A 133597-nucleotide genomic window follows, 5' to 3' on the forward strand; every position below is an offset into this window, starting at 1 on the left:
ATCTATAATTAAGTGTACATTGTTAAATTTATATATTCTTAGGCCAATAAATTCATAAGGTTCTTGCCGTTTTAGTTACTTAGAAAAAATAGCAGAAACTTATTAGCTAAAATAATAGTTTATAGTTCTTTCAGTTTTAAGTTTAAAATATGCTGATATACAATTGAAAAAAATTATTACGATTAAAAATGAATTATGGTATGGTATAATATTTAATATATTTAAATATCTCATTGAAAATACGATTGAGCAAAACTTTATGGGTCGAAAACGTGCACGCGAAGTGGTCTGATCGTTTTTACGAGAAAAGAAAAACCACCTCTCGAGTAGGTGTCCAAAGATCGTAAACATCCGAATAAGTGTGCGACTCGATAAAACCCACGGAAAGTAAACGTAACACGTAATTCATACTTAGATACTTACAAGCTTGCTTCGTAGGTGTAGAGAACGTGAAAAGCTTCGGAATAACCGTACCAAACGGTTCTTCTTCTTTTCAAATATATTTAAATCCCAAGGGGAATGGCCAAATGAAGAAAACGAAAAGAAATCCAAGTATATATCATATTTTAATCAAATAGTCTAATATCGATGACTAAGACTTATAGCAAAAAAACAAATTCAATTTCTAAATACCATTCTTACTGAAAATTAATAAAATTGAAGACAAAGTTTGATTATACAAATATTACAAATTTTCTTTTAAAATATACTATGATACGTTAGCATTTAAATACATTCAAGTATCGTCAGATCCATTTAATATTGTCAGAATAATGCGATTCTTAAATCATGTATCTAATAATATTCTGTAAAATTGTATAATTTTTTGTGTACCTTACTTTTAATATAAAAAGAAAAAAATACGAAAAATTATTACTAGATAGACAAATTATTGAACTTATATCAGTCAATTTATTATATATTAAAATTTAATCTCAATCTATTAAATATATTTTTTAAAACATTAAATAAAAATAGTATGTTCTTATCTGGAAAATAATAATATTTATCTAACTTGGAAATTTAGCATCTTACATGAAGATCCTGGCTTATCGTCCACCACATCTTATTTTGATCCTGAATTAAGAAATAGTCGGCTTTTCTTCCTGTCTGTAATCTTAGCCAGCAGGTTGAGCACGTGGGCGTCTCACTACAATCTCTTCTATGGGTATTGCTCTCGTGTCGTTGACACGTTACCTCGCTACGAATAACACTTTAACCATATGGGAATTTCAATATATACATATATCTTTACCTTGGAGGTATAAACACTATGCATATTTTTTACCAATATAGCATTATTACACATTCGTATTTATTTTTTTTCCTTTAGCCAGTAGTAGCTAAGTTCTAGACCAATTATAATGGGAGTTACATGCTTTTAAAAGAACACCAAGTTTATTTTTATTCAGAGGAATACGACACCATATGGACGACGTGAATTAAATTTGTTGTGAATAAATAATACTAAATACAATGTGTAAAAGGTATGTACTGATAAATTTTTGCTGTCAAAATTCAATATCATTTAAGGAAATAAAATGTTCAAACTGCTCTTCATTAAAATTAGGGAAATGAGACATAGTATTCTATATCTTTGAGATACAGATATATACTGGACGAAGTTATATCTGAGATTGGGAAATTTAAATATCGGCGCCATTTTATCAATTATTTATCAGTGATGTATTCGAACAATCAGTTATACTTGATCAATTACTTAACATCACAATCTGTTATGTATCTGATTATTTATCAAACTTAGAGCAGATATGCATCATAAATAAATTTAGAAATTAAAGAGATTTATAGAAGGACAAGAAGGGTAAAAGGTAATATAAGAAAAAGAGAAAAAAATAGATAAGGATTCGAAAAGAAAAGGAACGAAGGAAGGTAAAAAATGAAGACAGTAAAATTATTTTAATAAGAATATGAGTCCTATTTTTATATTTGATAAAAATGTTGATATAAAATTGTGCATTTATTATTACCAATTACTACGATTGCTAATTTCAATGCTATTCTCAAAAACAATTTTTAATATCTAATATCTTTGAATCCTAGCGACGTTTCTCTTCCAATTTTTAATATAAAATAAATATAAAATAATTTTAATTTTCTGACCTAAATTGAAACTTCGTATAAAAAGTTCGTATGAATGAGAAAAATATTTACCACATTTAAAAAATTATAAATATAAAAAATACCATGTAATGATAAATTACACGGAAGAATGATGAATTTTGGATAAAAAATATTGCTCGTAATAAAAGAAGTTGCATGAAACCCGTATAAATCAAAGGACAAGTTTTTTCAATACACTCGTTTGTGACGCTAATATCAATTGTAATTATCAATTTTATTTCTGTCGTATTTTCAAATTAATTCAAACTACCAAAACTTTGCAAAGAAATTTATTTAATTAATAATGCATCGACAATTCTCGATCTATTAAGCAATAATAAAATTTCTATTAAGCATCTATTAAGCAATTATTCTATTAAGCAATATTAATCTATTAAGCAATAATGAAAAAGAATTATGTCCTTTTCTTTGTAAATGCAAAAAATCAGACACCGCATAAGAAAGAAATTTCGCAAGAAGTTAATATTTTTGATAGCAAATCAGTTTTGGATTATCGACATATTTTGCTGCTCGTTTGGCAAAGACATATCAGCAAAGAGTTCGAACGAAGGAAAGAAGGATTCCGGAAAGAGAGGCTGCGAGCGTGCCCGTTGTCAGGCCACCCACGGGCTCCCATAACTATGGCGGACAAGGTACTGCCAGGAACGTACCATAAATCGGGATTTTATCTCGAGGCTGCCGTGCTCTCCTGGCGAATGCCGCGGACTATTGCGCAACACTAAATTGGTTCTCAGTTTCGATTCGACGAGATTCCGATTTCAGGGTCTTCAAGGTCACACGACCACGACGATTTGTCTCGCCAATTTTTTTTCACCTTACCACCCTCCTTCTTCTCTTTCTCCTTTTCCATTTCTTTACTCATCGTATTCTCCATCTTCCTTTTCATCCTCCTCTTCTTCTTCTTTTTATTATTATTATTATTTCTCTACAAATGTCACGCTGATCAACGACGTTCCATCGTTATGGTCCTGATCTCTGAGAAGATAGAGATTGCAGGTGTGTCAACGCATCTTAATAGTTGCGTACCACAATTTAGTTCTTGTTATTTCCATGCGTCACGTCTTTCGCTACCTACGTGCATTAGATTTCTACTCATATGTGATACGAAAAACAGGCTCATTTCAGAAAGAATCAAGGTCAAATTTTGAATACTTGTCCGAAAAAAATAAGAGAAATTGATTTGAAAATCGAAACTAAGGCATGATGATCAATGAAATATCATTCTATTAAATAACATACGATAATGTAATATTTCTAAAGCGTTGAAAACGAACTATAAAATTAGGATCGCTATTGTGAATGAAAATACCGGGGTTGTAATCGTCCATTTGTACTTTCAATGAGAATGATTTTTCTTGTTGTTATCGAAATACCAAAGGCGCCTCTCTGGGTTATTGCTTTTTATAAAATGATCTACGATTATATATCGTTGGTAATAGATCCAAAGAAAAACGAAGAAATTGTGATTCTTTGCCACAAACCGTACGACATGGCAAGGGCAAGCTTCCATTTACGTGTAAACCTGACGTTTACTGTCGTTCACCTTAGAGTCAATTAAATTTTGAATAACAACGCGTGTGTATACGTGTACATATATACTCGCATAATGTTCGACCGGTAGGCGTAGCTCGTAGCCATTGTCGATTTTACCTTGACGCCTACCCTTTTATTTACTAATAGATTTTCAAAGGGTGATGTGATTTTACTGCGAACCTAAGGAAACCTTGAATACGAATAAATCGACGTCGTCTGTAAAATTCGTGAAAAAGAAAAAAATAGAGAAAGAGAGAGAGAGAGAGAGAGAGAGAGAATTATCATCAATAGAATAAATCTAGGATATATTTATGATAATAATAAAATATTCAACGATATGTTTCAGGAGTCGCGTTGGGTCGCCGACGATGTCAGCGACTGTCGCCGGCAATCAGCAGCAACAACATCCCCATCAGGAATGGGATATCAATGATTCTAATGTTCCAAGGGTAATTATATAATTCTTATTCTTAACATTAGAATTACCGATTAAACGCAAAATAATTGATAATAAAAATTAACCAACTAACACTTGGTCTGTTGATGTATAAAGTGATCCAATTAAATTCTGTTAGATCGGTCTACATAACTGGTTATTGATAAAAATATGTTATGCAAATAAATCAAACCACTATTCACATTTTTTGACAATTTTTATTTTGAAAATGGTAATAATAAAGAATCACTTTACTTTGTTAGTTTAACCAGTCATTTTGACCATTTTTAGTAGTTCTACTGTTAATGACGTTTTTATTATTGTGATACTTCAACCCTTTCACTGACGAGAAAGTTAAAAACATCTTACCTTGGGTGCCAAGAATTTATTTTTAAATTTAGTTAAATATAACGTTAATTTCTTGCAGATATAATCTTTGAATGGTGTTTATAATAATTTAAAAAATAACATACAAGATATCTCGCAGTTGGTACGTTAGTAAATAAAATAAAATCCAAAACTCTTGACGTAACCCTTACTGCAAGGTTTCTCGTAGTTTTCAGTGAATGGGTTAACACATCATATAAGCTCATACATATACGAAAAGAAAATATTTCAAATTACCCTAAATAGAAAATTCAGTTACATATGCGATCCATGTGAAACGAAAAATTATAGAAATAAAATAAAGTCTCATAATTATCAACGATCTTCTCCCAGAACTTACAATTAGGTAAAAACGATTAAATGTTTTAATCATATTGAATATTAACGAGTTTTGTTTCTAAACTTATTTGAGATATCTTACGATTGACCTATAGTTCGGTCTTCTTCTTCTTTATTACTACTTTCGAACATTAACTTTGAACAAAGTTTTCTGCGAGGGCACGTAAGAGCATAAATCAATGACGCGGATGCCGCTTTAGGTCGTGGAATACGATCCTTGGTGCGAATGGGCGGATGGCCACGTACGAAGGGTATATGGACCGGATTGCGAAGAAGCAAGAAGGCATGCATCTGGTTGGGCTATGAGAAATACAAACAATCACAACGTCAGCATCCTTAAAAAGTCTTGCCTCGGAGTTTTGGTCTGCTCTCAGGAATGCATATTGCCTGGTGGCGGAAGGGTACACCTCCGACCGGCGATTTGCGACAAGGTACGAACCTTTTTGAGATCTCTACGATATATTTCCAAGCGGGAACTGATAAATCAGTAAAGTATTTTACGAACTTGTTTCAGTCTTCGCTATAAGTCTTCCCGATTTTTCGTAATTTCAAGATTTCACAAATTTGGAATAAACGGTGATAGTATTCTATTCTTTTGTATTGAAATCATAAATAAAATCTAGCGCGAGTTAACATTAGAAAATTATTATAATTAATATAAGTATGACCTGTTTTTTTCTAAAGTGGTATAAGTCCATTTGCACCCTGACAAAATTTTTTCTTTTTTAATAGTTTAATTTATTGTTATTGGACGATAAAAAATATTTGTATCATAATACAATTGATAATATTTTTTGATCAATTCTATCGTTCTATCGTAACTTTTAAATATATCAAAATAAAAATAAATGGATTGATAAAACTTTCCAAAAAGACGACTCATATATTATTTCTGCTAAATCAATTAGAATAACTAGTTGTTTATTAATAATATATATTCAGAAACGAAAAAAAATTTTTATTCGATGTTAATTTCGAATTAAAACCAAATTGTTAAAAAATATGAGCCTAATTCGCCACCACCAATTTTTTTTAAGCATTTCTAAGGTTTTCAGAAATTGAACTCTTTAAATAATTCCAATTAAAAATAATTAAACTTCTGTAATATTTAAAAAAATATTTAGTATAATATTGTATAATAATTTAAACAAGAACAAAATGGTAATTAGATTTATTTTAATCAATCATTTTAATTGGTTTTGATAGTTCACATGTTCATTATATTATTTTCTATAACAATTAAAGTTTCCCTATTTGAAATGAGATTTTATGCAATAATAATTGTATCAGATGGTGCAGAATTCGGATAAAAGATTTTTCTAATCAGAAAAGTCAGATTTGTTTCTACTTTTTTCTGCTTTAATCCTTTTTACTCTTTATCATCTTAATTCTTTCAAATAGAAATATGAATTAAAAATATGGAAACTATAAATACAAAAATGGAGACTGGCTTTAATTTAACCAAATTATGTTAACTGAATTTGGTAGTTGTAATGTTAAAGAAATTACTCGAAACATTTGTTGATCGTAAGATAAAAGAATTGTCGAAATAATTTGAATAAAAATATTACGAAACTATTATTATCTTACAATTAGCTAAAAAACAAATAGACCTAATTTATATTTGAAAAAAGATCCCAACGGAAATAATATCACCCATAATTTCATATGTGCCTACTCTTTAAATAAAAAATATATAGTTCTAGTATTAAATCTAGAATCATCTTTTCAGGCTAGAAAAAAGCAACAAGGTAAACCCTGCCCAAACAGACAATGCACCGGCCGTTTAGAAATTTTGTCCTGCCGTGGTCATTGTGGTTATCCTGTTACTCATTTTTGGCGACACACCGAACACGCAATATTCTTCCAAGCTAAAGGACAACACGATCATCCACGACCAGAAGCAAAATCTACTTCCGAAGCTAGAAGAAGCGTAGGTGCTGGTAAAAGAGTCAGAGGATTGGCTGTTTTACTTGCGAGAGAAGCTGCTTTAGGTTCCAAGGTTTGTTTCAATTAATAAATAATTTTCCGACATACATATATGTCAACAAAACCTTCTATATAAAAGATTTTAAACAGATAACAACATTACCGACACTTAGATAGAGATGTAAGATCAAGTCGAACTCTGTTACCGGTCGTTAAGGTAGTTACCTACAGAAAATTAATTAACTAAATCTAGATTGATTGCAAAGAAGTAAATTGTCGTTTCCGATTACTTCAAATTAGAATATAAAATGTAAATCTCTATCCATTTTTCATCATGTATACTAAATGCTATCTGTTATATATTTACTTATAAATAGTTCGCTTACTTTACAAGATAAAGAAAAATTGATTACATTGTAAAATCTTACTTGGGTAGATGAAATTAACTAGTCCAACGATTTCTTTCTTGTTCTTCAACCTCTTTATCTGATGGCGAATAACTGGAATTAGAGAATAACTTCGATTGTTTTACTATCTTGCAGTTAATGTCACTGAGAGGAACAAAAAGATCGAATACCGAATCTACTGAACAACCTCCAAGAACTACAGCACCACCACCATTGATCTCAGATAAAGGTATGAAACTTATTCAAAAATAATTAATAATTATTTAATTTTATACGCACTTATGATCTATACTCGCTAATAATATTAAATAGTAACACTTTTTACTTAAAATACATATATAATTACAACAAACTTCAAACTTTTTTCGTATAAAATTTTGTGCGTATAGCGCGAACGAAACGAACAAGAATTTGAATGATCTATGATTTTAACTACCAAAATTGTCCACGTAGCGGCGCAACTGTCGCAACAGATCATATTGATTAGACGATTTACACGTTTTAAATTACTAACGCTGTTATTGGTCAAATATAATTAAAGTGCGAATTTAATTTTATTTCAATATTTGTAAGCGTTTCATAGAACTTATTAATAATATATTATATATTATTTTTTTTTTAGGATATTCCTGTTCATGTCCACCTTTCGAATGCATGTGTGGCATACAAACAAACGTTTCATCGTACCAGCAACCACATCATCATCAAACTACTATATACAATCAACAAACACCATCGACTGAGACATACTGGTTACCCGAAACAGTATCTATGCAAGAAAATACCGTAGGATATTGTCTACCAAATCAAATACCTCAAGAAGCATCTTATCCAGAATTTCCATCATTTACAAGTGACCTCTTTCAACCTGAAGAAATCTTTCAATTAGATCAACCATTGCGACCAGACTTTCCAGTAAATTCCCAAGACGTAGCAAGGTCTCCACCTACTTTACTTGACCTTGGAAGTGGCACTATCAAATATGAAGTGAAACAGCACAATCAAGAACAAACTTATTGGAACCAATTCTTGAGCGAAGATTCCAGTAGCAGTAATCTTAGCATGCAACAGGACGAAAGACTTCAATTCCCTGCTTTTGACACAGACAAGGACACAGGATTCGTCTCAAGGAAAGCGATGCATCAATACGTATCAGAAAAAGATCAAAATCAAGGGCATTCTCTCGAAGATGCATTGAATTTTCCAGGATACGATCGAACGCAAACTCCTAAACCCTTTACAAACGATCGCATTAAGAACGATCAGGATCATCAGCCTTATTGGACTCAACCACACCAGGATGATCGACTTCATTTCCCTGGTTTCGATGGACACAAAGAAAACATTTTATCGTCCAGAAGGGACGTTGATTGTTTCAACAAAGACTGCCATCAAAATACCATGATCGACAGAGCGAATTACGGGACTTATCAAAGACCTAAAAATGATATGGCGTTAACTGATCCTGATCGTTCCGATCGCAGTCCCATATCTGAAAACAGACATCCCTATTCCTTTGACGGTTACCAAATATTTGACGACACGAACGCGAAAAATCATGAACCCATCGTTAGACAATCTCATCCAAGGTCGAATCACATGGTTCTTGAGGAAAGATCTCAAAATGCTTATGGAACGCACGAAACGAATCCTGAAGTGACCGAAAGACTCTTTTCAGCTACTACTACGATCGAACCCTCTGTACAACCTCAAAATAGTCCGGAACCATTCTTCTATCCCAATAACGATCGTTGTCATTACACGTGCGAGGTTCTCGATACTCGATTACCTCAAATGACGATGAATACAGCTCCCGTACATCATTCTGGACTTAACGGTTATAGTGACGTCCCTGATATAGATCTCCCACCTTTTGTAGACTATACCTTAGTTGGAATGCTGTGCAGTTCTACAGAAGATAACGCAAATAGTATGATTCCCGGTTGTCCTCCGAATTCTCAAACTTTCGTTCCTCATCATTAAAAAAAAAATTAAAAATAAAAAAAAAAGGAAAGAAATAACACGTTCCTTCGTCCGACATATGAATTTGTATTATAAATAAATATATTATGTTAGTTGCACCACGAATAACTGTGCAATAGAAATTGAATCCCCTATTTAATCGAACACATCATCATATATGATAAGAATTTAAATATGTTAGATGTAGCAATTAATTCGATGTCTTATAAACAAATTTAGTATATATTTATTTAATATAATCATATATCTGTTATTATTTAAAATAATTTTAATTATTTTCGATGACTTCGGTTCATCTTTCAGGCAACTATTGAATTTCTTGACGAAAAAAATACGATGATTTTGATTCAATGAATTTATAATTATAATAATATCAAGGCACTGAATTAACTGCTACATCTAATACGTTATTACGTAGTTAAATTAAGAAAAGTTTAGGAAAGGATTTAAATGGAGGAATGATGAGTTCCTGCACGAAAGTACACTCAAGTCCTCTATAACTTTGAAAAAAGTCACATAGTTTATTTGTAATTGTGTTTATTCGTAACTGATACTCTCACGATCACAATTGTATGTATATTATATAATATTATTGTATTACCTATGGGTTACACTTTCTCGATTACATACGCAATATCTTTTTTTCATCATCTTTCTTTCTTTCTTTCTTTCTTTCTCTTTCTTTCTTTCTTTCTTCTTCTTCTTCTTATAATTTGTTTTGTTCTTTTAAATCTCTATAATTCTCGATAATTAGCAAAACGTAAAAAAAGAGGATGCACGAACGAAACGGGTGCGAATTAGTCTACGCAAACAACGCACGTCAACCAACGAGAGAGGATACCCCATACGAATATTAAACCAATCATATATTTACTTGTATTTCATAGTTTTATCGATGAAAAAGTTCTACAACAAAATTTATCCAAGGAGGTAGATTTAAAAAATAATTAAATAGAAAAGTCAGGTACGAAACAGGTGTGCCTGTTTCATTTACGATTCTTCAATGACAATAAAGATAACGGACAAAAATAAATAAATATATTTTTATTCTCTCGTTGATACGTTTTCTCGTTATGCTAATTGTGTTCGCGTATCATCATCATCATAATAATCATCATCATTGCAAATTTCTTTTTGTTATTTAAAATTTTGTAAATTGCCACAGCTCAGATCTAAATTAATTTACGTTCCATAAAAATTTTTTTTACGAAATTATGATCTATTGTCAAAAACAAACAAACGACAAATTAGTAACCTAATAGATTTATTCTTACTCTGTCTCTCATCGAGTTCGTATCCCTTATTCTGTTTAGAGTTCCTTTCTCGTGGTTTTTCTTTCAAAGAATTTTAAGAGAAAAGAAAAAGAGAGAGAGAGAGAGAGGGAAAGAAAGAGAGAGAAAAAAAGAAACAGAGTAAGAGAGAAAGAGAGAGGAGGGGAGGGGGAGTTAATTAAAAATAGAAACAAAGAAGAAAGAAATAATCGTACACTAATCGAATAATATTCATAACACATGACGTCACAAACAAACACACATAATATTATATATTTATCTCTACACACTTTTGTTGGGTATCTAATCGTAAGTAAAAAAACGAAAAAACAAAAATTCAAACATTACTAGTCGTAGGATCGCTAAAAATAAAGAAAAAGTAAGAGCGAGGCTCGCTCTTCTCCTTATTTTTTAATTTATTTTATTTTATTTTATTTTTTCCTCGAACTTTACATCCGTCGGATTAAAAAAAATCGAGATTGCATCGCTTTTTTTTGTGTTTTTCTTTATTATTATTATTTATTTATTTATTTACTTATTTATTTATTTTTTCGTTTAGAATTCACACTTCTCGTTTTGTCGTAATTTTTTTTTCTTTGGAATATAAATATATCTATATTGTTTTGGTGCGTTTTATTTCTTTTTTATGTGTGTGTCTGTGCTTTTTTACTTTTCTCAATGTCGTTTACAAAATATTTCTGAAAACTGTGACTCCGAGACATACTTCGCACCCATCCACGTAATAACTTAATTTTCTTAACTTGGTTTTTTTTGTAAATAACTTATTTTACTTTTTTTTTTATATAGGTTGGAAAGAAGATTCACAAAACTTTTTCCTCCGTGTATGTTATATATATTTTTTTCCCATTTTATTACGAGAGTGTATCGTATATTTAACGACAGGGACAATATAATATTATTCTGATTTTATTATCGTCTCTCGTATTTCCCCCCACCCCCCAACCCTCCTCTTTATTTTTTATTTTTAATTATCTTTTTTTTTTCGTTTTAATTTTATCCTCGTTTAAATGGTCCACAACGTTGAATAATGATCGCGCTCGTAACACGTTTATTTTATTTTATTTTATTGTATTTATTTTTTATTTATTTTTTTCTTGCTGCTTAATTAAACTCGATAGATCGGCCATTTTTGATCAGGCACAAGAGTCATTGTCTCTCTCTCGACAATTTAGGAAATAATTCTACCTTTTTTTTATTTTCCTTTGTTTTTTTCTTCTCTTCTCTTTTCTTATCGGTAAAGTAATACTCGTGCATTTACGTGTTTGTTACGGGCACGTTACTACGATATTCAAAATTTGATTAACATGACTTTAATTAAAGTAATCATCATTTTCTCGACGAGTTCGCGATCAAAAATTTATCAAAAAAATTAATGGTAGCAGAATTACGAACGTTGGAATTGAAGTAAAGAAAATAATAATAATAATAATAGTAATAATAATAATAATAATAATAATAGAAAGAAGGAGAAAATAAAAATACAAAAGCGTGCTATCAAACGTTCGTAATTCTCCTCGCAATGAAAATATCGATGTATCTTCGAAAAGCAAGCAAACAAACAAACAAACAAACAAAAACATCATTTGTTTTTCCCATTCATTCGTAACTAAAACTTTCCAATTTGTCGTTTAAAATTAAACAAAAAGAAAATAAATAAATAAAAAAAAAGAAAAATCGAAGTGGGGTCGAAATTTCTTTTCGAAGAAAAAAAGAAAGAAAGAGAGAAAGAAAGAACAAAAAAAAATAATAATGTCTAGTAATAAATAAATAACATCGAAAAAAGAGATTACGTTATTATCCAATAAGATTCATTCTCTTCGACATCGCTTTTTTTCAACAATTTTTTCACAAAGTGGTTGTTGTAGAGCATTAAAAATGATGATTATTTTTAAAAATCAATTTATTCGTTCCACGATGGAAACGCAAAGCGCAACGACGAGTGACCGTCAACGACGCTGCGATGAAACGTTTTCCAAAGTGTGTGTGCGTGTGTGTGTATGTGTGTATGTATGTAATATGTGTGTGTGCTTGCAACGAAAGTTTCGCACAGTGCTATAATTGATCTAACGATGATTTCGTAATAATAGAGGTTAAATACGTCTTCAAATAAATATTGTGGACCAGCAAATGAAACCAACAAGAAAACCAAACAAACAAATGGCCTTGATGATCAATACATATTTAATTGCAATCGTCGAAGTGCAATCCTCTTATGAAATAAACATATCTCTTACGAGTTACAAATAATATAATCAACAGAATACAATGAATCCTATAGTTTGACATATACTGTTTCGATGAGATCCATTTAAAAGAACGCAATAAGAAGATTAGCAGACATTGAAACGAAAACTAACGGAACAATGAAATATCTGCTCTTCGATCATCATCATCTCATCACAGCATCATCATGCATCATCATATCATCATCAGCATCATCATTATCATCATCATCATCAGCTCATCATCATTATCATTATCATCATCATCATCATCATCATTCTCTCCGTCCCACCACTATTTTCCCTCTTTATTCAATTAATTCGTAATTAAGCTTATCATCGTTAGATGTATATCATTGACATCTAAACGGATCTAAGCTAAATTAGCACAGATCTCCTCCTTCAAGCCTTAAAATATGATCTAGCCTTTTGAATAAACCTTAGCCCGTATATATAGCAGCGAGTTAGATTCTTTCGGAAAGTTAATATATTATGTAAACATAGATGAGGAGAGACGGTGTATGATAACGTGCGTGTCTGCGTATTTTCTACTTGTTGGAGAGGGAGAAGAGCGGGTTCTCTGTTGTTAAATATAAATATTATATTTGATTATTATTAGTTATTATTATGATTATTATTATTAATATTATTATTATTATTATATTATTATTATATTATTATTATTATTAGTTTATATTAAAAGCCGAGCGAACGGTTGTCCTTTTTCTTTCTTTCTTTCTTTCTATTAATTTTCTTTCCTTTTTATAATTTTTTTGCATTTTTTAACAGATCGAAAAAATAGGGCTAAAGGAACCCGTAAATCGCGTGCACGTGAATCGACTATAATTTATAATATATTCTCGTGCAACATCGATAGTATAATTAATGATAGATTGTTTCCTTTTTTTTTTTTAAATAAAAGCAAAAAAATATATATAACAAAGCCTCGTTGTCGAATATCCATCAGTTATGACGAGATTATAAGAGAGGAAAAATATTATTTTATTTAATAACGATTCGTTGAAGAGACTAAGAGTGACGGAGATAGATATATATAATATAATAGAAAATGTGATAGATAATGAAAGAAGAGAGTGAAAGAAGAGAGAAATATAGGTCATCCATTGCTCCTCAACGAAATTCATACTAAATTCCTGCTATGCTATTCCATTTATTTAAGAATAAGCATTACTCATGCGCGAGCACGAATATGTTTGTTTGTTTGTTTTTTATTTATTTATTTATTTAATTATTATTTTATTTATTTCTTCTTGACGAGTCGAGAGAGTGATTATGGAGCTATCATCATCATCATCATCATCATCATCAATGCGCTAAAAATCGAAGTGGGCGAATCGTTTTCCTCGATTTCAAATTCGAGCCTACGACTTTAGAATGAAACACGTTTGCTTCGATTTAAGAAAAAAAAAATGATTCTGCGCTTATGTTTATATCTCTACATATGCGAAGAACACCTCCCTCTCATCGATGCGTTCGAATGCGTTTATTGGTTCTTTCCTCTTTCACAAAAAAAAAAGAAAAAAAGAAAAATTGTATCTTTCTTCGCGTTTCGTCTCGTTTCGTTTTTCTTCCCTCTCTCTTTTTCTTTTTTTCTTTTCTTTTAAATCTAATTGTAAGGAAAAAACAACGCACTCGAACGATCAATTATGTTATTCTATTTTATTTTATTGTTTTTTTTTTTCTTTATTTCTGACAATTGGAATCAACGTTTAATTAATTAATAATAAGAATAAGTAAGTAGAAGTGAAAATATTTTGAGAAACTAACGATCACAGCTACAGCAACGATACTACCAAGAATATCATCTTTTTTTAAATGTGTACACGGATAAACAAATATTATAATCGACGGCAGGTAAGTAACGATAGGATAATTATAATTAATAAAAAAAAAATACACATATATACGTGTGTGTATATATATATATACGAGTTGCCAAGTGAAATTCCGGTTCTTTATCCTCTACGAGACTTAAATTTCATTTTGCAATTATCTTCTATCTTTTTAATTATTAATATTATTATTATTATTATTATTATATTATTATTATTATTTTTATTATTATTATTATTATATTATTATTATTATATTATTTTATTATATTATTATTATTATTATTATTATTATTATTATTATTATTATTATTATTATTATTATTATTATTATCATTATCATTATCTTTAACATTATCATATAAGGTAAATGACCTCGATCGCATGGACACCGATCAGATTAATAGAAAAAAATATACGCGAATATGTGTATGTGTTTGTGTATATATATATATATAGATATATATCTATATTTATTTAAAACATTCTTTCTATTACGCACAATAGTTTTGTTTCTTTTTGTTTTTTCTTCCTAGTATTTTTTGGTTCCTTTTTTTCCCTCCTTTTTTTTTTCGTTCCATTTTTTTTTGCTTTCGTTATCAGAAAAATCCAGAAAAAAGTTGCAAAAACCTCTCGCGCGTTTTTTAAGATAAATTATCTTCTTCCTCGAGTTTTCTTTTCTATCTTTTTTTTGTTCTCTTTTAGATAAACCTAAGATTATACGATTGTGAGACATAGTCGACGATATAATAATAAAGTTTCATAATTAGTAATTCTTTTCTTCTGTTCAAAAGAAGCAATAGTAAATTTCTCGCGATGAAAAATTCGCGAAACAGGCCGGTTATCGAAAGAGGTCGGGGGAATAATAAAAAAAAAAAAAAAATAAAAGAACGACTAATAGGTCATCCTATACGTAAAGAGTTACGAAAATCTTTATGAAGAAAAGATTACGAAATTGCATGGTATGTAATACATTTACGACAGGATTATTTTTGTTTACAAAATTTTTCTTTACTGTTGTCTCTTAGGACCTACTACGATGTTTTCGTATGCAAATATTGCACGCTTCGTACAATGATATATGTATATGTATATATACATGAATAGATGTATATATGCATACGTACATACATACATACACGCATACATTATTATACATATATTATTATAAATATAAATATACATTTATATATAATATATATATATATAATATGTATATATTTTCTATATGTATATATATGAATATGTGCATATATATATATATATATATATGTAATGCGATAATGTATATAATATAAACTATATATACAAAATGTCTTCTTTGTAAAACTTACAACTAAGCTTTTCCCATAGTGCAAAGATACTTTAATCGTTCGAATGCGGAAGTTTCAAAGCGAAATTACCGAACACTAATACAACTCTCGCTTTTTCCCTTATATCCGCATCGGTATTTGTTTCATTTTTGTTGTTGTATTTCTTGTTTTTTTTTTTTTGGTTTTTGTTTTTTTTTTTACTAAAGTTTTAAGCTCTAATTTAACTTTTCTTCCTATATCGTCAAATTACAGAAGATCGTTATCGATGACATTCATATAATATGCTATCTTCTTCTTCTTCTTCTTCTTTTGCTATTTATTATGTTTACGAAGATAATAAAGAAATGAAGAAAATCAAGAAGAAGACGAACAAACAAACAAATTAAACAAGAAAATAATTCATTACGGGACTGTTTAGGGGCAGAGAAAAATATTTAAATGTTGTGACATTTCATAGCTAATTCATCATCCACCACAGCATTTAGCAATTATGTTTCACTTATTTAAAAATTATTTATATCACAGTGAAACTCCAATGCGCGGGAGCGCGCATCCACATTCATATTGTAATAATTATTTTTTTTTTCTTTTTTTTTCTCTTCCTTTTTTTTATTATTATCACATTCACTTATTCTTGCATGTGTAGTTTATATATATGTTCGCAAACGATGAGGATATATCCTTGAGACTCTGGTAAATTTAAATCTTGATTTGAGTTTTCGCGGACATAGTTGAAGAGTTTATTATCTTGCTTTCCTTCTTCTACTCATTAAACATGTAACGCACCACATCTGGTTGTACTGTATCCATAACCACAGTGTTGTTAAAAACTGAGGACCAAAGGATGCGTTAAATTGAAATTATTCTGTATTGCCTTTCGACATCTGAGATTTAGTTTTCTCAACATCTTCCACTAGCCTTACACGCACTTGGTAGAACTTAGTGCCTTGGGATACACGGTAACGATTGGTTGACTAAAATAAAAAAAATATTCTATTAATAAATAATTTATAAAAGATAACGAATTTTTTTCCACAGTTTTTAATCTATTTTCTAAACTATTAAAATTGTCATTTTTTATCTTAGAATAGATAAATTTCAAATAAATGCATTTTAATTGTTAAACGAATCATGAAATCTTATACAAAAATTTGTTTACCTTTCTTGCTACGCAGTATTCCTTATTGATAACTTCAGCGAAGGTTTCGAATATTTTCGGAGTTCTAATAAGTCCAAGAGATTCTAGGCAATCTGAATTTACAAAATAAAGAGTTGAGGATTCCTGAAGCAACGCATAACTCCAATGAATCGGATCCCAAACAACAACAACCGTGTCACCGGGATTACACGTAGTTACTGTAATACGTCCCTGTTGAATAGCAAAATCTCTTCTACTGCGTGCCTTAACTAATTCGATCTCCAAGCGAACCTTATCGGCTTCCAATGCTTCGATTTTAGCATCCGAGACTACTTTACTCTCTCTTATCATTTTTAATTCTGCGGACAATCTCTTATTGTCATTTTCAAGAATCTCGAGTCTTCTTGATAAACGAGAATGTTCATCGTCAGCTTCCAAACGTACTTTTTTCGATTCCGATGCTTCAGCTTCATCCTTATCACTTTCCAAACTTTTCATAGCTTCTCCTAAATTACTTTGACTCATATCCAAACAATCTTCATCGAATTCCTTTCGTGATGTTGAATCCATTAAAAGAACTACCTTCTCTTTTTGATCACGACTTTTCTTATCGGCTTCTACTAAATTTTCTACCTATTTTTGGATGAAATAATATCGATTAATTTATTAAGTACTGATTTTAATCTAAAATAATAGAATCGATTTAGGATCTTTATTTATTACCTTTTCATTGAGCACATGCCTAGATACATTTTTAGATTTGGCTAATTGTTTAATTGTACGTTTCTGCCATTCATATTCGTCTGACAAATTTGTAAACCTTTGCCTTAGTAACTCGTGCTCTCTTTCCCTTCCTTCTATCATTTGTCTGGCCATTAAAAGTTCGTGATCTAATTTAGCCTCACAATCGGCACGTTCTTTTTCAATCGCATTACGGATTGCCGCTGTCTTTTCTAATTTCATTTCTTCCTTTGCTTTTGCTAATATAGCTTCGTGATTAACAAGTTCGATAAAATCAGGCCGCTGAAAAATAATAACGATAAAACATGACCAAATGGATGATACTTATATAACTAATGAAATTACCTCTATCTTTTCCAAACTGGAATCACTAGGACTCCTTTCCATAGTATTACCCGCAGTTAATTTTAAACGAGTTCTAATAGAATCTAATTCCGTTTTATACTCCAATTCCAATTTTTCCGTAGCTTCCTTCACCATTCTGTGTTGTTCCACACGAGCAGAGGTCAAACTATCTTCGAGTTCTTTTATACGTTTCTGACATTGATTTAAGGAATTGGTAAGAGAAGCTATTTTTACATACTTCTCATCATTTACCTTTTCAACAGCTGTTTCCTTGTCGATACGAGCCTGTTCCAAAGTCTCATCCATTTGTTGATGATACCGTGATTGCAAGTTCCTCAAATCAGTTTGTTCGGTATCCAATTTTTGACGCATTGTACTAATCAAACGTTCGTGTTCAGCTAACTCGGTTTCCTTCTCCAAGAGTTTCCTTTTTACAATACATATCTCTTCGTCTCGGCTTTGCATTATTTTTTTCATGTCACCCATTTCAAGCTCGTGGTTAACGTTTAGTTCTCGCTCGCGTTCTTGCAAACGACGATCGCATTCATTCGAGTACAATGTTAAAGCTTCGCGAATACGTTCGGTCAATTCAGTAAGACCACTGTTATCAAAATCTGATCGATTTCGTAAAACTGTTAACTCTTCTCGAACGGAAGTTAAAGCTTCGTTTACGACAACTTTCATACTTCTCAAAATCGAACGCAATCTTTCCACTTCTTCGCGTGCGTTCCCAAGACTTTCCTGAAATAATTGATTTCATGGAAAATCCGATCTATATTTTAGCACAAATTTATATTACTTTCCCACATAAAGAATCCATAATACCCAATTAAATAAATAAATATATATATATATATATGTAATTATTTTAAAATAAACGTAAGAGTTCTCTATTAATTCGTTAGTCAAGGATAGGATTTGTCTTTGAGGAAAATGTCTAATGTCATGATGTGTGAAAATTTATTTGGTTTCACTGATAGAATTGTTATTATAACAAATGTCGTTTATATGAAAAGCAACCGTATTTTTGATCTCTGAATATATATATGTATATGTATATGTATATGTTTATGTATATGTATATATGTATGTATATGTATATATATATATATATATATATATATATACATATATATATATATGTGTGTGTGTATATATATTCAGTGTTTTGAACAAGGTAAGGAGTTAGGACACGAGAGTGCGACGGCAGCTATCCTGAAAAATTGAAAAGATACACGTACCAACGCACAGATATCCGACCATTACTATTTCTTCAAGATACATACATGACACAGACAGACAGACATACATACACATTCATCGATTAAAAGCAAATTCAAATTTCAATAAAACACAGAAATTATAACAATGATTGAATTACAAATACATAACATTATTGTATCTATATGATTAATGAAAAAATATAGCATGAGAAAAAGAAAAACAATGTAGCACGATATAATTTTATCGCGTAATAACCCAGATGAGTGCAAATTCAATTTTTCTAGGAGGGTAATGAAACGTTTACGGCTACGACTACAAGGTCTTTTTGCGAGCTGTAAGTCGTCCCGTACCTGAAGAAAGGAAACGACAGCCTGGTGCCCGTCGCCGGGAGGTTCGCTGAGGCTGCTCGGCAAAGAATCATCCATGTAAAACTCGGTACCCATGAAGTCGGTAGCACCAACCCCGATGGAAGGGCTGCTATCCCCGCTACCAGAGAGCTGATATGACTGTAGTTGCTGTTGCTGGCCGTCGCACACAACTGGTGCCCGAGTGAGAGAATCAGGTAGCACCAAGGAAGGGCTGGAGGATTGGCCGTCGACTAAGGTAGGAGGAGGAATTAGATGCCTCGATCTTGTCAGAGGATACGGACGGAGTTATTTGGCGATGCTTTGGGTACCCGTATGTTGCAGCAGCAGCAGCAGCACTTTGCAACTGACTGGAAGAAGATTCACCATTTTCCGCGCACTCGGTGAGAGGACTTAGCTGAGTGGGTCGTTCGCTGACGGTAAGACTAGGAAAATGGAAGGAACTAGGTTCGTTCGATGTATAAAATCGACTTGTTATATCTGCGATCTTCGTGTTTAATGGTGAGACGTTAGTCGAGCTTGAGGAAGCGGGGGACACGCTTCGCGAGGCACCAACCTCCAATTGTTTCTGCTTTTTCTGTTGGGTACCATCGAAGGAACTAGGTTTAGAATCTGCCGCGCCTTGACCTATTTTCTCGAACTCTTCCGTATCCGTTTCCGACTCAAATCCACCCCTGAAATAGTGAAAATATATTCATAACCTTGCAACCTAAGTCTTGACTCGAAACAGATATTAAAGTATATTGCACGTGTTATATATTTACCTGTCACTCAGCGCAGGTGCTCTAATACGGTCTTGCTCTTTAGAAGAATCTTCTACGCGCGTCGACATAATTTTTTTCTCTTGGTTTCCTTCCGTGCTTGCTTCGGTCAAATTTTTTGATAAAAAGAATTGCGTTATACTGTTTAAATCTGGCATAGATATACTAAGCGCTAAACCAGGCAATTGTGATCTTAACGACTCCATATCGCTCGCAGTTAACTGAAACGATGTTAACCATAGTAACATTGTCTTATATTTTTCTGCTATAAAAACAAATTCTATACGAACGTTACCTTTGGTAATCCGTTGTCAAAAACCGAGGGTGCTTCAGTTGCAAAGGGCGGTGGCGTGTCATCTAAACCAGGAAATAGCGTGTTCAAGAAATGACCTTCGAATTTATTTTGGAACTCGCGCCTACGAGCCATTTCTTCTGTATGTGCGGTCAACAACTGGCAAGCAAGATTACTGGCCCATACAAGAAAGGATTGGGAAAAGGTTCGCCTTCTGACAACCTCGGCGACAGCATTCATATACATTTGAGGTGCTAAGTGAATTTGTTGTAATACTTCGAGATGACGTCTTAAACGTTTCAGACTTTCGTGATACATCACAAGTTTGCTATCAACCTCCATCATTTTATTCTCCACGTACATAACCCATTTTAAACGTACATGGATATTACCGGACAATTCTTCTTTTGCTTTGGTACACCTGCGCCTAATGTCACGTAATTGATTATGATTACTAAGCATAACTGCTAGTTGATTTCTATGCGATGTGCAGAGATCGGGTAATACGCTTGCATCACCGATATGACTCGCGCGTTTTTCATTTTGAAGAAATCCTTGAGCGAGCTCGCTTTGATCAACCACAAATTTCCTCGATTGTGCCAGGAGGTTTTCCAAAGCAAAAAGCCTCTCGCCAAGACCTTTTATTTCTTTCATATCTGTTTTGTTCGAATTCGTAATAGCTGTAGTTACGTCAGCCTTTAATAACGCCATCGCCTTTTCATCGAACTGTTCTAAGCCCCGACTACATTGCTCTGCCACTTGTTCCAAACTACTCTGATTGTCCTTCGCTGAGATCCATCGAAGTAGACTCAAAACTTCCTCATTCTTCTCTGACTGCTGCTCCGAGTTATCTTCTTGATCATCCGGACTCAAAAGACCTTCCGCGTGAGCTCTTAACGCAGGTAATATTGGAATTTTTGCCAAAGTTTCCAAATCCTGCTGGAAGCTATATCAACATTCAAAGTTTTTATTTTCAAAATAATATCCTTGTTAAATTCGCGTACATTATTATTATTATTATTATTATTATTATTACTACTACTACTACTACTACTACTACTACTACTACTATTATTATTATTATTATTATTATTATTATTATTATTATTATTATTATTATTACTATTATTATTAGATGGTGTTAGGGGCTCAAAAACTCATTGCTACAAATATCTGCTACAAATATCAAATCTCATCAATGTTTCCATCCCTGAACAAGATTCAATTCGCGACCCTTTTACCTCGTTTCCATTTTTTTCGGAAAAACAAATAACTAGACAAAAATGTTTTGCAAAAATATTGTGGATTTAATCCAAAACCCTAAAGCAATCTTTAGGCGAGTCTTAACACTCTTGGGTACTTTACTTTATTTTCGAATATCTTAAATTTGTTCTTATCTTGTAACATCAAGTGATTATGCTTCGTTGTCATAAAGGATTACAGGTGAAATAATATTTCTGTAAATAGTAATTTTTAAACGTTTAGACAACACACGCCTACCGTGTAGTTTAATAACCGAAAATAAAATTATGCATTCCCTAAATTAATTCCTTTTTTAAAGCTTTTCCTTATTTCATTAGTTTGATTTAGAATCGATTCAAATTGCTTAGAATTGTTGATTCGCCCAAAAATTTAATCACGAATGATTATGTGTCAATTATTATGAAATATTCTAGATCAGTGAGCATATATTTAGTTTTTGTTCAACGCATATTTGCAACTTATTTGTTCTTTCGTTTTATCTAATAGAGTTTTAGTGTTAATAATTAGTGTTTCTATCAACATATATTAGCATTTTAAATTATAAGTTAACTCACTTCTTCAGAAGCTGCATTTGTTGTTGCCTCTCGGCAAGGTAAACATCGAAGCTTTGTTGCAATAGTTCGGTTCTTGTTTGAAACATCTTTATAATATCCTCAAGATTGGCAACAACCGCAAACCAACCCTGTTGCTGGAGATGTTGATCGTGAACCAGTTTCTCACAAATTCTCGTTTGTTCGCGTGCCAGTGCGCAACATTGTTGAGCAAGTTGAGCACGTGCAACAAGAGTTTGATAAGTAGCTGGCATTTCCATAGATAATTCGATTTGATGCTGAAGATCGACATCTAAAACAAAAAAAAATCACAATTATATTATTATTACATAAGAATTTAAGATGTGTCAATTGTATATATAAGTATGTTAAGTTTTATACAAATTATCGAATTATTTGTTATACTCGGGACGATTGTAACATTACATGAAGCTGATAGTATAATATAGAACATGCGTAGCTTTAAAAAACTCGCATATTTGTTCATTTAAGTTGTGATAATAATTAGAGCCAAGTAAAATATTTCAGACAAATATAAGAGAGATTTTGTTGAGTGCATTTTTTATTTAATACTCCTTAAGTGAATTTATTTGTTCATCTTCGGTTGTTGGAATTTCGTTGTTTGATATTAAAAATTCGTTCGTACCATTATTTGAGTAAAATTGTTACAATCGTGAAATTACCCCTAAATTTACCCTAATTTTGAACCTAATACTCAAGATACGAACAGATTAAATTCATGATGTACTACATATTTCAATGAAAATTTTAAATACAGCAAAGAAAGAACATTATGATAACTCTTCTTTTTTTCATAATTTCATAATTATAAAATTAAAAAATAAAAAAGAATCGTTAGAAAAAGCGTTACTACTGAAGAGGAAATGAAGGAGAAGAAGAAAAAGAAGAAGAAGAAGGAGAAGAAGAAGAAGAAAAAGAAGAAGAAGAAGAAGAAGAAGTAGCTATGTATAATTGTTTGAGACTCGAACGTAATGGACGTAATCTTGGCACGCGAGGAAAATTCAAGGTCACTAGCATGCCTCAAGTTGTTTCAGTGCTCTTACGTCACAGATGATCGTGGATCTCAAGATCAAGAAAGGAATTATGTTATCGAGCCTCTCATCGTCTTCTTCTTCTTCTTCTTTTTCTTCGTATCGTGATAATTACACCGGAATTGCAACAAACAAAAAATATATGACAAACATAACGAGAAGACAAGGGACAGACAGACGAGGAAGGGTGTTGCGTTGTAAAAGGAAACATAAACATCAAACTTATCTGACTTGTCTGATGTAATCAAGTATGTCATAGTTTTAACACAAAAGTATACTTTTTATACAACAATATCAACCATTTGGTTAATATCAACTTATACGAGATTATGTATATTTTCCGATTCGTATGCAAACGTTATAGGTCACGACCCTTTTGACCACGACCAACTGATCCTTTCGATTTGCAAATTAAAAGAAAATAAATGCATAAAAAATATAGATGCAATCGGTTTATTAAACATTTTTTTTGCGTTGTTAAAAATGTTTTCCTCGGTCGAAATCTATTTCTTCATTTCCTTATGCGATTGCGTTGTTATCGGTTTACGATAACGGAGCTTATATTCAACCAATTAAACTTCTTTGTGTGAAAAATAAACGCTCTATTGTAAACATAAAATATATAATGAATTATAAATATATATATATATATATATATGTATGTATTAGTGTGAACCAAAAGTTCGTGCGTTTATTGTGTTATAAATTGTGTTACAAACTGCATAATGGATTTTTTTTGTAAAATTTACTTTGGAAATATTGATTTTAAAAACGCACGAACTTTTGTTTCATTCTAATATATATATATATATATATATATATATATATTCATTCAGAGTATTCAATAAATCTGTTTGCTTGCGTATGAATTAAAATCGTACAGCACAGAGTGGCGTAAGTTAACAATGAATATAATATAAAAATTATATAAGGAGCGAATTTTCGCCACGCGTCGAAACGGGCCAAGAATTTCAAAACACGGCACTGAATTCCCAGAATATCTTAACTTAGTCTAATGTGTTCCCTTTTTCTAATTATATACGATCTTCGTGCAACAAGCCACATGTATTATACTCTGTACACATTTGTATCGTTGTATAATGGTGTGCCAATATTATAAATGATTTTATTATCATCATTATAACGCGAATGATGAAATTTTTCACCCTCTTAAACGAAACGCACGAATGATAATGAATATTTTATATCTTCTGAACTAAAGATTAATAAATTGCATTATGGTTGGTTAGATTTATCATCTGGGTACTATTGCATCATCATTAATATACAAGACTTTATCACGAAATCATTGAAATCACAGCTAGAAATTGCATAGGAAGATTATATTAATAGTCGTATATGTATATAGAAATTGCATTTATATTATTAACTATGTCGCAATGTATCGCGGAAGCGAGAATATCTTAACACTAAATTTACCAACAGTTTATGTATAACTATGTTATACTGTAACTAATCGAATGATAAGTCTTCAATAAAAGATATAATTATTTTTTTAATTAAATGTAAATACTAATTAACTTCGTAATGATTTTTATCTTAAACACAATTTTTTTTTATTTTTTGTGTTTTCATTTTCACCAAATAAAACAATAATTATAATTATAGTTGTATAATAGAAATCTAATCAAAGGAAGCCACAAATTATATGTTCTATAATTATATCAAAATAATAATTAATTTTATACTGAATAATAAATAAACTATTTTTTATTTTTTTTTTTAAATATTAAATTAATATTCGTAATCATAATTGGAAAGTAATATCCAACGAAGAAAAGTAAAAAATTATATCTTTCATAATTTAATGCAAATAATAATTGATTATATATTCGATTGATTATATATTGATTATATAATAAATAAAATAGATTTTTTGTTTAGAAAACAATAAAATCAATATTTATAATTATAATCGTAAAATATAAAAGCAAATGAAACAAAAAACCAATAAAATTGAGTGTAAAATTTTAATTCAAAAAAATATCAAACCAGTTCTTTGATATAGTCTTAATTAAATTCATAAACTTCTATCAAGAATTATGTTTAACTAAACATCAAAAAAAAAGAGAATTAATGAATAAAACGAGACAAAATTTCTACAATACGTCGTCTGAATTATGATGAATTATTAAAAGCTCGCGCGAGGTTAAAACAAACTTCATAGTTGATCGAATTACCTCCTCCATGTTGAGCCGTTGTAATAAACGCGTGCATACAATGTTACACTTCGCGAGAATGCATACGCACACATACACACATAGGACATATATATGTACGTATTTCTTTAAGAGCAAGAAATACACTATCAGTTAAAATTATTTAACCACTTAGAACTTTGCGAATTAAATGGAGGAAATATATTGCCGAGTCATTTATTTTCGTGACAAATTTAAAAAAATAAATGGGTCTTACTAGAAATCTCACGATAAAACAAGAAAAAAAAAGAAAAAAAAAACTTACAGAATATTTATAAAATATTAAAATTTTTGTTTCATCGAAATAGTCATCACCCCTTATTTTCAGTACTATTTTACATATTATTGGCATTCTAAGTAAAAATTTCTGCAATCTTGTGAAAATAATTCATTTTATAAAGAGTGAATTGAAGTATTGAGAATTAGAATTATGCTTCATTTTTTAAATCACTATTACCAGGGCGTATTCATACGCTCAATTTTATTGTTTTTTATCACAAGATAGAATTGAGCGTTACATGAAATTTGGTGATAAATATTTTATTTTTCATTCTTCCTTATAATGCAAATGAATTAACGAATATATATCAAATTTGTTTGTTCAATTTTTTCTTTTCTCGGTGAAGCAACTTTTGAGACACCTTTTATATGCTTTTACACATCGTCTAGTCGGAGAGCACTTTCGATAACATTGTCAGACGAAAAGTGATGCGAAGACGAGTTTTGCATGTTTTTTCGAGTTTCCCCCATTGAAAGACAAACACGCTTAATCGAAAGCCTGTACTGAAATGTCACGCTTTTGAATTTTGATATGATACATGCAATTGAATGCATTCTTTTATTCTATTCTCTTTCAATGTGTCGTTTATGTTTCTCGTTGAGAAAGAACAATTTTTATTCTTCCACCAAAGGTTAAAGATATATTTGGTTTTTTTCTTTCCTCTGCCTATTTTTATTTTTTTTTATTTTTTTATTACCAAGTTGATAAATAATCCACAATTTATAAACTTTTATACAATACAATGTAAGTTTTGTACTTTATAAATCGTCCTGTTTATTGATTTTAATAAAATTGGTCATTGGCTTGGTTAAAATATATTTATCTATTTGAACAAAATTTGTATATATTGCACAATAAAATATGATTATACATAACAATATTAAATTAAAATATAATAAAATTCGGAGGAGACAGTGTAACATTCTTATGGATTAACATAAGTTCCGTCATATGAGGTTGGAAACTTAATGCTCATTAACAAAATTTCGAATACATACAAATCTTTACTTACATTTAAACATATTTAAAAACACAATTTATTTTAAAATGTCTTTAAATTCATCCTCAACTATAATTACTGGACCTTAATCCCATAAAAAAAAAACATATAGGATAAATTAAAGATAAGACGACTCGGAAATTTCCAATTGTTTCAATAGTTGAATTAAAATAAGAATTTGTGCAAATGAATAGACAAACATACTAGTAGGATATTTTTCAAAAATTATAAATAATATACTAAACTAATTAATACACGATCTAAAATAAAATGTTTACGCCAAAAAGTATTAAAATTGTTTTTTAAATATTAGATTAAATTAAATGAACATTATTCGATTATTTATCTAAGCAAAAATGAAACAATATTTCATTTAATAATACTTATTATGCAATATATGTAAATTTGAAAAATAAATTATATACATTTATCAATATTAATAAATCACCTATTGTTAAAAATAATAAGAAGGGTGATTGCTTTATGAACAATCGACATATGAAACTATAAAATTGATCATATTACAATATCGAAATATTTTTGGAAATCACTGTATGTATTAGCATTATAAGAAATATACTGCCTATATAGAATTTTGAATTAATCTTGTTGACTTGTAGAGAACAAAAAAAAACGATAAAAAATATATCTTTATGACGTGGTGAGACAATAAGCTTATTGTCGATCGATTGAAGTAGAGGGAGAAAGAGAGAAATAGAAAGAGAGAGAGAGAAAATAATTGAATAAAAAGGAGAAAAAAAAATAAAAGCTTTCACAAGACTAACATTATTTTTTCTTTTTTTTAAAGATAGAAAATCACTCTCGCGAAGGTGAACGGTTAAGAAGAACGTTGTTAAAAACATATTTTTCAGTCAATTAATCTTCGAGAGACATAATCGATGGTAGGGAGCAATACTAACTCTAAATATTGATAAAATTTCATTAAAAAGAAAAAGAAATTGATATAATTGCATTTTTTTCCCTAGTTTCTTAAGAGAGAAACACGTTTTAAGGCAATCGTCGATAATAACGAGAAAAGCAAAAGGTTTGATATCAGGCTTGAAATAAAAGACGTAGTGTATAAACTGATATCGAATTCTAAATAAGGAATATCTTGTCGCTTCTTGAACCGACAATAATACTCGTATGATCATCACAAGTAACAAGTATAGAATCCGAAGCAAGTATTTTCTGTTTAATCCCTTCATACAATCATTAATCTTCTAATATCATTAACGCCGAAGTAGTTTAAACGATTTACCGTTATTTGTAACGGTGGTTAATTAGTAGAATTTGATGCAAAAAAGAAAAAAATAATAATAATAATAAAAGGAAGAATAAAATGAAAAGTAGGACAGGTTAATACGTTTTATATTTTTGTTCCTTTGAGCCTAACACAAGATGGTGTGTTAAAAAGTCTTGAACCTAACGAAAGAGTCTGAAAAGTTTTGAGCCTTAGACGTGAATGGTTGAAAAATTTTGAGCCATTCTTTACGTCAGGCTCAAAACTTTTTAACCCAACCGTTTTAATTTTTCCTACAAATATTAATTGTATTAATTATTCTATTTATTTGTGTTTTTTAATTAAACTATAAAAAATTTATTTTTCTATCTGATGTGAAACGAACTGATATACATACAAAAATGGACGTGAAACTTCCTCCTCAAATTTCTTTGATACGGTTAAGTATTTGGTTTTACTGCTTGTACTGTGTATTATCCTAATGAACCCTTACTATTATTAAAATCGAAGAAAATATAATCTCATTTTGCATATCAGAAACGTATTTAATAAAATTCCACCATAATCTCGATTATCCATTGAACCTCGATTTAACCAAGCTGATTAATCAAGGCCTTACAAATTGCAAAAAGCAATAGGAATATTGACTCAGTCTAATTGTAAAATAAAATGATTAAATAACAATTGTTATTATCAACATGCACGAACGTAACAAACAGATAAAAAAAAAAAGGAAAATTACATTAGAATAATTAATAAATGATCAATTTATTTACATATAATTTACATACTACACAGTGTATAAATAATATCAATGTATCAACTTTCTCCCAGGTATCCCTTAATGAATACTTTCATCAAAATGGATTGTAGTTAATTCAGCACATGCCAACTGTATATTGAATCAAATACCAAAATAGTTTGAGACATGCGCCCCTGCATGATACAGTGCTGAACAAAATCGCAATTTACTCGCGAGCTCGCATATATCCACGTCTCCGTCATACATAGAGATAAAAACCAGTGCACATATGTGCATTCCCCGATATGTCACTATGTGTTAATATAATCGTGACAGAGAAATGTATCCAGCATCCGAGTTGAGTAATATCGTTATGTAATTTGTTTGAATTTTATCTACGTATTAAATTAGTCTATTAGGTTAGTTTATTAGTTTATCAAATATTTTAAAATTCTTTAAATAATAATTTTTTTTTAATATAAAATAATTTATATTAATATATTATACAATAATATCATTATATTTATATTGTTATAGTTTATATTATATTATCATTATAATATAATAAGATTATACTAATATAATATTATTATCTCTCATATAGTGTTAGTATTATAATATAAATTAATATTATAATAAATATTAAACAGTATTAGATTTAACAATTAATTCGGTGCATTTTAAATATAAATTGAATATTTATTTATAAGTAATCATACTTCTGTTATTCTTTGAAATGGTATCCAATATTTTCGATGACGATTAGATCAATCTTTTAGACAACTACCGAATTCCTTAACAAAAAAAAACCATAGCAATTTTGATGCAATGAATATAATATCACGTCACCGAAATAATATTGCTAAGCCTAATATTATAATATAAATTAATTATTAAACAGATTTTTTATATCTTCCTATTGTCTTATCTAATCGTTATGAATTAACATAAAATATAAAAAATAAAAAAGAAAAGGATTAATAAACAAAGAAATAAAATTATCTTGCTACGTGGTTTCATTGCTAATACAACAAAGTCAGATTACGCGATCTAATGTAAGATGATTTCTATTTAATGAACTTTGATTCGTAAATATACTTAGAAAAGAGAAGAATTATGATTCATTCGTCAGGAAAAGAAAACGACCTCTTACTCTTGGCGAATCGATAATATCGAAAAAAGCAATTCGACTTGGGAACGCATACGGTAAACGTTGTAACGGTTACACGCCTTTCTATCGATTACTTTTTATCGAGTGCATCTACGTGAAAGTTCGTCTTTAAAGTGGATCAGGGAGTTCTCTTGAGGGTCGTAGTAAATTCAACCTAAGCTATTACTACTATTACTAACTATTACTAACACTATTGTAATACCACTTACACTTACAATTCTGTGAGAGTTAATGGACGAGCAAACATCACTGATGTGAGGAGCCATTAAAATACGCCACTAATTCTTTTCCGAGATAATCGCTAAAGATGATGAGATATCAGGGAATAACTTTCTTATAATTAAAAAAGGAAACAAAGAAAAAATAAATAAATCAATCGGTCGATCAATCAAATTTTTTCTTTTTTTTTAATTAACTCCATACATCTTTACAATTTGTCCGTAAACATTTGGTAAATTGTTATATAAGTTAAAAAAGATAGCACATGGATGGTTTTTCCAATGAGATAGCGTCGCCATTGTCATTTATTTCGGTTAGGTTTAATTTTTGACTAAGTCTCCTGGGTGGATTCTTTTGAGCCTTCTAGGGACATATTGGTTGTAGTTATCGTTGGCTAGCGGGTTTATGTGCGTATCAATTCTTCTTTTGTATCTGCCAATTGTATTCCATAGATCCAGATTGGTTTTATTATTTTTTTTGTAGATTATTAGTTTGTTCTCTATGCTAAGTTTAGATTTTTTACTAGTCAGCCAAGCCATTAGTCTCCTCAATCAAATTTTAAAATGTTATCTTAATAATTTACCAAGTGAAATTGTTTCGAAATATTATATGCAATTTTTCTTTTTTTTTTTACAATAATTCTATTTATCTATATATTTATCTATATATCTATCTATTTATTTATATGTATTGTTTATAATGTTAATGCACTATATACCAAAAAATTGACAAAAATATATTATATGATTGATTTTATATTAACATTATTTGTATTATAAAATAAATGATAAAATAAATTTGTATAATTTGTTGACTTAAAAAACTATAACAATTATAGATAACTATAACACAGTTATATCTTTGTTCTTTATTTGTATTTCTAATTTAATTTGATTTCATTTTTCTTACTTCGATTAAAATCAACCTTGAACCTTTCACAACTATTTCCATGACGAATCGATTGCTTCAATTAAACCGGAAATAGAGATAACGAATTAACGATCGATCCTGCAAGGAATTTAGTTAACCGATGTGGGATATTATTGATGACAATGGTATTAATCAAAATTGATGTAGGTCACGAATAAATATTAATTATTAAACTTTTTTCTATTTAAACATGTTTTTAGATTTACAGTTAGTCACAGGGTTATTCGTACTCGCCCTAACTGTCAATTTTAAATAATTAATATTTGCACGTAATACAAAACTTCATAATTCTTATAAGTATAAACTTATTTTAGGATTGCTAAACTTCCAAATTGATCTAAATTTTATTGCAGAAAAATATTTTATACTTACAATTAGAGAAATATAATTTTTTATTTAAATAACAAAATTGGTCTCACAAGATTATTCATACATACATAATATATAATAAAAAATACAATCAATGCTTTTCAGGGCCCGACTTAAAGTGTGGAAACACCCTTAATTGTTTGATTTCATTTCAAATAATGATTATTTTGGTTTAGTTATTATTTTATATATGTTCATAACGATTTAAAAGAAAAAAATCCCCAAGAAAATATCAAATTTGTGGAGGGATAAAAATAGATAAATTTTAGAGACCCTTGGGGGTTCAGCCCTTGTTGCTTTTCTCTAAATCCGTTCCAGATCTTTTTGTAAATGACAGTTAGGTTAGTCCTTCTTTGAATTTTATAATATTTTGTAGACAATTGAGTATACTCTTGTGATACCTATTTTCTTATCTTTTATTTAAAATTATATTTCTCTTAAAAGGAAATACTTGTTAACAATAAAACTTATGTCAATTTAATAATATTAATAATAATAAATTAATAATTAATAAATTAAAGTTACCACATGTGGTTAAATGACCGCGTCCTATAATTTGGAAATATTTTGCAATTTCTAAAAAAAAAAGCATAAAATATACATTATTGATTTCTAAACAATTTTTTTAAAAAGCAATCAAGATAGAATTAAGTATACATGAAGTTTATTTAATAAGTTTTTTTTTTATATAAGAACGTGAAAAACATTGCATTACAAGAAAATTTTTTTAACCTGTAACTCATTGAATATTTATTCTACAACTGGAGCTTGCTACTTTTTAATCATATTATCCAATAGGCTGTTCTTTTTTATTTCTTATACAACACGATCATCTAGATCTTGTTACTTACAATTAGATCACTGATGCTTTGCTTCGATAAAAAAAATATAAAAACAAAATAATCGTTTGATGAAGGAATATGTATAAATCGTTTTTTTATTCTTTTCTACGTCACGAAGATAACTCACGTTTTAATCCTTTGACACAGAATATCTGAAAGATATATCATTTTCTATATTGAACGAGACAAATAATAATTTTTTATATAATATTACATAATTATTTGACATTAATATTATACAACAAGCTCATTAAATATTTAGCATTGCAAATATTATATTTCTTTCTATTTTAAAACTTACGTAGATATATAGTTTAGCCGAATTAAATATAAAAATCATAGTATTTTATAAATACAATATGATGAGATTAAAGAATTACGAATTATTTGATTTTGATATTGATATCTTTTGTATATTTTATTCGTTTATTTTTATTTTTTTTTTTTTAACGAATGTAACAAAATTGTTTGACTAATTTCATGCAAGAATATACGTGTAACATTAACATATACAAAATATAATATATGCAGTAATATTGCCAAAGAGTCTTCTTCAAGGTTTTCTAGGTTCTCAAGGTTTTCCACTTGTTTACACTTTCGCGACCGGTAAACACATTTCTACGTCATTTTAAAGTTTTAACCAGAGTACTGGAAACGTAATTCTACATCATTAAAAAATCCTTTCTTTTTGATGAGTATCGGGTAAGGTAATCTCCTGTGTTATATTCATATCTATAGCCCCGAATTGAATTGTAAACAGGAAATAATTATAAGATATTTTTATTATTTATACGTTCATTTAAATAGAAAGAAAAAAAACATAGCAGTATCAAGCTATATAAACAAAAAAATTAAAAATCGTACGCGCAATGGCTTAAGTTAAGTGATAATAAATTGTCATGCTCCAATGCATTCGTAATCAACGTTACTCTGTATATTTATAAAAGTGTAGATATAATCAAATCCGTTAATTTATGTTTTATGCTAAGAAACGAGTTTTCTTTAGTCGTCGTTAAAAGATTGAAATAAATCATATTGCGTATGAAAAATATGATGTTGTTAGTAACAAATGTAACTTTGAAAAACTGAAACGAGACTCTCTTGGATTATGTGCTGTGATAAAATGTTTTTTTAGAAAAATTTGCAACAATTCCTGGAAATATTTCTGGAAGATCTATTAGGGTAAATTTATTACGTTTATTGTGTTGTTTCAGATAGTGCTATTTTTTGAAATCAATAAAATTACTTTATATGCAGGAGAAATATTAATTTAAAAACGCATGAACTTTTGGTTTACCCTAATAGTAACGCGAGTAGGAAAATAGTTTTTTTTTCTTTTTTTTTTCTTTTAAGAGAGCATAGCTTGACGACACAACAACATCCGACGGACGATACTGATTTTAATTCGAAGCGGATGAGTCGGCTACCGCAATCAGCTGCCACTTGTCACCGTGAATTCGTATACGTATACAGACACACACACAAACGCGCGCGCGCACATTTATTTCACCGTACAAACTGGATTCTATGTTTGTGTGTAAGTAAACCCATAACTGCTAGTATAGTATTTTATACAATCTCTCGTTCGTGATATTTCAAAGCAGCTGCACGTGTACACCTACATTAGGTGCTCGTATATATATATATATATACAGGATGTTCCACAAATTATTTTAGTGTAAAAAAAGAAAGTAAAATAATATAAAATAACATTAATACAATATTTTGTATTTCATATCAATAGATGAGCTAATTTAAATATTAGGTTGTGGAATATCTGTGTGCCGATTTTTAAATAAATATTTGTAGATAATATTATTATATATATACTAAATATTTTATAATAAAATTTAATATACTTTAATTGAATATAACGATACATAATATTAATAATAATAAATTTAATTTAATAAATTTTCATACATACATATTGAAAAATATACATCAAATAAATAATTATAACTTTAAAAAAAATCCAATTCTAAAATGTTATCTTAACAATATACTAACGTATAAGTGAAATAATACGAAGCACTTTCTTTCTTCGAAGTACAATATCCATTTTTGTCTGTATATATATATAGAATGAAGGAAATCTCGGTACGAAATTTTTGAACAATCCTATAAGTATCGAAAAAAATGTATAATTTTTCAATTTGGTAAAAGCAAATTTTTGGACAACCTGTATATATATATGAAATACGGTATATATACGGTTAATGCTGCGATGGAAAAAAGATTATCTACTTCGTACGCTTCTCATCTCTACTACACTATCCCTACTACTACTACTACTATTGCAATTTACAGCGTGACTCCTTCGTTTATAACCGTGTTCTATTCAATCTAACGATGAACCGTTGTAATACAAATTTTTCTATACGTCTAAATTTCTTTTTCTGATAATAAATTGATTATTACTTCTTATTCTTAGTAATAATAACGAATATTCGCGAATTTATTTCTCTTATTTTTCGATAATTCGTTATGCTTTCTCTTTCTCTCTCACACTCTCTCTCTTTTTTCATTTTTCTCTTCTTCGTGTTATATTCATTATAGAGTTTATTTAGAAAAGTATATTTAATCATAATGACGATTACATCAATTTTTCCTTATTTCGTGAAAAATGCTGGTACATACTCATTTTTATTATCACAAAATATAAAACGCGATATATGAACTAATTTCGGTAATTATTATACAATATATTATCTGCAGGAAGTTGATTGTTTATTCTGTTTTATCGCGACCGTTAAAACTACCAATTAATCTTTCCTTATCATTCCGACAAAACTTGTATCGCGAAATGAATAAAAAAAAAAACAGAAAAGAGAAAAAAAGGAAAAACATCACATGTTTCCTCGCAAATAATCATCATCAACGATTTGAGAGGATTAAAAGAACTTCCAAGGGGTGGAGTGGGGTAGGGGGATTAGAGGGAATAATTAACGCAGCCGCAAACTTGTTAGTCTGTTTTATCTCGATCGTTCGTTATGAATAACAATAAAAAGAAAAGATATAGACATAGAAATAGAAAGAGAGAAAGAGAGAGAGAGAGAGAGAAAAATATTTGAATGTTCCGAAAGTTCATAAACAAAATAATAAAAAAAAAATTTTAAATAACTTTATACTTCCATATTTAAATTTTTTAAATTTATTTATATTTCGAGAAGAATTTTCTGGACGATTAAATGTATCTAATGTTGAACGATAAAAACCATAAAGCTTACATTGTTCTTTCGTTTTGCAACTTTATTTACCAAAAAAGAAAAAATAAAAAAAAGAAAAGAAAAGAAAGGAAAGAGAAGGAAGAATGTGTACTCATACGATTTACGATATATTACTTTACCAGCATGCAATTATTGTGCAAACGAGGCCAAACCACAGCGGTTCTTCTCTTTGTTCCTTCACCGTTCTACTATTAATGATGACTCTCTCTCTCTCTCTCTCTCTCTTTCTTTCTTTCTTTGCGTTTTTAGATTGCAAGAAACTTCGGACACAACACAACGATGGAAAGTCACTGTAGTTTAAATCTGTACTAGTTGTTACGTACTGTTTCCAACTGATTCTTGTGTCTGTTGATTTCGTTAACACGTACCGTGTTGAATTGGTTTTCGGTGATTTTCCATTTAAGTTACATGGGTTACATGGTATATTTTGACCAATGAAGTACGGAAGAAATATTCTCTTCTTCTTAAACTTTTAATATTTAATATTTGAGATGTGCACGTATCTCGTTATAACACCAGAAAAAATAGAATAATTTATATAGCATAATATATATATATATAATAGTAAGTAATAGCAAGTTGATCTTGTAATATAAAACCTATCAGTATGCTGACAAATATTCTAAAAATATATTCAAGATTAAGTATCGTTTGATAGTTTGATTTGTTCTTTTTAACAGTTATTATTAAACTGTCACTTCACCTCAGATTCGAGTAACAATATAAAATTTCGAATAAAATCGCGTCATCTGAATTCAGGTGATACTTGCTTTTGTCTTATCGATAATTATTTTAATAGAAATTTGAAAAAATAACGAACAATATTTTATTGAACTAATAAATTATTATGCACAAAAAGTATAATATTAGGTTACTCGGTAAGTTTGTATAGAGATATAAAGAAAAATATTAATTAAATATAAACAGAAAGTATCCTCCCTAGGGTTTACCGAGTAAATTGCGGGAACATATTGTATTGGTGAAATTAAAAAAATAAATAAAACGTATTATTAATTAATGTTCGATTAGAAACGCATTATTATAAAGTTGAAAACAAATGAAATTGAAATAGATAAGAGCAGATTTCCTGGAAGAACAGTACCGCGCTTTAATATATACACATGTATTTATACATATATTATAAATTTTATTTATATATATATATATATATAAAATTATATTATATTATATATAATTTTATTTATATATATATATTAGATTATATTATATATATACATTTATTAATGCCAATTTCCAATTATGCAATTTGGATTGATTTAGACCTAGAAGTGAATATCACGATCTTCGTTCTGAACACCTTGCCTTAAAAAATCGTGTGAGACATGTGGTAACAAAAAAATAAGTCGAACATGAACATCACGGGTGAGACTCGTGGTAAGAAAAATGGACCAAACATGACTATCACGAGTGAAAGCTACGTGAAAGGAACGTCGATCGGATCAAACATAAACAACACGTTCCAATCTCGCGATTTGTTGCTATGGTTCAACATGTCATAAGACGTGTTCGATTGTCAAAACTTAGCCGAACCGTGAAATGACTCAACGTGCAATGTGAACTTGCACTGTTTATTATGGCACGCATCATCGAAATTTAAATCGTAGATTAAAGGGCCAATAAACTTTATTGATATTAAGGTGAACCAAAAGTTCATGCTTTTATTGTGTTGAAACTTTACTTTGAAACTGCATAATGGATTGTTTTTGTAATATTTACTTTGGAAATATTAATTTAAAAATACACGAACTTTTGGTTCACCGTAATAATACTCCTACACAAAACATTTGACGTGTTTTATCTTAACTATAGATATCATGAAACACGATTTGGAGAACATTACCAATCGATGAAAGATTTACTTCTTAATATTGTTGTTGTCGCCACTCACGCGCCATCTGACCTGCGGCCCGAATAACTGTGGCATATTCATTCATCATATTCATAGATTTTATATTGCAAGATCAAATTACTCTATTACTTATTATTATTTATATACAGTATATAGAATATTGTATATTATATAATTGTTGAGAAAAATATATTTTCTTTATCAGCACATACGCGACACACACACACACACATACAAGCGATTAGCAGATCAAGCCGGCCGAGGAAAGGAACCATAAAAGGGAGCTCTTTGTATCGGTTTGTTTTCCTTAGAAAAGATAAGGAGAAACAGGAGACAGATTAAGTATCGGTATCGGACCGATCCCTTTATAACGAACTGCCGACTAGAGTGCACAACGAATTCCAACTTATTTTTTTTTTTCACTTTACTTCACATAATTCAATATAGAGTATTACTTTGTTCTTTCAATCAATAATATAAAAAATAGCATTACAATTTTACTATCCAAAGTACTACTAGTTTCTGTCTCAGCGCTCTGTGAATTCTTGTGTATTGTTTAAATAAAGTATCTTAAATAAATACTGCAACTTCACACTGCTATCTCCAAGAATAATTTTAATATACTAATAATTAATATAATTTAAATATACTATATAAATAATGATATATTTTCTCGTTGCTATAACGAGATACGTTTATATCTTAAATATTAAAAGTTTTTATGTTTGTGTGTGTGTGTGTGGAGACGAGCTTATAAGATAAAAAAAATCTTTGGACGCACATATGCGTCCATAATCCGTGTACCGATAACCTTCGCTGGACGCTTATATGTAAGTGCCCATAGCAATTAAATGATTATCTAAAAATAATTTTATTATATACATTATGTGAATGTATATATAATTTAATATATTTTTTAATAATATATATTTTTTATAATAAAAGATTAAAGGGGTGGTCTAAAAATGCTTTTCTTGTGTTTTTCGCATAGCAGTAGCGTTAATATTTAATTCGCGTTGAAAGAATAATTTCTTTCCGAGATTCTTTCAGGGACGTTCGAAGAAAATCAAACATCTCATTTATATTATATCTTTTGAGATAGACTTATCCAATTCGAAAGAAATAAGGGAGAAATGAAAAAATACATTAGTAAATGAGAAACAAGAAAAAAGAGCAATCAAAAAGAAGTGAAATCGAAAAAAAAAACCTATTAAGTTAAGTAAATAATAGTAAAGTAAATAACGACAGATACGACAATTTAATCGAACTTATTGTTATGAAATACTTCAATTGCAAATATGCTTCCTATTAAATTAATTAAGTTTAAGTAATTGATATATTGAATAATAAATGGAAATATTTATGTGAATTTTATATTTTTCTGATTTAACTTATAGAAAATTTGGTAAGAAAGTAACTTATGATTGTTCGAGAGGTTTGTGGCCAACCGATAAAAAAAAAATAAAGAAAGAAAGAAATAAAAAGATTACAAGAAAGAAACATCTTCCATTCTTTGAAACACGTTCACATGGATACCTTATTCACGCATATGTGTGATAAACTACAAGATTGTGGTAGTGAAAACTAGTCTTTCTCGTTTTCACGAAGTGCAGACGATGAGGTGGTAATCTGGCCCACCAGTTATATATTTTTTACTACAATCTGATTCATAATATAAATTGTTTAAAATTTTTGGTAGACTAATTTTTTTTGTAGATCACAAAAGTGAAACCGTTAATCTTATTTTTCATAAACAATAAATATTTGACTTGTTTTTTTATTTTTTATTATTACAACTTCTTATAGGTGGCATATTACTCTTCCTCCATTATGGTGAACAAATATACTACACACATTGGATTTTTCCAAAAGGAATTTCGTTTTTTATGTTTACTGATACCTAACTTTACTCTAAATTTCAAAATCATTTTACACTATAGAAAAAATAATTTCAGATGTGATTTAGAATCTTATTGATTTTCGATTTGTCAAGTAATTTTAGCATAACGCTATAAATAAAAAATTAAAATAAGTATTTTCGTCATATATATATATTTTTTTTTTTTAATTATCATAAGTACACGCGTATTCGACAAATTTTCAAATTAATATGAATTTGTTTCGAAAACAAAGCGAAATATATGAATAAATTGTACTCTACACACACACACACACACACACACACATTTTCAACATTAGTTTTTCATGTAAAATCAATTTCTACTCACTTATATCACCATTTACAGGACACCCTGTATATTTCATCTATTGTAAAAATAATATATTCCTTAACATATATAGTAAAGTAGACGCAACAGATGACATCATAATTCGTTATGTATCTTTTTCGTATAATGAAAATCGTGAGGAGATCAAATTACCCCCTTAGGGAAGCCATAATACTATTACCATTTCCCCTATATTCCACACGTTACTAACAAAATCTGAACAAAAGAACTAAACTATGGGCCCTCGAAATACTCGCAGACCAAGCGATAAAAAAAAAATATAGAAAGAAGGAAACTCATGTCAGATTATGAGAAAAAACCGTCTACAATTCTTTAAAACACGTCCACCCTATATAGAGATGCGTGACTCACGCATATGAGTGATAAACTATACGATTGTAGTGGGACGGTAGTGAACACTAGTTTTTCTCGTTTTCACGAAAGGTAGGTAACCAACAAACATCGATCTAGCGTTTTTCTAATCCTCTCACTCTATTTTGGCCTATGTTTTCATACTCAACATCATAGAAACATCAACTTTACGCTCTCCTTCGTTTTTTCCTTATCTCGTATTCCGTGACTACCGGACTTTCGAAGCAGCACGCAACTACTACTCACACTTTCAAATTGTATTCAAAACAAAGATAGAGAAATACAATGAAAGAGAAACAGAGAGAGAGAGAGAGAAAGAGATACAGAAAGAGAGAGATAAATAGAAAGAAATGAAAAGGAAGTTGGGGGAAAAGTTCCAACACATTTACCTTTTTTCTTTTTCCTTCTTCCCTTTCCATTTCCTCACTTTCTCTCTTTCTTATTCGTGCGCATGAATATAGGAGTTCAGATCGATAACGAAAAGACAAACGATTAAAGGTAACACGCCTGAAGTTGAATTTATATCTATAGTTTCGTATACGTATAATACTCTTGGGAAATCAATCTTATGATATACGTCAAATCTACTTTAAGACTAACAACACGTATCTTATAGTCCTGCCGTACTCGACCTGCGGCCCAGCACGCACGGTCATGAATTTATTATTATTATTATTATTATTATTATTATTATTATTATTATTATTATTATTTGTTTTCTTCTTTAAAGCTAAAATTCATTAATAACCACTTGATCCTCGATCCCATAACACATCCCAGTTTTGGTAAAATTTACTTTGGAAATATTAATTTAAAAACGCACGAACTTTTGGTTCAACTTAATATTTGAAAAGTCCCAAAATGTTGAGCAGACGCTAGACGGCGCTGAATGTCGTATACGTTTACTATAGAAAGAACCATATTTTCTTTACACACAGTGGCACTCGATTTGCGCCAGATCGTCAGCTTTAAATTAAAGCTAACCGAGCACTGTGTGTAGTACCGTTAGCAGCAATACCACCGACCGTTTCTCCTTCCTCTTTCCCTCTCTCTTTCTCTTTCGATAGCAAACTAACATAAGAGAAGTCCTATAGTTCCGCCATGAAACCATCTTCGTTCGACGATTATCCTTCCTACCTAGACTGATCGATATTTTCTTTTTGATATATTAACGTTCCCGTACTGACATGAGTCGTTGAAAAAAATACACTAGTTGCAACAGATTATTATGATTATATTATTATTATACATAACTTAATTATTCGATTAGCCACTTATATGTTAGATATAATACGATTTTCCGTGGGACTGTATATATTCGATGCAGACTGTATAAGTAAACAATGCAATATTGCGATTGTGTCGGATAATGCTTGTCAATACGCAAGTACGTTAGAACAGTGTTTTTCAACCGGTAGTATACAGACAAATTGTAATGGTTCCTAAAAAGTATAACTCACCGTTTTGGATTCTAATTAAAATTTAATAGATAGAATTACACAAAAATGCTTTAATACTTTGTCGTTAACTTTTGTCGTCGAAACCAGTTTGACTCGTGATCAGTATATTGGAACACATATGATTATCATTAATATAACTCGTGGTTTTAATTTTAGATAAGATATGACTATGAATATAATATAATTTTTACCGTTCTTTTAAAATAAACATTATATTTTTGTTGATAAAAAAAAAGACAGCAACAATTAATTTAACCAAACAATAGTTCCGACAGTATTTCACCACAATTTCGGTTCCTTTTTCGAACATTTCTGTGATCGTCACTTTGGTCCAAATTAATCCGAATTAAATGATACGGTAATGCGTTTAGAGGGTTATTACCGTTTTTGATTACACACTTATGCGAATCGATATTTTCGATAATGATGCTTTTAAATGGAAAACGAAGAAAGGGTTTTTTAATGCCTGAATCCAGTTTTGCACTTATTGTTAGCAGCAACAAATATATTTTTAAGACTTGAAAAGTTAATTATTAACCATCGTATTAGTTTATGATTTCATAATTATAATTACATTTCGCTCTGTTATTTAAATATTATACTTTATCATTCTTTGAAATTTCAGTATTATTACTTTAATATTTTGCTGTTTAATTTACGCTTAAAATGATATAGTTTTGTCTATTATTGTATATGTTTCTTTTATAATTTCAAATCGAAACGTAGCGTGTGAAAAAACATTTCATTTCCAACTGTTCTCCCATCTTCCATATCTCTTCGTCAAATTTTCATTTATCTTATCACGTGTTGCTCATTCCATTAAATTAATACTACGTTAATAAATAATCTGTATATTACGCTACAAAATATTTCTTATGAAACAATATCCGTTCTGCTATGCGAAAAATGCGGACCCATTTATATTCTCGAGAAATTCCTGTATAATTAAGAATTTAATTTATTCAATTTTCATTTCACACAGTCAGAGATAGCCGAAAAAATAATAAAAATTATTTTTAATAAATATTTAAGTGTAATTAAAACTACAAAATAAATAATAATAATAATAATAAAAATAATAATAGATAGATAGATAGATAGTAAATAATAATAATATTGAAAAAATATAAACAATAAACAAAAAATACGTAATAATCGGGAAGCAAATACAAGAGTCTTATCATTTAAAAAAAAAAGTAAAGAAAGATATTAGAAGGATTTTGAATAACCAAATAATTTATTAGGTCTCATAATATTTATCTTGAGATATTAAAACCTAATCATAAAATATGAAGTTCCAGGAATATTCTAAAAAAGAAAAACATTCTATATGGTCTAAAAAAATGGTTCTCAAAGTGTGCACCTTGACGCATTTGAGTGTCGTTACTTCTTCACAAGGATGCCGCGAAATATTACATAGTTTTCATCATTTCAATTCCACTCGCAATTTCTCATTTATGCGAAACTAAATTTTCGGCAATTGCTGTGATAAAATCTAACTATCGCATGAAAATCATTACGGAGAAGGAAATGGGAACGACTGTGTCGCAGTTTAATTACACCATTTGAGAAAATGTAAAATAATCAACAAGATCATCCATCTCATTAATTGTTACAATTAATTTAATTTGTTAACTTATTCTTTATCTGTAATGTGTTTTAATTAATTTTACCTAAGATGACTATTGTTTATTTTTCGCAAAATGTAGGTACTTGTTAGAATTTGACATAGGTTTTAATTATTTTTATTTAACCCTTGCAGATAAATATTGGCTATTTCGCAAAATGTATTTGGTAGAATTTGACATAGAAAATCTAAGTTCAATAAAGACACAATGTAAATCAGAAAAATTTTGGGAACCACTGGTTCAAAGAATTCTTTGTTACGAAAGATAGGATCTACAGCTGTGTAAACTCTGAATGTTAAGGAAGGTTAAGGTTTCGAATTTATCGTTGAGAAACTTTAGAAAATAGTATTTGGCCTTGGTTCTGGTGTACTAGACGAGAGACGCCAATCTGTCGGCTAGGAGGGAATTAGGACGTCCGTTCCTATATATTTTAAGGGGAAAAATAAATTTATCTCCAACGCAGGATCTTGCATTTATATTTTTCTGTATTCTATACCTGGGGTGGAAACGAACCTCAGGGAAACGAAAATATAAGGGAGCGTGGGATAACGTCACAGTTGGACGATTATCCTCGTACATAGGAGACCGATCAATACTTTGATATATCAACGATTCCATACGTGCTCGTCAAAGAATGTAAAATCCCCATGTGAATAACAAGATTTATAATAAAATTATTTAATACATAATATATAATTAATTGAAAGATTAGTTACGTTTTAATGAAAAAATGAATGACGAGTGTATCAAAAGTTGTTTTACGAAGTTGAAAAATTTGAAATTTTTAATTGGTAGTTATATTTAAAATGGCATCATTATAAGCCTATATTTTCTTAACAACACTAATTAAAGATTTATAATTGAAGTGATAAATAAAATACTGTAATTGAGTGACTGAAAAGGATAGAAGTATAAGTAAGATTTTTATTTTAACTTGAGATAAGTTTCTAATATTAATGTTACCTTGTTAATGTTCCAGTACAAATTAAACAAATTATAAAATCATGTTGAAACTTCTTCGGTAAAAAAAAAATAATTTAATGGGTCACATAATGATACTAAAAATTATTATAATATTAGAAGATCGTCAATTTGCGATACAAATTGTTATTAAAAGTACGATTATACTTTTTTTTTCGTATAATCTAATAAATTGATTAATTATATATATAATATATTATTATTATATTTATATTATATTACATACATTAGATTAGAAAATAAAGTTTTAAGTGTAGGAGTAAACAGGACACAACAACACGAGTTAGTTTCTAAATACAATAAATAATTGAAAAACTTATATATATGTTTAGATGTGTATTTTATTTCGTTCAGACAGTAAATTAGCGTCGAAGAAATTTTTCAAATTTAAGAAGTGTTGATATTCGAGTAGCATAGTTTGGTTGGAAATCGAAATGTATCTCCCTGGTTTTTGGACAAAGGGAAACTAATGCAATGGAAGAGTTTGTTTAGGGAGTTAGTAAGGGTTAAAAGAGGGTTGTGAAAGAAAACGAGAAAGTGTAGAGAGAGATAAGAAGGGTTCTATGAGAGAAAAAAGGGGATGTCAATCTTACCATGATATATTATAACTTGGGTCAAAAATAATGATGAAAATAATAATAATATTAGTGATGGTGATGATGATAATACTAACAATACGATAAAAATAACCCTCTTATAATGATTATGATATTATGATATTGATATACTATGAGTAATTGGTGCAAATCATAAATTCATTTAATATCAAATGTTTGCAAAAGTATTTACAAATAAAGTACGTTAATTAATCTAATATTTAGAAAACAATTTTAATACTTCGTTGAATAAACATTTTGTTTTAGAATACGTCTTAATTTACTTAGAATATTATTTATAATTTTTGAAAAATATCCTACTGATATGTTTGCCTACTTATTTTCGAATTTTTGTTTCAATTATGCTACGAAAAAAATAAAAATTTTTGGAAATTTCCTATCTAATTTATCCCTTAAGTTTTTATTAGATTAATACAAAATGCGTGCCTTGTGTATTTGTCTTGATAATACTTCAAAATAATTATAAATTCCTATTGTTAAAATTGTTTTTAATTATGTTTAAGTAAAAATTTCTATCCAAAATACTGTCAGTGAACACTAACATAAGTTTTCAATCCCGTATGATGAAATATATCTCCAGAATATTACACTGATTCTTCCAAATTTTACTAAATCATAATTTTATATTATTTTGTTTAATAGTTTTTATTGCCCAAAATATAAAATGTAATATAAATTAATCATGCTCTAATATTCAAGTATTTTTAATTGTTATTATATGGAAAACACGATAAACACAACTATCTAGAATTAACATAGACGAAGAAATCAATTCTATTCGAGTGATGATCGAGGTCAAAGAACTCTACCTCGGAAATGAGATAAACTTTATCTTAAACACATCGGGGATCTGTCTTAAACAGGGAAGAAGAAAAGAAATAAAAGGGGGAAAAGCTTCAAATGAAACGGAAGGGAACTAAGAGAAGGAGCAAAAAAAACATAGGAAGTAAATAGTTTCGAGAAAAGATCATTGGTGATCTTCGGGGGTCGAAATGAGAAAGAGAGAGAGTGAAAATCCAATTTCGTTCGCATGTTGTGCCATAAAAAAAAGAAAAGAAAATAAAAACCAAAAAGAAAGGAAGTCAAATCGATCGTGAACGGAACGAAAAGCAATCAGATTCAATCGATGGGATATACAAAAAATATTTTTAAAGGTCGATAGTAAATCCGTGAAAACGATTTCGATATATCCTTGTATAAAAATTCGGTTGAAAAATTTCGAAAACTAAAAAAAAAAGAAGAAATAAGTGAATTAATTGAGAAAAATACTGATGACAAATAATAAAATTTGAATCATCAATCGAATAAGTTTCTATCAAAAATATCAAATTCAATCGATCTTATCAGTTAACATTTTTAACGAATAGAAAAAAAGCGATAAAAGAAATTTACCAAAATAAGTGATATTAACGATCGAACGATGTCGAATGAAATTCGTTTAAATATTGACACACTTATAAAGAAAATAACACAGCAGCAACGAACCGTTCGTATAAATTGTTCATTCGTTAAAATTAAAATAATATTCATTGAAAATTCATTTTGTCTCCTAGAAACATAAATCATTGTCCAATTGTGTCGAAAATCTAAACTTTCGATGCAAATACGAATGTGGATGCATTGCGAGTCAGATAATTTGCACGAAAAGGGGGGGATTTACTGTCGTTAGATAATAAATTCAATTTTGGAAATGTCCAAATTCAGTGAGTGGAATTGATAGGATCATTATTATTATAGTCAATATGTGTATGTGTGTGTGTGTGTGTGTGTATCTGCATATATATATGTACATATATGTGCGTGGGTTGAAGAATGGCCTAGAGAGATTACATGACTTTCACAGAGGACAAACACACATCAGCGGCACACACATAAGATCGATTGATGAGTTCATTCCTGAAGTTTCTCGACAGCTGACGATGAAAACGTCACTACTACCAATGTAACATGAATTTTTGATATAACGCGACACGACACGACACGACATGATACAACATAAGACAACATAACGCAACAACTCGATAATCTCCTTCCTTATTCTGTTGTATTTAGAGCGTGATGACTTCTGGTTAACACTAACCTACCTACCTACACACTTTATACAGGGCCCCGAGATACTCTCCAAGGTATTTATTTATTTATTTTATTTTATGGGATAAACCCATTAATACAGGATTTATAAAAAGAGATCAGGTACAAAAAATAAAGATAATTACGGAAAAATAAAGTAGAAGTAAAGAATATTACAGAGCAATTGGTTATTTTAAAGAGAATATGTAATAATTTTTATTATGTTTTATTAAATGAATTAGTTCATTAGAGAATCAAGATGAGTAATGTGTGCGATATGAGCGCTGAGAAGGAACTAATTGATCAATTACATGGTGCAGATGATTATACATGTAATAATCACCAACAAAAAGAATGTCAAAGTAAACATAAAACAAGAGAACTTCTTACATAAATGGAAATACAGTGAAGTATACACGCACTACCAAAAATTAAGGATTAAATTTAAAGAAAAACTTTAACGAGCAGCTGTTCAACATGCTGTAATGTGATCTCAAATTGAATGGTTATGCGTATGCGTTGACCTTTGACCAGACCAGTTTCATTACTACCATTTGATTATAATTTTTAATATTGTAGGATTCGTGAAAAAAATTAGGCCGTTGGACCGACTGGACCGGGACTCGAACCCGGATCTTTCGCTTTCCGGACGACTGCTCTTTATCCATTGAGCTATCTAGGGTCCACCGTCCAATTTCTTCACGAATGCCTTTTTAAGTATTTGCCATGGAGGCGCTCGTCCCATAATATTCTTTTTTATTTTTATATTTATTTAAATTGTACACCATATCCAACACGTGAACTAAAATAAGTAAACTGAAGGCAAATATCAAAAAATTGTTAAAAACGACTATGCAATGTGACTTTTAGGGGAAACAGATTTTGAATGATTTGACCTTTTAATATTTTTTAAATATTACTACTTTGTTTTATGATGTTGGTATTTTAAAGCTATTGCTAGCCTAAGTTGTGACTAACAATGAGCCTAAAGCCGTACCCTTGAGTGTACGTGTACTTATTTATACTCTAATCAGTCAAATGATCAATCTTTAATGAAAGATATCTTTTACAATTAAATGTTGATATTACAATAAGTTAAAGATATAAATAGAATTATATTTGTAATTAAAATTGTGAAGTAAAATCAAATAATGAAAAAAAAGTAATTACATCGAATGTAGAATTTGTTGGATTTTTAATTAACATTAATCTACCTACACTTTGTATAGAGTCAAGATATACTCGTAGGTATGCGCTGACCTCAGACCAGTTTCATTATTACCGTTTGATTGTAATTTTTAAATTTTTTTTTAAATTTTTATTTAAACAGTACACTATACGGTACGCAAAATTAAATAGGTTAACTATTATTATTATTAGCTAGCGTTAGGAACTCGAATGCTCATTGATGCAAATACCAAATTCCGCCAATGTTCCCGTTGTTGTTGCGCAAAATTAAACAGGTTAACTGAAAACAAAAATTAAATTGCTCGAAACGATTATGCAATATGGCTTTTAGGAAAACACAAATTGCAAATGCTTTGATTTTCTCCGTTTTTTTTTTGTTTTTTTAATAGTATTACTTTGTTTTATTTTGATACGTTAAAACTATTGCAGTCTAAGTTAATATCATTTGCGACTGACAATGAGTTTAAAATCAGCCCTGAGTATACGTATACTAATTTATATTCAAATCGGTCAAATGGTTAATCTTTAACAAAAATTATTTCTCTTACAATTGAATACTTAAATCAGTATTAAAATGGATTAATTTATAAATAAAATTATATTTCTAATTAAAATATTGTAAAATAAAATATATATAAAATAAAGAAAAAAGTGATAATATTGAATACAGAATTTGTTTTCTAAATTTAAAATCGGTCATTTTAACCAATTCTTAAATATACGCGTATATTTTTGGAAAATTTTACTTAAAGTTATAAATCGAAAATCTTTTTACTTATTCTTTTTACTAACATTCGTAATTATTTGAAATTAAAAAATGACGAGTATTTTCTAACGCATAAAACGAATTAAATTCTTTACTATCGGACAAAATATGATCAAATAAGTAAAGATTAAAATGAGTTCAAGCAATAGCAAAAAGACAACCACAAGGACGGCACATAAAGAAAAAGAAATGAATTGCAGATTAGAAGGGTACAATTACGAATCTATCAACCGAGCGAGTATAATTTTAAATTGCTAATCAGCTCAAACGGTTTACCACATCAACATATATATGACTTTACCAAGGTTAAAAAGAAAGTTCTTACTAGTTCTTCGATGTTACTCATTTCGTAACTATGAAAATAAAAGTAGTAAGATAGACACAGAGAAGGAGATAAAGATAGAGAGAGTCGGGGAAAGAGGAGGAAGGATGAAAAAGTAAATAAAAAAGATAGATAGTTTTCTCACAGATAAGATAATCAGATCGTTACGGACTACCACAAGACTCGTTGGAACAGGTCAAAGTTTTCTTGCACCCAAGAGAATAAAAAAACAATAATGAAAGCAATTTCAGTTTGTGGAATAATTATGGGAATTATTATAATGAAAATGTTCCAACTGTTACGTACATAACGGTTCTTTCGTATTAGTTTCGGTTCTGATTAATTAGAACTGATATTAAATCGGTTCTATATCCGTGCTATAATATAATTGCTATTTTTCCGTTCTGTATTAAATCACGATTCGATTCTATACAGGATCAATACAATACAGAAAAATAAAACAATTATATAAACAATATGGGATCGTGGTAATAACGGTTTTTTTTAGTATAGCAATCGAAACTGATATAGAATCGATAAATAACAAATAGTTATAGAATTAGTATGAAATCGATATAATATCGGTTATAAAGAATTAAAATCGAAACTGACTTTGATGCCAAAAACAAAAAGATATACTCATTTCCGTTTATTTTAGTAGGATCCTAAAATCATTGAAATTGGTTCTTCTACAATTGCGAGACTGAAAGTTTACGATTATATTATTATCTTTTTTATATAACATATTATTATTCAACCTTTTTAACTGCAATTCACTAAATAATTTTTGTACTGATAATAGTAATCGAATTCGAAACCGATACAAAAACACGAACAATATGAAACCGACTTAATAACGAGGTCTTAAGAATTAAAATTGATACAGTAAAGAATCGAAATATAATAATTATATAATTAGTGTATGGAAATTATATAAAAATCGATTTTTAAGAATGAATATTGAAACCAAGATAATTGAGCAGATAAATAATAATTATAAAACCTATATGTAACACCGATATTAATTTAAAAGAACCGAAATTGAAACTGATACAGAACTGAAACATATATTATTATGTTAATATTTATTATTTATATACATTATTTTATATTGTTTTTATTACTCTCTTCCTTTGACGAGTTTGAGGGATCCCCCCAATTCTCTTTAACAATCGTTTAACAGAAATTTTTATAATCTATCTGGCATTATTGCTATCCAATAATATCTTTGCTAATATAAAACTATAATACCAAACAAACAAACCAAATATATATTATTATATATTAATGTAGGACTCGTGAAAAAATAGGACCGGCTGAAAATTGACTGGACCAGGACTCGAACCCAGGATCTTTCGTTATCCGGGCAATTGCTTTATCCATTGAGCTATCCAGGGGCCATGGTCAACCTCTTCACGAATATCTATTTATGTATTTAACATAGAGGCGCTTAATCCTACATTAATATATATTGTTATATTACCGATATGGAATCGATATAATATTCATTTGAAAGAACAAAAAAAAATAATAGTTTCAGAACCGATTTGGAACCAAGATCAATAGAGATACAGAGCCGAAAAATATCAGTTAAAGAATTAGAATGAAACCGATATAAATGTGATTTAAAACAAAAATTAAAATTGAAACTGGTACGGAGTCAAGTAATAAAAATGAAAATAAAGTCAATATAGAACCGCGCGATATAGAACCGATTTTAATATTTATTCTAAAAAACTGAAATTTGTACCGATACAGAACAAAAAATTACATCCAAAACAATATTAAATCGAAATCGAAACCGATGGAGAATCAAATAATAATCATTATAGAATTAATATAAAACTGATATGATTTCGATCTTAGAAGAATCAAAATTGAAAACAATACAATTTGAAACCATTCTATCCATAACAGCAATATAATTTTTTTCACTACTCATAATTATTTTAAAACAAGATCCCCAAAATATAATAGTTGTATAAAATAATTGTAAAACTTGATAGTATCAAAGATTTTTCTAACAGAAGTAAAATCAACTTGAATCGTTTCTCGTTTAATTTATCAATCTTAAAACTTTCCCGAATACAAAAGATTCCAAATAAAAGAAAATCGAACATGCTTCGTAACAAAACTAAAGAATATTAACATCTTCTTCCTACTTATTCACAAAATGTAAATACTTATTCGTTATATTAACTTTAAAACGTGAGAAAATGAATGCTGAATGGACTCTGCAACTTGAGAAACGTGGCACAGCCTAAAGGATTTGATTTCTCGTGAAGATTAATCACATTCTTCGTTTCCAAGTTTCATCTTCTTCCTGGCGGAATGACGAAAGAAACTGTTTCGCTATTCCAAAGAATGAGTCTAATTAAGAACGTTGTTGTTGACGCACACAAGTGCACACGTGTGCAACTTTTGTCGATTATTAGAACTTTCTCTTAAGAACTCATGTATCACTAGAAAAGACAATTTATCTTTAAGAGATGTGTTAAGCTCTAGGTAACAATATATAACAAAGATATACTTCACTTATGATTTTTTTTTGTTCCTACGAACATCTTAAAATCATCAAAATTAATTCTCTTGCGATTCCATGCCCGAAAGTTTATTATTACATTATTATTTTTATATTATATAAAATATTATTAAATTATCTTCTAATAATTTAAATTATATTAAATTATATTAAATTATATTAAATTATATGAAATAATTAAAACATTTTTGGTACCAGTACACGCTATAAAGTTTGATGAATATAAATTATAAAAATTATATAATTTTAGCTTGTTTTTTTTAATTTTTCTTTTCGAAATTAGCAATTTAATTATTTTGGTAGAGTATATGTTAAAATTATATAATGTATTACATAAAAAGAAAACGTTATAGATAACAGTAATAAAGACACTTTATTTTCACAATTTTTATTATTTTTTTACGAGGTTTCTAAGATCACAGTTGATTATTCAATGATTTTTAAAATCGTTTTAAAGTAAAATCTTTTTCAGCTACAATTCATGAAATACTTTCTTGTTTTTAAGTCATTTTTAAACAAATCTCATTATCAGGTAATAGAATTCAATAAATATACAAGATATCCAATAAATAGTGGTGGTACATGATGAGGGGGTGGTGAAAGATTCGAAAAAAAAGTTATTTCGTATTTTTCCAAGTAGATTTGCTTTAGGATCGTATAATATATTATATAATAATTAAAACAATAAATTGTGATATTTGTTTAATCGGTTAAAAGTTATTGTCTTTTAAAAATGAATGAAAATAAAGAAGAAATTCTATAAATTTTGAAATTGTATTTAAGAAAAAATGGATGAATGGGATTCAAGTCGTTAAAAAATTTTGTGATATTTATTAAAATAATGCAGTTCAGTAGGTTTCACGCAAAACTAGGTAACACGTTTTCAATTTGGAAATTTTGATGTCAATCTGGTTGACTAGCCACTGGAAAAATCAATGAAATGATGAATTACAGTGACGGATTTTACATCAAAAACGGTAAAAAAAGTGGTAGAAAAAAACCGGTACATATTTGATTTAATAAACTTCATTCAAAATATGGGAAAAAATATTAAATTGTTTCATTTTAACATTAAAGTAACTTCTTCGTTATCAATATATATTTATTCGTAGAGTTATTGTTGAAAGTATAATAATATGCATTTCAAAAGATTCGAATAACTTTATTGATACCCAATTATAAATGTAAACGATTGCTTGCGTATATTTTATCTGTCACTGAGAAAAATATTACTTGGCAAAGGAAAAAACAAGATGCAGATATCTAAAAATAATGATATACGTATTACGGAACGTGTAAAGCAAAAAAAGAAAGAAGAGAGAAATAATATTTCACCATAAAGAGCAGTGTTACATAAAACTTTCAACTTGGAATATATTTTCGAGGAAAAAAATTAAAAGAAAAAAAAAACTACTCTCATGTTCGATAATGCCGAATAAAAAATGCGATCGCTTGTTGGATACATTTTTTAATGAGCCATACTCGAACATGAATATGAAGAAAAGAGAAAAAAAAAAAGACATTGATAATATTAAGCTTAGGTTTCAGCAAAGTGTGTCCGTTACATCACACACGTGCAAAAGTTCAACACGCGTGAAGTTCATGAAATCTGCGAGGACTCTGGCTGCGGTTGCGTTACCGGTGCGATGGAAATGTAAATTACCGCAGGAAATATGAAATAAGAGATTTAAAAAAAGGAGAAATAGTAAAAAGGAATAAAAATCAAGGAAATGTATATATGAAAAAAAAAACCTTGCACTTTCTCGTGAATGTTATTCTCGTTCAAACATTTTTAAACATTTTCGTTATTATGAGTAATTAATAATAATTACAATTACTCGCACTGAAAACATTGTTAACATACTACACGCAACAAATATTATATAATATTATTTCTAACGTTAATTAATTAATAAATGCAAATATATGATTATCAGTATGAAATCAGCACGTTATTGTATCATTTAAATATATAACAAATGTATGTAATCGTAATATAAAATTAGGTATATTTATTAAAAAAAATAAATAAAGAATTATATATATATATAAAAAAAGAAAATACAAATGTGCACTCGTTGATATGTCAATATTTTGTTTATAACATATTATTGATTATCCTATTATTCTTTTCTTTTTTATAACCATTATTTTAATCATTTTACAAAAGAAATTTTCTTCAAAGACCTAAGAAAAAAAATTTTTTTTTTTTTTCAAAAATTTTATGCTATTTTATCGAGAAATCAATATTTTATTTGCAGTATATTACTGATGTTTATGTTCTTATTTTGCTCTTTATAACTGTGGTTTTTATTTTTATTATCAAAGAAACTCTCCCCAGGGGCCATGACAATTTTTGATCGAAAAATTTAAACAAAATTTAATATTACATGTATTTATTGATGTATCAATATTTTATCCTTTAACATTTCAATTGATTCTTACGTTTGTGCATTATTTATTACAATATTATATTGATTTTTATTACAAATGTTCATTTCAATAACGTAAAAAGAATTTTCAAGAAGAATTTTACTATTTTATGTGCAAGAAATTTCGTTCAGAAGTTCTTCCGCTATTGCATGAAGATTAATAATGCAGTTGTACATACGTTAACTCATAACTCATACACAATTTTCATCATAAGAGGTCAGCACGTAATATTAAAAAAAAAAAAATCCAACGTCGACTTTAAATATTTTTGAATAAAACATGAATATTCCGTTTAAGAAAATTACGTTGACCTTCATATGATTCTAACGTTTTTAAACGAGAACAAACTAGAATATCTCGTTTGATAGATCTTTAAAAATGATGTAACATTAGTTTGAAATATTTTCTTCAAGAATTCTCTATTTTTTTTTTTTTTGTAATATTTTATTTTACATCAAAATTGTCAGAACACTCTGTATATATAATATAATTATTGGTTTTTTCCTTTTTTCATTTTAGCAGAATTTATCGATTGAACTCGATCATAGATTTGCAATATTTATTCGCATCTCTTGTCATTACCGATAATCGAAGGTTACCAAATACACTGCCGCTTAATTTGCTTACCATTCCGCTACTGACTATGCTTTGTAATACCTGTAATTCAACTTGCGTAGTATTTATAAGAGATAACCTTTTCGTTACTAACGGTGACTATAGTCAACTAAATTCTAACGATCATGGTAGACTAACGGTTACTATAGTTATCTGACGTCTGCATATTATCGAACCTCTCGAATATTCCTTACCGAAAGTTTATGTTTGGGAATGGTCGGGAAGTTTCGGGAAGGACGGGAAAAAAAATTAAAAGAAAATAAACGATTTGTAATACAAGGGGAAACAGTTCCGTTCGAATCAGTTCTAGCTATTAGATTTGTAGCATTATATCTGTCTAATGTAAATAAAAACCTTACTTTTTCATTTACTCTTTACTATCACTTCTAACATATCCCCAGACAAGTAAATAAGATATTTCAAAAAATACTTTCTATGTACGTAAATAAATTTGTTATCTAGAGTTTATAAAAGTAATTTCTTGTGTGACTCAAAAATATCGTGTGGGTTTTTTGAGCGATCTATTTGTTTTTTTATGCGATCTCTATTCATCGCATGAACAATTTTGTGTTTTTTTTTTTTTAAATACATTGCGAACGATATTTTTTATTATTCTTTTTTTTCTGTGTATTTTAATTTATGCGGTCCCTATCATTCGCACAAAACAATAACTGGTTTCGGTGTATTTCTTGTTTCCTATATAAAATAGTATTAAAAGCATCGACCATTAAAAAGCTTGCTGAAAAATAGGTAAGTTCAGGACCCTAAAAATGTCGAGCGAAAAACGAATTGAAATGGTTCAAGTACTCGTTTCTCTAACCTTCGCAAGGTTAAATAATAGATAAGAAGACATCATTGTATAAAGATGATACAAGGTACATTACGTATTATTTAAAATACGAGTGATACTGTGCCGCCACTGCGTAATGTATGAATTATTCATGCAGAATAGCAGCAGCTTTTCAAGTTTCTTTTTTTTTTTCATTTCTCATCTTTCTTTTGTTAACAATTTCTCTTTTCTTCTCTCCGTTTCTTTTAATCGTACAAATTATTTATATAATCCACGACACAATGGCATTGTGATCTGTTAATTATTATATCGTTCACAAATTCTCCACTCACAGAAATATCAAGCAGCCTTTTAAGTTTTTTCTTTTCTTTGTTTATATTACCCTTGTGGTAATAAAAGGGAATAAAACAAAAAACTGATTCTGATTTTTTTTATTTTTTATACGATGCCTAAAAAAAGACTATTTGACAGATCGAAACACAAGAAAGGTTTTATAAAACAGGTCTGAAATGTCTGTTGTTAGAATGTAAAATGATTTTGAAATTTAGAGTAAGGTCAGGTATCGGTAAACGCGGACTAATGTAATATCTATGTATAAAATGACATTACTTTCGAAGCAAATCTAATAATTATCTTGACGCCATGTTGAAATCAAAAACTCCTACTAAGAAACGTTTGAAACTCTAATAATATGATAAATAGTTAAATTATAATTACATTATAATAAAAATAACAAAAAATGTATATTTCGAATAATAAAAATAATAATAATGATATCATACTAAGGTATTTTAAAGAACTATGAATTTGTTCCACAGTGAAACAAATTAATACAGGTTGGTTTAATCAAGTAAAGATTTTCTCATTCATTTTGTATGTAATTTTTCCGAAGATTAAGTTACGATGCATAAAAAAAAATAGTCAAAATACATATAAGGATTTCTTTTTAATAAACTATTAATTAATACAAAAATTTCAAAAATTAAAAATAAAGAATGAATTCACTCTAATTTCTCTTACTCCGTAATTTTGTAGATTAGTGTTCGTTATTTCGCTTTTTGAGAAAATTTCACGAGTACATCTCTCAGTTAATCTCGAAATAAATAAAAATAAAAATCATCTTTATATTTCAGTCGTTTGCTTTAATATTAAACCGTGCTAATGAGAACGTACGTTTTTCTCTTCATTCACACGTAACGCAGAAATTTTTAAATATTTTTAGATATCATATTTTTAAAACAAGCAACGAAAAACGAGAAAAATTTTAACTCCTCCACACCAATGACGTAGGTGGTATTGTTTTACCATATATTCTAAAGCTCACAAAATAATATTTGTTATTTGAAAAAAAAAAAAAAAAAACAAATCGCAATGAAATTTATTATATCAAATCTCGTGTGTATTCGAGTTTTATTCGTTCGTCAAATATAATCAAAAATTTTGTCCTAACTATTTTTTCGATAAACTTAAAATATTGTTAGTGATACAGTGAACTTATTGTCAATACATATTCCATTTGATTTTAATTCAAAACTAGTCGATGTTTAATATTGTGAAAATTTAACAAAGAATATACCTCAAATATACTTTATATTTATACAGCCATGAAACTGTTAACATTGTATTTTGTTATTGTAATGAACGATGTCTCGTAGTATTTGAAATGTTAATACAATTTAAATATAACAAAGTTATATACTCTTGGACATGTTTCAAATTAAAATAAGTTATAATTAATCCAGCAAATTCCAACTGCATAATTGTATCAAATCCTAAAATAATTTCAAACACTCGCCATGCGTATCAGAAATGCAATAAATAAATAAATAGTAAATGAAACTAACAACGCATCTACTACTGGCTGAGTTACATATACACTGTGTCCAAATAATTTACTTTATTAAACTACCCCCATTACATCTACAGAATACATAAATATGGTACAACTGCATAAAAAAAATAGTAGAAACAAATTTGAAGGTTGAAACAACTTCGATCGTTTTCCAACGCAACAAATCGGTTTTGTGAACACGTTTTTAGGTGAATGATTAATGAGACACACATTTTTCGAGAATGAAAATAGTCAGTTTCATTTAAAAAGAACAACCAAGAGTGTCAGGTTTGTTTTTTTCGTTCATTTGGATACGGTAAATCATAGTCAGCAATAAAAAAAAAGCAAAAAAAGAAAAAGAAAAGAGAGTGAGTAGGCAGGTTTGAGAAATAAAAAGAGGGACAGAAAAATACAGAAAAGAAAAAAGATTAAAAAAAAGGCACGAAAAATGTTGGAAATATTGCCCTGTCACTTTTCATTGTATTTCTTTAGGACAACGTGTATCCTTCGGATCACAGTTGTGCACAAAAGAATAGGATCACTACGATCTCCCCTTTTCTCTTCCCTTTCCCACTCCCCGCCGCTTTTCTCTATTATTTTTCTTCCACTACGTCTCACGAATATCATTGGCTGCAGCTTTAGTTTGTTGGTACCATCTTATTCTTTTTTCTTTTCTTTTTTCTCGTCCCAATCATGGAACATTTGGCGAGTCACCGATAAGGATCGTTATTCAAATTATTTTCCAGTTTAAAAAAAGAAAATACAATGGAAACGAAAACAACCACCAACGAAGTGTCGCGAAAGATTTCGCATCGGTTATTTAATAACCATAAGAATATTATTGAAAAATTTGATTCAATTAAAAAAATACACCCGATCGCGTGATCTAGTTGTCAATAGATTGTAATATTCCGATGTTTGTTAAATATCTATAAAAAAAAAAAATAAAATATACAAATGATAAGGTTTATCACTCACCGCAACCGTAGTCTATGCTTGGTGTTGGTTGAACATTGCTTTCGATCATAGCCTTACTGAATAAATAAATCGGATTTGTATCAGTTCCAGCTGAGTAAGAACACACACGGGCATGTGGTTCTAAACTATCACCTCCGCTCATCAGGAGCACCTGATGGCACGCCATAACCCCACATTCCCTCTCAATTGCCTCCTTCAATTGAGCGACACTGAAAAATATACAAATAATAATAGATCAAATATATTTCCATATAAAAAAAATCTTTATAAACAAAATTACGTTTTATTACATTTTACTCTTCCTCTTAAACTTAATCTGTTATATATTATTATTATTATTATTATTATTATTATTATATTAATTATAAGTTTACCGATAAAAGGAACTAAAATTTGACTACAATACAGTTTTGAAATATTTGAAGAAGACTGTGTGGGTACAAAATATGAACAAAATTTATTTTTAACATTTTTAACGCAAATATTTTCTTTAGCTAATCGTTGTTCAGAAACACGCGCAAATAAGGCCGATGTAAGGGCTTTTGTGGCTGATACGTTGCCGATGCTCAAGCTTTAGATATCTTATATGTCACCGGCGTTTAATGTGTAATAGAAAAAAATGTTATATAAATGCAGGATCGTAAATGTTTTATTAAGAAATTAACAATGAAACGTTTCCCATTTGTTTGACTTGGCAAGGAAACTATGTCAAGTTTGTATTTACAAGAACGGATGACTCTTTTTGAATAAGAACTTCACTATCGATTCAACGAAAATTCAGTTACGTATAAATTTCGTATTCTTATTTATATATATAAAATTTATGAAGAAAATATTTACAACTTTAATTTTGATATTATTATTTTATATTATATAGAATGATAATATTTATTATAATAATAAATATAATATAATAATATTAAATAATATTATTATACATAATATATTTACAACTTTAATTTGATATTATTGTATTACTTTATCTTTTTTTTATTTTTTATATTATATAATGGTAATATAATATTTTATATTATAAATGGTTTAACGTTATTAAATGAAACGCTCTGTATACGTGTATGAATAATTCATTAATTGTAAATGTTTCGAGTTTATCATGAACTCTACGATCGACATTGTTTGAATACTTGAACACGAAACGACTTAAACTTTGATCTATCAGACGACTGTTACAACACTAAAACGTGATTTACTAACGTGAAGATATTACATGAAATGTGATATAATACGTCAACTGTATGTTTAATTTGCAAAATGTTCGAGCAATATTCAAAACACGAAGCAATTTATAGTTATTTTTTCGGTTTCCTGAAAACTATTGAATTATCAGATTTGAAATTTTCAAATTTTCAAACTTATTTAAATTAAACTTTCGATATAAAGGAGGTATTATGGAAACTATTATGGTTACTAAAATTTAATTAAATTTTCAATGCTTCGAACAAATCTAACGTTCAATGCTTCACCTATTTTCATTAAATTTTCTTTCTCTTAATTTTCACTAACAATAAAACTGACTGTTAGATAGATATTTTTTTAAATTTTTCGCTAAAGCATAACAATTCATTGAAAAAAACCAAAAAAGAATTGTTAATTAGTAGTGGAAAAAAAGTTTTGCGGTAGTTAACGGTTAATTAGAATTTAATTAAATTTTTAAATTTACATAGTATCCATTACGTTCTATCTTCGTGTTACTTTCTTACATTTTTTTTTCTTCTTACTCGTTGAAAAAACTGACGTTTGACAGATTGCTTCTTAATTTTTTACAAAAGCATAAAAAAGTCATGCATAAATGTTTGTTAATCGTTATAGATGGATAGAGAGTACATGTAAAAATGAAAACCTCTTAAGAGGGTTCAGAGAACACAAAGAATGTTTCATCGATCGTTTTGTTTATACGAAATAAAAGGAAATGAAAGGAATCCGAAAACGTGCTTAAACCTTATAACCGCAAAGATACTCTACCATTTACAATTCCTTACAATTCCTTACAATTCCTTACAATTCCTTACAATTCCATGCAATCCTTTCATCGTTTCTTAGTATAAAATTTATATATCGCAAAAATACTTTTTGACAAAAAAATAAATAAACGTATGTAGGTAATTTGATTAATTAATTAAATAGCATGTAATTAAAATAACTTGGTTCGTGTAAAAAATCTAAAAACCTTTTAAATTTAAATCAATAATAGAACAATTACATATCGTATTTTATATAACATTATTAAAATCATGGATGATAATCCTAATCTCGTGATAAAGACATGCTTCTGTTTGGTTCTAATTATACGAGTTTAATAATTAACTCGTTAATTAAAAATAACAAAATATGTAGCAATATCTTTCATTCAAAATGATACCTAAACGTACAATATAATCTATCAAATAAAATCAATTAGTAATTTAGATACGTCCTATAGATTCTCACGTATCTTAAATGGACCACACCCTATTTTTCCGATAAATTCCTTTGTTAAAGGAAACTACCCTTAAGTAATATTGGATCGAAATATAAGAAGGAAAAGAGAGAGGGAAAAAAAAGCAAACGATGACAAGTGAATTCTTTCCTTCGTTCGATTCTATCATCAGATAAACAGTATTATACTTCGGAGAACTTTCATCGGTGGTTTTTGAAGTTTCAAATTTCATGAAAGCATTCTGTATGATATATGTTACTAACACTGCTAAAAATATCGATTTTCTTCGGGAAAATAGGTCAAGACGAATAAAACGAAACGGTTCGAAGAAGCGTAATTAGAAGCGTAAGAAGAAAAATCATTTCAGCGCGTAATCGGACGTTGGTAAGCTATTACAAAACACTGACAAAAATCTTTCAAAGCTGGATACACGTTTCTTTATTTACAGGCACTTTCAAAAAATGCTTTATTAAAAAAAAAAAATCAGAAATATTGGTTTGTTAATAAAATTACGATATTTTGTTTATCACTTAAAGATACAGTTAGTGTCCATTAAAATTGTACACCCTTATGTTTGTTAGATTTCTATTTGAAAACTATTGATATAGTGTGTTTACGGTGAAAAGAATTTAGAAATATAAATACATACAGTATATCTTAATTACATATTTATTGGATTTAATTTGAAAGTCTTATTTCTGAATTAATTTAATATGAAAATAATATACGGAAAAAGTCTGTACCTTGAAATTGTTTATATTGGTATAACTGTAAAAATGGAGGGAATACTCGGTTTTTTTCGTATTTAATAATTGATCATTCTTTGTTTTTACTGTTACTTAAATTTTTAGTATCAAAATTAGTTTAATACCTATTATAGAAAACATAATACAAAATACATTTGTTTCAAAAATTACGTATCTATTAATATAATTCGAATATTAAATACTTTCTATCTGATATTTTATTAGGTGAAAATTTTCAACTCAAAATCATTACTGGCCAAAAGTGCTAAGACAAATGTATTTTAATTTAAACAATCCAAAATATTATTAGAAGTATATTAGAATGTTCGATATACTTTAAATAATTGATAATTAATCGAAAAAAATGGATATTATAATTTAAAAACACAGAGTAAAAGTAAGACGCACCCATTCTCTTCGAAATTCAACATAGACTGATTGTTTGTCCTCTATGAAAGCCAGTTAAAATTTTTATGTTGATTCTTGTTTATATGACTTTCCTTATATGGTACATATGCATAACAAAAATAATATCCGTAATAAATAGAATTTATTCTTCTGAAAGTCATATAAACAACAATCAATAAAAGAAATTTAACCAACCTTGATGAATGAAAAAGTTTCAGTGTAACAGTGGATGTCATGCTGAAATCATACTCTGTGCTTCTAGACTACAATATAGGTACATTCCCTTCGATCTATTATCAATCAAATAAGGTATATTTAATATTTTAATATACTTTATTAATATTTAGGACTTTTTAAATGAAAATACATTTAAAACGTTCCTGGCTAGTGATGATTTTTAGTTGAAAATTTTTCATTTAATAAAATATCTGATTGAAATTGTTTAGTATTCCAAGGATATCAACAGATATGTAATTATTAAACAAATGTATTTTGTATTATTCTTACTTTAGTGGTATTAAACATATTCTGATACTAAAAAACAAAGGATGACAAATTGTTAGACACGAAACAACCAGATATTTCCTTCATTTTTACAGTTATACTAACATGTATGATTTTAAAGTACTAGCGTTTCTCGTACATTATTTTGGTATTTGTTTAATTCACTTGTTATAAATAAACCTTTTAAATTGAGCTCATTAAATATGTAATTAAGTTATACTAGTGTATTTATTTCTAAATTGTATTCACCTTAAACACATCATATCAATAGTTTCTAAATAAAAATCTAGTGTAAACGTAACGTTGCACAATTTTAAAGGGACACTCACTGTATGAATATCCAATTGCAGTACTATTGAAAAAGAATAGATATCGCCATTCTAAATATCTGTCTAAAAACAAAATATTTAATTTTTTAATTAAATAAAATATCTTTCGAAACAATAATCCGTTTAAATTACCAAATTTATTAAATTTATTTTAAAGATCTAAATCAAGTGTATATCATTTTCGAGTAAACAATAATTAAAACGGAAAAACATTGAAATCAATTGATGTTTACGAGAAAATACATTGCTTCGTCTCTCTGTAGTAAGTACAAACTTTACGAGCTTTGTAAAAGCACGAGTTACAAGCAGAAATTAACCCTAATTGGTTAATAAGCGTCCATACGTCGACCCTTCCTGATTCAGCATATATGTTACGGTCAATGTATTACTGTGGGCATTGTATATATTGCCCAGAAAGTTTTGGTCAATCTATATATAGTGTGCTTCAGTTTGCTGTGTGATTAAAACACGTAGGTGTGAGTGTATTTTTTTTTTAAACTCGTTTAAATGAAACAAACCATGGAAATTAAAGAATTTGTATAAAATATCTTTAACAAGTTTCAAATAATCTATAAAATGTACTTCAAGGGGGTGTTTTAAGAGTAAGGGGGAGGTGGAGGAAAGGATGAAGTGATCTTAGGAGAAAGAACAGTAAAACTCTTAATTGAAACCGAGGCACCACATTGATCTTTATAGTAACAGAATAACAAAATATATCTTTAATTATTAATAATTAAATTCGTGTTTTTTTTTCTATATTACTTCTTTCTGACGTTACAACGTTGTAAGTTTGGAAAATCAAGTTCAAGTAAGAATAATGAAGATTGTTTCATGACTTTACGAACATATACCTTTCGTAATTTGTTTCACTTACAAGAGCTTAATATTACTTTATCCTCCCCTCCCCCATCCCTCTATGGAAAGAAAATTTTATCAAGTATCATAAAAATGGTGCGAACGTGTGCATCAATAAATTAATATATTGTATATATTATATGATATATCATAAAATTATTATTACGAGGATCAGTTGATAGATCCGGGCACTTTCTTCATGCATAGAAAAATAAAAATGATTCATTTACATTTTAAATAACAATTTTAATAAATTATTACCACTTGATAAATTCGTGGATTCATTCTTTTTATGTATAGAGTAATTGATTTAAATATAATTTGATACAAATTTTAATAAATTATTAGATAAAACATTTTTTTTTAAATTTAATTAATTTTATACAAATTTTATTCTTAGGAGTGAAAAATAAGAAAAGAACAAAATATTCATAAAAATTACGGATTACCAGCTACAATAATTTTGATCTTGACATATGTTAAAATCACTGTATTTGATTGCAGTTAAAAGATTTTATTCATCGTTCATTTTTTCATTAAGAAAATATTAACATGTATGTTTACTAAATAAAATGTAATTTTTATTAACACCATTTATGTTAAACAAGCGTACGTTGGTAGATTAATTTATTTATGTATAGTTTAATAGAACCCTCGAGGGCTGTATTCTCACCTTGAAGTAAGATACAAACCTTACCCAGAACATAAATAATTAAATTCCTATTATAACAGGAAGTCCTGTTTGATACACAACATCCGGAATTCATTATTTATTCAAATTGCTGGATGTAAAGAGGATATAGCAAATGTTCTATTATAACCACGAGTGTGTTTATTCCGGATAATATTTCGTTAATCCTATCATAAGCGTTTAGAAGGAAACCATAGAAGGTTTGTGACGTCAAATGAGAATCAGTAATACTATACTACAAAACACATAAGTATATAAATAGTATTTACTTATTATTAAGTACTTAAACTTAATTCATGCCATTTTTTCATCCCAAAAATATGTTTGTTGTAGCTATTTCCTATTCTTATATCATTTTTTCCATAGCAAGTAAGCTTTTTGAAAAAGCAATTGGAGAAACGTTTAACATTTGTAAAAATTATAATAACATTGGAAATGAATTTTCATGGAGTAATTGTTGATTTTAATGTATTCAATTTTTTTTCAGCTGCTCCGGACGTTTCTTGTTTCTTACGTCAAAATCACCATTTCTAAAGCATTCAAAACAAACTTTAAATGTTCTTTTAGATGCACTTTCATCATTTATATACTTCGAATAATAAGCAATACGTTTGATGTGCGGTTTTCTTGAGATTAAAGTAGTAAAGAATCATACGTTGGAAAAACGGTTTACCATAGTTTATTTACAATCGATTGATTAATTTCTTTGGCAATCAAAAATCTAATCTGCGAAGATTAAATTCCTTTTGGCAATGTTTAAATTATATAAGATATGTAATTTTATCATGAAAAGTTGCCAGTGTTAAAACCGTTAGCTTCAAGAATTATGTTTATCACGAAATAAACGTAGATAATAAAAATTAATACTTATTAAAAATATATTTTTATCTTTTCCGAAATAAAAATCATAAAGAAAATACTTGTTGGAAATTTTTCTTAATAATTCAAAAATTTCTCTACAAATAATTTATCAAAAACTACACATGCATGATAATATATTTTAACTTATAAGAATATAAATAAATAAGTTTTTTATATAAATATATAAAAATAATGATAATTAAAAAAAAAATTAAAAATTATTTTATTAATAATAAAAAAGATTAAAAAAAGAGATACATACAAAGATATTTTATTGAACATATGTACTCATATTATTTGTCTAAGAAATCATATATAATTTCTGCAAAATCTTTGATTAATTATTTTAACTTTTTATTAGACAACGTAAAGTGATTAAAAAAACTTTTCGATTATTATTCGAGTTTTCATTTTATTTCAAGGTGAGAGTGCAGGTGGGGTTCTTCATATGCATTTAACTTAATTTACATAAATCCATGAACTTGTTCAGATATGCTCTATTAAATTAACATATGTCAAGCTCAAAGCCATTAGTACTTGTTCCCCTTGAGTTTACAGTAGAATACTTTTGTGTTAATAAATTATTAAGACGCAAGTGACAGTTGTGCACATTTTTTAAAGTGATCTTAGGGTAATGACTTGACAACATATTTGAAGTTCAAGGTCATTGTTACTAGTTCCTCGTATTCAAAGTTTTACCATTGTGAATATATCAAATAGCCTTAGAACATTCTTATTTGACTTTTACTATACTTTATATACTATACATATTATGTAATTATGTTATAAACAATACTAATATATTAATTTTAAATACAATTTTATCGTTAAATAAAATAATATCTATTAATAATAAACTTACTTTTTTTTTGTACTATATTTTATAACTTCTTTCTCTTATTATTTTCAAATAAACATTAGTAATATGTATTATAAATCAAAAAATCAAATTATGTAAGTAAGTAAATTCATTTGAATTAATAATTCAAACATTTAAGACATTTCTTAAATATCTTATGTCAATAATCCTATTGGAACGAAAGTAACCACACACAGAAAAAAAAACTGTAAGATACTGAATACTCGTCTGTTTTTAAAACTTATATAAAAACTTTAAAGACTTTCAAACCTATGATAATCCTAACTTTAAAGAGAGTTTTAAGAGCCGAATCATGTTCGAAATTACGATACTTCACTTTCAATTGAGTAAAAAAACTAACAAAAAAATTAAAGATTTATGTTTGACTGTCAAGGTTCTTCATAAAATTTATTTCATTTCTTTAAATGCACAGTCATGAATTGAAATTTGTCTACATAAAAATAAATAATCTTGAAATAGGAGCAACAATTGATAGCTTGTTTTACGTGACACCAATTTTACAGCCCACTTGATGTAACAAATGTATGTCGCCCGAGAAAAAAAATGGTTGAATATGACTCGTTTAAATTGAGTGACTGAAAATAAAAATGGTAGAAGTTACATTTTTATTTAATTTGAGACAAGTGCATAACTACACAATATAACACTGTCTAGTTAATAACTTATTATTATTATTTTTCTTCTATGAGTTTTTTTACTAATTAATGTTTAAATTGAATAATTAAAATCATAAAATTAGCACAAATTTGGAACACTGTTTAGCAGTTAAAATAAATATCGTCTAATTTGTATTAGAGTTATGCATTTATTATAAATTAAAAAGAAAAATGGTACTTATATCCTTTTTCTTTTCAATCATTCAATCCTAATATTAATAAATAATAAGATTCAATAAGAATATTTTATTCTCTCTCTCTCTCTCTCTCTCTCTCTATATATATATACAACAAAATTAATATATGTATATATATATTATTATTTATTTTTTTATATATTATATTAGGTTGTTGCATATGAAATGTCGGATTTTCCTTACATGTGATCGTTTGTTCTCCCTGTTTCGTTATTCTTTTATTTTTGGCATAACTTCGTTTATAGTCGTACTGTCGACAGCCAGAGTTACATTTCAACAAAACAGATTTTCTCAAAAATGTTTAATTTTTAAATTTTTTAAAAATTTTATAAGGATATGAATTCAACCGATATTCGTGTAATTTTTTAATATGAGTATAAACTTGGTAATAATGCTGCAAAATCTGCACGCAATATAAACCAGGCGTTTGGGAAAAATACTGGTAACAATCCAAAAGTGCATCGTTGGTTTGAAAAACTTCGGTCTCGTGAATTTTCCCTTCAAAACGAACCGCGTCGAAGACCCAAAACGTCCGTGAAAAACGATATTTATTAGAAACGAATTCAACTTTATCTACAAGAGAACTTCCTACCAGAATGAAAATTGATCATACAACAATATTGCGACACCTTTCTGAAATTGACAAGGTGAAAAAAATGGATAAGTGGATATCGCACTAACTAACCAAGCGAAATAAGCTGGATCGATTAAACGTATTCTCATCATTACTAATCCAATTTTTTCAAATGAATGAAAATATGAAATTTTGGCGCACCTATCTTATTCATCGGATCTTTCGCTAACTAACTTTCATTTTTTTAAACCTTTATAACAATTTTTACGTGCTAAACAATCTAAAAATGAAGACAGTCTGAAAAAGTCCATATCAGAGTTTATTGATTCTAAAGATCAGAATTTCTTTAAGACCGACATCTGTGCATTATAATCTCGTTGGGAAAAGTATATTGAAGCGAATGGAGCATATTTTGATTAAATAAACAGCTTTTGAAAAAAGATATGCATTTTTAAATATTCACTTTAAAATCCGACATTTCATACGCACCAACCTAATACATATATTAATTTTTTTGTTTTAAAAATTTGGCGTGAGCTAATAATATAAAATATTTATTATATATTTAATAAAGAAATATTTCTCGTTTCTAGTATTATAATATGTACTTCCTGACAAGCTTATACGACACACGTCTAATTCCTTACTAATACGAACATCACTCTCAAGAAAAGAAAAAAATGTAAAACAAGAATAAATTATCTTTGCGAAGTTAATCAAACGAAGAAGAAAAAAAAAAAAAAAAAAAAGAAAGAAAGAAATTTAACTTCACAGAGATGTAATCGTAGTTTTCGTGAAATTGGACGTAAACGTGCAATATGAAAAGTGATTGGAGTACGTATATAAGGATAAAGGTGATCTTTTAGAAGGAAAATGAGAAGCAGTTAGTGTCAGATGAAGGAGAGTAAAAACGGCTCACCTCTTATTGCGCTTTCGTCATACATTAGTGCGCATTAAAAGCTTGGCCGTGCGGTAGCACACAGACTTCGAAAGGTTCGTGTATATATATTATACGTACGCATGTTTATCTATATATGTATGTATGTATGTATGTATGTATGTATGTATGTATGTAAGTAAGTATAAGTAAGAGAATATAGAACACCCACGTGTCGTATGCCAATTATGTACATTATCCTCTATATCGATGTCGCTTGTAACAGAAGTATTGAAACTCGTGCTACGCAATATAACGGTAAATATAAAGTGAATTGTAGGATGAATATACATATGAATATATATATATAGAAGAAGCCAATGCGGTTAAATGCATTTTTTTGTAGAAATATTTTTTTTATTTTTATCAATTTTAATTAGAATCAATAATATTATTATATTAAAAAAAGATTGTGACCAAAAGATAAAAGTTCTAAAGTTTTTAAGATTTTGCCTTTGTTCCAATAAAGTTTTGACTATAAACACTCCGTTTAGAATGTATTGATTTTTAATCGAAAAATTCTGTTATGGTGGTACATATAAATATTTTTGGATTCTTATTTATATGGTACAAAATTTATAAAATTTGTGAATCCTATTCTATTGGGTTGTGGAAGAAAATTTTCGTTTTTTAATGCATAGGACAAGTTTTCTTTTTTTCGTATTTTGTATCCAACTAAAAACCCATCTACTTAAAAAATACGAAAAAACTTTTTATCCAACCGAATATAATAATAATAATAAATATTTGACTGATTAGAATTTGTTCGTTAACCTTTTTATTTTACGATCTACATATGATTGGAAACACTTTATAAAACTGTAACTATTACTACTGGTCAAAATGATTGGTGTCTGCATTAAACGTAAATATTTAACATTTAATACAAATGTTTTTTTTTTATTAGTATAAATATTTAGAGTACAAGATTGTAAAGAGATTCTTTTAAATCATTTTATAATTTCTACATAAGTAAACTAATCCGATTATTTTTACGAGATCCGAATTACCAGGAATAGTACCATTTTTTTTCTCTATAATATTACGTATACATTCTTGCAAAATAATTTTATTATTTTAAATTAAAATTGAATTAAAACTCATTACAAATATAATTAAAAGTATTCTTTTCATATATGAGATATTTTATCAATTACAATTTATTTTTATCAGTCTCATAAATATATTTATATATATATTAATTGATGAAATTAAATAATGAATTATTCTTCATGTATATGTTTAGTTAATAATACTAACTTTACTTTATATTAAAATTGAACAAAAAGTGGTTAGAAACATGAATAAGCATTTTTTCCTCTTGTATTTCATTGGTTTGAGATACAACTAATTAAAAATAAATAATATATAATGTTAAATAATTAATTAAACATAAGTTTTATCATTTGTCAATGTTTCTTAGACGTTTTTCGCATAACAAAAGAGATATGGATATTACACCAATAATATCTATTCGGTGTTTTGTATTTAAATACGTTAAACGTGTTTCAACAACTCTGTATAATCAAGTAGCAGGTGAACTATAGTTATTATAATATTTTCCATCTACGTCACATTGTTTTCGTTGAATCATCATCGTCATTATCTCGAGTTAGTTTAGATTGTTTTGAAGAAATTATCATTTGGGTGCGTCGACCATCTATGTTTGTAGTCGTGTATATTCTACAGTTAAATAACCTCGAGTATACATATATCTTATGTATAAAATACTTGATTATAATTTTGTAATAACATTGTTATCAAACGTATTGTATCGCTTTAACATCGAGCATTTTCTTTTTTAATCACGTAAAAGCAATCTTTCCGGAACATTTCTATCGATGATCTAATCATTTTAATCACAGTTAAGCATGTATTTATATGATATTAGTAATTTCTATTATAATCGATTAGAAATATGTTAGTTTGTACCGGTTAGTTTAGTTTGCAACTTCAAATAGTTAAATTGCTACGACTTTTACAACAGAAATATTTACGCGCTGTGAATGTGTAAATGTTTGAATTAACACGTTAAATGCAAAGTAAATTTTGCACGACTTGCATTTAACATCAACGCGATTTTGCTATTATACGTTAAATATTATATTGGAATATTATTTAGAACAGAAAAGTTAATCCTTTACTACAAAACTATAAATTTTTTCTTTTTAGAATTCATTTCTGTGTTTTAAATAATATTTCAGTAACAGTAAACACTACTACAGCTATCAGAAAGTAAGATGATACTAAAAATAAAATTTGAAAGAAACATCAATACATCTTGACGTTATCTATTAATGTTATTTTTTTTTTTTAAGAAACATAAGATAACGGATAACCATAACCTAAGTTAATTAAAGTCCTGCTATACATGACTAATCGTAAGTCACAAAGTAAAAAATTTACATCTTTGATTTATATCATCCGGATAAATAAATATAATTCAGAACTAGTTTATAAAATATAAATATATAACCACCCATAGTCATTAACACCTATTCAAGGTTTAATTTTTTATTTTATTATCTATAATATTTGTGTATTTTTTTATTAGTTTCAATTATTTTAAAATGTAAATTTCATTTTTTTATCATTTATTTTCTTTATTTACCATAAAAATATTTTAGAAATAAACTTATTTAAAAATTATTTTAGTAATAATGAAATCTTTTTTCTTATTATGTATTTTACATATAATAAGTTAAGAAAATAAAATATAAAAAGAAAAAAAATAAAGTTCACATTTTATTATAAATTTTCCCAGAATAATCTAAAACAAAATTTAAAAACACACGAATATTATAGTAAACAAAAGAACAATAAATTAAATAAAAGTAAATATTCGCATATTCACCAGAGATTCGGAAGAGATTAAATTTATCATCGTAATTTTAAGTAATTGTAGAAAATTGCAGAAAGAAACATTAAAAAATGTATGAGACATAATACCAATTTCAAGAAATCGTTTCGAAACAATAAGAAAGATATATTTCTTTTATTTCTTTAGCGACCAATTTGACCATGGTCATGAATTAACATAACGAATACACGTGCTCTACTCCTTTATGACAATCACATTAACCCTCTGCGTTCCTGACTCATCGTTGAAACGACATGAACAGTGCAATATATAGCACATTGTGATAAAAATACTTTGGAATATATACTGAATAATATGAGACTTATAAGTTCTTCTATATAAGATAAACATACACTACATGTCAAAATTATTTCACCATCTTAGAAAATTATTAAAAAATTTGCATAAATTTATCGTATCCAATTCTTCTTAAATATTTCTATATTAAAGCAAAATGTAAAATGTTCGTTAAAAAACATAATTATTATTTTCAATTCAAATGTGTTATTCATCAAGAAATATTTCATTTGTGCAAAACGTAATTTTCAATAAATTGATTACACATTTTTTTGATACAGTTTATAATTCAATTTGAATTATTTCTTAAAACAAATGACTTTCATAAAATTGCACAAGTCATTACATAAAATACCAAGAATACTGAAAAGCAGGAAGTGGCTATTTCAATGAAGCAAAGTTTTTAATATTTTATAAACATTTTGTAAGTTTCTTTTTTTCTTTTAATTTTTCATTTTATCGTGAAATTTCTAGTAAAACTGATTTATTTTTATATAATTTTGTTCCCCGTAGATAAACGACTCTGGCAAATTATTTATTTTAATTATTCTTAATATTTGGGAATTTTTGTAAAGAGTAAAATAATTTTGACCGGTAGTGTACGTATTTATTTTGTTCACGTATTATATTACCTTGAAAAATCAATCTTCAAAGAAACGTTTCTCAACTTATGGATCGCGTTAAATAGGGTGTAGAATGATAATTGATAATTATCCAATGTAATGAAAAAAATAATTAATTTGTAAAAAATTTCCAGTCCATTTTTATAAAATGTTTTTAAGAATACACAACAATATTGTAGAAACAAAATGATATTTTTGAAAAATAATATACAATGACTTGAATATGTTTGATTTTTAAAAAGTATTCTATGAGTCACTCATTTATGAAACTCATTTATGAAACTCATTAACACTAAACTTACTGTTCGAGGCCAAATAATCCTGTTTAGTAATGCATAAAAAAAATGCGGTGAAAACGCATAAATATACATTATACATTTCTAAATAAAAGAAAATATATTGATTACTATCCAATTGGCTAAAATTTCATTCTATATAAAGATATACGAATTTTCTTTTTTTTTAAATAATAACAGATATACATGAAGTGTTGGTAGGTTTAATGTTAAATCAAATAAAAAATAAAGGAAATTGATTGAGTTTTATAGATTTACATATAATTTATTATTCAACGACCATAAAAATGATTTATGTTTCGTAATGTAAATTACGTAAAATTATTAAGAAATTTTATTTTAAATAAAAAATTATCGATGAATTAAAAATGAAGAAAAAGAAAATCCTAAATTAAACTTGCAATTAAACATTAACACCGCGATAAACATATTTAATTATGCAGTTCACAGGAAAAAAAAGTTGAGAAACGCTGCTTTAAAATACAACAAGCTAATAATCAATGCCGTCCAATGAAATATCTTAACAAACGCTAGAATATATAATCAAAGAACCGCTGTTAAAGTTTTTATTGAACTATCAATAAGGATAAACTAAAGTAGAATATTACTGTGAAAATGGCCTAACAGAAAATGATTTTCTAGCGAGCTGTTAGAGGATCAGGGGCAAGAACAAGAAGAAGAAGACGGGAACACCATTACGATACTACCGTAACGGGAAAATTTAAGTGTGCGTATCTTCTTAGAACAAAGAGAAGAAAGGGTGGTATAAGTAAAAGAAATAGAAAAAAAAAAGTATGTCGGTTCCAGTAGGCCGAGCAGGTTAAAACTTTCTTCCGTGAAAATTTAATACCTAAAATATATATATATACACACACACACATACGCGCGCGCATACACAGCTAATTAATTATATCCTTTTGCAAGCATATACATAAACACATACATATGCCAACGATTTAACAGAACCACGAACTATACTCGTACGTTCTACATTCTCTCGATCACGAAGAAAAAGAGAAAGAGAGAAAAAGAGAGAGACAGACAGATAGACAGATAGACACTAAACAGTCTTTCGTTCTCTTGTTTCAAAAGTACGGAAACTAATCGTAGTAAGCGAAAGTCGTTCAACGAAATAAACCGTTTAGTATGGCCAAACACCAGACCAAGACAAATGTTCAACTCGAATGAATACTTTAGAGATTGTATGTTGCATGGAAGAACGTGAATTCCCTTTCTTCGAATTATCTATCTAATTCTCTAACGATTTTCGTAAACTTTGGATATTATTGGATTGAGTAAAAACATTCTTCTTGTTTTATTTAACTCTCCCTTTTATACAGATTCGAATGTAAATGTATTCAATGTTAGCAAAGAGTCTTTTTATCAATTTTCTGGAATTAACAATACACGGTTTTTGTTTTTCCAAATTAGTCATCAATCTATCTTACTTAGCGTGTCCACGTTACTCGATTTTAATGATCTAAAAGAATAACTATTATTCTTAATTCATAGTGTATGTTTGTGTGCGTTCGACTATGCTGTTGATAAAAAATTATTTTCTATTTTCGTGGTAAATAGGTTTAGGATTGTATTACTGTGGTAATAATAATAATTAAATAAAAATTAAGCTGTAAGAGAGAGAAAGAGACTAACTGGAACCCGGGACTCGAATCCGGGTCTTCTGTTCTAACCTTTTAGCTATTATGAAGCCCTCCGGTTAACTTTCCTACCAATGCTTATTTTATTTGACATGGAAGTGCTCGATCTCACATTAATCGGATCTGGCAATACTTGCGTGACTTTAAAAGCTCATATATCATAGAATAATTAACCCTTTACACTAAAACTAATTTGTAATTATAACTTACCAATAATTCCGTGCTATCTCAGATAAACATTAGAAAATGCTATTACATTAAGGAAAAAAATCTATGATTTTAATTTGATTATTAATTTGCTATCTCTACATTTGTTAAAAAAAATCATAAACGTGAAATTTTATACACAATCAAAATGTATTTACATAATAAAATTATTACAGTTGTTATACCGTAGTGGTATAGCAGAGTACAAAGGTTTAAACAAAATGTTGTAATATTTGTTAATTCAATCGAAAATTATTGCATCTTGAAAATAAGTGAACACAATGAAAAAATTTGATGCATTTGATGAATTCGACTTTGACTGTTAAAAAATTTGTGATGTTTATGAACACGTGTGTTAAACAAAGCTGATTCAAACGTTTACGATCTGAAAATTTTGATGTCCAAGATGCACTTTAGTCTGGTCGACTGGAAAAGCCTGATAAAATGATAGAAAACATTGAGCAAAACCGACACATTAACAGTAATGATATCATCAAGGAACTTAACATCGAGCAAAAAACATCTTGAAATCGTTTGAAGAAGGTTAAATATAAAACATAAAAAAAGAATGTTGAAAATGAAAATGATTGTTTCTCTTGTGCATTAAAATACAAAGGTATTTTTTACTCAACTCAATTGATGACTAAAATATGCATAAGAAAGAAACTAATCTTTTTTATTTTTTTTTTTCAGATCAAAAAACATGGTTATGATACAAAAACGTTGCGAGCATGTTTCATAAGAATTCTAATCGAAATATAATAGTTTAAAAAAAGTTGTCGTGAAACTTAGAAAAAGTTAAAAACAAAAGTTATGATCGATGTGTAATATCTTTTAAATGTAAATGTAAATGTAAATGTAGGTTAGACCTACACTCGTTTTTATTATGTTATTATAATGTCTATATATCATTACGTTCGACTATAATTATTGTATTATAAGCAGAAGGAATAGCAAGGTTCTGTGGCAAGGGTTAGATTTTGATTAAAATGATTTAAAAAAAAAAATAGAAAAAATCAATTTTACGAATATCATTGGAATAATAAATAATTTTAATTAAAAAATAAATTTAATGATTTATTTTTTAAAATAACATAAGTTTAATTGATTAAATTGATTTTGTGATTTATTTTATAATATAAATAATTATAATGAAAAAATATAAACTATAAAATTTATTTTTTCAATTTATTGATTTATAATTAGTTTACTAGTTTCAGTAGCAAACAAATAATTTGTTAAGATTGTATTTAAAAATAGTAATAAGATAAACAGTAAAGTTATTTTTTAATTAAAAAAAATTTTTCCTACAAATTTACACGGTAATCCGTAAATTCTAAATTTATTTTGATTGCATTAAACAAGTTTTAATGAACAAAAAAAATCTTTAGTTCAATCATTTTTTTTAAAGCAATTTTTTATAACCTTAGAAAAACGTGAAATAGCAGTTTATAAATAATTTATGAGTATGTTATAAAGACAATGTAAATAAGCTTTTCATATGTATCATAAAATATTCTAACATTACAATGTACTATATTACTATTACAGACTATTAATGTAACTACAATACAGTATGCAAGATAAAAAATGCAAAATAATAAGCTTCAATTTTTTAGTTGTCAGTGAGCCGATAATTATGTTGTTTTTTGATATGCCATAATTCACAAAGTGGTTTTACAATAATATTTTTTAAATTTTTTGTCAATTTTTTTGTCTGACTTTCAAAGATCCTTCACGATTTTAAAAGTCATCCGTTTTTTTTTGTTACAGATAACCCTATCATCTTTTTGTCTATCATTTAATAGATATTCAGATTAGTTCAAAAGGAATAATAAATATTTTTTCTTTCAATTTATAATGGAAGGAACATTCGTAAACAACTTTCCAAAGTTGTTGATGGAATAATATTAAATATCATTGATTTATATCTCTCACATTACTGTTTGTAAATATTTCTTCCTTTACCAAGTATAACAAAAAATGTATTGCGTCTATCACGAATATGATTCACACGTAAACATTGCTTAGGTCTGTTATGAAGACTTTTTATGAATTAAACCTCGATCTAGAAATTCAGGGTCAAATTTGTTTCTATCGCATCACGTTCTATTCATCACAAGGATCGAACTTTTGAAAAAAAATATATGTTTCAACATAACCATTCTGCAAAGAAAAAAGAATGAAAAAACTGAAATCGTGTTCCAGAAAATTAACACAAAATTTATTATAATTATCTTAAGAGCCTCTTTAAACAATTTTATATGAAACAAAAGAATTCTCAATAAACTCACTCTCTTTAAAACGGAATACATTTAATTTTAAGCTAATCACGTTTCATCGATAATCCTGTATATTAACATAATTAAATAATCGTTACTATTGTTCTCAAAAAAAGAAAAGGAACAAAAAGTTTAAAATTTAATATTTTTAAAAAATTCTAAGTTTTATTTAAAAAGAAACAGTCAAGGTGACCGAGAAAATTCTTACAACGAAATCTTATGAAAAACTTTGTCGCAAATTTGAAACTCTCCTGAGAACAATGTTATACCAAAAAAAAAAAGAAAAAAAATATAATCAAATATGAGAGAGCTGTGTGTAAAATAGTAAAATAATTCTTTCTATTTAACGTAAACAAAGTTTTTATTCAATAATATTTAATATTTATTTAATATTTATTCACTCTTGAACTTCTCCCATTCTCGCATTATTATTATTAATATTATTATTATTTTTTTTTATTAATATAAAAAAGGAAGAAAAAGAATATAGCAAAGAAATCCTAAAAATTTTTCTGAAGGTTCATTCTCAGACAGGAAAGAAACTTTTGGAAGTCAGTTGCCTATACACCGCAAAGTTTATGGGTTTTTGACCTGCACATCATGGGCTGCGAAACTGCACACGTGTGAGCAACGGGAGACAAAAGATTTTCTTTATACCTGAAGAGCTCCGTTATGCCTTCTCGTCTGACCGAACGAAGAACCTTCTAAGACCACGACCTATCATCATCATCCTCTTGCATAGAGTTCGAAACAGGTATAAAACTTTTCTTTTCTCTTCCCCTTCCATTCTCTTCCCCTCTTTCCTTTCAGCATAAACCCCTTCTTCTCTGTACTTTTTTTCCGATGTTAGACGAGAAGGCCCGTTACATTTTATTATTTCCTAGCAAATATCCTGAAAAACTCTAAGAAGCTTCTTTTCTCCACTGGTAGAACAAATTAACGATAGGGAAAATAGAAAAAGAAAAAAAAAAAATAAGTAAAGAAAAAAAAAAGGATAACTCTCTTCACCGACCTCTTTTGTACAAGACCTCTCGCATAAAGAAGCAATTTTATGAGTTTAAGAAATAAAGAAAAGAACGGAGAGGAAACGAAAAAAAAAGAAGAAAAAAAAGAGGAGAAAAATATTAAAGAGAAAAACGGTGATTTATTCCTAACGACGAGAAGGATGAGGAGAAGGATGAGGAGGAAGAGGAGAAGAGAGAGGAACTAATTAACGTCTTGTTGTATTTTCCGGCATTCAAACTACAGTCATCGTCTTTGGAAAGCGTAGACTTTAGAGTGATCATTATATAATCATTTGTTGTATTCACGACTTAACCAAGGACGGAACTTTTCTTATTTTCAAATTAACATTTTTATCATTTCTTTTCTTCTCTTTATCTCCTATATATAGTAATAGACGAATATTATTAATATTTATTAAAGGATAGAAATTTTTTCGCAATTTGATAAATTATCGTTAACAATTCTAATGATATATTTTGGATATTTGATTTTCTATCTGTTTCTTTTTCGTAGTCGAATTCTAGAACTATAGGTTTCTGTAATAGTTGAAAAATGTTGCGATGCATGTATTGATTCCTAAGTTTTATGATGCATGTTGCAATATACATATATATAGTCCTGCGTCAATTGTAACTTTCATCGATTCTGGGAGAAGGCAAGTTTTTCAACGTTTGTATGACACGATTTACTGAAAGGATTGTTAATGCAAAGGCAAAATGAAACTAACTGATGCTTTCATGAAACCTTAAATGACGATACATGCACAGAAAATTTTTAAATTTTGCGATACACGTTGAAATATAATTAAATTATATATATACGTCTTTTCGTAGAAAGATTTCATTAGTCACATTTATTAATAACTAACCTTTCTCTAAACTTCAAAATCAATTTGAATTCTAGTAACAAACATTTCAGACATCATTTAGAAGCATTTTATGTTTCGAACTGTTGTCATGATACCTAAATTTTATAATAAATATTACAATGTTTTTATGTAATGCGGCAACAGAAACAATTGGCATCGATTAAAAAAAAAGCATATTTTTATATTTCGGTATTGAACAATTGACTAGCATAAGAAAAATTGATAATGTAAATGAAAAATACAATAGAAGACAAATGTAAGCTTCAGAAAATCATTGATACGTATATACTGATTTCTAAATTTTATGATAAATATTTCAATGAATATAATTCAGTATCAGAAACTATTTGTATTAATTCAGAAAAAGAAAAACATATATTTAAACATTGATCTTAGACGACAAATTGTAAGCGAGTGATGTAAAAACGTAGAACTTGAAGGCTGGGTAGAATACTTTTTGATTTCCTTAGCATCTTACACACATATACACTCGTATCGGTGATACCTAAATACACAAAAGAAGAACGGGCCGCCCTAGCGACACAGGTATCGGTTCGGCCCTTTGACGAAATGTGTCTCGACCTGCAACCAATACCCTGAATACATATACGCATCCACCTATCCAAGCATTTATCGTTCTGTTTTTAAAGGGCTCACATTTTCCTACGTGTTTTTCTCGAAACTATGTTTTTATAGACAGTGTCAGGACGATAACTTAATAAATTTTTAATATTTTCTAACTTTTTCTTTTTTAAATTGCACACTAAAGTATAAAATACTTTAATTAGTTTTTAATAATATATAAAAAATTAAAAAAACCTCTTGTCAAACTATAGAGAAAATAATTATCAAGATTTAAAAAACCAAAAATTAAAAAATAATAAAAATTGACTGAATGAATTATCATGCTGACACTGTCTAAAAACACAGCTTTGAGAAAAACGCGTGATATTAAAAAAAAATTTTTTTAAATTAGGGGTTGTGAGCCCTTATCTAATATACCTACTCACACAGCATACCGATACGATGCTTAGAAAATTAAAAAAAATCGAACTGAAATTGATTGCAGGTTTCATGCACTACAATATGTTTCAAAGTTGTATCATAGGGGTTCTAATTGTAAATACTTTGGATTCTCACTTGGTCGATTTATCTCGTGCGATTTATTTTCCAAGTACCCTACCTTTCCTTTTATATTTAGAACCAATAGGGGACACAGAACACAAAGCACGTAAAGAAGACACGAAGTATTTCCTTTTAAATTACAAATAACTATACATGCAAATGTCATCATAATAATCCAAACGAAACGTGATAAATACGATATTATCAAACTTAATTGACGTTTGGACGATTTTTTCTTTTTTTAATTTCTCTTATTGTTTTTAAATAATTGAAAAACGATTCTATTATTCATTTATAACCAACACATTCATTTATATATATATACACACACAAATATCTACCTAATCGATTTTCCTCGACGGCTGACCAACCGAGGCCCTTTAACCGTCTCTAAATCACATCATCGAACGTTATATATATATAGTGTCCGGCTTTAATCGATCCGCGTACACGTCATTAGAACCGTTTCTCGTTCGAAAGGCAAACGGCACAAAGGAAAACACATTTTATGACTATTTTATGATCTTTTTTCTTTCTTTTTTTTTTTCCAAATGAAAATCATTCCAAATATATTTTACGGTTTTAAATCGTAATTGGTACTTTAAATTAACATAAAACTACGATAATTTTAACATTTCGGATGTCATTTTGAACTTTGTTTATGTTTCAAAAGTATAGTCTTTCTAATTCATCAAATTCGATTATTTACGATCATTTCAAACGTCTTTGAGATTCTGAAATATTTAGTATTTTATATGACAATAATATTATTTATTGAAAAAACGAAATTACTTTTCGAACATTCTAATAAATACACCCAGTGTATGTTAACATAACACGTAAATATAAAAAATTAACGCGTCTAGTCAAAATAAAAAGAAAAAGGTTAGAAAACAGCTGCTTGTTTATCACATGCTTATTAAAATTTACGAAATAAAATAGTTAACCGAAAATAAAAATCGGACAAAGTTCTTTGTTTATTTTTCCAAGTGAGAATCTCCGTTTTAAAAGAAAAATCTGGCGAGATCCACTTATAATCACCTTGAGACTTGAAAGTTTTGATAAGAATAACCAGCTGATAAAATTAAAGAGATAATAAAATATCATTATTAAACGCAAATTAATATCAATAATTGCTATTTGTATAATTTAATATTTATCAAAAATTGTACACTCATTTCAACACTACACATTTATGCCATATTTCTTCTAAACAATTGCTTTCGAAAACAACATAAAGATTATTTTAAAAACTTATTAAGTGTTACCTGTAAACATCATAACAAAATATATTTATCTATTTTTTATGAATTCCTTATATGTAATTATGTATACAATAAAATATATGTAATTCGGTGAAAACAAAGATTCGAATAAGTGTTCCTTTAGTAGGAATTTATTAAAAATTCTTATCGTTTCTTTCCTTTATATTAAGTGTTTTGAAATAAATTAAATCTGTTAAAAATAGTTAATTGATAAGATTATCATATCCATAACTGGATCTCACTGTAATAAGAAAATAGAAATATAGGTTTCGCACTTCAAATTAATTCTTTTTTTTTACATCTTATTTACTCTTCTGTACTCTACACGAGCACTTTTGCAGATTACGTTTATCTACATATATGGAAATTATGTTCCCCTAACTGACAATTAGGGGACGAAATGTTTCCCTAATTGCAGTAATATTCAAGATTTAAATGCGCGTAAGGTTACTTCGAATATTTCATGACAATTTTTTCGGAAATTACTGTAAAAATTGAGTGAACATAATCCGGAGGAAGTCTGTTTGATTTAGGACAATATAAGTCTCTACAAAACTCAGGAAATGCGTGATCTTGTTGGCCACACAAAGCATACATAAGAATCACTGAATAAATTCTTTCGAAAATTCAATCTCGTATAAAAAATATTTTAACAGACTCATCAAATAATAAAATAAAATAAACATTCAGTCACTTTTACAGATTTCCATAATTATTATATGTTAATGTTTAAAACAAAAATTATTCCGAGCGTCGACAGAAGAACCGTCACAGATAAATTCACGTCAATTATCTATCATTTTATATCTTCCCGACATTTAAATATTATCTCATAAATGCAATAACATTTGTCAAAATGACAATAAAATGATTCATTTAAAATAGAAAAAATATTAGTAGAAAAAACTTGATTTGCGGAAAAGTTAATTTCCGTGAATGGATTAAATATGATTTAAATAAAAAAATCAACGAAATACGATGTACAAAAAAAAGGATCATTCGTAACAGGAATATAGAAAAACAGTAAAAAAAAAAAAAAAGAAAAGAAAAAAAACTTACGTTTGCAGGGCCAGGTTGATATCGAATGTGATGGTGGTACCGGTATCCACATGGAACACGTACAGCATTTTTATGCCGTCTCTCCTTTCGAGATCAAAATGAATACTAATCCTCTTCTTCTGCTCCTTTAACTTTCAGATATCCTCACCGATTTCGACAAATTCGAAGCATGCGTACTTTTCCTTTTATAATGGTATCCGAAAGGTTTTTCCTAGAGGAAAAGCAGCAGGCGGCAGCAGCAGCAGCAGCAGTTCCTTTTTCCCTTTTGGTCCTCTCCCAACGAAGGGAAAAAGAAATAATAAACTACGCCGTAGTTGTGGTGCTCTTCTCCCTCGGCGTCTCTCCTCCTCGAGGGACGACTTCCCCCTATAGTCAGCTCGATCGGGGCCGTACCCCAGGTTTCTCGAAGCTCGCGAGTACGGCCCCGGTTTGTCTATGCCGCATCGATCGCTAAAACGATCCCGTTGCTCCTCGAGGACGATGATTTCGATGACGACGACGACGACGACGACGACGACGACGATAAAGAATAGGAGGAGTAGGAGGAGGAAGAGGAGAACCTTGACGACGAACTTAAACACGACGAGGTGGATGATCTCGTCCCACGACGAGGATTACGACGACGACGATCTTGACTTATACTGTTGTTACTATTGTTGTTACTTCTTATTCTCTCGGTGCTACCTCGCGTACGACTTTTGATCGCGTCGTAGATCATTCAGAGATTACAGTTGCCTATACAACAGGCTCTTTTTATTTATAAACGAAAAGACCTACTTTTTTTTCTTCTCCTTCTTCTTCTTCTTTTCTCTTCTTATTATTTTAATCTATCTTATTATTTTTTTAATTTGTTTGTATATTGCGTGTGTTTTTTTTTCTATATTTTTTTAATTCTATATCTATTATTATTATTACGTCTCAGTGTTTCTCTTTCTTTTAGTATTTCCTTCTATCCAGTAGTAGATGATGTACGATGATATCTTCTTCTTTTTCTTTGTGAGCTTCTTTTCCTTGTATATTAAATTATGTTTCGAAGAAGACGGCGGCAACAGTCTGGTTCTTCCTCCGCTCCTTCAATCGAATATACATTTAATTGTAAAAGGTGAAGGTATGAAAACAAAATGTGGGGGAGTAAGGATACAAGTAAATATAATATATATGAATAATACGAATATAGAAAAGAGAAAAAAAAGGAGAAAGGTTATGAACCGTAAGATCTGATGAACAAAGGCAAAGGATACACATCAGATATTTCTTGTTTCTCTCTCAAACAACAACCGGTTCCCTCCTCCTCCTCCTCTTTTCCATCTTTTTTTACTCGAAAACGAGCGTCGTTTTAATGGAAGCCGAAAGAAAGACGACGACAACGACGACTAATGTAAGACGACTACGACAACTCGAAAGAGCGACGAACGGAAAGGAAAAGGAACAGAGTTGTATCACGCAAGATCATCTCATCTGGTGGCCGACAGAAAGGTCCACGGCCTCTCACGACGTGTTTTTCTGCTTGGGAACAAGTGCGAGAGAGAGAGAAAGAGAGAGAGTAACCGAGAAAACTGAGAGAGAACGAAGAAAAAGAGAAAGAGAAACTGTGAAACGAGTAAGAGGAATAGAGAAAACGAAAAAAAAGTAAGAGAGAGCAAAGAGAATAAATGAAAAGAGAAAACGAAGATAGTAAAAGAGTATGAGAGAGAGAAGTAAAGAAGAGAGTAAGAAAGTAAGATAGAGAGAGAGAGAGACAGAGGGAAAGAGAGAACGAAAAGAGTAAGATAGTAAGAGTGAAAGAGAGAAGAAAATAACAGAGGAAGAGTAAGTAAATAAAACAGAAAAGAGACAGAGTGTAATATATATATATATATATATATAGTAAATAAATAAAAGATTTAAAGAGAATAAATAAATAAAAAAGAAAGAGAGAGAGAGAAGAGAAGAAACGCGCGCACATATACACTGCACACCACACATGCACACACACGCACACCAGGGGTACTCGTTTCACGCCCCGAATCTTCGCGAGGGTTCCTTTGTGTTTCTTCGATTGATCGTAACTAACTACTCCATTTCGACCAAGTGAACGAGGATGTGCGAATAGCACAAAGAAAAAGAAAAAAAAAAGTCCGAACAACCACACAATTTATTTGTCCCTCTTCTCTTTCTCCACGTACACATCACACGTACACACACTCTCCCGCGCGTACAGGCACGTACACACATTACTGCTTCATTTAATTTCTTTTCTCTTCGATCGACAACTAGGACTTCAATTTATTTTTTCAAAGATAACCTCAAAAATTCGATCCTCCCTTTCCCTTTATTTCTTTATATATCTATGGTAAAAAAAATAAGAAAGTATGCAAGTAAATAAGTAAATATGTATATAGTGAAAACGAGTTTTTCTTTTCGAGGAAGACAAAAACCAGATTACAAAAACACACCTAACAACAACACCAACTATGACGATAATAACAAAGCAGAGAGAGAAGAAACAAGCAAGCAAGCAACTAACCAACCAACCAACCGATCGATAGATTGTCTTTCCTTATCACTACCGTGTAACAGGGAAATTCGTGTAAACGTTTATTTCAAGGTTTATGATAGATTGTGTTAAAAAACTTCGGGGTGTGCATTGGATATCACATTTAAGAGCCACCGTCACGACGCTCTGCAAATAAAATGCAGTAGTAGTAAGTCAGTAACAGCATCATCAATATCACCACCACTACACCACCACCACCATCACCAGCAACCAAACCAACCACCACCAACTACCACCAACCAGCAACAGCAGCAGTAGCAACAACAGCTGCGACAGAGGAAAGACAATTTGGTTTACCAAGCTGTTCTAACAGCTGCTTTTCCCTTCGTTAAAATGCACTGACGTGACATCGAACAAGAAAGAATAAAAAAATAATTTAAAGAGAAAGAGAGAGAAAAAAACATTCATAGCACGACACAGCACGGATCAGCTGCTCGTCAAAACAAAGCACTCGCGCACTCCGCGCGTTCTGATACACTTCCTTTCTCTCTCTTTCTCTCTATCTTTCTCTTTCTCTTCTTATTCTTCTATCTCTCTCTTTTTAACTTGCTCTTTCCCCTTCTCTCACTCACTTACTTACTCACTCACTCACTCAATCACTCACTCACTCTCTCTCTCTCTTTTTCTCTATCCTTCGCACGTTTAATCTTTTTTTTGTTTCATTACTCCCCGTATACACACGCATACATCATACTTATGTACAGGCACATAAAATTATAGAAACAACATAATATAATATATATATATATATATATATAGATATATTTATGTATAATATAAATTTCTCACTTTATGATTGGTTTTCTTTTGATTTCGTTTTCTCTCTCCGTTCAGGACACGAACATGATTTCGGTATCGGATAATAACGTCACCTAAAAACAAGACAACGACGACAACGATAACGACAGCGACGAAAACGAGAAAGATGACAACGATGACGGGACAGCGTATCACGCAACGCACAACATAACAAATCGGAGCTGCGCCATCGCACGGGAAACCTATGCGCGCGCGATGCCAATCACGGAACAAAGGGGCACCGCTCGCGCCCTTTTTTACGATTCACTGAGGGCGATTCGCTATCTCCCTCTTTTCCTCTCTATCTTTCTATCACTCGTTTCTCTCTTTCTTTCTTTCTTTCTTTCTTTCTTTCTTTCTCTCTCTCTCTCTCTTTCTTTCTCTCTTGGTCTCTCACTCTCTCTCTCTCTCTCTCTCTCTCTCTCTCTCTCACTCACTCACTCACTCACTCACTCACTCACTCGCTCGCTTGCTTTCTTGCTTGCTTCTTTAATCCAACTATTCTCTTTTTCTAACATTCGACCCGTATATCATACTCTGGTTACCCATTTCTTTCGTTCTCTCTCTTTCTTTGTTTTCTGTTTTGCCACAATTCATAAGATGATTTAATCTCACCGGGAAAAGAAATTATTTAACATTTATTTTTCCATTGTTTTGTTTTCTTTACCTCGTGATTATGTAGTTAACGTATTTTATTTCTCGTAACTCCTTTAGCCAGCACAAGCAAGCGCACTAACCAGACAAAATGTTTCGCGATTACGCGCACACTGAACGCTCGACCGAACTGTCAGAGACTGGAGGACTGCTTGCTTCTCGGCTTTACAATGCCTCTGCTAGTGCCAATAAGAAAAAGAGAGAAATAGTAAGAGAGAGAGAGAGGAAAAGAACTAGCTGTGGTCAATGGAGGGGGTGGAAAGTCGAAGAAGAAGGAAGAGGGAGAAGAGGACTACTAGCTCAACCCACCACTACTACACTACCAGCGTTGTAACTAGCGTTCAATTCTGACGCATCGAGTCGCCAGCTGTTCTTTGTCGACAGTACGATTATCCACGGGCACGGCGAATGGAAGGTCCGTTCCTGCTCACCGATTGGTCGATCCTCCCGACTTGCTTTTGTTAAGCGTCGCCAGCGCTAGTAATGCACTAAATGATTGCAGCGACATCTTTAACAACAGCGCCTTCCCTCGAACTACAAAACAGAACGTATCTAGAATATGTATGTATGTAGAACAAAGGTGGATGATGTCTGTGATTAAACAAATAAGAAATTATAAATAACGATTATTAGGATTTTACTTCCTAATTGTACTCATTGCACAAATTGTTATACATATTGTATATTTCTAGTTAAAACGAATTTATCGTTAGACTTATTTTATTGCAATTTATTATTTCAATTTAAAAGAAGCAAATCGATTTTTCGGGACATTTTTTGTAACTTTATCCTTTCATATATTCAAGCTTAAAGTTTAAACTAACTATTGATCTCTTTTTAGTTCTATCTTGTCTAGTACGATATAATAAATATAGATATTTTATTAATATATTGAAAAGAAGAAAAATGTGTTATAAAATTGAACTGTGATTTCTTTTGAATCGGAAACACAATTCTTGTTTATCAAAATCTTTAACCGTTTATCAAATCCTTAACATTTTTGTTTTCTATAGTTTATGCATTTCAAATATATGAAGGCTAACAATAAATCTATGATATTTTTTGTTTATATTAAAAAGAAAGTAAAAAATATTTTTTAGAAAACTAATAATACTTTAAAAATAATGAGAAGTGTATTGTAAAATTAAAATTGTTTCATTCTAATAATAATCATTAGAAATGTTAGGATCATTCGTTTTATACGAGTGGATGCTACCGGACGCCATTAATTCAAGATATCGTTTTAGTGGACATTTTTATTTAAAGAAATTCACGTAGAACTGAAATTTGTAATATCAAAAGTATTATTACCATACGCATATAATTATCATCTCGTTTTGTGAATCCCAACGTTCTTTTTTCTATATTTGAAAATAGTTTGCTAAATAAAATAGAAAAAATTTCGACCATTCGTTCGATCGTGTGATCGTATGTATATGTATTCTTGTATATATGCATGTACAACTGTAGGTATTTATGTCATAATAAAAGGAATTTTTAGACGTTAATACGCGTCACTGATTGGCCAGATTTGGCCGGCAGGGACGCTGTACTCGTTCACTGTTTTCGCGCCTGATGCTCTAATTCTCACGACTTATCACAGCACAATGATATACGTTAGACTTATTTTTTTTTTCTAATATGTCGCATTCGAATATTTATTTATGAAAAAAATAAACTCCTCTTCCATGCAGCTTTAAATTTCGCGCAACTCATTTCTAATACGTAAACAAATTTTGTAAAAGTGTAAAAACAAATGTAAATTTTCATAATTTCGTGAAATAATTTTCAAAATACGATTGAAAGTGAATTGTGCATTCGTATAAAATATGATTATAGCTATTTTTAAATACATAATTTTCAACTTATTATTTTCTCAATAACAAAAAAGTAGCCTATAAGGATATTGCTATCTAATCGTTGGTAGCTTAAAGTATAGCTCGAGTATCTATGTTTGTGAAAAAGAAGGGAGAAATAAAGGGGGGTAGATACACAAACCCACTTAAAACGGGTAGGTAGGCAGGGGTGCTGCCATCTTGCGCATGCGAGGAGAACTATCGCGTCTTGTGTCAACGTTCCGTTCACTGGGCGTGTAGCTTCATTTTTGTCTTACACGTACGGAGGTTATGGTATAGGTAGGAAGAGACCTGTGAATAGTCGATGGATTAAAAGGCGTGGGCTAAAGGGGGGAATGTTTCGATTTAAGTAGCACAAAGGCGTGATGTAAGCAAAGTAAATCGTTTGTTTCTATGTTTTTTCTTATCCTCTATATTTATATTGTATACTAATACATATATGCTAACATTATATTTATAGAAAATAAGATATATATTATATAGAGGAGGAATATATGTACAAAGTGTCCCAAAATGTCTTGTATCAAATAGAAAAATTTTTTTTGTATGTATTCAGAATGTCGCAGCATTATAGGCAAACTTCGTTTTTAACACATTAAAGATTTATGTTTTTAAATGAGAAAAAAAGTATCGTAATTCTATTCGATTCACTAATATTGATTTTTTGTTTTATCTTATCTCTCAGTAGCGCAAGTTTTAGAACACCCTGTATATATACACATTTCCTGGTGGTTTTATTTTATCGACCACTTTCTTAATTAAGCCCTCGAAATAATAAAATGCCCGACTTTATTAGAAATGATGAAATTCGTTTTATGTTTTCATCCATATTGAACGATACGTTGAACTTTGTTTACTCTCTCTTTTTTCCCCTTCTTTTTTTATTTTTTTGCGTACTTCAAAATTGAAATGACGTAATTACGATCAATCGCGTAGCCTAAAATACGAAACAAAGGCATGTCAGTAAAGATGTAAAATAGATTTCTAGTATGCGTATGAGTCATTGAATTTTGAAGATACTTAATCCACCTTCTTCCGATAAGACGTGCCAAGTTTTTCGGTTAATTTTCCACGGCGTACATTATTACGGCTCGTTCTGCCAATTATTGTTCTTTCATTATACTCGATACGTATCAACGTTTCGTATATCGTGTTCTCATAAAAAATATTTATTTACTCGTTTACTTACTCGATGTTTTCCTTTTTTTAATTTTTGTTTTCTTAAACATGCTTGCGTCATTTGCGTCAAATATTTTGTGATATTTATGTAAACAAAAAATTCTGTGTTATTTTAAAAACAAATCGTAAAATCTATTTTCAGAAATAGTGTTAGATAGTTTTAATAAAGCAATACAAAACTACGAAGAATTTTTACTACTCGCTCACGAAGTGGATAGAAGAAAACTTATAACATCTGTTTGTCATAAAAGAAAAAAGAACTTTTCAGAAGAAAGTGGGAGAGTGTTTCGACAAAATCCTAAAGCTTAAAAGTAAAACTGTCTATAATTAATGCATGCCTATTTTTACTAAACCGATTAAAATGATTTGTTATTAATGAAATATAGTATACTGTTATAAAACAAAATCCTTGTTTATATTTTATTTACTCAAGTTTAAGAAAAGAAACAATATATTATTAAAACATAAATATTTATTATAGACATTTATTAATATATATTTATATATGTAAATGTATATTATATTAAAAAATAAATAACAATAAAATGAAGACTCGTTTTATATTAGAACCAATCATTTAGTTTAATTTTGACAGGTCGTAGTGTTTAAAGTGTAATAACCGACTTCTTTTAATATTTTTCTTTATAACCGTAATATAATACTTTTATTTTAATAGATAATATCTCTTAGATATAATTGAACATTCAGGTTCACCTTGAAACAAGATTTTACTTGAAAATAAAATAAGTAATCTTATTTTGCAAAAGACAAGAGGTCACTTCGCGAACGGATGCACAAGTTAATTCTTTGAATTCGTAAACGTTCTACTAGATTACATCACACTGCGTTGACACTTACAATTAGTACAGTGAACGAACGAACGAACGAACGAAGCAACGAACGAATGAAAAGACGCAAAATTGCGTCGCGATATCGCAATAGAGATAATCAAAGCATAGCTTTTGCGATTCTGTCGTTCGTATTAAAAGTTGTTACGACTTGACGATCCGATGACAACACTCTCTTGTTAAAATTCAAGATAAGCAACGCGAGAAACGAATAATTAAAACAAATTTATTAGTTTTGTCTGCTGGGACACTTTTTCCACGTCGTCATAATAATAACATTTTTAAGAAAAAAAAAATATAAACAAAACTTTCTATTTCGCGTTTTATTAATACCGGTAAGAAGGTACGAGCGTACGCGTGCGTATGTATATACATAATTCCAAACGTAAATATACAGGGTGTCGCAAAAGTTGCTTCTTTTTTTGAGAAAATAAAAACAAAAAAATAAATTAATATTGCTTTATTTAGTTTTTCACATATGAAATCTTTTTCACGGTTATACTTAAATTTGATATTATTAGATTAAATGATATGATTATAGATATGATTAGATTAAATTCAACAATTAGAATTAGAGTTATATTTGAAAAAAACTACTAGAAATAATCTTATTGGTTATCCCAAAATATAGGTTCATGATTTCGCTATTTGAATTACTTTCATAAAAAAAGATTGATAATTTCTTAGTTCGTTGAAACTACTTTTGAAATCCCGTGTATGATATAATGGGTCGGGGAAAAAATTTCTTCGTATTTTCCCGTTAGATGGATTCTTAAGATAGCAAAACTCATAACATTATTCGAATCAGGCAATACATACGTCCGTTTAAAAGTTGACACATTATAGAATAATTAAAACAAAAAGTTATGACATTTGTACGTTCGGTCAAAAGTTATTACATCTTAATAATGAATAAAAATATATAGATAACAATTTGATACATTTTAAAATTCTATTAGAAAAGAGGGAAGAATGCAATTGAGACAAATAAAAATATTTATAATGTTTATGAACATGACATGTTTTCAATCATTAGAAAAAGTCGATGAGATCATTAAAAAAATGGAATAAAACCAACACATTAGTAGTCACGATATCGGTAAGAAATTAAACATCGAGCACGAAATAATTTAAAACCACTTTGGTAAGGTGGGATAGAAAATATAGAAAAAACTTGTTTGAATTTTGCATTAAAGTACGAAGGAATTTTTTCCCCAACCCGATATGCGTAGAAACGTATCGATAAATCTTTTTGAAGAAGATTATAAATGTAGGTTACTAAATGTACACCGAGTGATAATACAGAATTTAAAAGATAAACAATAATAAGAAAATAAAATGAAAATATTTTACTTTTTATTTATTTACCATCTTTATTTTAGTTTCAGTTAAAAGGAAATAAATAAAATAAAAAACGTCCGTTCTATCTTTATTTATTTATTTTTTATTTTTGTTTTTGTTTTTTTATTTTTTTATTTTTTATTAACAGAGAGTTGAAATATTTACAAAATACTTGGAGCATATTTTAGTTCATTATGCTGTATGAAGATAACGGTACTGAAGATATATGAAGGTTTTTACATGTATTTATTACGTGACATAAATTGAATATAATACTGAAAATATACTTTTTTTTTCGTATCGGATACATTTATTCACAAATACACATACACATACTCGAGATACTATATTAGCGTTTATCGGTATGCAACTCTTTTAAAATTAATCTTTGCAAATTGTAATAAGGAATCGAAGAAACGTTATGTGAGCTGAGATTTATTAAAACTATTAATATATCTTGGTGGGATAACACGAAATAGATGAAAGATTAATATTAAAATAGAATAGTTAAATATGAGAAATAATTTATTATTTTTCAAACATTTAATCTATCTAAACTTTAAGTATAACTTTTTATAAGCAGTCAGCTAATTGATTTTTAACTAAAGTTATATTTTTTATCAAATGAATAAAAATGATGATAAATTTTGTATTGGATTAAATAATAAATAAAACATTTGTATAGAAAATAATATTATATAATAATACTTATAATTTCAATTGCAAAGAAAAATTAAATAAACAATAGTAATATGCAGAGTTTGAATATCAAACTTATCCACAATTTAGTTGTACTTATTAATACAGCATCCGATTAAATGATTGATTTGATAAAATTTATATTTCTTATAATAGAATATAGATAATATTTAATGTAATATTTAATTATGAATAATAATAAATTTAAATAAAGTAGAGTTAAATTGAATATAGAGAATTTAAATAACAGATTTAAAACCGGTCCATGACATCGGTCTTAGCATGCTTAGTTGGTGTTAATAAGGTCCACCTGGATTGGCGCAGAATCGTTTTCTCCTTTAAAGGTTATGTTAGTATCTTCGTCATCGTTAAAAATAAAAGAAATTTTTAACCTCGTTGTCTGAGATCGGTTCTATCCTTTTCAAGAATTTAATTCTTTATGTTTTATGTTGTAATTGTCATAACCAACAAATAGACGAAAAGATTTGATTTAGCACATATATACAGTGAGTACTACAAATATTTTGATACTACGGTATGATTAAGTTTTGGATTTTATATTCCTGTTTCATATTTTGGATTTTATCGGAATTTAATCTCGTTAAAAATTTATGAATTAGATAAGAAAATTCATACAATTCTAATTTTTTCAATAACTTAATTAAAACAAAGACTTACAAATGAATGCACAAATATAACAATAGAATATTTTACAAAAATTATAAATAATATGACAAACAGATTAAGACATGTTCCAAAACAAAATGTTTAAGCCTTGAAGTATTTCAATTAATATTTTGCAAATATTAAATAACATTAAACAAGTGATAAATGAATATTTATCGAATATTTATTTAACCTAAAATAGGACATTGTTTCGTTAAATAATTTTAATTATGTAATATAAGTAAATTTTAAAAATAAATTATATACGTTTATCAAAATGAATAAATAATCTATTGTTAAAAACAATAAACAAGAGCCCTTGCTGAATCCTGATTTTTCCAAATTCTAATAAGTACATTTTGGGAAAAATAGCTAATAATTTTTTGCAAAAGTTAGATAAAAATGAATAAAACACATTTTAGAGAGATAAACAAAAAATGTAATTGAATAAGTTCAACTAATTATAGTAATTAATAAGATGGATGACAATTTTGGTCGCTGTACACTTTGGGAACCACTGTTATGGGATCTGAATATTATACTTTGGGGAATCACTGTATATGAGAATGTGAAAAAGAGAGAGAAAGATAAATGAATCAACCGGTATTCCTTTCCTGTTTTTCTATTCCACCTCCTTCCTCCCTTTCTCCTCTACTTCTCATTTCAATATCGGCAAGTTGGAAACGAAGGGCACAAAAAAAACGCAGAAAATTTATAGGTGAAACTGATCACCGTTTTAATCGAAACGAATGATAAACTTATCGTTAGAAAATATTTTTCTCTTTAATACATATAAGTACGTAAGTAAATATGCGTATATGTACATAAGTATCATGAGTAGAATGAATTATTGATCAATTGTCTTTAAAAATGATGCGTTGTGAATTTAAACTATTAACGACGAATTCACCTCGCATACATTTATAATACATAATAGATGTATTTATGCGACGTATTTATTACTATACCTTCATCAATACCATTGTAAAAATAATATTTTTCATTCGATGATTTTTCTTTATTTCCGTTGATGTTATAACGTAAAACGTGCAAGTAAGTGTATAAATATAAATATATAAATAAGTTGCTTATGATTGAGCACGCATTAATTTACATACGTGTGATATTTCGTTATTATAATGCCGTATTGCTGTTAAATTATCAAACATACTGATCAAAAATTATTCTCGTCGTATTTTGTAATTTAATTTATATCAAGTTAATTTAAAGTACGAAATTACTCGTGTATTGAAGTAGATTGATAAAAAGCAAGAGAAAAAGTGTATATGTATATTCATTTATTTATTTATGTATTACTGAATTCTCAGGAAAACTTGGGTCGATTTTTTAAATTTTTATTTATATATCAATCACTTTGATATATAATTTTATTCAAATTTTCTTTTTGTTTATCAATATTTTTATATAATTCTTTTTTATTCATATTGTTGCGTATCCTACACAACGAATGAGTGGGGCGAGCGTCGGGACGTGTCGAGACGTGTCGAGACCTGTCGAAGCGCGACGACACCCGCGACAAAGAAGCATCGTAGTTTAGCGGTAAAACCAGCGGGTTGCCACTCAATGCTAAAAGATAGGGAGCTTATTTGACCATTCGGTTCAAGAGTAATACCAACTTAATTATCTTTAGTAATAAATTTTTTAAGTTTTAGTAGTTAGTTTAAGTTTTCCATTATATTTAATGGTAACCCTGTTTTAGTGCATTATTACATTATTATTATATTATATTATTATAAGCAGTGATACCACTCTTACAACTTAAATTTGAAATTTTTTATATATTGTTGTGGCATTACAAATGAACCGATATCAAATAAGAAAGTGGAAGGGATAAGAAGTGGTAACCCGCTGGGTAAAACCAAGAAGCGCCAAGATCCCTTTGTGAAGGCTCCTTCTTTCTTCTAGATCGCACTCTCCCACCAGATCTATTAGGATAATTATATGCATCGACAGCTACTTTATCTGTCTTTTCGGTAATGGGTCCGCGCGTTGCATCACCCTTTCCTATAAAGTCTGCGTTTTCTCGCGTCTCGTCCTATTCTACCACGAGACATGCGAAGGATTATATCATCGAAATATTACGAGCGACAAAAGACAAAGGCAGTCCTACACGTGGTCAGAAATTATTCTGCCTTTTGCATACACATCCCATCACACGATAGCCGCCGATAGGCAAGCTAGCTGTAAAGCATTCATTCGCCGTTGTACGGATTCATCGTGTATATAATTCAACCAGGGCTTTTATGCCCCCAAGCTTTTCCCTGACGAGCCAAATAAAGTGTACTCTTTAGTACTGGCTGGGGCTCAAAAATATCTGAATTATTTGTAATTATAATCCTATCCTTATTCCCATCAAATATACAACTCTCGATATTCACACGTGACAGCATTTTCGAGTGATAATAAAAAACACTGAAGTACCGATCAAGGCATCGGTCGTTCAACACATAATATTTATGAAGTTTGGTCGAAAAGTTTTAAACCTCGACGAGAAAAAAGGAACGTTTCTATTTTTTTATTATAAATAAAATTTATTCTTTCTATGTCAAGTTCCTGAACTTTTTAAAATTCACCTACGTATTTTAATCTCATATCTATTTTATTTTTATTCTATTTCATATTTTTTTTTCATTTAATAAATGATAAGATATTTATTGAATATATCTCTATATAAATATGAAGTTTTTCATAAAAATAAACATCGAATATACTTTATTTATGTATTTGTAAATCGGCACGAGCTTTCCTGATAACCCAATACATGTACAGCATGCATAACTATGCACGTGATATGAGTTTTTGGTATACCTAACGTCAAGCTGCTCATTAAATTCTTCCCAACGATCCCGTAGGAATTATACAACGTTATGAAAATATGTCTCATGGAACAATGGAAAAAAAAAGAAAAAAAAATAAATAAATAAAAGAGAAAAGATAATAATTATTATGTTATTGCGACAATTTGCTAATGGCTAATGACGTCACTGACATACTCACTTTATCATGCGTCAGGTGTCAAGGAAGTATCAGAAATGATAAACAGTTTTTATCATTTTTTACAGCCTCAACGAGTTCTCGATAAAAGAAAAAAATAATTTCATAATCGTAGAAGGATTTAATAACGATCGAGTAACTCATTTGTCAAATCAATGAATTTTATAAAAAAAAAAAGAAAAATAACGAATAATTTTGCATACATTGTCATATCATTAACAAGATATTGTTAATATTAATGCTGTTAAGGTAATTAAATAAAAAAGAAATAAAAACAGGAAATATATTTTAAAGATGAAAGGTTAAGCATCAATAAAGTGTTTCGTTATTAAATTATTAACATCTTAAAATTGGAATAAATCGTTTTGAGCCAATGTTGATAAATGAATTTTATCTTTTTTATTATTTTCTTTTTTTTTAAGTTTTGTATTGAATCATCGAATCTATCGTTAAATCCAACGATAGACGGAACTAACGGTTTTAATATAAACGACTCCAATTCATGGCAAATGAAAATTAGATATACTTGGGGTCATACCACTTTAGCCAATTCGCCCTAGGAGATACCGCACGGTTGGAGATCATTAATGATCATCGTTTTCCCCCTCGTGAAAACGCGAGGTTCATTGAGAACCTTGATCGATAACAACACTTTAGTAATCTTTCTTTCGCGAGTACTTGAAATACTCTTTTTTTTGGTATTAAGTCGTAATATAATATCATAAACGTACAGGGAAGTCCGGTCGTTTTTATTAATCAATTTCGAATTAAAAAAAGAAAAAAAAGAAAAAATAATTAATGGGTGAATTAAAAGTACAGAGAAAAAAGAGAAACGAAATAAAAAGTTAATATTGACTTATTAATAGAATTACAATATTTCGTATTTCGTTTGACGATTTTAATATCAAGTTAGAGAGTTTGAAAAGTTACAAAAGTGTTGTTGAATGAGCCCGGGATTCTGCTACTCTAAATTTTGCCCTATAAGAAAAGTATAATTTTTCTAATCGGTAAAACGATCTTTGGGTTACTCTGTATATAAAAATACATGCAAATTTTCTTACATAAATTTGAAATAAAAATTGTAATCATTTATCTTTACGATAAATTCAATAGTACGTACATACCCGTAGAATAATACACATAAACGCAACTGATTGTAAATCGTATGTTTAATAAAACAAATAAATGAATAAATTATATACAAATATGTACAAATAAATGCAAATCAATTTTCATAAATTTAGAATAAAAATTCTTAGTAGAGTTATACCTATGATCAATCTAATTTAATCAATAATCCAACAATATTTAAAATAATCTCTTATACACACATATTCATGCATAAAAAGAGATAAAAATATAACAAGATAACACGACCCACAAATATAATCTTCTTAAAAAAAGAAAAAAGAAGTAGAAATACCAAACAATGCAAACGATTAACCGAAATCGAGTAATAAGTAATAAAAAATCAAAGAGGGTTATTAACATCAACGATATTACAACGATATTCTCATTTTATTTTTCATGAAAGAATCGATTTGAGTAAATCGTGATAGGAGAAACTCACGCTAGTTTATAAGAAGTGTATTTTCCATTTATATATTTTTTTATTGCACGCGAATTACTCGAGCAAGTATGATCGTGCACGATTATGTTAGAAGCGTATGTATTCTAAATATATGTGTGTGTGTGTGTGTGTGTGTGTGTATGAGAAGGAGAAGGAGTGAGAGAGTGAAGGAGTGGGGAGAAAGAAAGACAGATATATAGAAGGAGAGAGTGAATAATAGTAAAATAGGAGAAGGAAAGTGCGAGGGGGAGGATAAGGAAGGTGGGAGAGGTAGAGAAGGGTAACTTGTCGTGCGATTTATTGTTAGAAGGAAGAGAGAGCGTTTTCTACGTCACGATATAAATGAAAGCGAGGTTCGCGGGCACGTGGTTATCATAATGCGTTTATCTATAAAGGTATATGTATTTAATTATACATATACAGTGAGTCAGATAAATATTCGTACCTCCACCGTCTTTTTTAAACTATTAATGTAATTTAATGTAAAATATTATGTATAAATTTAAAACTTTAATATTTAATGTTTTTTAATTTAATTAATTAATTTTAAAAGTTAATGTGTATAAATTTTAAACTGGCAATGTAATGTTTTTTAATTATTATAGAGAGAAACATATTTTTTTAGGATTATTTTAACTTTTAAATTGATAAAAATTTAATTTCAAAGGAGTATATTATTGTAAGATAAGTTTAATTTTACATATCATTATTATTCTTCCTTTTTCTAGGTTTCGAGGGGTCCGTTCCCTTTACAAGCATTTATTACATCCTCCCATTTCTCCGTATTAACACACGACTTACAACTAAAAGTTCTATTTTTATATAAATACTTAAAAAAATTAGTCTTAAAAAAATATATAATAAAACGTAAAGTAACACTTGCATAAAATATTAATATCTTATATTATTCGTTACCGTAAAATAATATCTCTCTAAAAGAATAAAAATATTTTGTTGCAATAAAATTAATATCAGTATGAAAGTTTAATAATCCTAAAAATAGATTAACGCGTAGAAAATTTTAGAAACTTTGTATCGTCAATAACAAGCAAATATAAAGTATTTTAAATTTACAATTCGAGCAAATATGAATAATCTAATGAATTTTTTAATGTGTTGTCCAATATGTAGATGCAGTTTATGTCGCGTTATTTATTAAAAAAAAAAAATAAAACCTGTACGAATTTATTGGCCAACATAATACTGCGTAACTACGTTTGTTTGTATACATAGTATATGCATGTATATATATTGTCGTTGAAGGTCTTTCTATCTCTATCTCGATTTTTTTCTTGGTTTCTCCCACTCGACACAACTAACACTCTTAGTCAGTTGGTTGGAAGACGCGATTCGCTGAAGTAACATGCGGGAGGTGCGTGAACAGAGCGAGGTCAGAATACGCACGTGCACCTCGTGCGTGTCTATCCGTCTAGTAATAAGTATAGTTTAAGTATACGGTACAAGAAAGACCAGTGGCGTAGCACCGTAATTGATCGAACAGGAACCCCCCTCTTCCTCCTTCCGAACATTTAACGATTTTATGCGGACTTTTTTCTAATCTCTTATTGTTTTTTTTTTATTCTTTTATTACGTATTTACGAGTAAGTATAGATTAATACATTGTTCTTTCATTTTTATTTGTTTATTTTCCTTATTCCGTTCGTCAATTTAAAATGAATTTTGCAATGATAGTTTATTCTTATATTTTTTTTGATATATTGTTTCAGTTAATAGTTGAATTACTGAGAATTTATGAACACTTGTTTCTGTTATTTAATGTAAGTTCAAATGATTGGTTATTTTAATCGTATATGTTATGGAAAAGTAATCAATTTTTTATTACAATTTTTCTCGTTAGCTTTTATATAATGGTAAATTGAAAAATATTGTTTAAAATATGTATTATATATCATAATAATATACGCATTAATATACTATAAAAAAGAAAAATATTAGATTCTCGCTTTACTTTACAATATAATTTTAATTTCTTTTAATAGTTAGTTATTTGAATACGTACGCGTAGATTAATTAAAAAACTTACTACATTGAGTAGATGTATTTTTATGTATAATGTGAATAAAAAATAAAATAAAATAAATATCTATCTTTAAATATTTATAGATAATTTTTTTAATTACACGCGCGCGCGTGAGTGAGTTGATGAGTTTTTTGCTTATAATAGAAACAATCTTTTCTCGGTCAAGCTCCCTTTTATTTAAAAAAAAAAACAAATTAGAAGGTTTTTATTTTTTTAAGGATAACAATTTGTCAACTCTCTCTCTCTCTCTCTCATCCTCGTATAATTTATATTATATATAATTATAAATAAATCAAATTTTTTGAATTTGATTCGAATAGAATAAAATCTGAAAATAAATAAAATGTTAAATATGTGAGAATATTAAAGAAACAGTAACTGACCTTTAATTGAGCATAGAGATATTAAGATAAAATTCTACTTTGTAATAATTAGAATGGGATTTCTTGTTGAAACAAATTTTCAACGACTTTAAATATTTTAACCTTTTCCAGTAAAATGATTCAACTTAACTATGTTACGTTAGAAACCGTCTAACGGATGTCTTTACAGCGATCTTCCCACAACGCACATAAAACCGTCACGTTTAATTAATTCCGAGGTTGATATATTCTAGACACGAAATTTGTACCAGCTCGATTTCACGTTCCGTTATTTACATTCTCACTTTACGCCTATGCGATAAAGTATAAGGAATCAGCCTTCCACATGTATAACCATGTGCAAATACACGCACTTACACACGCACAAAAACTCGGGTTATCGGCCGTTCCTTTTATCATTTTTGTTTCTGTATTGTTTTGATAAAATTCTAAACATAAAATGATCTTTTCACGGTAGCCATCCTTATTGCAAGAAATATTATTTTTTTATCGGCAGCAATCAATTTTCGAATTCGTAAAAAATTTAATCTACGTTATACAGAACACATTTTTTGTTCGTTTCTGAAATATTTTAATAAAATGCATTTTTTTTCAGATACAATGATTAATCATATACAATAGTTATATCGTTATGTTGCATTTATTAATGAGCTTTAAAATGTATTTTTTTCGGAAAAGAAAAATTATATTTAATGGAACGAACTTTTTACGAGATTTTATTTTTGATCGTGACTAAACTCGACATTAAAATTAATTTTATTACAGGAGAATTTGATTACATTTCACAGTTTATTTTTTTTTATCTTTTTCTATCTTATTTTCTGTATGATGCATTCGTAAAGAAAGACTTCCTTGACACTCGATACTGTGAAACATAATACTCTTTGTAATCATTTTAAAAGAGATAAGAAGAGACAGCGAGGAGTCTTGTCCAACGATGTTTGATATGATAAGAACGTCAACTATTCATCACTGCCATGTTCTTCTTGTATGATGACCTTAAGAAATTGAGAACCATTTAAAAATACTCTCCGAATATTACGTTGTGATAAACAGGGACATAGACACTTGGGGGAGCATTAATTTCTTTTTATTTATAAATACATTTAAAAGTTTTTGCTTGTATTATCAAATTTTATCATTAACAATTTTATACGATTTTTTATTTTATACAAAAGAAAAAAATAATAACAATTTATCTTGCATCACTCCCAATTTTATTCTGTATAATAATAAATTTATTATGTTTGTTATATTTGTTGATATTATTTAATTGTATCATTAATAATTTTATAGGATTTTTATATTTTCTATAAAAAATAATAAAAATTTATCTTGCAGTATCCTCAATTTCCTTTCATTTATAATAAATATATTTATTATTTTTGTTGTATTTACTTGTAATATTTATATTTTATAGTTAACAATTCAATATACAATTTTCTTATTTTACAAAAAAAAAAAATAATAAAAATCCATCTTCCAGTAGCCTTAATTTTTTTCGAAATATAATATAAGTACATTTATTATTATTTTTATGCTTATTTGTAATATTCAATTTATTTATCATTAGCAATCTCATATGATTTTTTTATTTTATATAACAAGTATAAAAGACTATCTTGTAACAATTAGGATTGTTAATGAGGTCCGTAGTAAGTACTATGATTAACACAGCGTCATATTACTACATGCGCAAGCATGAACGCGTCATAATGAGAGGCATTAACGTCATTCGGTGCAGTCTGTCGCACAAGGCAACTATATTTTATCTGCAGATTTATATATGCACAGGAAGATAGAAAATTAAATATAAAATTTTTTAAACAATCTTTGATTGTCTGTCGATCACATATTTTAACGCAAAAGTATTTAAAAGCAAATTTTTATTATAAAGGAATATATAGACTCGTTTACAAGATCGGTTATTTGTTGATTCTTTTATAAAAATATCAATAGATAATAATATAAATAATAATAATAAAAATATATAATTTTATAAATAAATTTTCGTTTGAAAAATTATCGATAATTTGACTCATTGTGGAAATAGAAAATTAAATACAAAATTTTCGTAAACACTAATTGATTCGTCGGTTGTTTATTACTCACGTTTTATAATAAAAATAATAAGAAGCACAGATTTATTGGATAAAAAAATAAAATCGTTCGAGAAGTTAAAAAATTAAGAAAAAATAAAGGAAACATCCAAAAAATGCTTATGTCACTTTGTACGTAATAGTATAAAGAATATCATATTGTGATGTAAATTTCAAATTCCGATCATCAATCAAACTCACGTGACTTCTTTCTTGTGAAATCGTTCATTAAAATTTAATGATTTTATTTAAACATTTGTACATTTATTCTTTTTACCACACCATGGAATTTAACATTTAATACAATTCCTCATCAGTTTAAATCAGAATATTCACATATATTGTTTGATTCATTAATTTTATAATTATTGGTAATTTTTATTTGAATTTATATACGAGAGTTCTCTTAATCATTTAATCCTAATGAAACAATAAAATCAGTGAAATATTCATAATTATTATCACCATTCTACTTTCCTATCGTAATTTAATTTTTGGAAAAGCAAACCTGGCTGGTCCTGGCTAAACTCGGTCAATGCAGAGTGGCTGAAACAGGCTTAGCAAAAACTATTAAAATTTTTGTCCCTTGGGACATAACACATCATAAGTTCTTACTTTTTTTAGATTAAGTAAGATACCAAAAAATATCAGCGTAAAAATCTGCGGAAATAACATCCACAACAATTGTATTAATTCCTCCTTGATTTCTTTTAAGCTTACATCAATTTCGTTTCGTATAATAATGCATTTTAATAAACACAAAAGTTTGAGTATTATGAGAATAGGTTAGGATTAGATTGGTTTAGTTCAGGGATGTTTTCATTCATCTGATAAAAAAACGCTAGGTTGTTTTTTGCACGTAGGAATGCTTTATTGCAGTGGTCATGACTACTCTTAGTAGCTGTAGGTGGTGTTGGTTTTTATATCAAAATGTATGTATTTATGTGTATGTGAACAAATTTATAGAATTAATTTAATACGTCATTTATGCATTTATTTTCAGGACATTTTTATTTAGGTTTCACTGATGGCTGCTGATTTTCATTTATTCTTGTTTAATTATAAATCTTTTTTAGATTGTTTCTATTCACAGGTAGTAATATTGTTAATAACATCTGAAGAGGATAAGTCGTAGATAGAATCATATATTAGATGATAAGATGATAAGATGATAAGATGATAAGATAAGTTATCGATGTATGATATGATAATAAGATGAGTAATTGAATAAGAATTTTTAAAATTATTTTACAGGAGATTAAAATGTAAATTTTTAATGTAATTTTGAGTAAGAGATTAGAATATAATAAATATTACGATATTTTAATATCCCTAGAAATAAAAAATATTTTTTTTCTTGTTTTAAATAATATGATGAATATTTTTTATATAACATTACAAATTTTGCTAATTATTAAATTAATACTCAATGCATTTAAGCGCACATCAATGCGTCCGTTTGTCTTATAATAACTTGCGTGTTACATTTAAAATTTCAGCCGAATATCAATCAGAATGTTTATATATTATTGCGTTTGTCGAGTAAAAACTTGTGTTTTATATTTGAAATTTTAACGGAATCTACGTCAAAGCGTTTGCATGTTTACGTTAAGTTAGGAATGTTAATCATGTCAGTAGGTCGATTTAAAACGATATTCATGATTTTTCATTCAATTTAATGAATAATAATTAATGATTTGAGACAGACAAATTTTGTGACTCGTTTTCTTGCATTGAATTTTTTCAATTTTTTTCTAATGAAATGAATGAATCATTGAAATGAAATGAATTTGTTAGAAAAATAAGTATAGATGTAGAGTCGAAATCTAATTGTAAATTACGTAAGGCAAATACTACCGGGAGTACTATGCTAAATTCAATTTAAATTTATTTACACGTTTAATTATTATTTATTTTCTTTTGGTCCTTCTGACATATTGTTTTTCTTTTTAGAAATAATCAAATGAAGCATTTAAATGTATTAAATAATTTGTGGAAAATGAAATGTCCTTTCACGAGCCTTATACTTGGTCTGCTGGCCTAACTTAGCCCGAGAGGTGGGGGATGACGTTATTTGAAATTGGCGTCAAACAACAATTTTTTTGTAATGTTAGTTTTTCCAAGCATCAGGTCTGTGTAACCTCTTAAAATTTAAAGTTAAAAAATAAAATACGTTTTCTAATAAAGAACAAAGAGAGCTAAAGAATTTATTCATTAACCAATACTAAACCTTTATCAATTGGAGATTACGAAATGTAGCATAAACAAATACTGTCACCTCCCACTTGTCATTCCAGTTGTCACATAAAACGCCATGGCGACTGAGAGTCGTCTATCGAATGTAAACGGTTAGCTATAGTCTGAATTAAAATTATAGTAATAGTTATACAATTACCAGTTTACAAAAATGAAAATCATTGAAAGGAAGAAGCAATTTTCGATATTTTGACTTTGAGTGAGAGTTATATAATTAAATTTTTAAAGTAATATTTTTATATAAGTTTGAATCATAACGGTAATCATATAAAATAAAAATTTACTTGAATTTTTCATTTCAAACCAGTAAAGAGAAATTATTTAAGTGAGTTGCAGGAAATTTTCCATATTTTTGTATAAAGAAAGTAATTTTGTATATTAATTGGTTTTCTATTAATATTAAATATATAAAATCATAATATAAAGACACAAAAATATTCCGAACCATGACTCGTTTTAATTGAACGAAAATTTACGAAATTTACTTGAATTTTTGTGCCACTTATTGTTAATTAGAATGATTTCTTAAGCAATTAAAAATATAACTTAATTGTACAATTTAATCAGATAATCAACAATATTTTTTCACAGAACGAAAACAAAAAAGAATATATTTTATTTCTAGATTAATTTATAATTATATCAAATTGCATAATTCGATCAAATAATAAATACAATTTTTGGAAGTTAAATTTTTTCTAAATAAATTTTGATATTTTATTCAAACACGTATAAATCGTATTTGCAAATATGTATGCATATTTAGAAAATTGCAGAATTCCGAACGATTTTCAGTCACGAGCCGGCACTGATGTATAGATACATACAACCATACTACCACTCATGATTGTATTCTGTTATCTATCAAGATGAACTTTACATTATACGATAAAATTAAACAAGTACAAAAAATAGGAAAAAAAAAAATAAAAAAGAAAAAGCAAAGAAGAGATAACGTATGTGGTTATTAATCTACGTATCGTTCTTGAGTGAAAAATCATATCACTTCGGTTTGCATTAGATTTCGTACAAGAGAAATAGAATGCTTACATTAGAGAAGAGTTTAGGATATATTCTATATATTCACGGTTATATATGAGTGTATATTTTTGGATCGAAAGACGAATCTGAGAATAGAGCAGACTTACTGCGGATACGCAAGACCAGAGAACTTATCTTCTATATTCTATGATATTATATTTGTCATTTGTAAATTATAGCAATCGCAGCTATAGCAACTACTTCCTTCTTTTTTTTCGTTTAAAATATTCACAGGTTCTATTTTTCTTTTTTTTTTCATTCGTTTATTCCTGTTTTTTAGTTTAGTTTTTAATTACTTTTAAATGTAGAATAAGCAATATATTATTGATAAAATATATTTCAATATTGTACATATTTATATGATATTAAGAAAATAGTAAATTAAAAAGAAAAATGCAAATAGTTGAGATTAAGATAATTATGCGAGTCGTTCATTGAAAAGAAAAGAAAAAGAAGATGAATGAATTTATACATGATAGATAACGTGAGAACTGTGTAAAAAGGAAAATAAATGAAATATGTCTTAGAATTTTTATACTTTCTGATAAACAAAGGTAATTATACAAGATATTTATTTAAATGTAAAAATTAGGAACTCACGTATTTATAAATGAGGGATAACGTTAGAATTATGGAAAAGAAAAACAATAAAAATAAGAAAACCAAATGTTTTTTACAACTCTTGTATCTTTAAACAAAAATAATTATACACAAAATTAATCCAAATCAAAAAAATTGACGAACTTTAGTATTTATAAATGAAAGATAACGTGATAATTGTATGAATAAAAACAACAAATTATAAATGAAATTTTTCTGATAACTTTTATATCTTCTGAAAAAAAAAAAGAAAGGAAAATTATTATACTAGATATTTATTTAAATGACAAATACTAGGTGGTATTCACGTATTTGTAAATCATTGATAACGGGAAAATTGTATTAAAAACAAAGAAAAAGAAATCAAAGGATAAAAAAAGGTTTAGAGTGGGTTAACAATGATTATCTGATAAGAAATCAGAAGATCACCGATAACAGGTGCAGATGTTGAATCATCTATTTGATCGTTTTTTTTTCTTTTGATCATTCCTTTGAAAGAATACATGTAACTACGCTCTCAGTTATAATTATTGCACCTTTGCCAATAACGAATTAATGTGGGCACCGATCGTCAAGCATTATAATCATCGACTAAAATTAGAATAGAAATATTTTATTCTTTCGTCACATTCGTAATATTTCATTATCACTTCACTCGTCCATGAACACTTAACTACGATAAAACGATAATACCTCCCGAAGTTTTTCATCATTGTTCTTTTTTCTTTTTCTTTCTCTTATGTTTTGTTTTCTTTCGTTTATTCAAAAGTGACTTTCAACAAAAAAAAAAGAAAATGTACACTTGCGCGAATAAACGTGCGAAAAGAATGATGTAAACAGAAAGAGTAGAAGAAACCAAAAAAAAAGCAGGTGATCAAACTGATCGAAAATATGTTTTTATGTATTAACAAAAAAAGTATTGTTCATTATCGATATTAATTTAGAATAAAATATTGGACACGTAACCAATTATAAGAGACGATATTAAAAACCTGACTTTTTTTTCAATATTCGATCGTAAAATTCATTTCGATCGATCTTAAAATGTGAATTTTATCAAAAAATAATTCGTCTTATCTTTCGACACGCACGAATAACAGATTATTCGAAATAGTCTAATCTTTGTTTAGAAATAACGCGTAGAATTCGAAGAAATCAATCATATAGAATTAAGAAGAAACTGTTTTTTTTTTGTATGTTCTCTTCTCTGGTAACTCATGTTTCATTCATGCGAGAGGGAAATTTTTTTCTTCTCTTTTTCTTCTTTTTTCTTTTTTGTAATAAATAAATAAATACTTCCTTTTAAACGGCAAATTTTTTGTTACTAATTTTAACAATTACGAGTTAATAATGTGTTACGTTTGTAAGACAAAAAAGAAAATAAGAAATTAAAGCAAAAAAATAATTTTATTTATTCTAATTGAAACGTAACGCGTACGTGCGCGCGTGCATGCATCCATGCGCGCGTGCGCGTGTGCGCATCCAATCAAAGTTGTCGCAATTAAGCGATCGTTCGTTTCGTCATGCGAAACTTAAGACTTTATCGTTGGCGACATTGATTAATTTCCTTTCGTCTTTTAATCGTACACGGATCAATGAGCGAACGCAACGAGATCATTTCATGATACAAGTTTTATTCAATCACTGCTCTTGCAAATCAACAATTGTCACTTGTGAACCCATATCGGTTCTGATTTCGCATTGGATTTTGTCGTTTATTTTTTTTTTATTTCCCGTTTAGTTATTATTATTATTATTATTATTATTTTATTTTTTTAAGATTTTTTCTCCTATTTTTTATATCCTTTCTTTTTATTTTTCATTTTTTTCATTTCTTGTCGAGGTACCAAAATGTTTATTTTGCTTTTAATTATACTCGCCATTTATGATGATGATGATGATGATGGCGACGATGATAATGACTTAGTTTAGTGGTACTGGTAATTAATTATAGTAATAATCAATAATAGCAATAATAATAGTAATAATTAATCGTAATAATGGTAATATACAATAATAACGAGATACACTAACTGCGATAATAGTCAGAGTCATAACAAGTAAAATATATATATTTTTAATGTGTGTCTGTGTATGTGTGTATATATATAAATATAATCATATATATATTATATATATATAAAGATTTGATATAGCAAGTAAACAACAAAATCAATGTTTTTTTTTTCCTTTCCTTTTTTCACATATTCGAGATAAACAATCGAGATAAACCTATAATACATGTACATACAATAGGAAAATTTTCTTTGATTCGTGATATGGCTTTTTTGTAATGAAACAGAGTAACAATTTTAACGCTTAGAATGGTTCTGATTTATTTGTTTCTCATTAATTTTCTCTCTTTCTCTCTCTCTCTCTCTTTCTTTATTTCTTACACATGCACACATTATATGCACACAATTCATTCGCACCCCTTCATGGATAAAAATTGTATAGCTGTTGTTTCTGTTATTATTAGCTAATTTTATATATTAGATATATGTATATTTATATGTATATACACAATGCAAGATTCGGCACAACATGAGTGATATTTGTGCTCGTACATAAATGTGTACGTAAATTTATATATATATATATATATATAATTATATATTATATATATAATGTAATATATATATATTATATATTATAAATTATATATATAATTATTTTTATATGTAAATATATATTTATATATACTGGGTGTTTTGTAATATGTAGGACCTACTTCAAGAGTGGATAGAAGATATAAAAATAATGAAAAAAATTCATGCAAACGTGTGTCTTATTTTATTTCGTATTAAAGTAATAGTGACAGGAAAGTGTATCTTCATAGTAATTGTTCGAAATGACCATCCTTGATTTGTATCCATCTTTGTAGTAGTGTTGTATCATCGATTTTCGCAATTTTTTCCAAAATTCCAGGTATCTGTTGACCTTCAAAGTTTTCCAATGCTAGCAATGGGGAATACATTCAATTGTGTTCATTTGGACTTAAGAGATACAAGAAAGTTTAATTACGTACTTGTAACTTTTAACAGACAGCTAATAAAAATAATGAAGTAATTCTAGTAAAAGAACTGAGCATTGAAATTAGACTGATTAAACTGAAATGACTAAATTTAATTAACGGAATGTGTACCGTCAACAAGGACAAGAAATATTTACAAGACACAGAGCAACATTTAAAAATACAAACCAAGAAAAAATCATTTCGAGCACCTTCTATGAGGATAATCTTTCGTAATTATTAAAATATATGAAAGTTACTATAACTTTAAAACATGGTCAAAAAGGACACATATTTATATGAATTTTTTTTTAATTATTTTTGTGTTTTCAGTTCACTGTGATGTCGGATACAAATATTACGAAACACCTTGTATATACATATATATATTTACGAATATGCATATGTGTGTATGCATGAACGCGGCTTATAAGGAAAAAAAGTCAATTATTCGAACCGTATTCCAATTTTTTCGATACACACGTCCTTTATTTAATTTATATTATTTTCGCAAACATTCATGCACGAACACACACACACACACACACACAACATACATAAGCGCTCGCGAGCGCGTTAACTCATCTTTTCTATATTTCTTTCTGCATTCCTATCAATACTCGTGTTCCCACATATGTTTTGTTGTATCTCTTTAATATCCTTAGATTTACAAATCCGAAGAGTCATTAGTGCAATTGACGCGTTCGGTAAAAAGAAAAACAAGATCGTTTCCTTTACTAAACGTTTCCATGTTTCCTTTTAAAATTTTACTATTTTCTTGTTTTTTTCTTTTCTTTCTTTCTTTATCTTCACCTATAACTTGTTTTTTTTTTCATATAGAAAATGACAACTTTATTAGCGCTTACATTTAAAAGCTATACCATCGAAAATATTCTATATTATTTATTTTACGAATTAAAATTTTTTCTTTTTACTTCAAAATGTTCCGTTTGAGGTGCTCGTCTTGGTAAAACGAGATCATACTCGCGAAAATTATACTAATTTCTTGTGCATAATATCAAATATTAAGTTGGTGTAAAAATAATTACGGTTTTTATTATTCTAAATTTGGCATTAATTTATTTGATTTTATTTTTTTTAGTTATCATCGTATTACCGATTATTGTTTAAATTATAGTTGAATTGTCGAATTTAAGTACTCTAATTAATTATGGAAAAAGAAAATTTTCTGATGATTTTATTGTACGAGTTATGGCGGTTTAAAATGTTACAGAATGTCCCAAAAGTTTTTTTATCGTATTACAAAATCAGAATCTTATTTTCTACAGATATTTGGAATAACTGCATTGTTGAGTTGTACTTTTTTTTCATCGACACTATTGTAAATTACAATTCATAATTTAAAACGAAAAACAATGTATGGCGATTCTATTAATTGCTCAACATTAATTGTTTTTTTTCTCGGTAAAACAATTTTTGGATTATGCAGTATAAACTATATTTTTGGAAGATTATTGAAAAATATATAAGCGAGGGTAAAGTTAAAAATAAATTTAACCAATTTTCTGATTGAAATGAAAGTTTTGATAGTGAAACTAATCGCGAATAACTTTGAACCATTGAAATTAACGGTATAAAAATTATGATCGAAAATGTCCATGATAAAATAAATTGAGAAATTGCAGAAAAACTAAAGATCGATCATTAAAGAGTTATTTAACATTAAAATCAATGGTTCCTAAAGTGTGCCGCAAAATGTTATACAATATTTATTATTTTAATTCCATTTGAGATCTCTTTTTTGTGCGAGTCTGGATTTTCGACAGTTGGTATAATAAAATTTAAGTATTGCGCGAAAATAAATGATTTGAAAAAATTCGTAACAGAAACCGTTGAATTTGTTCAATTATATTGTTTTTTGATCTAAAATTAGTGTTATTCATTTTGACTTAACCCTTGGCACACAAAATGATTGATTATTTTCCAAAGTGTACTCATTATAATTGGACATATGGTATTTGGAGACAAACTGTATCCAGTAAAAGTACCGAGAATCAAAAATTTTTGGGAATCATTGCTTTTAACCATATAAGTATTTATACCTAATTAATTATTATTGCACCAACCTAATATCTCTTTACTTTTTTGTATCTTTAAATACTCAACAATGTTTACATTCTCTCTCTCTCTCTCTTCTGTCTTTATTTTTATGTTTTTTTTTGTGTAAGTTTTTTCTTCCTTCAAGAAAGTTGGTAATTATGTGCCGTCGTGTAACGTGTTGATCTTTCAAAGGTACTAATTAAAATTTATTTTAAAATACATTTAGGATGCTCGTTATATTCGTCGAAGAGTCAACTAAATATATATATATTATTTTTAAGACACTTCGTGGAAAGATCGATAGATCGAATAACGAGCACGATTTTAAATGATGTAAGTTATTTTTTTTGTTTCTTACTTGTTATATTCAAATATAAATATTAATCGTTTTCAAATATTTCTCAGTTAATACACTCGAAGCTAGAAAAAATGCAATCGCACAAGAAAAGGAGAAAAAAATTGAATTTCCGTCTATCGACATTTTGAAATAATTTACGAAAATGTCGTACAAGAAAAGAGAGACAATATAGTTCGTTTCGTTTCGTTTTCATCTTTGTTATATTACATTAACATATCACTGCATGAGCACAGCGGAGCATATTTTGAAGTAACTCGAGTATATATATATATATATTTATTCATTTATTCTTGGTTTACAAAAAATTGGCGTATTAATTAATTATTTTATTTATTTTATTCTTTTTATTTTTATTTTTATTATTTAATAATAATAATATATATATTATTAAATATATATATAGAGAGATATAACTCGATATTTCTTTTTCTCCATTTTTCCTCCTTCTTCTTCTTCTTATTATTCCTACTCTTCTTTTATTGAGTTCATTTAATTTATTTTGACTTGAGTACCCCAAAGTCAATTCTTAAACGCTCCGCACGATAACAAATTAATCCTATTTCGAATTTGACTATCTGAACATCACGATGACAAATCGGGGGACACGTTTACGAGATATTAATCACGAAACCTATCTGAACTCGACTGTCTATCAGTTTAGCAAATTACCTCTCTCCCTCTCCCTCTCTTTCTCTCCTTCTCTCAATCTTTTTCCTTATTTTTTTTTAATAATTCTTTTATCGTTATTCTTTTATTCCTTCTCTCTCGCGCGAGACATAAACAACCAGATACGCGTATCCATCGAAAATTTTATTTTTTATTTTTAAACGCTATTCTTGAAACTAGGAAGTTTAGCGTTTGTTTTTTTTTCCTCGACATATTTAATGAAACTTTCTTTCAAAATACATACGCATGAACAATCGCACCGGTATTTTTTGATCTTTTATCAAATGAACAATATTTTTCTATTTTTCTCCTGTGCTACCTTTTTACTATTTTTCTATTTTCTCTTTTCATTTTTTCTGTTAAACAATTCCGTACAATAAGCTTTAACCAGTGGTGTTCTCAAAGTTTGCGTTCATCACCGTGTTACATTACGTAATTTTCTTTATTTCTTAATTTTATTCGGAACTTCTTATTTCTGCGATTTTGGGTTTTCGACAATTGTTGCGATAAAATCTAAGCATCGTATGAAAATCAATATGGAAAAGTTTAATTTCACGATTTAAGAAAATCTGCGGTTGACCAACAGGCTCATTTACCCCACTAATTAATATAATTATTATTTATTAATTAATTAAAAGTAATATTTCCTTAAAAATATTTTTTTTATGATCTAAAATGTGTTTTATTTATTTTTATTTAATCCTTGCAAAAAATTACTGATTATATCGGAAAATTTACTTATTAGAATTACAAATATAAGGCGTCTTGGGAAAATTTGGTTTTCAATAAGGGCACCAAAATCGAAAAACTTTAGCCACCACTGGTTAGATAATAACTTTTTTCTTTTCTCTTTCTTTTATTTGTTAATAATCCACCTTTCATTTCTTTATTCCGTCAAGATGTGAACAATCAGATACGCGTATCATCGATTTATAAATTTAATTTACGATTTTAAAACGCTATTCTTTTGCCTAGAAAGTTGCGCGTTTTTTTTTTCTTTTTTTTTCGACAAATTTGACACACGTTTATCAAAATACATTGCACACCGGTGGTTTTAAGACGTTTTATCAGAAGGAAGAAGCAGAATAAGTATTTTCTATTTCGTTCTTTTCTTTTTCTTCTTATCTTTAACGCGTTTTTTTTTCTTTTCAATTTTTTTTTCTTTTTGAAGCCAGTTCGTAAGATTTAACCTTTTAGGCACGACACGCCACTATAGTGGCTCACTCGAATAGCTCACTCGCTTACCGTTTAAATTAAATAATCGTTTTCATATGCATTCATATTTATGTGAAATGTTAAAGTTTAAGTATGTGCAATATATTTTTAAGAAAAATTATAATTGAATCATCAAATACTTAATTCCAATATACTCGCGTGAGAACGTCACACAGTGCAGTAATTTATCGTTTATACGCAGTTCGCGTCAGATTCTGCCGTCCAGAGAAATAGCCTCGCGCAAAATTGAGCCGTACCTAAAAGGTTAAACGACAAAATTATGCGAACGATTTGCGTATATATATATATATACATATATATACCAATTGATACGTTCTCGAATATTATCGACGAATCAGCTCGATAAGTCACGAAAAAAACTTACAAATGTGACTCGTGACAGTTTTTTCGAAGCACGTATGTTACTCCCAATCATTTTCATCCTTTTTTTCTCTATTTTTACAAAATTTGTCTAAACTTCGCGCACAACGCGTTAATCTAATCTCTTTCATTTCATTTTTACTATTTTTTTTTCGTTTCTAAACGCGTTTCGCTATATTATCTTATTTATTTTCTTTTAAATACATATACACGTATTCTCTCTCTCTCTCTCTCTCTTTTCCCCGATCATGTCGTACACGACCGATCGTTTAATCTAGCAAAGCTACAAGATAGAAAAAACATGTTCGTATTTTTTAAGTACGTCCGTATTTTGTTTTGGTTTCTTTTTTTTTTTAAAAAAAGATATGATACTTTTGCGAAAGCTCTTCAAAAAGTTCAATCGTTCGCGTTTGTATTTCGTTTTTAAAAAAATTTTGTCGGGTTTAGCTGTAAAAATATTTTTTCATTGTTAGATCTCGCTCTTGATAATAATTATAATAATAATAATAATAATAACAACAATAATAATAATAATAATAATAATAATAATGATAATAATAATTATAATTATAATTATAATAATAATATTCTTAATCTTTCATACAAATAACGATGCAGAATCTTCTTCATTGCACGTAACGACAAAATTTTTTTTTCTTTGAAAATTTCTAAAATCTATCCGACATCTCATCGAATTTGTTTTCTTTTCATTCATTCCACTCGTTTTCTTTTTTTTTTTAATTCTTCAAAATTATTTTTCACCATAGGAACGTCCAACTCTCGTCATCGGTTAAAATGAATTCTATTTTTTTTTTTTCGAATCGATTTGAAATCGTATCTTTCAAAATGGATATACGTGTATTTACGCGTCATACATAGTACATACACATACATAACATACATACTTACATACATACATATATACATACAAGTTTATTATCATCATTCTAGCCAATATCTCGCGTTTTAATAATTAAAAGACGATCGGCATCGTGTTTGAATAAAACGGTTGTTGGTGGAGGGGAGGGGGAAGAAAAAAATAAAACGACATGTATTTTAGGTATGTATAATAATTAATTTTAAACGAAGGAGGAATTCGTGTGCGCATAATGGTTCGGCCGCGATTATTCGGCTTAATTATTATTACTTTTTTTATAAACAAGACTCGACCCCTACTCTTACAATTAGAAGTAGCAGTTGTAGTAATAGTAAGTAATCGTAGTAGTAGTCTTATTAAAATATCGGTGTAAAAATAGGTATGATAAAGGCGCCGGGGGTCGCGTTGACGCGACCTATCAAATCGATCTTTCTTTTTTTTTTTTATTTTCTTTCCTTTCTAAATCTCCACGCGCCTGATAAATTATAATATACTTCTCTCTCTCTCTCTATCTCTCCCTCTCTTTCTTTCTTTCTTATTTTCTTCTCTATTAATCCATCTGTTTTAATTGTTATTATTTTCTCGTTTGAAATCTGGACCTCGTATTTTCGTAAATCCTACCGGGTGTAAAAATAATAATAAGCCCGGAAATTGTTCCTCTTTCTCGTATTATTCTCATTTCGGTATCTTTGTATTTATGCTTGTATTGTTTGTTTATTTCTATCGACTAGATTAGACAATCTTCCATTAATCGAAAAATTATCTTTTTAATATAGTTTATTGTTTCGTTTGTTTTAACATCTTTATTTGGTTTTCTTCGTTCTTATTTCTGTAGAAGTTTAAAAATCCCATGATAAAAACTATCTCATAAAATCGTTCCTCCTCAAAAGGACACGAATGTGAGATTATTCTTCTTCCTCGTTTCATTTTCCATTTCTTAATCTTCTTTTTCTTTCTTTATTTCATTCTCGTCTTCTTTTGGTCGCTCGAAAAAAACCGTTTTCAACGGTCGGTTGCGTGGCATCGTAAATATATTACCATACTTTCTTGATATTTTCCTTTCTCTTGAAAATTTATGCCACGTTTGATGACGACCCAGGGCGTCGTAATACCCTTTGATCTCAGGTCACGTCCACCACGAGTCCGTGAACCCGATCATTGGCTGGCTGCTACGTCAGCAACTTGAAGAACATCAGGGCTAGGGATATGTTGATAAAAAGCACCAGCATCACCAGCTGTTGCCGGGAGAACCAGTCCTTAAAAAAACAATTTTAATCATTATTAGTTTCATTAGTTAACTCGTAGGATTATTTTTTTTACGTATTTTTTTTTTAACATCTGCAATATATCATTTTCAATGTTGAATGGTTAATCACAGAATAGTTTCAGTATTAATTTAATATTTATAATTTCACTCTTTATATTATTATACAAGTAATTATTGTATATTTGTATATTTGTATATTTGTATATTTGTATATTTGTATATTTGTATATTTGTATATTTGTATATTTGTATTGAATGGTAAACCTAATTTTTACTGATTGCTATTGCCAATGCTGGCAAGTTTTAATGCTAAAGTTTTATGTCTTTTATAGGTTAGACGTTTCTTATAGGGAAAATTTGTCTTTACAGGTTAGATTTTTTGGTGAAAATTCAACTTTTAAGCTTTAAGAATTGTCGAATGTATTAAATGTTATTTAAATGGTTGTTTCAAGATGCTTGTCTGCTATGGGAATCATTTATAAGGATAGGAAATGGCTATCACATATTTTAGAGATGGAACAACGGTAGCAATTACGTTTACTGCCTAATATATAGATAAGGAAAAATAGAAAGCGAGAGTGAGTGATCAATTATTTCAGAATACAAGTAATTTGACGAATAACAGGAGTAGAAACAATTAGACAACTTAAGGGGGACGGGGAATATTCGAGTATGAGCACTCGTTTTCGAGATAATTTTTGAGAATTTAATTTAAAGAAACGTTTTCTAATCTACATTGTTGTTTTTTTGTAGTTATATTAACACTTTAACGACAGCACGTCTACGCAGTCAAACGTCGTCAGGGGCCGAAAAAAAAAGAAAGAAACAAAATAGGCAATAATTACCTATAATCAAAGACGTGACAATGAAATATGAAGCCAATAGCAGTATCCACAATTGTTTACATTTATAAATTATCACACAAAGAGTGTGTTACTTGCCAAAAACCTTCGGCGATAGCATCACGCACATGTTGTGTGAGCGGTCGTTAAAGTGTTAATATGTATTCGAAGTAACATTTCAAATTTTTTCAAAGCATTTTATTGTAAAATGTACATGTTATAGAATGTTGCGCAAGTCATGTAACAAACAATGTTTATCATCAGGTATACTGATTACAGCTGTCCTTGGCATACTAAACGAATATTTTTTTTTTTTAAATTTCGTTCATAATGAATGTGTTTAACGTTGGGTAGAGGGAAATTAATAAAAAAAAAAAAATTGACAAAGTAGCAGCGCTTGAAATATGGAACTTACAATTAGACTTTTGCGAACAAATGTTCACTTCTCCCGGCCCAAAAACAATATTAATATTAAAACAATCTAAAAAATGGCCCGTTCAACGATAGTCTGACATGTACTTTACATGTCTTTTAAATTGCAAGTACATTGGTTAAGTAGTTTTTGAGAAAAATGCATGCCAAGTTTCAAATATGCTCTTTTGAGAAAAATGCGTTTAAGGTTTTACATACAGCCGTAGTTTCTATGGAATCGTGTTTTTAGAATCCATTTTTAAAGACTCCAAGCTATAAAAGTATGCAAAAAAAAATAAATTGTTATGGACAGATAGACTAGACTTTTCCCGTTATATATGTCATTATTAACACCTGAAGTTATCGTTGTTTAAACATTTGTATAAAAAGAGGCTCGGTTTTTACGTATTGCTAATTACGTAAGAGACTATTTTTTTTTTATTATTGCGCTATTTTCTGCGAAAGAAAAAAAATTTTAATAGAATACGCAATAGACAATAGACTTTTACGTTTCTTCTTCGTATAAATTAGTATGTGTAATTAATTATTATTACCATTGCTAGACATGTCTTATTGTTACCTACAAATGAGTTCACCATTTTTTCGAATGTGTTCGCACGGTCGAGCCTATATTTGCATTCGTTTGAACGGATATTACGATAACCTTGTATACGAAATGCCTATAGAACTTTGTAATCATATACGTGATATTCGTTTAAACGATAAAGTGGTAAAACTATTTAAAAAAAGAAAACAGGAAAAAACGTCGAACAAAGTAAACATGACGTGGTCAATCGAATTCCAACTAACGAATCTTGTTATATCATAATTTTACTTGAAAATCTGTTGTTTTTTTTCTAATTATCAAGATAAATAATCTGAAATTGGTTAATTAGAGGAAATTCAAATACTGAACACATTAACTACGTATATTCGGTTAACAATAATAATCGTTAAATTTATTAAAAATATTTTTTCATGTTTTTTTTTTCTTTTTTCTTTATAATATAAAAATAAATTTTATATATATATAACCGATATATATAAAATATATAATCGATCGATTTAAATTTTTAATGGAATTAGATTATTAATTTTTTTTTTCTGTATTTTATTTTAGAATCATTTTCACAATTTGACTAACAAGAGATTTATATACCAAATTTATAAAATATAATTAATCGATTCTACTTCAAATGGGATTCAAATACCAGCTAATTCATAATACTTATTAAAAGTATAATTGATCGAATTAGTTTCTAATAATATTCATATAATAATTAATTCGAATCTAATTGCAGAATAATTCTCGAAGCTTGGCAATAAAAATAATTATAAAAGATTTACAGAATATACAATCGATCACGACTTAACTTCTAATGGAATTCAAATATGAATTCACATTCTAAAAATGTATATAATTTATACAAAATATAATCAATCAATATTTCTAATGGAATTTTAAATTATCAAGACCTTTCTAAAATTTACACAACTGACGAAAAAATAAAATAGATCGATTCTATTTCTAATGAAATCCAAATAAGAATTCATGCTTAAATCTGATTCTAGAACTATTCTCGAGACTTGGCAAGGAAATTAAATCAGATTATGCATAGAGTTGACGTTAATTGACAAAGTGCATCCTTCGACTGGCAAACTTACACATACCGATTCGATTTCGAATCGAAAGATCACACGTTCTAGAAACCGAACGAACGTTACACTTCCTTTCGTAATGTTGCATCATTCCTATTCTCGATATCTTTCGTTATTGCAACGATTACTTTCATGTTTCACACATACTTTCTTCATTTTTATATTTTATTTTTATTATTTCTTCTTCTATTTTTTTTTTAACTATTCAAGGACGCAACATAGCAAATGCGAGTGACATGTTCCAATTGATAATCATTTCTTTTTTACGCACATACATATATACGTATTATGTAAGATATCTGATTATGTTTGTTTTGATATACTCCAAATCCCTCACTCCTCTACCCCATAAAGTTTAACGTCGTAGATAAATTTTTTCTGTTACATTGGACTACAATCAGTGATTTCGTATGATGAAATCAATAAAAAATTTTTCAAATCAATTGACGATCCTTTTTTATTACGCATGTACACGTAAACTTGACGTCAGATTTTTGATTACGTGAGTTGTGATAACTCCCACTACTTTATATTGTCATGGACCCTTTTTTTTTATATATTGAACTACAGTCAGTAATTCCGTATGATTAGAACGAAAAAATTTTATTATCACTCGTGTTGATAATAAATATTCCTACTTTCCTTCCGGTTTCTTTTTTTCTTTCTTTTACTTTTTCTTATAATAAGACTATAAATTTTGTAGTCGTTCAAATGACTATGCGAAAAATGTTGTAATAATTGGATAGAAAATGATTTTATTATTCCTTGAACCTTATTTTTTTTTTAAATTAAATTAATTTACTAAGTTAATAATTAAGTGTACTCGTTCTTATTGTGAATGTTTTGATTTGTTTATTTTTATGTTTCGTATATCTAAGTATAGTATAAACATGTTTATATCGAAATATCTACTTGAGTAAAAAGTTTCTTCGTATTTTCTTGATATATGTCTTTTACAAATCAATAAATTTATTTAGCCCCTTTTTTACTTTTACCACTTTGTTCATAAAACAATAATATCCGATTGGGGAAAAAATTTCTTCGTATTTTTCCGATAAATAATTTTAGGAACGTATAATTTTGGTAATATTAATTTAATTTGCTAATACTCGAATAAATTTCAAAACTGATTATTTGTAAAGTATCTTAAAAATAGTTTTTATATTTATTTGTTTAGTCAAAAGTTATTGTGTCTTCAAAATGAGTGAAAATAAAGAAGAAATTCCATATATTTTGAAATTTGTTTCCAAAAAAAAAAAAAAGAATGCAAGTCAGACTGATAAAAAAATATGTGATGTTTATTACTGACATGATGCAGTATTAGTACGCGTGGTACAAAGCTGGTTTAGGCGTTTTCAATTTGGAAATTTTGATGTCAAAGATGAGTTTTGTTCTGGTCGACTAATTACTAGAAAAATCGGTAAGATTATGAAAAAAATTAGACAAGACCAGTACATTAACATTTATGAAATCAGTAAGGAATTAAAACAAAACATTTTTAAACACTTCAGAATTAAATTGCGAGCATATTTTTTATTTGACCTAATTGATGATTAAAATATGTATAAGAAAGAAACTAATCTGTTTTTGAGATCGAGGAATCATGTTTATGATACGAGAACTTTGATGAATATGTTTCATAGGAGTTTTAATTGAAATATAATAGTTAAATAAGTTATCGTAAGACTTTGAGAAAGTCTTTTCAAAGATTGTAAATTATTTATTTATTATAAGTAATATTATAGTAATATAAATTTTACCTTTTTATTTTAAATTAGAATTGTTTATTATACATATTAATATATATTTAATATGAATATTGTTTGTAATACCTAGCTCTTATGAATAATGTCAAACAAAATTGGACACTATACTAAATTCCATGTCATCAAGTATAATTTATCATATTGACGGCTCAATAGGTATACTGTTATCATCTGATCGAGTAAAGTGATAATAATGATACCTTTTTGACAACTTTAGATTGGGTTTAGAAGAGAGGGGAAGTAGTATCATCCAATAACGTTGCTCCATGGGTGAGCACTATGATTAATATTTATATGACAAGTAGTTAATCTTCTGGCACATTGTAATTTTATTTCATCTATAAGAAATATTTTTTCTGAAAAACCTTTTTTGTTTTATTGTTTTTATATATATAAGAACAGATCAAATTTCTAACTAATCACATTTCTAAGTGATCAATATATTTTATTATATTTTCCTACATAAGCAAATTACAATGTTTAAACTAAGAAAAAATTAATAAATGTTAGTAATATTATAATATAAATTAAGAAACTATATTTAAATTAATAATTATTAATTTTATCAAAAAATATCAAACAGTGATTTGATTAAAACTTCATTCATTTCGTGTTTGATGAGTATACTCGTTATTGTTGGATTTTTTTTCTACACAAATTTTGGTATATATTTTTTATCTTTGCAAAAAATACATTTTTTGCCACAACTGACTAGTTAATGGAAAGGTATACTTTTTTTTTTTAAATCAAGTTACTCGAAGGAAATATTGTTTTGCTTATAATATCTATTAATAAATTAATCAATATTTATCAGGTTGCTTTATCATTTAAGTCATCATTCATAATAGCCGGACATTGTAAATAATGATCTATTAGTCACTTGGCCCATACTATATATATACAGCCGTACCTGCCTCGAAAGTTATGCAGTTATGCACCTTGCGAGATGCCAAGAAAGTGAATTAGCATTTCGTTTTAAAAGCGAACCAATGCTCGTAACGATGCCTGAGGATATCTTAATTTTCTTCAAGATCTTATATCAGTATAATGATAAACCCGCAGAAAATTATACCTCAGTATTCGCACTTTCACGATTTTTGATAAATATTCAATTATCAATTGCACGGACATTTTATTCTACCTGTTAATTCAGAAATTAACCAGAAAATATCTTTCCATTTTATGCAAAAAAGAAAATATAAAAAAAATAAATGTCGTTTATTTTTCAAACAGAAGTTTTACATATTTTCTAGAAAATTTCAAAGAATTATGTTCATATGAGTTACTTAAAAGCCAATGCAGTAAAGTTCAGAAAATATTAATGTTGTTTAATATAGTGGTTTTTAAAATTTGTGGTTTTTTTCTTTATTTGATCAGAAAAATTTATAAAGTTTTTTTTCAAAGGGTACGTTCTGCAACATAACAAGTTATATGCAGGATGTTCCAATATAAATGTAAGTATTTATTGGAACAATGGCAGTATCTTAAAAATTTTAAGACTTTCACTTTCTGTCAGTTGAAAATGCATAGAAAAAAAACCAAGTAACAAGTAATAACCTTTAATAATTAAAATGAATATTATTGATATTGACAACATTTAGAAAAGTAACAAAATATCAAAAAAATTGACCGCATTGGCTTTTGAGCAATTCATATAAAATTTGTACATATTTTTTACAAATATTCAAAACATAATGTTTCAAATATATTGTAAGATTTACATTTATTCTAAAAAAAATCATTACAAAATGTTTTATAATTTTATAAGTTTTTTATATTCATTTCATTTGAAATATATAAAAAGTTTGATTAGAACATAAAAAATTACATCGAAGTATTTGTGAAAATTATAAAGTTATCAAAAACATTAAATAATTTTTCTTTTCTTTATTTCGTTTCCTTTTTTATTTTTAATGTTTATTTTCTTCTTTTTTATTAACCATTATTATCTCTTTGTCGTCAATATATATATATATATATAAAAGTATTTCTTTCGTGAGAATTATATCTTTTTCTTATGAAAAAATTCAGTGTATAACAGTTTTATGTGTAAATAAATTATGTGTTTACCACGGTAAATTATATATATATTTTTGAGAGAATGACAATAACTATGCATATATACATGTATAGTTAACATTTCTTTTTAAGCAGAAGAAAATGTTTTTTCTTTCGGGATTCCCCCACCCCTCCTTAGAAAAACTGACACGTACATACACATAGAAAAGATTAAAGATACTTACTTTGACCTGAGGACTGACCAGGTAGAGAAAAGGATTGGCCCTGAGCCTTTCTCTCTCATCGATCTGCCTACGGATTTCTTCTCTCCTCATACTACTTAGAACACTAACTTCTTCCCTCGACAATGGTGCTGTCGCTGTTAATTGAATACCTTGTGCCACATCCGGCAGTGACTTCTTTCGTTGAAGGGTCATCGCTGCAACTGGCATCGCCTGTTGAAAAGGAAAATAAAAAAAAAACGAAAAAACAAAGAGAAAAAGGTGAATTATAACTTTAATTACAACATACTATTGACAATAAATCTAACTTAATTAGTTGCTTATCACGTCCAAAAATAAAATTATTAATAAATGTATCACAGGAAGGTTGGATAAGGTATTTTTAAGGTTATGTAATATATTTTATAATGGCTGAAAAAGTCCCAATAAAGGGACGAAACGTTCAACAAGATCAAAACATAACGTTCTGATTTTTTTTTTACCTTGTCCAACTTCCCTGTAATACATTTATTAATAAATCTAACAATTAAACGGGATTATTTATTGTAGAATTTCAAAAAGATTAAACTGTATCGTTAATTTTGTTTTTTGTTGAATATTATTATATTTTGTTTAATTGTTTATTTATATATGTTATAAATGAGGACACTTAAACGTGTTAGAAAAGAAGAACAATTACTATGGCTACAGATTTAATATTATTATTGATTGAAGAATTATAAAAAACATTTATTTTTAATATTTTGTTTAATTATTTATTTATGTTATTAATGAGAACGTAGATTTTATAAATAAAGACACTTAAATTTTTAAGAACAAATGTATAATTACTATGCCTAAAGATTTAGTATTAATAATGATTGAAGAATTGTAAAAAATGTTTATTTTTAATATTTTTTAATTATTTGTTTATATTATAAATGAGAATGTAGATCTCATAAATGAAGATACTTAAACGTGTTAGAAAAAAAAAAATGTACGAGGAAGTTAAAAAGAGGCCATCTGGAACAATTCCAGAATCCAAAGTTGGCCTCTTATAAACGTAACACTGAATGTTCAAGGTTGAGTACTTCGAGCCAGGCTAAAATCATTCCGTTGACCTTCGAAGCCCGTTCCTCTTACTGATTGACAACAGGAATCTTACTTTTTTTTTTATATAAAAATGTTAATCGTTCGAAAGTAGTTTATTATCCTAGTTGATGAGTCATTTTAATTAATAAAAAAAAAAGAAAAAATAAATTAAAAATAATATTTCTATTAAAAATTATAAACCGTTCGACGATGCTATTTCGTTTTAATTGTCTTAAATTTATTCTAATAAGCATATTAACATTATCTTATAATATATAATAAATTATATTTACATACAATGTATATGTAAATTAATTAACGTTCCCGTTCAAGAAATATTTGCAATTTAGAGAGAGTATATAAATTACCACCAGTAATTATGACGGTGTAATGAATGAAAAAAGATTAAAGAAAAAAAGTCATCATCTTATGATTTACACATTTTTAATATGAACAATTGTAAAAAAAATTAAAAAAAATAAAATAAATCATAAGATGAATTTGAGATGAAATTTTTTACTCACAATCAGTTCACTGTCATATTACTGGATATTAGGAAAAATATGTGAATAGAAAAGATAAAATAAGATGAATAATAATAATAATAATATTAAAATGAACCAAAAATTCGTGCGTTTATTGTGTTATAAATTGGGTTATTAACTGCATAATGGATAGTTTTTGTAAGATGTACTTAGGAAATATTAACAAGAAAAACACACGAACTTTTGGCTTATCCTAATTATAATAATAATAAATAAAATGTCTCGAGTGCCGAAGGGACGAAGGACATGGTCCTTTTCGTACCTCGACAGGGGGCGCGACAATCCAGGACTCGGACGCCCTCCTGGCCATTAAAGCCGGGCTGCAAAGAAGCGCCTCCTCCTCCTCGTCGGGTTCGGACCAAAACATTTTTTTTCCCAACAAAAAATTGTCATAAAACGAAAAAATAAAAACCAACACCGAGGAATCCTTACACAACTTTCTAATTACTTCTTTACTTTTTTAATTTTATTTTTGTAGTATCGTTTTAACCTCTCATTTTTGTTTCGATCTATTTAAATTTGTATTTATTTTAAATATGTATTCTTTTTTAATAATAATATTTCACCGATATTTATTTCGAGATAATTTTGTTATTTATCTTTTCCCTACACCCCTCTCGCCACAGGTCTTCTCGATGTCAATTATTTCTTTCCTTTTTATTTTTGTAGTATTGTTTTAACCTCTCATTTTTGTTTCGATTTATTTAATTGTTATTTATTTTAAATTTAATTCTTTTGGTTTAAATAATTAATAATAATATTTCACCGATATTTTTTTTTTTTTATTCCGAGACAATTTTGTTATTTATCTTTTCCCTACACCAGAGGTCTTCTCGATTTCAAACTTTTTCTTTTTTTTTGTCAAATAATTTTAATCAATCTTTCTATTTAAAAGTTTATCTTATCTCATGGAGATACGACGAAATTCGTTGGGAAACGCGATAAATAAACGATTGGAAAATGCGGTTCCACGGGCTCTTGGTTGGGAAGCCAGGCCGTAGACTGATCGGCCCTGGCTCAACGGACCGAAATAGAGCGATGCCCCACTATTTTTGAGTCGAAATAACTTCAACGCGTCCGCGTCGCGACGTACGCATCATTTCTTTTGCTTTTAGCTTCGATCCACTATTTTGCCAGCATTTTTCTTTTTTTCCTTTTTCCATTTCTTTTTGCTTTTCTCTTTACCTATCGATTGATCACGAGAATTTTTTTTTTTAATTTATTATTACCTAAAATATATACAACTTTAATTTTTGTTTATTTTACAAAAATCATGTTTTCACTTATTTTCGTTATTTTCTGTTATATTCGTTGTTATTGTTTCGAATCGCATATCATTATGCCTTTTCCTGTTTTCTTCGCGAAGTATTTTCACGATCGCGAAGGTTATTATGCGTTAGGCGTAACGATCTCGTATATCACGTTCTGTTAACTTCATGAATTAATGTGTCGTTAATCTTGACTTATATGCGTGTAGGTATTAATACGATAAGGTAATTATTGTAAATCATAATTAGAAAATAGATATCTAAGCACGAATTATTTGGAAATACGTCGAACGTATTAACATCAGATTGCCGAAGCGAGTCAGTTTGACTCATTTACGATTTTATTTGAGAAAAGTAAACTAATTTTTGTTTTTTTTAATAAAATTAAGAAATCTATATAAATACTAATTCCTTCCCCTCCCCACTCCTTAGTTCCAAAAATTCTTATGCGCTATACTTATTTCGACGAATGTGAATCAAATTGACTCATTTTTTTAAAGTTAGTCGTTTTATGCGCATCTAATCTATTTCTTGCGCATAGAAATGAAGCCGAAAATACTTTCACGCCTCTATCCAAATACAAAATATTGAAAAACGATTGAATTGTCAAGTTCAAGTATCTTGGAAAAGAAATAGAAGTATAAATGCCTGTGCTAAATGTAATATAAAAAATCTCCAGTAAAATGTATTTTAAAGACAGAATATATATGTAAATATTGTTTTGAATAAAGTTTCTCTTTAAATAAAATTTCATTTTTTTTAAAAAGAACTTCGATTTGGATGTTTCAGTCAAATTGATTCATTTCAGAAAAAATAGGCATACATACAACAATCTAATGTTAAATGTTCTTACGAGAATCGATGTTCATTTATCACACGGTTCTATCGAAATATTTAAACGTTTTCTTACGTATTACGGTTTACAATTTCTTCAAATATCGCTGTTTAAACCGGAAATACTTTTGGATGAATCGTTGGAGATGTAAAAACTAAATTGAAAATTCGTATCGAATGATTCACGTTTTTTGGCACGCAAATGAAGTCACATCGCGATTTTCATGATTATTTAACTTGTAATTCTCATTTTGTCTCGAGATACACGAGACGAGCAATAAGAAGAACATGTGAACGACGATTTAAGGTCGTCCTTGTGTTTAATAGATTTTTTTTTTATGAGGTCAATTCAATCGTTCGACCTTACGAGATCGTTGCACATATATTTTAATTTTTTCTTATTTTATTATCAAGCAATAATAAATTATGATTTGCATTGATATCGAAAGTATTTACAAAGACGTAGAGTACTAATTAGCTTTAGTAATCGACAAAGTTTTATTAACGCGATGTCTTGACCCCCAAAGTTCATTAATATTTACAGATAAATAATATGTCTGATAAATTGCTCGTATTATTTTTTAGATCGTATTCTTCGGAGTTTCGTTTAAATCAGTGGTTGTCAACCTGGTCCCTATCGCTTACTAATAAGCGTTTCAGTTTTCACGACACGCGGTTGGGATATTGTTCAATACTGAAACACTTTTCTTTTTTTTTTTTGATTTAATTGACTCTTTAAAATCATTGAAATAAAAATTTTTTTAAACGATACCTTAAAAATTTTCACAGCATTATTTAAAAAATATTTTCATTAAATTTTCAATAAAATTCTTTTTGTTTACATTTTATCCTGCCAAACTTCGGTGAAAGGCCGACATATAGTGTTTGATAATAAGTGACTAATTCATTTTAATTTCGTAGAAATTATTTTTTGTAATTGTAACGTAACAAAAAATAGAAAAAGAAAAAAAATGAACTGTAAAATTTTGTTCTATATGTTATTCAAAAGTTGTAGTCAAGCCAATTTATAACATAAATTTAGTATTCGTTGAACGGTGTTTCAATTTCTCCACGAGATTTAAAATACTCGACGTGTTTGTCGTGAAGAAATTTTTTGTATATTTTAAGATAAAACAAATGAAGGAATTTATGGTCGATATAAATTAGTAGAAAGAAACATGAGCAGGGGCTTCTCTCATTTTGATTGTTCTTTGACTTTCTTGGAACTCAGTCAAGGCTCGATTAACCGATGCTACTTTCTTGCGTAAAGTACATTTTGGCACAATCATTTCTAACGCGATCACGTAACAATGCAGAGCTTCCCAATTCAGAAACACGTGCATTAAGTTTACATAAATTAAGGAATGTGTAAGCGTAATTATTTGTCGACTAGACTTAGAGACAACCGTCGGACTCGACTTTGTTTATTCCATTGCATTGCCAAATTTATGTTTATCGTTTCTCTTTTGATGAGATTGAATTTTAAAAGATTCTTCTCATCTAAAGTTTTGGATAAACCGATTTTTCTGACAAAGGATATCTAACGAAATTTTCGGATAAAAATTTTAATAACAAATTTTCATTATTTTGACTTTGTTGAATGCATTTTTCTCGAAACATGATTTCTCAAATTTACGTAATTAGAAACAAAAGAATTAAAATGCCGAAATTTAAAGAAACTGAAATTTATGCTCATTGTTTTGTACATCGTTAGCCAAAGTCAGGATTAAAATTATAGTTATAGCTACACAATTAGGAATTTTAAAATATATAAAAATATTGTATGTTAGAAAAAGTAATAAATTTTGATATTTTAATTTTGAGCACGAATTATTAACGTAATTTTTTTTATGTAATTTTAAACCACAGCTGCGATCATACAGTGTAAGGTGAGTTCGAGTTTCACGTTTTAGATCAATGAAACTGGAGACATCACTTACACGAGTGATAGAAATTTATTCAGTGACGTTTCATTGAATGCAGCTATTTTTGTCTAAAAAAATTATTTTCTTATAAATTTGTTTTCTATTAAAAGTATAATAATAAAACACGTAAAAATTCTAAACTACAATTCGTTATTCAAATTGACAAAATAATTCACGAAAATATTCTTTTTGAGCTTCTCATTTGACCCAGAATGATCCCATAAATGATAATTCCTGTTATTTCTAATAACGACCTTAAGGATTTCGAAGTTGAACGAAATTAAATTCTCGGCATACAATCGATATACTTTAATATCTATTGTTTAAACAACAACTCACACACATCGTATACATAAATACATTCAATACATCGAATCAACATTTGGTAACATCGTTGTCTGATCAAATTAGATTCCGTTAATTATTAATAATCGCTTTATTTTATTAACCGCTATGCGAAATGTTGATCTGGAATGTTTTAGCTGAAGTGAAAAATTTCGTTTTGAATATTTCATGTCGTTCGCAATGATTTTTAAAAATAACACTTCGTTTAAAATAAAGAATAAAGTTGTTTTTAATTTCTTTTTTTTTATTGTTTTTTCTTTTTTCTTTTTTATTTGTTAAAATATATTATATTATATATTCTGTCACCCGCACGAGTTTGAAAAAATTTATGTTTCAATTTCAACGAGGTGAAGACACTTTCGAGAGAGAAACTTTGGCACTTGAGTAAATCTTCGTACAATAATTAATTCGATGTTATCAACGACGACAGGAGCTTATTCAAATTTTATTTGAAAGCTTGCTACGAACAGTTCGTCGTAGAGTAGAAAAAAATTCATTGAAAATTATGAAGACTTTTACTTGAATTTTTTTACGACAATTTCTTTCTTCCCTTGTTGTTTCGCTTTTTTGTTTTCTTTTCTTTTTTTCTTTTTTTCTATACTAGAACGCTTCTCTTTTTTTTATTATCGATCAACCGTATTTACTGTTGGTCCTCGTATGCGCATACAATTTTTAGGCACGACCGTGTTTGTTTATTTCACGAGTTTAAACGTGCCACGTTGAATCTAACGTCAAATCAAATCATTTTATATCGCGCGCGCGTTTCTATTTTATTTATATTATTTTTATTTCTGATCTTTATTGGCAAAAAAAATAAAAAAAAAAAAGAATTGTTTTGATTAATTTTATTTTCTTGACATAATATACAAAATGTAAAACAAATATTGCATCAGAATTATAAAACGTTGAAAAAGGTTCAACGTGGCTAACGTATTATCATTACCAATAAACATTTTGTGTGTTATCAATTTATTAATAAAATATATTATAACGCAGAAGCATTTCGTGCAGGTGTCAGAAAATCGATGGAAGGAATGAGATGGTTCGTGTAAGAATAGCAAAAATTCATTTCTTTCATCACCCTTCGCACATTTTGATTTTTCTTGTTTGAAAAGTGCTCCTTAATATACAATACTTGAATATATAGGCCTTGATAATTAGAACCAACGGTTATTTATCGTTATTAATTAACCAATAAGCAGTATCGACCACTTTGAAAAGTGTGTATCTAAATTGTGTCATTAAAATGAATTGTTATGATAAGTATACTTGTCAAACGCAGAGTATATGTTGTTTTTGTAATATTGAATTAAGTTTTTAATTAAATAATTTTTTTATATTTGTTATAAAATTAATTGATTTTTTTTGCTAACATTTATTCATTTACTTCATCTAAACGTGTAGTTTACATATGAAAATAAAATATCAAAAATTAATTACTTATTGTTAGAAAAATGATTAATTAAAAATTTAACCTGTTGTTGACGGATGATATTCAGTAAAGAAAGGTACAATATACGTAATGGCACTTTATAAATCGAACACCAATATCCTCGTTCTTTCCAAATATTATTTTAAGTAACAATTTAAACGTCTTCGTGTATATCTATTATATTGTCTATGTTTAGTTAAAAGTCATTAACTAACATTTATGCAAACATGAGTTCTGGCTCGTGAAACAAATTTTTAATGGAATAAATCAGGTTCAGGAAAAGTATGCTTTCTAATTTCTAACAGAGAAGATAGGGAACTTTTGCTGGATTTTTTTTATGAAATTGTAATTAATGTAAACAAAAAAAATCATTTTGAACCTAAGGTGTAATTAATGACTTTTGATTGAACATCGACGATATACAATATTGTCATAATAATTATTTATATATTTTATCTTATTTTCTTTCATCTTTCATTCATCTCCAAATATTTTAAACATTGTTAAATTTACGAATATATTATAATTTTCATTAAAATTTGAAATTTTTTTAAGTAAAAAATGGTAAATAATTTAACCGCGTGACGTGTATGCTCGTCATAACACAAAATATTGCCATTTCTCCATGACGAGTATACTCGCCAATCACAACAAACTGGTTATAATATAATTTGTCAAATAAATGACTTATTTCGGAATCGCGTATTTCATCAATTTCCTTCTGTTTTTTTTTATTTCTAATTAAAAAAGTTAATTGGCACGCGTATCAAATACCATCGAGTTCCTTTATGCATTGCAATAATAATAATAATAATAATAGTAGTAGTAGTAGCAGTAGAAGTAGTAGTAGTAGTAGTAGCAATAGTATTAGTAATAATAACAGTAGTAGTAACAGTATTAGCAGTAATAATAATAACAATAGTAGTAGCAGTAAAAGCAACGCGTTAGAAAAATAATGTCTCTGATTTGAAAAAACAGGAAAAATAAGCGGCGTGGAGGTGGAGTGTTTACAAAATTTATTTGACATTTTTTTTCTTTTATTTATTTTCGCTTCATCGATATCGATAAATCGTAATATTACGACAAAGATGATGTTATCAAAGATGAGTGTAATGATCAATTGAAAATATTTTTACGATGAAAGATATTATGATCGAACTTTATATCTTTCTTAAGTGTTGTTTTATTATTTTATTCAAGAATTACGATGAGATGATTGATGGTGTCAACAATTTTACGAAACTAAATTATGACAAATGTTGACAAAAAAAATGAAATTATTAATAATAAAGGAAGAAACAGAAAAGATAGATAGAAAAAACAGAGAAAGATGGAATGGGGATTTGGGGGGGGGTAGGGGAGATTTAAGGATAGGAAAAATGTGTGTGTGTATGTCAGAGAGATAGAGAGAAAGAAAGAGACAGACAGATAGACAGACAGACAGATAGATAGACAGAAAGAAAGAATTTGAAGTACGGTTAAAAATCTGGTCCCCGCCTCCACACCGCACCCCTCAATTATTTTCCTTACCTTTTTTTAATTTCCTCCTGTCTTAATTTTAATTAACGGACGCGTAAGAACATTGAAATCGTGTTTGTATATACGTGTGTGTGTGTTTTTTTTTAAATGTTTCCCTTTCTTTTTTTGTGCTTATGACGAGATTTTTGTCTTTTTTTGTGTGTGTAATTTATCGTGCCAGTACATGCGCACGTTTATATACGATCATCGGTTTACATAAAACGAATTTCTAAATGTATCTTCTTTCTTTTTAATTTAATTTTTTTCTTTTTCTTCTTCTTTTTTTTTTACGTTAAAAAAGATGAACGCACAAGAAAAAAACGATACAACGAAAGTCTATTTTTGTTAGTTTATTTTTTTAAAACACATTCGAGACCGGTAACGTTAGTTCAATTTGATTTGTTAATTATTCGTATGGGTGAGATAATATATGTTGGTGAGTTAATTTTCAAAATTGATAATTGAATCGTTCTTTCGTAATGTTTAATTTTGTTTAATTTCGATCAAATTTGATTGTTAAGCAATTTGTGGTATTGTTTGTTAATTTAATTTTTTATGTTTTATATTACTATGTATTATTAGATACTACGCGCGCGTGTCATTTAATACATATTTGTAAAAATGTTATTAAATTTTACGTATAGGTCAATTTATTATATTCGATTTGGAAAAATATATTTTTCTTTTTTTTTATGTAAGCACCTTTTTCAATTTTAATATTTGCAGGAATTTTTTTTATCAAATATTTCATTCGTTTATGAAGTTTCTTTTAACAATAAATGATTATAAACGCGGTATTAAGAAGCAATATTTTTAATATTCATACACGTTTAAATAATTTTTTGAAATTACACGTGATTTTTAATATTCATACACGTTTAAATAATTTTTTGAAATTACACGTGATTTTTGGTTAGTTTATACTGTTCACAAACACCAGTCGCGAATGTATTTTAATAAATTTAAACTAATTTAACTAATATGATCCTAAAATATTTTTTTTCCTTTGTTAAACTATCTAATACGTATTTATAATTACATTCATGTAGACATAAAATACAGACACTCGTTTATATTACTTTAATGTTTTATATATATTTTTAAAATTACTATTATTATTATTATTATTATTATTATTATTATTATTATTATTATTATTATTATTATTATTATTTATTCTCGGCAGCAGTCTCTAAAATATTATTTACTTTAATTTATATTATTAATTATTTATTTCCCAAACCAACCTCTTCTGTTTTATTACTTTCGAGCCAAAAAAATAAATCGGAGGGAATTTTATTGTTTTTTTGTCTTTTTTTTTTTTTACAAAAAGAACTGTCCAGTATTTATGTTCATATTTGATATAAATACCTCAATTCTCAGCATTTTTATCGTAGAGCATTAAATACGTGGATATTCATTTTGTTTTATTCCTTATATTTTTTTTTTTGCAACATTATCGTAACCTACAACGAAAGTTATATAGCACAGATAAGTGGTTCTCAAAGTGTGCTCCATGGCGCCCTAAATAGCCGCCATTTTTCTCACGAAGGTACTGCGAAATATTACACAATTTTTATCATTTCAATTCCATTTGCGATTTCTTATTTGTGCGAGGTTGGATTTTGATAAAATTAAAGCATCGCATGAAAATCAATATGGAGAAGGAAATGAGAGTTACTGTATCCAGTAATTAATTCCACGATTTAAGGAAATGTATGGCAATTAACGGGATCATCTATCTTACTAATTAATTTAATTAATTGAATTTGTTCATTTTTTTGTGATTTAAAATGTACTTCATTTATGTTATTTTTACCCTTGAACACAATTATTGATTATTCCGTAAAGTTTACTCGTTAAAACAACCATATTTAATCTGCGGTCCTGCAATCCCTCGAGTATAACCTGGCACGCCTATTCATGAACTTATAATTTTTGTTAGTAGCCAAACTTGACCATTTATCTCTTCCCAAATAGCCAGTTATTCCTCACCTTACAACTTCTTGAACCAAAAGTTTTAAAACAACAATAGTTTTCCTACCCAAAAACATTTTTTCAGGTCATCAGCATCAATGTGGGACCCATTTGATACTGGAAATGGATCTTTGGAGTCCGCAAAGGAAAAGATTCAGTACGCTTGTATTAAAATTTAACACAGAGTACTTTGGGAAAATTTAGATTCAACATGGGC

At 28.3% G+C, this 133597-nt stretch overlaps 3 protein-coding genes and 2 long non-coding RNA genes across 5 annotated transcripts in view; 2 read left to right on the top strand and 3 right to left on the bottom strand.

Moving 5' to 3' along the window:
• LOC122524037 overlaps nt 1-9267 on the top strand; it is a 13681-nt gene extending 4414 nt beyond the window's left edge. The window contains exons 2-6 of the mRNA XM_043646077.1: nt 4025-4127; nt 5041-5271; nt 6573-6842; nt 7312-7405; nt 7799-9267. Of these exons, the coding sequence (XP_043502012.1) occupies nt 4025-4127; nt 5041-5271; nt 6573-6842; nt 7312-7405; nt 7799-9159 (2059 nt within the window). The 3' untranslated portion in view covers nt 9160-9267. The remainder of the gene's footprint in view (nt 1-4024; nt 4128-5040; nt 5272-6572; nt 6843-7311; nt 7406-7798) is intronic.
• A 7011-nt stretch (nt 9268-16278) lies between these two features.
• On the bottom strand, nt 16279-82949 carry LOC122524044 (RB1-inducible coiled-coil protein 1). Its single transcript, XM_043646089.1, is given in 11 exon segments — nt 16279-16813; nt 16999-17610; nt 17701-18000; nt 18064-18804; nt 19638-19899; nt 19901-20326; nt 20417-20634; nt 20709-21651; nt 22523-22811; nt 58508-58716; nt 82128-82949. Coding segments are annotated over 11 exon segments (4182 nt in total). The 5' UTR covers nt 82196-82949; the 3' UTR covers nt 16279-16699.
• Nucleotides 82950-83079: 130 nt separating this feature from the next.
• Nucleotides 83080-86415, bottom strand: LOC122524045. The gene is made up of 2 exons (XR_006305440.1): nt 86129-86415; nt 83080-83198 (listed from the first exon to the last, which is right to left on the bottom strand). It is a non-coding gene; the product is annotated as an uncharacterized LOC122524045 (long non-coding RNA).
• Nucleotides 86416-88158: 1743 nt separating this feature from the next.
• On the top strand, nt 88159-89556 carry LOC122524046. The gene is made up of 2 exons (XR_006305441.1): nt 88159-88338; nt 89293-89556. It is a non-coding gene; the product is annotated as an uncharacterized LOC122524046 (long non-coding RNA).
• Nucleotides 89557-115232: 25676 nt separating this feature from the next.
• Nucleotides 115233-124793, bottom strand: LOC122524048. The gene is made up of 3 exons (XM_043646092.1): nt 124344-124793; nt 122469-122678; nt 115233-115536 (listed from the first exon to the last, which is right to left on the bottom strand). The coding sequence occupies exons 1-3, from the start codon at nt 124446-124448 to the stop codon at nt 115450-115452; spliced, it is 402 nt and encodes a 133-aa protein (XP_043502027.1). The 5' UTR covers nt 124449-124793; the 3' UTR covers nt 115233-115449.
• Nucleotides 124794-133597: the final 8804 nt, after the last annotated feature.

The sequence above is a fragment of the Polistes fuscatus genome, unplaced genomic scaffold, assembly GCF_010416935.1.
Source record: "Polistes fuscatus isolate 324 unplaced genomic scaffold, CU_Pfus_HIC Scaffold7, whole genome shotgun sequence".
NCBI classification, from domain to species: Eukaryota; Metazoa; Arthropoda; class Insecta; order Hymenoptera; family Vespidae; genus Polistes; species Polistes fuscatus.

Excerpts from the sequence above, each read along its gene's own strand:
- LOC122524048 (XM_043646092.1), bottom strand. The coding sequence starts at position 124,448 with ATGTTTTGGTCCGAACCCGACGAGGAGGAGGAGGCGCTTCTTTGCAGC. Across the intron at positions 122,679-124,343 it reads TTGTCGCGCCCCCTGTCGAG|GCGATGCCAGTTGCAGCGAT; the intron begins GTACGAAAAGGA and ends CCTTTTCAACAG. Across the intron at positions 115,537-122,468 it reads TGGTCAGTCCTCAGGTCAAA|GACTGGTTCTCCCGGCAACA; the intron begins GTAAGTATCTTT and ends TGTTTTTTTAAG.